We start from the raw sequence: 144,179 nt of genomic DNA, 5'->3' as shown, positions 1-144,179 counted from the left end.
GGCTGCCATGCTGGCCTCACCCCTTCGCCAAGTTCATACTGCCTCCACACAGATTGTCTTCCTGGCCTTGGGGACAGGTGGTGGCCTGAGGGTGGGCAGTGAGGCCTTCAGATGTCAGAGCAGGGGTGGCAGCTGGCCTGCTCTCAGATTCCATATTTCTGGTGACTGAGCTCCCCAGATGCCTGGGCTATCTGACTCACCTCCCTACCTTGGGCCTTGGTAGTGTTTTCTAGACCCTGGCACCTGGCAGGCAGTATGTCGTAAGATTGATGTCGTGCCCATAAAGCCAGACATGCCCTCTGAGCCCAAAGCCGAGCACAAACATATGGGCAGAGAACCGGCCGCTGAAGCCACTTGTTTGTCCCGTGTGCCCAGGAGCTTCCCCGGGACACCACTGCCACATGTCCCAGAGCTGCCCTGGTTCCCACACTGTGGAAAGGCATGGCCCTAGGGTGGGAATGGGGTGGAGGCGAGGGGTGCAGAACTGCTGCAAGTAGCATGCCAAGCAGAACTCAGAGCTGCCCTCCCCTCTTCAGAGGAGGTCACAGAGCTTTGGGAAGGAGAGTCACCCCTTGTCCAGAGTAGCCAGGGGGAGGAGAGGGGCTCTTTATGGGGATTATGATATTTAGTCCTTAAAGCCACCCTAAGAGGGTGCCGTAATTATCAATTTTACAGAAGGGGAAACTTGGCTCAAGGTCCCTCAGCTGGCAGGTGGCCCCATGTTAACTCCTCTGCCACACCACTTCCACCGCCCTTATCAGCTCGTGACGAGGGGGATGGGGTTGAGCAGAAGAGAAAGGGGGCCTAAAATCCAGGACTTAGACAGGGGAGAGGCAGGCTCAGGTGTGGGAAAAGCATTTGAGGGCAGAAATCACCCCCGCTACCACTCCCACATCTACAGTAAACTGTGGACTCCTCAAGCCGCGAGGTTGACCACGACTTGATCGATTCCAGTTGAGCACCTTCCACATGCAGGTCCTGTGTGTGCACCAGGGCCCAGCGATGGCACCGTCCCTGTCCTTGGGCAGGTTGCAGAATGAGAGGGGATGGATGCTTGACAAGGCAAGTACGCTGGAGACAGCATGAGTGCCAGATGACATGGAGGGACAGCCAGCCCAGCCTCAGACAGGGAGGGGTCAACAAGGCTTCCTGGAGGGGAGTCCTAAAGAAAAAGTAGAAATTAAAATTAGTGAGACAAAGTGATTACAAGTGGTAGGGGCAGAGCAGACCGTATGAGCCAGGCCCAGGGAAGCCTAAGTCCTTTGAGGGCTGGTGAGCAACTGGGGGTGAGGTAGACAGAGGCAAGAGGAGAGGGCGTGGGTGGACAGGCAGCAATCACAGGCCCTAGAGGCAGGGCTGTGGGTTTCCAAGCCTAAGGAACCTGGGACAGATACCCTCCCACAGTCCCCCTGCAGACATCGCTGCGAACCAGACCGAGAACATTCCAGCCTAATCGAAGCTCAGATCGGGGAGCTTCTGAGGCTCCCCACACGCTGGGGCCGACCTCCACCTGGGAGTTTGCCTGCTCCCTCGCTGGGCCAGGCTGGGATGGGGTCCTGGTCCTCAGGGATTCCTCCAGCCCCTCAGAAGGTTGGAGGCCCAGAGTGTCCCTCTCCAGATTCTGGGGGAGCTGGGTAGGGATGGAAAGGAGGGGGGTGGAAATGGAGCCAGATGCCCCACCTGTAGGAGGAGCCGACGGATCCTGCCTGAGGAACAGGACTTTGGAGTGATCCAGGTCCTCAAGGGGCCCCTGCTCAGCCGATATTTCTAGAAAGGGCTGAAGGACAGGATTTCAGCCCCAAGCTTTGCCCAAAGTTGCACACACCAGGTCCAGCCTCGCCTGCTCTCAGTAAAAGGGGAGGACCCAGGCTAGGATATGGGAGCAATAGCCTCCCAGCTCTGGAAGTGGGGTGCTGGATGGCCAACTGGACTGAAGTCTTTGTTGTGGGTTAATCATTTTTGTTTCCTTGTTAAAGCTTCCATGTTATTATGCAAACAGCATCATGCTTTTGAAGGTAGCCCTTTTCCTAAGAGGGTGAGGGAGGCAGGGGGATGGCGGGGGGTGTTGAAAGATGTCTTAAATACACTACCTAATGTCACGAATTTCAGCCTGAGATTAAAAAGACAGAAAGAGATGGCCCCTCTTCTCTTTATACATTGGCAAACCTTCTCCACTCCTCACCCCACCCCCAGTTCCTCCTCCTCCCCCTCTTTCCCTCGAGTAGGAAAGCAGGTCTCTGGCAGTAGCAAAAGTTAAAGACAGAGAACAAGTGAGAGGAAAAGAAGAGAAATCAGGCTGCCTCAGTCTAAGGGGTCCCCATCCCACCTCACAGGCTGGTCAGGACACCCACATTCTGGTAAGTGGAGGTGGGGTGCTGGAGTGCAGTGGAGGAGGTGACTCTCCCTTCCAGGACCTCTGAGCTTCCTATATCAGGCCCAAGGACCTGGTGTCATTATCAGTGGGATCAGGCAGGGAGGAAATCTCCCCCAGCTGACCTGGCTGACCTCCCACTGGAGGCTGGCCAAACTCTGTGCAACTTTGTGTGTGTCATTTTCTCCGAGCCATCATCAATAACAGTACCAGAAGCTGCAGCAGCAGAGGATATAATTTATTGAGGTCTTGCTAGCTGTGGGCACTGTGCTTGCACATTTTTCATTCATTATCTTTTTTCTTTCCTTCTTTTCTTTTTTGGTGAGGAAGATTGGTCCTCAGCTAACATCTGTTGCCAATCTTCCTCTTTTTGCCTGAGGGAGATTGTCCCTGAGTTAACATCTGTGCCAGTCTTCCTCTACTTTGTAGGTGGGATGCCGCCACAGCATGGTTTGATGAGCAGTGTGTAGGTCCGCGCCTGGGATCCAAACCTGCGAACCCTGGGCCACTGAAGCAGAGCGTGCAAACTTAACCTCTAGGCCAGGTGACACAAGTGAGGGCAGCAGATCTCAGGAGGAGCCTATGTACTTGGGGTGCATTTATTTTTAATCTTCTCCCATCTGACCACTTGCCTGGCCCAGGAAGGGCCTGAGGTTCCACTGAGTCATCTGAGCGTCCCCAGGAGGGAATGTTTTAGGGGAAGGGTTTTCTTGGATAGCTCCTCATCCCCATCCTTCAGCTCCTAGCCCACAAGTCACTTGCTGAGGGAATGGCTCAGGGTGGGCCCTTGTCCTGTCCCCTTCTCACAGTGAAAAGTATACACTTCTCTTTGTGTTGCTTTAATCACCATCTCCCCTCCCCTCCAGGACTGGGTGTTTCTTTAGGGCAGAGACAAGATGACTTTGCTCACCACTGTCCCCAGGGGCATAGCACCTAACACGTGCATATTAAACAAGCAAATGAACTGACGGGCTTGCCTGGGCACATGGTGTCCCAGGGAGGCTCAGAGGCAGCAGGAGGGGGTCCCCAACATTGATTGCAGCAGAGGCAGATGTGACCCTGACCAGAGGGTAAGACTTGCCACCTGGAGAGAGGGATGGGGCCCGGGGGTGGGGGGAAGGGGATGTGAGCGGGGCTTCAGCCTCAACTTCCTGGACTAGTTCTCGGAAGAAATCAAACCAGAACTGCCAAGGGACAGGAACCAATGGAATTGTCCTCTCAGCCCCAGACCCCTCACTTCAGCTGGCACCTGCCTTGAACGCTGGGGCTTCAGCCTCTGTAAAAGTTCCCTCCCTGACAACAACAGCAGCAGCAGCAGCAATAATAATATTGATTAATATTCACCAAGTGCTTACCGTGTCCCAGGCCCTGGGCCAAGCACCTTCCAAGATTCTCTCTCAGAAGCCTCAAAAGGGCCTCAGGATATAGGTACCATTTTAATCCCCATTTTACAGAGGAGGAAACTGAAACTCAGAAAGGTTAAGTGATTTGTGCAAAGTTGCCCAGCATCTATGGAGGTGAGATTGTGAAGGCTGGTGGCCAGAGCTCAGAACCAGAAGTCTTAACCCCAAAGCTCTTCTGCCTCCAGGGCGTGCCTCCTGGGGCCGGTGCAGCCTCTCAGTGGGCAGGGGCACTCTCTGTAGTCACACATGTTGAACCATCAGGAAGCTGAAGCCCTGTTCCTACTCTCATTACTCAGTAGAGCACTTACTCATTAACTATGTTGACAAATATTATTTATTGAACACCTACTATGTGCCAGATCCTGTATCAGGCACTAAGGATGCATTGGGGAACAAAAACAGACCCAGTCCCTGCACTCACAGAGCATATATTCTAGTGGAGAAGAATCAAATATGTGTCATTTACGAATTGTGATACATGCCAAGAAGGGAAAGTACCGCCGATTCTGAGGGAGAACAACAAGGACACAATTTAGACGTGGGGCAAGGGGGTGTCTTTCAGAGATGACATTTATACACTAACATAACCAATCAATCAGCCAATAGATTAATCCAGACCAGAGAGGCGATCAGGTTACACCTGCCGCGACTTGCGGAGTAAAGAGATTTCCCTCGATTTTCCTCTCCATCAGGGAAAACTGCTGTAGTCCACGGCCATTTTGCCGTGTGCTGAGGGAAGAGCCCCTGAGATTCCAGATCCTGGTGGCCTCAGAGTAAAGAGTGAAGGCAAATATAATCTGACTTGTTTTTTTGGATAAAACAGGAAGGGCAGGGTCCCCTGCGCCCTGATCAGTGATTGAGCGGCCGGCCCCTTGCCACCTTCCCAGCCCTCAGAAGTGTGGTGCTCTGTCGCCACCTGGTGGACATAACAGACCATTCACGGGGCGGCTCAGCCTCCCCCGTCTACGGTAGGATCCGGAATGCGACTTCCTTCAGGCGGAGGCTGAAAAGGAGGCAGTTGGTTTGGGTGACTTCCTGACAGGGGCGGGGATGGGCAGAAGGATCGAGGGGTGGATGGGGGAACCGCTGCCTGAAAGTCAACTGACTGGAGACCGACAATGGCCCCATTGTGTCCGGGGCCTTGACCTTGATTTCCTGCCACTCTCATCTCCCGGCATGGCATCACCCGGGTCTGATTGGCCCGGAGTCCGCTCCGTGACAGTGGGCGGGCCCTGGGGCTGGACACTGGGCAATGAGCTCCCCTAGGGCCGAGACGCGCGACTGGCCCAATCCTCCCAGGAAACTCGGGAAGGCGGGTGGGACGAGGGGCCGACGCGTCTCAGAAGTCGTTTCCTCCTTCCTCGGCACCGGCACCGTTGGGAGTAGGGGCAAGAACTAGGGGCTCTCTTTGAAACTCAGGGCAGCCTGGTGGTTAAGGACTGGGATCTGCAGTCTGAGAGACGTGGCTCCAAATTAGTTACGGGATCCTTGGTCACAGTCTTTAGCACCACCCTTTTTAAGTTAAAGTACACACACGGATGCACATTCCCATTGCAAAAAATGTTATGCAATACATTAAAAAGCTAAAGCTCCTCACCTTTGTCACACTCGCACCCCCCACACACCTCAGGTAACTACTGTTGTTAATTTCATGTGTCCTTCCTGATCTCATTCAATGTATTTATATAGTGAATCTGTACATATGAAAATATATGATTTGGTGTATGTCCTCTCTGGGCCTCAGTTTCCTAATCTGAAAATGGGAATGAAACTAGTAGTAGCTAAGTCTGAAGAGTTACTGAGAAAGTTACCTGAGATAATTCATGGGAGCACTGAGCTCAGCACCTGGCACACAGTGTCTGTGACTATTGCTGTCATCACTGCCATCTTTTTGTCATGATCATTGGGCCCCAGACCCAATTCTGAGGTCTGGATAGAAGCCCTTTCTTCCTCCACAGCCTGCCCTTCCCCCTCCCCCCTTCTCCCTCCTAACAGACTGTGATAAAAATCTGTGTTCCCTAATGCCTGTGTTTTTTAAAGCTAGAAAGAGCATCTGGTGTTTTCTGCATGTTCTCCCCTACCCTTTCCTTCCTCCACCCCCACCCTTCCCCATCCCTTTCATGTTTGACCCAGACGCGACCACTCGGTCCACTGCAGAGAGAACATCCCATTCTGTGCCAGAGGAAGAGACTCCGTGGCCCGCATGGTGCTGCTGGGCCCGCAGTGACTACATAAAGGCTGTCCCTCGGGTAGAAGTACTGCTAGTAGCTGAAGGAGGCGGGGGATTGGCGGGGCTCTGTGGAGGCCACGTGGTAGAGCAGGTAAATGCAGAAGCGGCTGTCAGAGCACCTCAGGACCCCAGGATGTGGCCGAGGGCAAGTCACTTCACCTCTCTGAGCCTCAGCTTCCTGTCCTGTACAATGGGGCTACTAACCAGAGCCACCACGGTCAAGTGCTGTGAGGATAACACAGCACCTGGAAAGGGACCTGGCACTGAGGAAGCCAAATTGTAGTTATTATTATGCTGGAAAACAAAGCAACATTTTTTTTTTAGCATTTTGCATTGGCAAAGGGAATTTCTAACTCCTTCCTTCTTTTTAAAATGAGCTAGACTTTGCAGCATGGAGAAGGAAGTTTGGTTTTGATTGACAAGTCTCAGGAGAACATAAATGCCTTTACCTGGGCCTCTGTTGGAGCAGCCAGGTGCCACTTCCTGGAGCTGTTGCCGGTCCCTAAGATGGCCCACAGAGCTCCCTCCAGCCAGAGAGCACCAGGATACAGGACACTGAAGGACCTCACTGTTCCAGAGGATGCAGCAGGAAAAACAGCAAACCCATGAGTCTAAGACAAGGCCAAATCACCCATTCCTCAAACAGCCATCGAGCAGCTGCCCTGGGCCCAGCCTGCACTGCATGGCCCTGCACAGCCAGGGTCCCTGCGACGCAGGGGTTTTATTGGGGAAAAAGCTGACTGCACATACTACCTAATATTTATTCAGTGCTTATAAGATGCCAAATGTGTTGGCATCTAATTGTTGGCTAATAATTGGCTTTTGAGATTCATCCATATTGCTTCCACCTGGATCCAATAATTGTTCGCGTTTTGCCATATTTTAAAATGACATATATATACATAGGCATGCATGTGCTGAACCGTTTGAAAGTAAGTTGGAGACACTAAGACTTCACTTCTGACACTTCACATATATCCCCTAAGAATGAGAACATAGGATGACCAGACATTATCACTCCTAAGAAAGTTGACAATAATTCCCAAACGTCTTCTACTACCCATCCATTTGCAAATTTCCCCAGTTTCAGAAAAAGTCTTTTATAGCTTTTTACCCACCTGCTAGAGTCTTATTTCTAAACTTTTAGCTTTGAAATAATTATAGACTCACAAGAAGCTGCAAAAATAACAGAATCTCTTGTACCCTTTAACCAGCTTTCCACAACGGTGATGTCTTATAGAAAGCTGTAGTAAAATATCAAAATCATTGGTACGTTACTGTTAACTAGACTATAGACCTTATTCAGTTTTCACCACTTTTTAACATTTGTGTGTGTGGGTGTGTATATAGTTCCATGCACTTAAATCCCCTGTATAGATTTGTGTAACTACCACCACAATCAAGATGGATAACTGTTAGGCTGCCGTGGAAGAACTCTCTAGTGTACTTCTTTGTATTCTAGTGCACTGCTCCCGCTTCATGCCTCTCTGTCCCTCCTCCTGTGCCCTGGCAACCACTAGTCTGTTCTCCGTCTCTATCGTTTTGTCACTGGGAGAACGTTATATAAACAAAACCATACAGTATATAACCTTTTGAGATTGATTTTTTTTCACTAAGCATAATGCCCTTGAGGTCCCTCCAGATTGTTGCATGTATTATCAATAGTTCATTCCTTTTTATTGCTAAGTGGTATTCTCATGTGGCTGTAGCACAGTTTAGCCATTCACCAGCTCAAGGAGATTTGAATGGTTTCCAGTTTTTGGTGATTATAAATGAAGTTACTGTAAACATTTGTGTAGAGGTTTGTGTGTGAACATAAGCCTCATTTCATTTGGGTAAACACCTAGGAGTGAGATTGTTGGGTTGCATGGTAAGTATACGTTTATCTTTATGTGAAGTGGCCAAACTCTTTTGCAAACTGGCTGTACCGTTTTGCGTTCCCACCAGCAGTGTAAGAGAGTTGCAGTTGCTCTGCATCCCTGCCAGCACTGGGTCTTTTCAAATTTAAAAAAAATTTTTTAGCCATTCTAATACATGTGTAATGGCACCCCACATAACTTTTAAACCAAGTTCTAGTTCCTCTTAAAACCCACCGGTAGCTTCTCATCGCACTCAGAATAAAATTCAAATTCATTTCCGAGGCTTTCCCGACCCCATCTGCTGGCCTCTTACAACTCTGCCCCTCACTCTGCTCCAGTCACAGTAACCTCTAACACCCTAGATTTGTTCCTGTTCAAGGCTTTCACCTGTGGTTCCTTCTGCCTGGAATGTTGTTGCCTAGGTATCCACATGGCTCAGTTTCTCACTGCATTCACTCTCTGTCTGATGTCAGTTTCTCAGAGGCTTCCCTGGGGGTCAAAAGGAGCCCCATCCCTCCTCTCATTCTCAGAATTCTCTTACCCGGTTTTATTTTTCTTCATAGCACTTATCTCTGCTTGATGTAATATTATGTCAATTACTGAGTTGTTTACTGTCTGGCTCCCCCGTAAGGATAGGAATTGGCTTTTGATGACTATCTCCAGTGCTTAACACAGTGCGAGGCACACAGGAGACACACAAACATTTGTCGAGTGAATGAGTATCAAAAACCTCTTGTGACCCTCCTCTCATCCTTCTGGCCCACTTTTTACTTAGCCACCACCATGGCAACCGGCTTGGGGCAAGTGGAAGCCTCTTGGCTTAGCTGCTCCCTGCAGCTCTTGCCTTCTGCCCAGGGCTTCTGTCTGGACGCCAGCACTGCAGCCTGAAGTCTGAGGAAGTTAACACCCCTTGGGCAACCCCTGACCAATGGGGCTGGAGTTGGTACATGTATCTCCCATCTCTGACACTTGGTGAATGGTTCTGAGGTGCACTCTACGCTGCTCCCCAGGAGGTCCCAGCCTGATGGCGCCGTAGGTGCCCACAGTGGTGACCAGCTCCATAACACATCGCTGTCCTGGCTTTTCTTCCTTCCCATTTCACTCTCCCCACTCCCTACTCCTGTTCCCTGGGATCATGTCTAGAATTAACTTGCAAGTGAGCCCTCTCTCTACCTGCAAGGAGGCAGCATGGATGGAGAGAGCCCAAATTAAATTAGAACCAAGATTGGAGCTTACAGTTTAGTGGGAGAGAAAAATAACAACTAAATAAAAGGAAACAAACTTTAAATAATTACAGCTGAAGGGATAGACTTTTCAACAAGTGGTGCTGGAATAAATGAATATCCATATGGAGAACAGTGAATCTCAATGCCTGCTTCACAACATACTTGAAATGGATCAAAGAATGAAATTTAAAAAAAGGAAACTATAAAGCATCTATAAGAAAGCATAGGAGAAAATCTTCATGACCTTGGGGTGGACAGAGATTTTTTAGATCACAGAAAGAACTAATCATTAAAGGGGAAAAAAGAGACAGCATTAAGAACATGAAAAGGTAAGTCACAGACTAGAAGAAAGTTTTGCAATACATATTTTTGACAAAGAATTTATATCTACAACATATAAAGAAATATTATAACACTAATAATAAGGCAACCAAATTAAAATATGCACAAAAGATTTTAACAAATACTTCAAAAAGAAGATATATAAATATCCATAAGCACATGAAAAGTTGCTCGACATCATCAGCCATTAGGGAAATATGAATTAAAACCATGCTGAGATAATACCATATACCTTTTAGAATGGCTAAAATTTAAAAGACTGGTTAATAAATGTTGGCAAGGATGTGGAACAACTGGAACTCTCATACATTACCGGCAGTAGTGTGAAATGGAAAATCACTTTGGAAAAAAGTTTGGCAGTATCTTATCATGTTAAACCTACACTAACCATGTGCCCCAAAATCTCCATGATAGGTATTTACCTGAAAGAAATGAAAATATGCGTCCATACAAAGACTTGTACATGAATTGTCAAAGCAGCTTTATTCATAATAGCCCAAAGCTGGAACTAGCCCAGGTGTCCATCAATAGGCAAATGGATAAATTGTGGTATATTCATATAATAGCTTACTACTCAGTAAAAAAAGGAACAAATGCTGATAAATGCTACATGAATGAACCTTGAAAACATTATGCTGAGAGAAAGAAGCTAGACAGAAGAGTATTTACTGTAGGATTACATTTAAACTTTTTTCTTCTTCTTCTTCTCCCCAAAAGGATATCCTAGTTGTGGGTCCTTTGAGTTCTGCTATGTGGGATGCTGCCTCAGCGTGGCTTGATGAGTGATATGGTACTAGGTCAGCACCAAGGATCTGAACCAGCGAAAACCAGGCACCAAAGCAGGGCCTGTGAACCTAACCACTCAGCCACGGGGCCGGCCCTTTTATTTGGATTATGTTTAAATGAACTTCTAGAACAAGCGAAATGAAGCTATGGGACCAGCAAGTAGAGCAGTGATGGACAGGCTGGCCATGGGGAGGGAGGATATTGACTGGAAAGAGGGATCAGGAAAGTTTTACAGGTTATTGCAATATTCTGTATCTTGAGTGGAGTGGTGGATACAGGAGTATTTGTGAAAACTCATCTAACTGTCCACCTTAAACATATGCATTTTATTGTACATAAATTATACCTCAATAAGGCTGATTTTAAAAGTGAATTAACTATAGCTTGTGATAAGCACTACAAAGGGAAGGAAATGTATTAAAAGAGAGGATAATGGGGAAGGAAGACTGCTTTTGATTGGTTAGTCAGGGAAGGATTCTTTTTTCTTTTTTAAAAGGGTATGCTTGGAGGCCGGCCTGGTGGCACAGTGGTTAAGTGTGCATGTTCGGCTTTGGCAGCCCAGGGTTCACTGGTTCGGATCTCAGGTGCGGACATGGTACTGCTTGGCAAGCCATGCTGTGGTAGGCATCCCAGGTATAAAGTAGACGAAGATGAGCACCGACCGATGTTAGCTCAGGGTCAGTCTTCCTCAGCAAAAAGAGGAGGATTGGTGGCAGATGTTAGCTCAGGGCTAATCTTCCTCAAAAAAAAAAAATTAAATTAAAAGGTATGCACTTTTTTTTTTTTTGGTGAGGAAGATTGGCCCTGAGGTAACGTCTGTTGCCAAGCCTCCTCGTTTTTTTTTCTCACCAGTACAAAGTTGTATATCCTAGTTGTAAGTCCTTCTAGTTCCTCCTTGTGGCATGCTGCCACAGCATGGCTTACTGAGTGGTGTGTAGGTCAGCCCTCAGGCTCATGCAAATTTAACCATTCAGCCACAGGCCGGCCCTTCAGGGGAGGACTCTTGAAGAGCTGACATTTGAGCGGAGATCTGATTGCCCAGAGGGAGCCAGTCATGGAAAGATCTAGGGGAGGGCATTCCAGGAAAAGGACACTGGAGGAACAAATACCCAGAATCTGGAAGGAATTTGGTAATCTCGGAAATAGTCCGAAGGCCAGTGTGACTGGGTGAGGTGGGTGGGACAGAGTAGTAGGAGACAGGGTGGAGAGGTGGGTGGGAACCAGACCATGCAGGACCTCATCAGCCCTGATAAAGGATTGGAATTTGAAATAAATAAAATGCAAATCCCTCCTGTTCTAGTGGGGGCAGAAACAAAAGCAAATAAAGGCAAATCAGGGTCATGGGTGATATATTTGGGAAGTATACAAGGAGAGAGGAGGGAGTAGTTAGCCCTACCTGGGAACATCTGGGAAGGCTTCCCAGAGGAGGTGACATTTCAGCCAGGATTTGAAGGAAGAGTAACAGAGGAGAAAGGGTATTTCAGTGGAGGGTACTGTACCTATAGAAGCCCACAGGCATGCAGCCCATGAAACATTCAAAGACCTGAACATAGTGTAAGTCTAGTTGGAGTTTTCCCTGTAGGAGGGCGAATGGCAGGAGATCTGAGGCTGGAGAAAGAGGCTTTGAATGCCTCCTCAGACTTGATCCTGCAGGGGATGGGAAACCCCTAAAAAGTTTTAAGTCAGGAAGTATCAGGGCCAAGTTCACACTTAGATCAAGACCTCCAGATTGGGCAGGTGGAGGCAAGACCACTGGTTCTGGTGTGAGATAATGGTGAAGGCTTGAACAGGAGCAGGGAGAAGGGCCAAACACTGCTAAGAAGTGACTGAGACTATACCAAACCCTGGCGGATTTCTGGGTTTCTGGTTTGGAAGCCTGGCTCCCCTGGGGCGTGATGGTCCAGTTAAGCAGGACACGTGAAGAGAAACAAATTGAGGAAAGGATCTGCAGTTTGAGGACAAGAGGGCCATAACTTTATTTATTTATTTATTTTTTTTTTTATTTATTTTGAGGAAGATTAGCCCTGAGCTAACATCTGTTGCCAATCCTCCTCTTTTTGCTGAGGAAGACTGGCCCTGAGCTAACATCCATGCCCATCTTCCTCTACTTTATATGTGGGACGCCTCCCACAGCATGGCTTGTCAAACGGTGCCGTGTCCACACCTGGGATCCGAACCAGTGAACCCCAGGCCACCGAAGTGGAATGTGTGAAATTAACCGCTGCGCCACGGGGCCAGCCACACATTTTTTTTTTAAATTGAGGTATAATTGACATTATATTAGTTTCAAGTGGTCAACACAATGATTTGATATTTATATATATTGCAAAATGATCCCCATAATATGTCTAGTTAACATCCACCCCATACATTGTTACAAAAAATATTTTTTTCTTGTGATGAGGACTTTTAGATCTACTCTCTTTGCAACTTTCAAATATGCAGTACAGTATTATTAACTATAGTCACCGTGCTGTACATTACATCCCCATAACTTATTTGTGACTGGAAATTTGTACCTTTTGACCCCCTTCACTCACTTTACCACCCCCCCCCCACCACCTCCCACCTCTGGCAACCACTAATCTGTTCTCTATCTATGAGTTTAGTTTTTTTTTTTTAATTCCACGTATAAGTGAGATCATATGGTATTTGTCTTTTTCTGTCTTACTTATTTCACTTAGCATAATGCTTTCAAGGTACATCCATGTTGTCACAAATGACAAGATTTCATTCTTTTTATGGCTGAATAATATTCTATTGTGTATCTATCTATCTATCTATCTATATATATCTCACATTTTCTTTACTCATTCATCCATTGATGGACACTTAGGTTGCTGCCATATCTTGGCTATTGTAAATAATGCTGCAGTGAACACGGGGGTGCAGATATATTTTCAAATTCATGTTTTTGTTTTCTTTGGATAAATACCCAGAAGTGGAATTGCTGGATCATATGGTAGTTCTTTTATTAATTTTTTGAGGAACCTCCATACTGTTTTCTATAGTGGCTGCGCCAATTTACCTTCCCACCGACAGGGCACCAGGGTCCCTTTTCTCCACATCCTTGCCACCACTTGTTCATTCTTGTCTTTTTGATAACAGCCATTCTAACAGGTGTGAGGTGATATCTCATTGTGGTTTTGATTTGCATTTCCTTGATGATTAGCTATGTTGAGCACCTTTTCAGGTACCTGTTGGCCATCTGTATGTCCTCTCTGGAAAAATGTCTATTCAGATCCTCTGCCCATTTTTAAATGAGGTTGTTTGTTTGCCCATTGAGTTGTATGAGTTCTTTATATATTTTGGATATTAACCCCTTATCAGATATATGATTTGCAAATATCTTCTCCCATTCAGTAGGTTGCCTTTTCATTTTGTTGATGGCTTCCTATACTGTGCAGAAGCTTTTTAGTTTGATGTAGTCCCACTCGTTGGTTTTTGCTTTTGTTGCCTTGGTCCAGTTAAGCAGGATACATGAGGAGAAACAGGTTGTGGAAAAAACCTGCAGAGTTTGAGGCACCAGAAGGCCATAAATGCTAACCTTTCTATGCATGTGCTCCCTCAGACGGCTTGTTACCCCTGCAGATTCCTGAGCCCTGGCCCCACTGATTCAGAAGCAGCAAGTCTAGGATGGAGCCCAGGAATCTGCATTTGTACAAGTGCCACACCCACTCTGACGCAGGTGGACTCCATACTTACCCGGATGGAATTTGGCCTCTCCAGGGGCCTGGAGCTGAGCGGGGCAGGAGGGACACATTCTCATCCAGACTGCAGCCTAAGCAGCCCAGAAATTTAGGCAAAGATGACATCTAAAATAAGGCTCTGGATGTCGTGGGAGCAAAGGTAGCTTGAGTCTCCACTGCTGCAGCTGAAAATTGTGATAGAGTGGCCCTGATCGTCAAGTGTGACTCCTGATCACCTGTCCAAGGAGCCACAGAAATAAGCAGGGGGGCCAAGACTGGAGCACACACCTGCCTTTTAACTTGTACCCTCTCCTAGGTGTGGATGCGGGGGTATGACGGGGATGCATGGCGGCTGTGGTGAGCTGGAGAACAAGCTCTGTGCAAAGAGAGCAGCTTCTGCTGCACGCACCGCGTCTCACTATTATCTTCCTCAACAGCTCTATGTGCTCGGTCCTATTATCATTTCCATTTTACAGATGAGGAAACTGAGGCCCAAAAAGGTTCAATAAATTGTGCTGGGTCCCAAGGCGAGGACGTGGGGGAACCAGAGCTGGGACACAGGTCTCTAGGCGCTCCCAATCATGGCATTGCCCTGCCTCCCAGAGTGGGAGGAGTCACTTCGTCTCTTAATCTTAAATGATCTTCCAAGCAAGGGAGCAGGGGAGAGTACAAGTTTTCTTTCCTATCCCTTTCAGAAGGCATCTAAGTGCTTACCATGTATCATTTCCAAAGTGAAGGCTCCCAGGGCCCAGAGGAGCCGGGATTTAGAGCTTCGGGATGCAAACCGAGTTGTAGGGTCCCAGCCAGGAGCACTTGCCTGATCTTCTAAGAATCTCACAGCAGCACCACATGCCTCAGCTTTATCTAAGCAACAGAAGGAGGTGGTGGAGGAGGTGGCGGCGGCAGCGGCAGCAGCAGCAGCAGCAGCAGCAGCAGATCTGTCCTCAGTGCACTACAGTACTGTTTTGCTATGATAAAATACACATGGCATATGCTGCAAAGTTACTATCTTCAGAGCGGAGAGAAATGGGATTTTTCATGTGCCAGACTTCACTTCCCTTTCTGAAACAATTCTTGTAGTAAACAGAGGTTTTCTGATCTTGCTAAGATCTGGAAGATGGGAATTCCTTTAAACTTTTTAAGTAAAACTATTGTCTTGCAGAGTTTCAATCTATTGATGGTGCAAATGTTTTTTAAATGTGGAAGCTCTTCTGGGCTCCCTCCCTCCCTCCAAAGGCCAGGACAGGAAGAGGCGCTGCCACCACCAGGCGACTGACTTTATTCCAGTCACAGACCACCCCAGTGATAAGACCTCCACATGTCCTGTGACTGTCATCCCTTGGCAAAGGAGGTGGGGAAGAGGAAAGGCTTGCTGAGCGTGGGAGGCCACCGGGGTGGAGGAGGCAAGGAAGCACCAGGAAGCAACTGAAATGTGACTTTTAGGAGGAGAATTATGTTGAACCACGTCTTGTGCACCGACAGCATAATGATCATTATTAGGACCTCAGATGTAACATGAAGCCCGCCCTGAAGTTAAATTTTCCCTTTCAGATAAGCATGGTCTGTCAGCCCAGCATAGGATGGTTCTATGCCAACCTCCTCCATGGTAGGGGGGGTGTTAGAATGCTCCAGCTGCTCCCTCCCTGGTATCTTTCATTAAGGATTTTGCTTTTTCAGTAAACAAGGGCATCGTTTTCTGCCTTAGCCTTATAAAATCAACCAAAGAAACACTTTGTGCAAAGACCACAGCTGTTTTTGAAGTTTTCTACTCACATTTAGTTTCAGGGTTGCTATCTGGAATCCTACCTTCCCAGGGACCTTCCTGGACACAGTGTGATCTCTAACAGAGAGTGGCCTGAATTATATCACGGCAGATTATTTTTGGCTTTCATGGGGTTTTAAAAATTGGTTTTCACATAAAAATCCTGTTTGCTGGCTTGTCTTGAAAAATCAAAAAACCTGGCCACACTAGACCACATTCTCCTGTGACAAGTGGCTGGAGCTGAATCATAGTGGCTCCCTTTGCTCTCCAGTTTGCCATAGTCCCCACTATTCCCCATCATCCTCCATCCATATCCTAAGAGAAGGTACCAGTTGAGAGGCAGAGGAATTATGAGTTTCAGTCTTGACCCCACTGTTTACTTCCTGTGGCTCCTTGAACAGGTGGCTGCATGTCTCTGAAGCCTGTTTTTAATCCCCAGGAAGAAGAGAATAATGAGATAATGTATGCAGAGCACTGGCAGAAAGCCTAGCCTAGAGGCAGCACTCACTGAGAATTTGCCCTGTATATCTATCAGTGTATATGACTATTTCCTGTCAATGACACAGAGGAGACTGGAAGATGTATACAAATGCGTACACCTACTAGAATGTAAGCTTCACATAAGCTAGGATTTTTTAAATCTGTTTTGCTTATTCCTACATCCCCAGAGCTTAGTACAACCCTGGCACATAGTAGGCTCTTAGTAAATGTATTGAATGAATATGTGGATTCCATGTTCCCCTGAGTTCTTATTCTTCATATGTCATATGCTAAATTGTTATTGGTCCATTTTATAAATATAAATGCAAACAGACTTATAGGCTGAGTATTTCTAATTTCTATGTGTTGATTTTTTTCTTATTCCTTCAAAATGTCACAAAGCAGGGACATTCTTCAGAATGGGTGGGAACTTCATTGCCATACTCAGTTGAGGCACAGCCTAGGAGAAAAATGTGATTTCCTCCAGGGCTAGGTTTCTAAGATCATTATCCAAAAGCCAGGCCAGTTCAGGAATCAGTGCTTCAAAAAGTCACAATTAAAAATGCACCAATTTACATGATGCCTCTTGAGAACTCCATACAAACACATTCAAGGCATTAAGTGCTCCCTGAAGCGCTTTCCTCCGAAGTAATACTTCCAGAGAGGAGAGTGCACTCAGGTAAAACCAATGGCCAGTTCTGTGCTGTGATCTCAAGGCTCAACCTCTGAGTGCTGGAGGCAACTTTCCTGGAAATACAGGAGAAGATGAGTTGACTCCCAGGTGGATTCAAGGTTAGCCTATTGGAATGTTCTATAACATGTGCCTACAGGAGCCTTCCATAGCCTTGTGGTTTTGGTATTGGTGGCTCTTAGGGGTCAGCTGTGTTTTTTGTTTGCTTGGCATCCATTCCTCCTAGTGCTGGTTCAGTTTTCCTGGAGAAGCCCTGTTCCTTCTACAGTTTCAACTGTGTGATTTGGGGGAGGCTAAACTCACCCCTGGGGGCCGGCCTGGTGGCACAGAAGTTAAGTGCGCACATTCTGCTTCGGCTGCCTGAGGTTCGCTGGTTCGGATCCGGGTTTGGTCATGGCACCACTTGGCAAGCCATGCTGTGGTAGGCATCCCCCATATAAAACGTAGAGGAAGATAGGCACGGATGTTAGCTTAGGGCCAGTCTTCCTCACCAAAAAGAGGAGGATTGGCAGCAGATGTTAGCTCAGGGCTAATCTTCCTAAATAAATAAATAAATAAATAAAAACTCACCCCTGGTTCCAGAGGAGAGCATGGAACTAGCCAAGGTGTCACATCCCTTGGCCATAGCCAACATTCAGAGGAAAGCAAGTGGAAAGCCAAGGCAAACACTGAGACTCCAGTCTGGAGCTTTTCTTAGAACTATTGGGAAAGAGAAAGGCTTTTCTTTGCTGGGACTTTTTGCTGTGAGAATGTAATTCTGACACTCTCAGAGGGACTGCCTGAGAATGCTGAGAGAAGACTAGTGAGAGATAGGACAAGAGAGGAGATTCCTCATGACAGTATTTGAGTGCTGGATCTAGCTACACCTGAAGCTCAGATTCACCTCTGGATTTTTGGATGCATGAGCCAATAAATTCTCTCTCTCATTCTTAAACTGATTTGAATAGCATTTTAGTCACTTGCAATGGAGACACTCCTTACTAGCAAATGGGAATATGAAAATATAGATCAGAAAAAGACACACAAAACTGTAAGACCCATTGCTCAGGTAAAAAGCAAAACCTTGACCACGGCCAGAAGTAAACTGATGGCTTTGCCTCTTTTTCCTTGACATGAACTCAGATTCCATTAGAGTCAGGCAGAGCAGTGAGCTTGGAAAAAGTAGAAGAAGCATACTTTTCTTTCTCATTTCTTTACTACCTCCACACGAAAAAAATCTGGTCATTCTTTTCTGGTTTTTGTTCATGTGCTGGCCACATTCACTAGCTTTCCTTTCACATGTGTTTATTTGTTTGTTTCCATCAGGAGAAGACATTGAAATAAGCCAGAAGCCAGATCTTAGTGGATTTCTCCAGTGCCTTCTAACTCTGTACTGGACTGAGGGTAATTCCGCAAGTGTTTCCCATTGAGCCTGTGGGCTCCACAAAGGGGTTGTTCAGCTTGTGCAGCATCTAGAGATGTTCCTTTAACAGGGTTTCTGGGTGCCTCCACGTGTCAGGCTCCAACTTCCACACATGATGAGCAAGTGGGTCAGGCTTTCTCTTTTTTAGGAGGGGTTATTTCTAGTTCTTGGTCAGCCTTTCTTTACCCTTTGGGGCTGCACCTTTGCTGTGGTCCTGCTTTCCCTTCCAACCAGCCTGAATCCTGCTGCCAAATGATTCTTTACAAAATACTGCTTCCCATTCCCATTTCCCACTGCAAGGAGCTTCAGTGGTTCCCTATAGTTTTCATTTTGAATCTATACTCTTCTTCTCAGCCCTTACTAAAACTAATACTACTACTAAATGCTAACCGTTTGGAGTACGTAGTATGTGCCAGGCACCATGCTTGGGTTTCATATGCATCATCTCGGTTAATCCTCAAAATGACTCTATAAGTAGATCAATGTTATCCCTATTTTTTTTTCCAGAAAAGGAAACTAATGCACAGAGAGGTTAAGTAACTTGCTCAGGGTCCCATGGCCAATAAGAGATAGAGTCTGAACGCAACCCTGTCACTCCAGGTCCAGACCCCATGTTCCTACCAGAAGATTCTGCTGTCTTAAAAGCTTTTCCACAGTCTGCTCTATCTCTACCTTATTTCTCACAAATCTCCAATTTCCACAATCCACTTAGGCTGGTATTATGGCTATGCCCACCATTCTCTAATTTTATTGTCTTTGCTTATTTGTTTAAATCATTCATTCATTCATTCAGCAAATATTTACTGAGCCCCTGCCCCAGGTGTGCGTATCATCTGGATGACATGACCAAGAATGCTCTCTTCCCTCACCACTTCTCCAAATCCTGCCTTTCAGGGCACTGCTTCAGACCCTTCCTTTCACGCATCCTGCCTGAGCCAGTGCAGCTGGCATGGCCCCCCTTTCCATAAATGCTTAGCGTGTAGAAGGGCATGACATAGTCTAGCATTCAGTTTCACAGGGGCCTTGCAAGGTCTTATGCTGTCTCACTTTCCTGTCGGGAGTCAGATGCCTGGAGGACCAGGACAGGGAACAGCTCCATTCGTATTTCTCACAGTGTAGAGTGCACATTAGGCATCCAAAAACCATCCTTTCATCCAATTGCTGAGTGAACAAATGGGGTCCAATGAAAATACCATGGTTTTTAAAAATGGCCCTTTGAAAAATTATGATTCTGGATTCTTCCTTTGACCTAGAATTCACCTAAAGTTTATGAGAGTCTTGTGAGGTAGGTATTATCCCCATTTTACAGATAAGACTGAGGCTCAAAGAAGGTGGATAACTTGCCCAAGTTCACAGAATGGATAAATCTCAGAGCACAGGCACCCCACCACTGCATCCTGCTGCCTCTACAATCCCGGGATGGTTCTCCTGAATTCACAAATGTCAAAAATCCACTGCAGCTTCTGTGGTTAATGGTCTTTCACAGAGAATATGCTTTGTCGGGGCCTTCTACACAGACATTTTTCTTTATTTCTGGGAATGGAAACTTACTACTGCTGTGAAGAAACTCAGTGAGACTCCAGCAACTTCTGCATCTGCTGCTTAGTCCTGGGACTTGTGGTCAAATCCTAGAAAAGAGGCATGTGGGAGGCACTCCCTGGCCACGTCTCTGGTTCCTGGATGCTGCCAGCAACATCCCCTGAGTCTGTACTCACGTACTAGCACTCCTGCCACAGAGTGGAGGTGGGGTTGGGGTTGGGAGAATGTTCTATTTTTGCTTTGAGGGTTCCACCTTCTCACACCAAACCAATTCAGTAAAAGAGGAGTGGCCAGGGACCTTACTGAAAACACGTCCTATTATCTCTTCTCCCCCAGCACGGCTCCCATATATCCCAGCTGCCATATCCAGCTGCCATGAGAAGCTTCCCTCCCTCCCAAGGGAGTTATCCCTGCCTTGCACCCCTATCCTCACCTTGCTCTGCCCGGATTAGAGCCTCAGAGGCCTGCCCTTACTCCTAAGGGCCTGCAAAACCTTCCAGTCAAAAAGCCTTCCTGTTGGAGTGTAGTTATGGATGTACTGTCTCTGCTCTTCCCTCTGCATGAAAGGGTGGCTTCCTTCTGCAAAGGGTGGCTCTTGTCCCCTGATGCTTCAAAGATGGTTTTGGGGTGTGCATGAATGATCTCCACTCATCAGAGGCTAACAGGCAATGCTGCGCTCCCCTGCCAACCTCTGAAGGACACCGCCTACAGCCTGGTCCCGATGAGATGGAGATATCAGCCTGCCCCAGATTCTCCCCATCTGCTCCTTTTTGTCCACAGTCCTGACTTTTGCAACCCTTCCCCTAATACTGTTAGCACACCTTCCTGGATCTCTGTTTATGTCACCTTCCTTTTCAGCAACCCCTCCCAAACCACTGCTGCTTCTCCTTCTTCTCTGAAGCGTTCTCCCTTCTCTCTGCTCCCAGCACTTCTCCCCTCCACTGCATCCCACAAACCTCATTCTGGTCCAACTCTTCCCTGGCCTCTCCCTGACCTCCAGTTGAAATTCCCCTCCTCAGAGCTGTCAAACACAGCTGCCCCTGGCTGTGTTTCCCTGCTCTGGCTGCCCCTTCCCTGCTCCCATCATCTTCCTGCCCACTAATCTCTGCCCCTTGGGACATGAGCTCATGTTTTTATTTTTTAATTTTTAATTTTTTTTTGCGAGGAAGATTGTCACTGAGCTAACATCTGTGCCCATCTTCCTCCATTTTGTATGTGGGATGCTGCCACAGCATGACTTGATGAGTAGTGTGTAGGGCAGTGCCTGGGATCTGAATCCCTGGGATCCGAACCTGCCAACCCCAGGCTGCAGAAGCAGAGTGTGCGAACCTAACCACCATGCACCCGGGCTGGCCCCTGAGCTCATGTTTTTAATCTTTTCTCTGTAGTACAACTCTTTCTATCTGGAGCTATGATTCTTCTCTACTCTTCACATATATCTTTTTTCTCATTTATATGCTAGCTTCTTTAAAAAATAAACGTATATGGGGCCGGCCTGGTGGCGCAGTGGTTAAGTACACACGTTCCACTTTGGCGGCCCGGGGTTCACCAGTTTGGATCCTGGGTGCAGACATGGCACCCCTTGGCAAGCTATGCCAAAAGTAGAGGAAGTAGAGGAAGATGGGGACGGATGTTAGCTCAGGGCCAGTCTTCCTCAGCAAAAAGAGGAGGATTGGCAGCAGATGTTAGCTCAGGGCTAATCTTCCTCAAAAACAAACAAACAAATAAATGTATAAAAGTAAAAAAAGTCACTTAAATAAGACTATTAAGTTAATAATAAACAGTTCAGGTGGCACTTGGATATGAGACACACTGCCCATAAAGTCCTGATTTTCAAGGATCATTGCCAGGCACCAAAAGGTGCTCACTAGAAGTTGATTATAGAATAACTGTTTGGTCTAAAATCCCATAGTCTGAGAGGAACGGACAACATAGATGCAACTTCCATAGCAGTGCAGGGAGTAGGAGAGTAAAACTTAAATGAAACTCAGCCAACAAGCAATGAAGGGATGAGAGAAGTGGCTGTTAAAGTGGGACCTCCATGGGGTGTTAAATTTTCATTTTGAAGCTGACAGTCTATGTCTAGAGACTGGAAAGTCACAGAGGTGTAGGCATAAGAGTAGAGCAAGCAAGAGGAGGAATTTGAAGAGAAAATCAATTTCCAAAATGAAAAACAAAAAAACTTTGCAAGTAGGACTTGCAGGTGTGAATGAAATTTGGCCCCCCCTCTGCCCCTGGTCTAACAGGTGAATCTAGCAAGCAAGCTGCATAGGTTTAATGTCAGTACATTAAAAATCCATGGTAGACGGTGAAGCAGCCATGCAGGCCATCCTAGGCCTGTGTTAGAACGACCTTGCAACCCCTTGTCTCACGAATAAAGACGCCAGCAGGAAGAATCAGCAACAGGAAGTGATAATGGGGAACTCGCTCTCACATTTCCCAACTACATTTCTTAGAGATTGAGGAGAAAAGTGGCCATCCTGGTCCTTGCCTCCCTCCACACACAGATAACACCAACGTTACAAGCTTTGTTTGATGTGTAACCAAAAAATTCTTATCTTTGAAGCCTCTGACTGTTAGATGTGTAAGTCCTTGCCTGCACGTACCGTGCTTTATTAAAACTGTAGAAACTGCATTAGAGCTGTAGACCTTGGAGCAGTTCCTCAGAATACTCTGTTGGATTGTTTCCAGGGATTTAAATGCCTCACTTTGATTATCGAATAAACTCCTTTGTTAGAATAACCAATAACCGTTCTATCGATGAGAGAGGTAAGGTGAGCTCTATTTGAGCCAGAGTGAGGATTTAACCCGGGAAGGCCTTTTCAAGAAAGGAAGAAACGGGTCTGGAGAAGCATTGTTTTCAGTAGTCTTATATCTTTTTAGAACAAAGTACATACATTAAACAGACCCAGGATACAAAGTCATCAAAGTTTCAAAGAGGTATTCAGTTGCAAATTAGGTCAACAAGACCCTGACGTCCGGAAGGGCCTAATATGGCAGTACCAGGGAGGAGGGAAAGTCTGCAATCTTATCTTAAGAGAGTGTGTTCTTTACTTTAATGGTTAAAGTAGGTGTACAATGTATGTTTGATAGGCCGTAAGTCAGGCTTCTTTAGTTCAAGCCAGATCAGTTTTTGAACCTCAACAGTCACGCCATGTACCTCAATATGTGAAAATCTCTTGTTATCTTTAACCTTTACCCAGACTATTTCGGTGGACACAGGCTTGTCCTAGGCTTTGCTCTGAGAGTATTGCAGCGATGTCTTCCTGTAGTGATAGGAAAAGGAGGAGGCCTTCAGAACAGGTCCGGGCCTAGGTTTCAGTCCCTCCCCTCCCCTCTCCAGAATGAATGAAGTCTTATTACATGCTTCAGCAAAAGCTGCACTACTTGCTGTGAGGTTTATGAGGAAGAGTTGCCAAGGAGCAATTCAGTTATCAGCCTCAGGCCCAGTCCTCTCAAGTACAGCTCGGGGACCCCTCGACCTAGCTGGGTCTTGACGGAGAAGACCCGAGGTGCAGCCGCGCATAGCGAACCCCGCGCGCCGCGCTCTGAACAGGGTACCGCGGGGACACAGGCCCTGCCTCCCAGGCACTTGCAGTAGCGGCGAAGCGGTAGCTTTTGGAGTCTCGGAGAACTGATCCAACCTAAGCGGAGCGCCTGTTAGAGTCTCAGGTATGCACTCCGGACTCAGAGGCCCCTGCACGGCGGCCCGCACCCGACCTCCCCGCCCGCGGCGCCGACCGCGCGGGAGCGCTCCAGGCGGCTCCCAGAGGCCGCGGCTGGGGGCGGGGCTCGTGCTGTGACGCCGCCCCTCGCCGGGCCCCGCCCTGTGCGCGTTGCCAGGGTGATCAGGTGACTCCGAGCTCGCGGCGCTCCCCGCAGCGGTGACATTAGGCGCACCGCGGCTCCTCACTTGCTCCGAGTTTGGTGCGGCGGCGTGTCTTGTGCGGTCTCGTCTGGTCCCGTCAGGTCCGACCGAAGCAGTGCCCGACCCGTTCGTGGAGAGGTGAGGCGCGGCGGACCCGGCCCGGCCAAGCTGGCACCAGGGACGGGGTGAGGCGCGGGCAGGGCCTTCCCGGCGTTGTGCGCGCCCCCGAGCTCCCCAGAGAGCGCCCTGGAGAGCCGCGGGCACCAGGGCTGGATGGGCCGGCTCGGGCGGGGGCGCGCGCAGCCCCGGGGGAGGGGCCGGGAGCCGGGGGAGCGGCTGCCGCCCGCCCGATGTCCACCCTGGCGCGCCGGGGCTGTTCCTCCGGCTCCCCGTCGCCGCGCCGCCCGCCCGGCTTCTGGGCTGTGGACTAAGGGGCTCCGCGTGTGAGCGGCTCTCGCCGTGCGAGGAGTCGGCGGGCTCAGAGCGGGGCTTGCCACACCCCGTCTCGGGGGACATGTGCGGGAGGCTTCTGCGTCTCTTCGCCTTGGGCTGCGATTTCTGGGGTGCTGCCAGGGATCTGCTCCGTGCTCTGAGCCGGGCCTGCTGAGGGCAGGAGGCCACTCGGGAGACCCGCGGCTGGGAGCAGGGGCCCTGGGTGTTCAGAGAAGGTGTTGCGGGGGGAAGGACTCCTGACTGTTGAGAGCGGTGGAGCAGGATCTGAGTAGATCTGTTGGGGGAGGTGAAATCTGAGCGGAGTCCTGAGGGGTGGGGACTAATCTCCGACGATTCGATGACTGACTGGACCGAGTGCTAGGGCCGTTTTAGGTAAAAAAAAGTTTGGAGAATTAGGTTAGGGCCGATTAGGAAAAAACTCTTCAGTGCCCAGCTGAGGGTTTGGGTGCTGTGGGGGAACCACTGCGGCTGGATTGGGGTAGGGGGAACACTGGGATGGGGAGACACTGAGAAGGCTGTTGTGACAGCCTGAGAAAGAGGTGACAACGCCTAGAACTCTGGTCTGATGGGATTCTGCGAACCCTACTTGTGAAATATTTCTGACAGACAGGTGGGGGATGCGGGCAGCCGGATACTACACCCCAGCCGTTGTTAGCAAATTAAAAGAAAAAAATTCCTTCTTATGAGAGACAGGAAGCATCTAACTGCAGCCCATTTTCCAGTTTCATTTGGCCGGATTTAATGACTATCGGAGAGCTTTGCCCCTCTGGGTATACACGGAGCTTGTATTGTCCACAGCACTTGCATTTCAGAAGTTTCAGAGTGTCTTACAAACTCCTCTTATCCCTAGGCTGAAACCCAAACCCGGAGTGACTGGTAGGAGACTTAATGGGGGGAAGTTATTAAAGGATAATGAGTGCCCAAAACATGAATATGGGGCGTTGGGGAAACCAAAAAGTGTCGCATGCCGTTTGTTAATGATGGAGCAGAGTTCGCCTGTCCTCCCTGCTGCTCTCAGCTGTGGGCTTCTCAGCTTAATGCAGCTTAGGTGTTAACTGGCCATTTTGTCTTAATTTCCTGAGAAATATAGGAAGAAGATATTTTGATTTTTGAAGAGGAATGATTTGGTGATGTAGAGTTTTTCCCAGCTCTGAAAATTTAATGATTCTGTGTTCCTCTTCCCCAAAAAACAGCTGTTCATTTTATTTTGAATCTTCACTTCTGTTTTCTGGGGGGAAATGAAATGGCTGAACCTTCCCACCAATTTGTTTTGCACTTGTTTGGCTCCAGAAAACAGAACTGGACCTCCAGGGATCCTGTATCGTAAAAGGCAGTTTAGGGATTTGCTGAGAACTCGGGAAGGTGGCTGCAGCTGGTCTGTGCATAAACGAAGAAACCAGCACAGCACTCAAGGGAGGGCAAATCCGGAGTGGTGGCAGCTGGAGAGAGCCGACTTCCAGTCAGATCGGTGATGTCATTCTCTGTAAAAGAAGTATTAAGATGGGTCACTTGAGCGTTGTGTGTTTACCACACATTATACCTATCCAAGAGTTTTTCCCCTTGTACCAATTCAGTGGTAGGGCTTGTTATGATAGTGATTTTTAAGGGGCTTTGCAGGAACCCCATAATAATACGAATCGCTGGAAATTAGATTTCTTGGCCATGTTTTAAAAAAAATTGTTAACCATTTTCTAAATCTCTTTGGAAATATTTGAATCAGCCAAACTAATCATGCTTCCTTTGGAAAGAAACAGTCTCCCGACCCCCACCCCCAAAATTGCAGCTCTGTGCTGTCAGGGGGGTTAAGTAGGCCGAGAGTTTTGGGAAAGTTTCTGCATTCATTCACCCCTGTCGCCCCCACATGTTTTCCCATTGGTCAAGAATTTTAAGACTTCATTATGGGGGAGTGGGAATGTTAGTGTGTTCCCCTAAACACAAGCTGTGATAAACAGCAGGGTTGGCTGTTCAGAATGCCCTCAAGGGGAACTGTGCCCAGGTGAGAGGCAGGGCTGGGGTATGGGTGAGAGATCAGCCACGGAGCATTCTAGGCCTGCGCCATTGTCACCCGAGGCCGTGGGTGCCGCCTTCCTTTCTTGGAAGGGAAACATTCCTCAACCTTGAAATGGGATAATGGTCAGTACCCCCTTCACAGAGAATTAATGAGAGAGAATTCATTGTCACAAGAATAATTAATGAGAGGCTTATATGAAATTTGAGCTCTTCCAAAGCAGAATATTTTAATTCTTGGATGAACAGTATATTTTGAGATGTAGTGAGATAAAAGAGAGATAGACATTCTAAATTTTTGTAAAAGCGTCATTCAAACTCTAAGGTTTTTGTTGCTGTTTTTTTTAATGGAGTATTTGGGCTTGGTTACCAATAAGGCTTTAATGAAGATCTAGAGGCCCGAGGGTAAGTGCGCGTTTGTGTTTCATATGTAAATCAGTGCAGATTGTTCCTCACTCTTTTTCTGGCTTTTTCCGTGCAAGTGCCTGGAGTAAACCAGTAACCTGGCAGGCTGTGGGGCTCTGACCCAACATCCTTTCAACCCTAAAGGAGTTAGTTATTAAGCTTATCAGAGACAGCAGTGGGTAATAATGCTCACTGAGTAGAACGAGGAGTGAAAAAGTCGTCTTTTAAAATTCCCCTCTTCTATGTCAGTCTGCCAGTCCTGCTGCTCAGTCAAATAGAGATTCAAGAGGGACTCTACAGAACTACATCCATCTCTTAGACTTCTGACATTTGTTGGCTAGGCTTAGTTTCACATGAAGGAAATCCTGCAGGAGAGGCTTCCTGTTTTTTTCAGGCTGAGCTGAGTGCTGTGTTCCAGGCCTCCAGGCTCCTGAGGCTTGGCCAAGGCTACTAATTGGCTTGGCTATAAAACGGGAGTCAGCAATTAAAAAACAGCAGTATAGAAAACTAGGGGACTGGACATGAGTTGACCCTCCAGCCCAAAGGTTCACAACACTTTGGACACTGTACACAAAGGGCTCTTTAAAAGCAAGTGAGCTTGGAGTGACTTCTTTCGTAGTTCTTAGGAGACGTATGTGGAATATTGATACTGAGCCTCCTAATCTCAAATTCCTGTGCCCAATGCGCAGTAAGCCTAACACTGAGACCTCGCTGCTTGGAGATGGAGAAAGATTTATTCAAATTGGCCAAAACGAGTTGGTGGGAGCCTGGGTTCGCTCAAATCCACCTCCCCAAGAACAGAAAGCAGGGGGGTTATGGAGCTAAGGGGTTTGGCAGGAAGAGTTTTTGGGAAACAAAGGGGTCACTCCCCGTAAGCCCTGGGCAATCTGACTTCAAGGCTTCAACAGCTGCTGAGGGCCAGCTATCCGGTGAGTGCAACCTCCCCAAGGCATTTTCTTTCTTTTGCAAAACAAGCTCACAACTCCTCAAGACCCCTGAGTCACCCCTCAAGTTAAACAGGAAACAGCAAATTGGCTTGACATCTGCAGTATACCTGAGGTACCCGGCTTCAGTGTTAGTGCTGATGTAGGCTTCAAAACCAGAGCTGGGAAATTGGATGGGCCCTCACTCCTAAAGCAGGGGAGACAAATGGTTTGAATCCAATCTGTGTGGGCAGCAAGCCTGTGGTATGACTTTGCCAAAAACAAGGGATGATTTACATTTTTTTGAACCCTTTCAATTAAATGTTTTAAGGGGGTGTTGGTAGTCACGGTGGGAGGAGGATTTGGTTTACCTGAATTTCCTCACTGGGGAGTAAGGCCTTACTCACAGGTGCCTATCATTAGTTGTGTGGTGATTTATGCTAACGAATCATTAATCCCAAGAGATTTGGCTCAGAAACTACATTATCACTGAAAACCATCTGACCTTGTGGTCAGTGTTCAGAGAAAGGTAGGGATGGGGAACCATTGAACTGCAAAGATATTTGGGGAGAGGAAGACCTGGAAAGTGGTGCTAGACTTCTGCCACATTAAATTTCTAATGCAGCCCTCAGTACTTTACCAGTCAGCTTTCTGTATCAGGACCATGGGCAGGATCATTTGGGGAGAATATGTGTGAAGAGGAGGACTTTTGTAGGAATGTGCCTACCTCATGAGTCCTTATTATTAAGCCTAATACTGCTTTCCTGCTGCCACTAGCTTCCCGGAGACCCCAGACTCCGCCCTCTCCCCTCTTTCCCCTCCCTCCGCCTCTCCTCCCCGGCAACAACCTCTCTAAGGCCAATATGATTCTTCTATCTCTGGTCCAGTTTCTACATCCTCCTGGCTCTGCTGACTGCTGAACTAAATCTTGATGACCTTAGATGTCTGTGGTGGCATAGAAACTCCAGCGAAGGGCAATTGGATTCCAAAGCAAGGGGCCTAGAAGTGGATGCTTTACCTGTGTTTCTCACACTTCGTTTGTGTTCCATCTGCATGACTTTTGTGTTAGCTCTATGCCATCTGTACTATTATTTAATATTTTTCTTTAAATTGACCCTTTTTTTAATTCTAAAACTTTTTTAAAAGGGAAACCATATCATTGCCTTAAATTGAAAACTACTATCATCTTCCATAAATAGTAGGTAAATATAAAAAGGCATAACTATTAAAATTAAGTTGTTTGTCTGTGTTCTCCAAATCATGCCACTTAGGAAAATATTGCCTTCAACCAAAGATATGACTTACTAATAGTGAGTTTTTTCAGGTGATAGGGATGGTTTGGGGTAGGCAGGCCTATGGAGAGGGCCTCTTAGATCCCGTCTTCTGAAATTCCATCTGGCTCTGTGATACCCGGAAGACAGCAGAGTGAAGAATCTAGGGACTAAAATAAGTGCAGTCAGCGTGAAACCACTGGTGTTTTGATATGAAGTTTTCCAAAAGGAGGCGGGAGTGGTGGTGAGCCTGTATACTATATTAAATTCTAGGCTCGTTGCCAGGGGTGTGGCTTCATTGATGCTGTGTTATATTGTTCTTTCTGTGCAAGTGTGCTCTTGGAAAACTCCAGTTTTTGTTCAGAGTGGATACAGTTTTTTTAAAAAACTCTCGATACGCCATACACTTGGAGCCTGTTGTCTTCCACATATGTATGTAGTAGCACTTTGTGGATGTTACTAATGGCGAAAAGCTGAAGTTATCGTCTAGCATTTGTTTTTTCTGACCTTTGTTGTCCATAATGCCTATTTCTTTAAAAATCCTATGAAGATGAAGAGAAGAAAGGAGGGGAGAGCGAGCTGCCCTGGGGTCATGTGGTCTCTTAGGGTGCCGTACGTGGTAGGCGTGAGTGGTACTTGCTGGTGTGAAGTGAAATGCACTCTTGTCCATTAAGAGGCGCCCCACCGTGCTGACTGAGCTGCTGCTCCCTCAGAGGGTCAGGAGAGCGCGCTTTAATGGTGGTGCGAAGCCGCGGCCAGTTTGGTATCTGTCAGGAACCAGGAGTGCTTAGTTAGATTGCCAGCGCATTAAGCTGTTAGGGGCCTCTTTCTAAGCCATCAAGATTTCGACTTTCCCACAAAGCCTAATCTAATACTCTGGGAGGGGCAGGGAGAGCCAGTCTTTCAGGGGCTGTGCTGGTGGGGGACCTGGCCTGGGAAGTGGCCTTGTCAGGCTTGTTGGGAGGGATGGATCTGTCCCTTTCTAGTGTGTCCTCTCAACTTGGCAGGGGGCAGAGTTCGTCCCTTTTCTCTCTCTCCATGTCTAACCTATCCTTTCATTTCCCCAACTCACTTTCTGTGTTAACAGCTTTCTTCCCTTTTCCTTTCTCTCCTGTGCACTGCTGCTTTCTCTTTCTACCCTCGCTCTTGCTGAGCCTCATTTTCTCTCCATTGTTACTTTAAGAACTGCCTCTTTGAAGTTCAGAGTTACAATGCTGTCCTGTATGTCCAGTGACTAGATATAATTCAGAGGTCCCCAGCCTTTTTTCTGAGGAGGAGCCAACCTTCACTTCCCCACTGGCTTTCAGAGAGCAGCACTGGGGGGTACTGACCACTCTGGTTCCTGAGCTAAGTGGTTGGATGAGGCTGGAAGTGCCCTGCCAACTGGGTGTCCCAGCAGTGTGGGGAGGGGGCTGTGGTCAGGATTTGCTAGCCTTGTCAGGAGCTGTCTCTACCCTTGGGGAGTCCTTCCAGAAGCTGAAGGCGGGCGGGAGGCCTACATCCAGACTGTCCTCTGGTTTCTGCGGGAGACTGAACATGACTAATAATGGCTGTAGAAGAGGACCTTGGTGAGGTTGGCCTGCAACCCGTCAGACTGTTTGCAACTGTGGATCCTGCGCTTGAGCTGGGTTGCTGGGTTTTTCCAGGTGGCAGCTGGAACAAAAGGCGTTCTCAGTGGTAGTTGGATGGCTGTTGAAAGCATCTAGAAGCCTGACTTTCTTGCTCTATGAGTTAGAAAATGGATTTTTTTTCCCCAGCCTTAGCAAGCCATTTGTCTTCTATACTGAGTTCTCTTCTTTTTTTGTTTTTAAAAAATCTTTGCAGAGTAAATAAAATTAAAAAAATTTATTTATTTATTTATTTTTTTAATATCGGCACCTGGGTTAACATCTGTTGCCAAACTTCCCTTTTTTTTTTTCTTCTTCCCAAAGCACCCCCACTACGCAGTTGTATATTCTAGCTGCAGGTCCTTCCAGCTCTGCTATGTGGGACTCCACTTCAGCATGGCCTGATGAGCAGTGCTCGGTCCGTGCCCAGGATCTGAACTGGCAAAACCCGGGGCTGCCAAAACAGAGCGCACGAACGTAACCACTCAGCCACGAGGCTGGCCTCAGAAATGGATTATTTAATCCTAAAAGCCACGTGGCAGACTTTACCCAAAGATGATCAGCAGAAGTTTTAACTTTCATTGTTAAATATGTGTAGAAAAGTGTATGTAACAATCAAGTATAGTTAAATGAGTAATTATATTCATTAATATAACTATTGAGGTCTAGAAATGGACCTCATTTTTTAAACCCCAGTGGGATAGTAGAATGCACCGTGTTGCAATTTGCTTTTTTCACTGTGTTGGTGCTTTTCCATATCAGCACATGTAATCCATTCTTCTTAAGGGTTTTCCATATCAGCACATCTACCCCATTCTTCTTAAGGGTTGAATAGCGGTTCTGGAAATTCTGTGGTTTATTTCACCATTCCCATACTGATGGGCCTTTGGGATGTTATATATCTCATATATGTGTGTGTGTGTATATATTTTATATATATATATATAATATATATATGTTATATAGCTATTATAAACAAGTACTACAGTAAGTATCCGTGTGTGTGGTATAAAATTGTTTCTTGGCATATTGGCACTAGTATACATCTGTAGGATAAATTCCTAAAGATAGAATTGCTGGTTCAAAGAATAGAGTGTTTTTGTTTATTTGAGGTTTCACTTAAAAATGTCTTTATTGAAGATTTTTTAAGAAAAAAGGACGGACCCTCTGTAAAAACAAAGGATGTTTCCTCAAAACATTCGGGAAGAATGGGATACTAATGCCTGGGCAGCTAAGGGTAGGCTATTTTAGTTGATGATAGATATTTTCAGGTAGTAATGATGTTTTAAGGGCTGTTTAATAAATATTATAGATCTTATATCTTATAGTGCAACAGGTAGATCCAGTCAGAGGTTCTTTATAGAAAGCTTTCTGCAAAAAGATTTTAGTAGATGGTGTGTTATTCTCTGTTGAAGAGAACTCCGAATTCCCTCAAAGTCTCCAAGGCTGGAAGAATGTGAAAACGGACATACCAAGTTTAATGTTAGAAGAAGGCGAGATTGATTGGTCAAAGCCATATTTTCAAATAATGTTGGACTACTGTGGATAATTAATGTGGGTATGACTTTTCAGACTTTACTACTCCTGATCTAACGTATCAGGACAAGTTGAGAATGCTTACATCTTTCGGTTATCTGAATGTTGGGGATAGTGGCTTAAAGCAATTACGTGAGTGGCATTAGCAGACCATGTTACTGAATAGTTTGTAGATTGTTTAGTTTTGTGTATATCTCAGTTATGTGTAGTTTTTACATCAAATATTCTTTGTGAGAAAGAAAAATAAACTAAGACAGTCTCTGAGCCTCTAGGATAGGGCCTCCAGAGACAGATGATCCGCCATTATTTGTTTGCCTTCCGTGTGCGTTTTGATGCCCTTGTTCAGTGATGGGTCCACTGCTGAGCTGTGTGTCATTGTGTGTTCCACAGAGAAGCTATTCTAAAGCCACAAGCAAAAATGTTGATAGAAAAGACATGTTCTAATATATATTCACTCATTGATTATATGAGGACAGCTCAGGGCCTGGTAGAACTCTCTGGCAAACAAAAGATGGTGAATGAGGTAGGGGATGGCTAATCACATTTGAGAGGTTGGCAGCAGAATCAGTATTTGGATAATAATGAAGTAACACTACAGGTTGTCTCCTTCCAGCCTGTCCCCCAAAGAAAAGCAACCTGGGAAATGTTAGAAATGATGAGCAAGTCATAAAAACAAAGCGCTTGTTCAAGTTACAATAACCATCAACTATCAGAGGTCTCCTGTGTTACTCTGTTGTTGGGAGCACCACTACCATCTTTAAAAAGTAAATCCCTGTTGTTGCTATTGCCTGGGGCTCCCCCATGAAGTTCTCCCCGTCAGGAGAGAGTAGGTTCTTCCTAGTGAAGGCCTGCTGTTCTGGAATGCCTGTTCTTGTGGCTTTGGGGTTTGGATTTGAGGCTGTTGCTTCTTATCTCTGCTCACCACACATTCACGTGTGTGGGGGGCACAAATCCCATTGGTGGGGTCATTCAGGCTTTTGTACCTCAGTTTCAGTAAACTTGCATAACTCTTTGAGGTGGCTGCCCAAAGTGAATTTTGTCTACTCTGTATAACCAAACTATCTTCACTGTACCCTTGAAATTTGGAGAACTTCCAGCATTTTCCATCTGACGCAGTAACAGGCAAGTGGAAAAGATAATTTTATTTTTATTATTAGCAGTACTGAAGGGGAAGAGCAAGCCAGCTAGAGTTCTTTCTGTCATATCCCCAGTACTGGGCCTGTCCTGTAGTAGGTACTTAATATTGTTGAGTAAACAAATGATTAGGTTTGACAATGGTATCCAACAAGCAAACATAAATAAAATTACATGAATCCTTTTAAAAGAGAAAAAATAACTATAGAAAAGGAAGCTGCAATGATCCTCAAAGGCTACTCTTAGCAAGACCTCTTGTGACCCGACCTTTTGGCCTCATCCAATCTTGTCTGCTTCAGCTGTAATAAACCCACTCAGTTCCTCAGAAGCACTGTGTTCTGCCTCTGACCGAGAGTAAAGGTGGCGTAATTGCATTTCTGTTTGTGTAAACTTTCAGTGTGATCATCGCTTCCTCTGAGAAGCTTGCTCTGACTTTCCGGACATGCTCACCATACTAAGCACTTCCTTTTTCTTAGCTCGGTTTTGTAATTGCTGATTTTAGTGTCTGTCTCTCTCACTAGCCTGAAACTGTCTCTTGCCTACCGTTATCTCAGTAGTGCCTGGAACTCCTAGAACCGGGTCCTAGTGGATGCTTCTGGAAGTATTTATGGGATGATCAGATGACTATGTGAATGGAATAAACTAACATGTCAATGCTAAAATTTAGTGAAAACTATAAGCCTGAGATGATAGAGCAGCACAAAACCAGTAATTCTAAAGCATTTTTTAGCTCAACAAATCATACCCAAAATTATGGGTATGAGAATAAAGAAAAATTGAGGGACCTAGAGTATGAAATAATCTATTGGGGCTGGCCCGGTGGTGCAGCGGTTAAGTGCACATGATCCTCTTGGGCGGCCTGGGGTTCACCGGTTCGGATCCCAGGTGTGGACATGGCACCACTTGGCAAGCCATGCTGTGGTAGGCATACCACGTATAAAGTGGAGGAAGATGGGCACGGATGTTAGCTCAGGGCCAGCCTTCCTCAGCAAAAGGAGGAGGATTGGCAGCAGTTAGCTCAGGGCTAATCTTCCTCAAAAAAAAAAAAAATCTATTTGCAAAGATCCTATTAAAAGGCCAGCTAATCAGGGAGTTAAAAAGAGACACAGAGGAGCTCTTTAGAGTTAGACCTGTTGTCATGTGTTTAAAGTTTAAAGACAATTTTACAAATTCCCACGAAGGATATGTAAGGAAGGAAGGATAAGCATGGCTTCTGGCTTTGATGATAAGAACAGTCCAAGGTGGGAGAAGTCTGCGTGTAACCGAGAGAATTTTTTTTACCCCATGTTTGGTGCTTAGCCAAGTGACTTCTCAGTTTGAAGCAGAAAGAACTTAGGGAGCTGAAATGTCTTGTGAAAAAAGAAGCACAATTACAAAAATCACTGTAAAGAGCAGTGAAGAGCAGATATGCAACAGGTTATCAACAAGGGGAAATTAGTAAGAGGAAGGGAAATTGGAGTACTGGGAGTGGATAGGGCTACAGAGGCATTCTAGCCATTAAAAAAAGGTGAGCAGCATGGAAATATCAGACAGAACTAAGAAAACTTAATTTTTTTTCTGACTGAATAGGTTCCCTTATTGAAATTTTCAGAAATACAGAAGAATATAAATAAATAACACTTGCCCATAATTCCAGCACCTAGGGAAAACCACTATAAATATTCTTTTTTCCTTCTAACCGAATTTTGTCTGTCTGCTGTTCCTGTACAACTTAAAGTGTGAAAATCGTTTTTTTTTTAAAGATTTTATTTTTTTCCATTTTCTCCCCAAAGCCCCCCAGTGCATAGTTGTATATTCTTCGTTGTGGGTCCTTCTAGTTGTGGCATGTGGGACGCTGCCTCAGTGTGGTTTGATGAGCAGTGCCATGTCCACGCCCAGGATTTGAACTAATGAAACACTGGGCCGCCTCATTTCACCTCAGTATACATCTAAGAGTAGAGTTGCTGGGTCATGAGGTAAATACTTCCAAAGTCGTGAATATGTTATATGCTTTCTTCTAAAAGTTTGATTGTTTTAGCTTTTATATATAGGTCCATAATATGGTGTGAATTGTTTTTTGTTTATAAGGATGGGAATCAGGTTCTTTTTTTTCTCCCCTCATAAGAGTATCCAGCTCTGTTTATTGGAAAGACTTATTTTGACTTTGTAAATTGCCGTGCTGTCTTCCTGTTCAGTCAGGTGACTACTGCATGGGTCCATTGTAGGACTCTTCATTCTGTTACATTAACCTATTTATCAATATTTATTTTATTTTAAATAAAATTGAGATCATGCTGAATATATAGCTTTTAAATTTTTCTTACACTTTATTACGTCATGCTTCAAAAACAAATTAAAGGTGACTGTAAAAGAACTGTTATATAGATGTACCATAATTTATTTAACTCTTCTGTTTTTGGACTTTTAGGTTGTTTTTTCTTTTTTCCTTTTTTGTTTTGCCCTGTCTTTTATGTTGCTTGCTTTCCTCAGATGTCTGATAATCTTTGTCCATTCATTTATGTATGAGGCAATAAAAAGTCGATTAGAAGTTCTGTGTGCCTGGGCTTTGTTGTGGGGTGACTGGGTGAGTCATTTCCTTGGAGTCTCTTCAAGAATTAATATCAATAGTTTTTTTCCATTGGGGCTGTTCAGTTTTTCCAGAGGAAAATTCTCCACTGTACTGCCCACGGGGTCAATGCCAGGCTATCAGGTATCTTGTAATTTAAAAAATAGTAACAACTTTGAAAAATGTTGTTCTTTCCTGAATCTCTACTTTGATGTTATCTCAGATAAGACAGTGATCTCATCTCAACAGACCTCTTTCCGAAAGCATAGTTTCTGCTCTTGTCATTATGGTTGAATGACTGCTAATCCTGTGACTTTGAGCATGTCTTGAATGGGATCGGCAGAGAGCAGTGTTTGATACAGTCTATTAACGAATGTTTGCTGTTGCTTGATTTCAGCAGTCTCTTTTGGAGCTCTGATTTGTCTTTATTGGTACAATTTCCACAGTTCACATTTGATCCTCAGTGTAAAACACTCCACTATAGTAGGGCTTACATCTCACCTGACCAAATTTATAAGGGAAAAGGTTCACGTTACAAAGCTGAGGATCATACCTTAAATTTAAAGCTCGTTGTGTTTTGGTTAAGTGGCTTGTCCTAGACTGTGTCAGTGTTAGGTAATCTTTTTTTGCTTCGATTTGCTTCTGTACAAGCTTGGGAACAGTTGATTGCCCCTCGGTGAAGGAAGTCCTGCTTTTCAAATGCCAGCTCTAGGATCTTTGTTCTCAGCACAAATGCTGTTTCTGTGACTTTTGCTGTTCTCTTACTGGGATTTTTTCCTGTTTAGAGGAAACTGAAAATAGATACAGATTTTTATCCCTCTAAGATGACTGTGTATCTTGGGAACACAGGGACAGAATGTGTCTGTGGGGCGAGGGTCGTGGCGGCTGGGGCACCTGCGGGGGCACCTGTATGGTTTCTGCTCTTTATAAGCGCCTCTGTGAGTAGCACCTGGGATTTTTCCCACGTGGACATTAAGTGATTCCTCAGGCAGAGGGGGGATGGTAGGCACCAAAAATGAGGGGGAAACGTGATTGAGGGAGAAGAGGGGAGGACACCTACCTGTGGGAGAGTTTTGAGGATCCCAGGGAGAGAGCTGCACAGGATAATGAGGAATAGATGCAAAAAGGTCGATCAAGAAAAGTCAGTATTATAATCCAATGTTACTGCAATTAAAAAAAAAAAAAGGAAACATTAGGGTCTGAAGTTGTAATAGTTCTATACACTTCTTTTCCTTCTCACTGCTCGTTGTCCTTAGAAGAACAATGTCTTCAGAGAAATATAGGTCCAAGCTTTGCCAGAGTGAGAACGATCATCACTAAAAGGTCTTATTGGACTAATCAAGTTAAACTACAGCTTTGATGGAATTAGGTCAGTCCAGAGGACATCCCCCTGCCCCTTACACACACTGAATTTCAGGAAAGAGTAGTTATGATGGCTGTGTTCCACTTCTGTGACTTAAAAAACAAATAATGGAATGGCCATAAGGGGGTTAATGATTTCTGTGTTAACCAGGGCTCAATAGGTTTTTCACATCCTCAGTAGGAAAGAGGAAATGGAAGAGTGGTCAGCAATTACCATTGCCCAAATTTTCGTAATGCTTGCAGTGTTAGTCACCACAAACCTTTTGCATTAGGGGAAGGGGAAGGGCCATTCCCAGGTCAGAAGTATGAAGTCATGCTGGCTAGACTAGAGAGCAGAGAAGGGGAAGGACGCTAGTTCTTTTCAGGTCAGCCCCCTGGAAAAGTAAGAGTCTCTAAAATGGGGACAGAATGCAGATGTGGTCAAAATAGAGACCCTCATGCCATTCTGATTCCATATTATAAAGTTTCAATTTATAGTCACCTCCTTCAAGGGACACTCTGCCTACTCCCACCTCCTCCTGTTGGGTTTAAGCCCCTACTCCTACCCAGCAGTCTGCCACCTTCTCTAAAAATCACTGTCTATATGTTTGTGTTTTAACCAGTGGCCCAAGGGGAGGGTTAGAGCCATATTCATCTCTGTACCCTACTACTTAGCACGGGGCCAGGCACAGTCAGCCCTGTGTAAATGGATGCTTGGGTGAATGTCTTTCAGAGGAGTTCGTTAGCTTATCTTACTATTGGTTCTTAGGACTGGAAATTCTATTTAGGTAGTTTAGGTTAGGCTGGATTTCTGTCTGATTTATGAACTGTTGTAAAGTCGTCTGGAATCCCATTTCTTTTGTTCTTTCTGCTCTGACTTTCTGAAGTGCCTACTTCATCTTAAGGCTGGCTCCCTCAGGGCTGCAGATAGGCTGTCAGCAATTTCGTAGGCCATGTCCTTGCTAGACTCTATGTGTGCCTGTGTTAAGGGAAAGAAAGGGTTGGGAATGTGGTAGGAGAGCACCAAGCTTTTAACTGATCAAGGCACTTCAGAACCAATCCCAGTGGCCAAGGGATGCCATTTGTGATTGGTTCTGGATTCTTTGAAGCAATCTTGATAAAGAGGAGGGGGTGGCGTGGATTGGCTTAGAGTAGCCTGGGCTCACCCTGGAGCTGGAATGGGATGAACTTCCCCTGAAGAACATGAACTACAGGAAGAATGGATGGATACCTAACGGGAAATCTGACTGCTATTACAAAGCGGTATATGGCTGTTGTGTGGGCAACCAGTAAAGTCCACTATTATTTTAATCCAGATTTTCTAGGGAACCTTACTTTATGGCTGTTCTTTTCTTCATATAGAGTCACTTATGAATTTATTGATTGCATGTTATGAAAAAGAATTAATAGTGAAATTATTAAATTTTGAGTATGAGACTCCTCCCTCTATTGACTTACTATTTATTTCTGGATAGAAGACACTCAGGTAAAAAGTTAAATATCAATATAGGAGATGGGCAAGTGTACAAGGCAGCAAGGTGTCACATATCACATTGTTCATCCAGAGTCTGTATGTACTTTGCATTTCCCAGTCATGCTTTTAATCTGGAAGTTATTGTGTCAGGCACTGTGGGGGTTACAGAGGTGATGGAAAGGAGATGCTGGCCCTCCAGACTTCAAGCCCAAGAGAATGGTTAACAGGCTTTGGGGGCTGGGAAGCAATGGCCTCCCTCACAGAAGCAAACCACTGAGAACAGGAGCCTGTAAACACAAGTAGGGCTTCTTGGTGAGCCTCCAGAGTCCTAGGAGCCTGGATTGTCAGAGGAGATGCTCAGCATCCTCTAGAGACAGTTCTGCCATCTGTCCAGCGATGACTGAGCACACTGCTCAACTGCTCAGAGCTGGGGGTCTAGGGAGAGCAACCAGATCACCCCAGTGCCCAAGATGGTGGCGGCGGTTATACTGTTTGGTCAGTCACTGCCAGCAGTGCTGCTTGTCAGAAGACCCCAGTATGACCCAACCCTGTTTATTGGAGGATTTCTAGTACTGGGTCAGCCTCCACTGATCTGACTCAGGATTAGTGCTGGTAGAGTCTTTGCCTTCTTCTTAGAGCTATCCAATCACATTTATGGACATTTCAGAGAATTAAAGAACAAAATATCCTTGTTTTTATTCAACTTATTTATTGTAGGGCCTGCTTTGTGCCAGGCACTATGCTGAGCTCTAGGGTCATACTGATGATCCCAAACTGGCTTGATCCCTGCTGTCACAGCCTGCAATCTAGTGGGGAATGCAGACAAAAGGCAAATAAACAGATGCATAAGATATTTGCCAATTGTGATGGTGAGAAGGAAACCAAATGGGCAGAGCTGGATTTGCAAGAGGCTTGAGACGTTAAGGCATTTTGTAAATGATCTCATGGATTGAAATTTTTTTCCTAACGATTTCCACAGATTAAATGCAAATAATTTTCATTGTTTGTCTCTTAGGTACACTCTGCAGGTCCCTGATGAACCAAGGGAACCCTCCACCATACCCGGGCCCCGGTCCGACGGCCCCATACCCACCATATCCACAACAACCAATGGGGCCTGAGGTCTACCCTCCAGGACCTCCTGGGGGACCTTACCCACCTCCTCACGGGTACCCCTACCAAGGATACCCACAGTACGGCTGGCAGGGCGGACCTCAGGAGCCTCCTAAAACCACAGGTACTGTGAACGGGCTGTCTGTATGTGTATATGTGGGTGTGCATGTGCTCAGTCCTACGTCACCAAAGGACATGTTGGCATGTTTTCTTTAGCAGAGGAGAAACTCTGGCCCCCGTGTGCTGTGGTTGACGTTCCCAAAGCCTGTTGACTGCTTAGGCTGTCTTCCAACTCCTGAGAAGGACTTCTTTCTCAAGAGGCTGGAGTCAGTGCTGCCTACTTCCTTCATGTCTCTTGTCCCCTCTGGGGCTGATGACTTCTGGCCGACATGTTTTCTGAGGACAGCTCCTAGAGCACTGCGGGGGAAAGTTACCAGCTGGGTTCTTGCTCTGGCAGCTAGTTGTATTTTTCAGGTTTAGCCTGTTGGGGTCATTTTATCTCTCAGCTTGTTGGCCCTCAAGTCATCCTCTTGCCCCTGCTACTGGGGTTGGTTTTCTTTACTAGTATGTTTCCATAATTCTGTTTAACCTGCACTCTGAGTTTTCAGCAGGCTCACGAGTCCTTCTTGTGTGCTAAAACAGTGCTACTCAAAGTTTACCCTGCAGACGAGTGCCAGTCCATGAACAGCTATTGGGCTATGGTGAGATATGAGATATGTACAGAAAGTGAGAGTAAACATTTAAAAACTTTTAGAGCAATTTGACATTCCCATGACATTCAAGCATGTAACCTTGCATTTTACAAAAAGTATCGGTGTAAAGAATTAGAAAGGAAACCTATTGAGAAGCACTGTGCTGGGTGTCTGGGTGACTGTTGTGACTGCTTCAGAACCTTTTGGTTTGCAGAATAGTTACTCTCTTAACAGCACTTTCAGGTTTTTAAAGCAGCCAATTCTTACCAGGTGCTCATTGTGTGCCAAGTAGTCTCCTAAGAGCTTTATATACATTAACATTTAATCCTCGCAACAATCCTATGAGCTTATTCCCATTTTATAGTAAAGTAATTGAGGCACAGAGTGGAGTAATGACTTGCCCAAGGTGACCCAACTAGAAGTGGTAGATCCCAGATTCGAATCCAGATAGTTTGGCTTACCAATCTGTACATACAACTTATTGCTGTATGTTGCCTCTCTCCCATCTCTTCTGAGCTGACCCACAGTCATCCAAATTTAGGGCCTTAGGCTGCCTCAGAGATTTTCCTGTAGTTAACCCCTTACTGATCAAAAGTAGTAACAGATGATGGTTCATTTTAATCCTGGATTTGAGGATTCTTTAGATTGGGTGGATGCCATGGAAGAAAAGTATGTTTGAGAGGAATTTTGCGCTCAGTGTAGGGAAGATTATAATTGTATAGTGTCAAATCAGAGGCTATGTTAAGATTGAATAGATTTGAATACCTCTAAGAGATTTATAAGTTTATCTTTTACAGTCCCAGATTCTGTTTTGTTGTAAGTTTTGATAACACGTGCCCGGAAAAGTGCAGGAAGTATAACCAGTGTCATTAAAGTAGTTGGCATCCAGGTCTGTGACGTCAGAGGGGGATTTCCTGAAAATAAATCTCAGTTTCTGAGTTTTCTGCTTCAAAACAAGGTAACCTTGTGATGAATGAAAGAAGGCAGGCCGAAAAGAACACATAACGTATAATTGCATGTATGTGAAGTTCCAGAACAAGCCAAAGTGATCTATGGTGATGGAGAGCAGAATAGTGGTTACTCCTGCCTGTGGAGTAGGGGGCCTGGGTGGGGTTGGTTATTGATTGGGAAGGACACAAAGGAACTTTCTAGGGTATTAGGAATATTCTTAATCTAGGTATAACCATTCTTCAAGCTGTACACTTACTGTTTGCTCATTTTACTATGTTATATATTAGTGAAAACATCAGCCCAGCATTTGGGTTATCCAATAGACTCAGCCCAGTGCCTGCCTGGTGTTAAGTCTTTCACCCGTAGCCCTCATGGTCTAGGGCGTAGACCATTTCCAGGCCTGTATTATTTATACTGACTGTGAGTAACTAGCGTTCGATGGATTTGGCACTTTATAGAGAGCTTGTCTAGAATAAGTGCTTCCTGGACTTGGTGGATTTTGTCCCCTCACGTGGAAAATACCCACAGATTTGGTTCTCTTTCTTACCTTTGGTATAATTTAAGTATTGCACCAGCCTTTTTGAGGGACAAATACCTTAATTCTCCTTAGGATTAAAAGGCTCTTTTAGTTCAGTGTTACCAATTTATCATGATTTATAAATGCAGCTGAAAGCTGTTTAACATCCTTTTCTATGGGGTTTCTTCCTCTGTCATCAGCCTGTGAATTGTTAACTGCCTGGACCCATTCTGTACCCAGACACGGCAGGTGATGCCTGATGGTCAAGATCTTCTCTCACCTGGGGTCCAGGTTCTCTGATTGGGACCCTTTTATCCCCTGACTAAGGGATGCATGCTTTAGGGACCTATTTAATTCCTTGTTCTCTGTGTTGCTTCTGGGATCCCCAATTGGAATCATTCTTGGGGCCTATATTCTGTGCATGTGTCACTGAGCTCTCTATAGAAATTTAAGGGTTTTTTCTCTAGCTGGATGATTTTAGATTTATTTACTGCTGCAGATACCATCTCTCAGCTGAAGTTCAAGTATGTAGTCCATTCTGTTAACAGCTAGCTAGGCGTTAGAAAAAAAACTGTTTCTTTTCCAAAGGAGGGAGGGTCTTAGCTGTTCCTAATGGGTGTCTAGTAGTTAGGAAGGACTTAATGAAGGTGTGTTGAGGGGATGGGCGGGTTGGTAGGTGGCTGATCTAAGCAGAACCTTCTTTGGTAGTCTATGGTCAGAGATCAGTGTTCAGAAATTGTAGTAATAAAAGTCTTTATTTTTCTCAGGAAACCAGCTTTTTGGAAACCATGTGATTGGAGGCAGCAGGTGCTTGTGGGAATGAGGCTTCCCGGAGAGCACCCCTGCAGGATGTCAAGGGTCTCCTGGGGTTATTTTTAATGATAATAATAATAACTATAGCAACGAGTATTGAGCATAGTGCCTGGTATTGGCCTCATGTAATCTTCTCAACAACCATGCAGCATTAGTCCCATGTTACAGAGGGGGAATCTGAGGCTCAGAGAGCTTGTGTTTCAGTTATCTATTGTATAACATACCACCCAAAACTCTGTGGCTTAAAACAACGATTTCTCACAATTCTGTGAGTTGGCTTCATGTGATTTCTCCTGGGGTCACTTGGGTGACTTAATTCAGCTGTCAGATTGCCTGGGGCTGGAATATCCAAGATGGCCTCACTCATGTGACTAGGGTCTTGGTTTGTCTCCATGGGGCTTCTCTCTACACATAGTCTCTCACTAGCCTGAGCTGCTTTACGTGGCAGCTAGCTTCCAAGAGGGTGGAAGTAGTAGAAGCTGCCAGGGTTTTAAAGGCTGGGCCCAGAACAGGTGCAGCATCCCTTAGCCCACGTTCTATTGTTCAAAGCAAGTCACAAGGCTGGCCAGATCCCACAGGAGGGTAAATAGATGTCACCTTCCCCCACCCTTTTCAGTAACAGTTTTATTGAGATATAATTCACATATCATACAATTCACCCATTTAAAGTGTACAAACCAGTGGGGTTTTTTTGTATATTCAGAGTTGTGCTACCATCGCCACTGTCTAATTTTAGAACATTTTCGTCATCCCAAAAAGAAACCCCAAACCCCTTAGCAATCACTTCCTATTTCCTTAACCTTCCCCCTCCATTATTCTACTTTCTGTCTCTCTAGATTTGCCTGTTCTGGACATTTATAAATGGTATCATATAATATGTGGTCTTTTGTGAGTGGCTTCTTTCACTTAGTATAATGTTTTCAAGGTTCATCCATGTTGCAGCATGAATCAGTACTCCATTCCTTTGTATTGCCAAATAATATTTCATTGTATATGAATATCCATCATGCATCACTTAATGACAGGGATACATTCTGGGAAATGCATCATTAGGGAATTCTGTTGCATGAACATCATAGAGTGTACTTACTCAAACCTACATGGTATATAGCCTACTACACACTAGGCCATATGATACTAATTTTATGGGACCACCATTGTATAAGCGGTGCATCGTTGACCAAAACGTCATTATGTGGCACGTGACTGTATCACATTTCATTTATCCATTTTTGGACGTTTGGGTTTCTACTTTTTGGCTATTATGAATAATGAATAATGGCTATTATAAACATTTGTGTAAAGTAAACTCCATCTAGCTATGAGAAACGGCATGTGAATACAGGGTGAGAGGAATTGTTGGTGACCATCTTGGCAGACAGTCTGCCACATTCCACTCTTTGCTCTCAAACAGTTCACGTCCCCCCATGTGCAAAATATGTCCACACCCTTCCAAGACCATTAGATGTCTTATCCAATAACTATATCGGCTTGAAATCCAGGATGTCATCTTTTAAGTAGTTTGTATGTAGATAAGGCCTCTAACCTGCCATGCTGCTCCCTTCACTCCTCACCCCTCATTCCCACTCTGCCCCAACCAACGCATTTCTGGAGATTAAACAGAATATCAGCTTCCCCATGAAGTTTTTCCTTAGGTATCCTACACCTCCAATAGAATTTACCACTCCCACGTGCTTCAGCTGTACCCTATACAGACTTCTTTCAGAGGATCTCTTCTCTCCAAATTCAGTTAGGTTTCATGTTCTGTTTAGTTTACCTCCTTAATGTCTAACTTCAGTCAACCTTGCTCTTACTGTCTTAGTTTAGGTGTTCTTCACTTGTGTTAGTCAAAACTCTTAAGGCTGCACGTGACAGAATCTCAGCCTTAAATATTAACCAACCACAGAGGATTGCCAGAGATCTGAGTAAAGCCTCCAAAATGACAGATGGTGACCAAAACAGACAGAGGAAAAAGGGACTCCGAGGGAACAGGGACAATGCAAGGACCAAAAACCCTGCTACAAAAAAGGAAAGAACCCTCTAATATTCTTAGATATTAAGATAAATCTTATTGCAATAAGAGTAGGGATGCTGTATAAAAAGGAACTCAGGAAACAAAAGCACTTAGCCAAGAAGAATGTGGAACTGAGCTTAGCCCAAGGATTAGGTCCAAAAGACCCATTATAGCCAGATCTTACCAAACCAGAATTTAAGGCTTTTAAAAAAGCCACAGGTGGAAGTTTGACGTATGTTTTGGTTATCTATTGCTATGTGACAAACCACCCCAAATCTTAGAGATTCTGTAATTTGGGCAGAGCTTGACAGGAAAGATTCATCTCTGCTCCCCATGGCATCTACTGGGCTGGAACGTAGATGATAACCAGTGTAGTCAGTTGAATATGTGTACTTTCCAACCTCGAATGAGATTTATGATCTTTCCTCTTGGCCTTAGAATATGTCCAAAGGGGTACTATTGGGTTGGCTCACACTTGCAAAACAGAAGAAGAAGCCATTTGGCTTGGCAGATGCTTCAAGAAGGGAGAGAGGGATGGGAGCATGATGGCTGTCTGACTGCTGGGAGGGGTCAGACGGTACCCATGCTGAGAATGCTGTTATCTTTATGTGTGTTCCAAATCAGTCTTGAGCTTGTCCACTTTTATTGGCTCTTTTTTTTTTTATTATTAATGTTATGATAGATTACAACCTTGTGAGATTTCAGTTGTACATTATTGTTAGTCATGTTGTGGGTACACCTCTTCCCCCTTTGTGCCCTCCCCCCACCCCCCCTTTTCCCTGGTAACCACCGATCAGATCTCCTTGTCAATATGTTAACTTCCACCTATGAGTGGAGTCATATAGAGTTCGTCTTTCTCTGACTGGCTTATTTCGCTTAACATAATACCCTCGAGGTCCATCCACGTTGTTGCGAATGGGCCAATTTTGTCTTTTTTTATGGCTGAGTAGTATTCCATTGTGTATATATACCATATCTTCTTTATCCAGTCATCAGTTTCTGGGCATGTAGGTTGGTTCCACGTCTTGGCTATTGTAAATAATGCTGCGATGAACATAGGGGTGCAAGGGACTCTTGGGATTTCTGATTTCAGGTTCTTAAGATAGATGCCCAGTAATGAGATGGCTGGGTCATAGGGTATTTCTATTTTTAGCTTTTTGAGAAATCTCCATACTGTTTCCCATAGTGGCTTATTGGCTCTTTTTGACCCTCTTATTTCCCTTGAAGGTCTAATTTAAGTTCAGCCATATTCTGTTGACTCTTTCAGCTTCAGGTGAAATCTTGTACTTCTGGTTCACTATAACAAGAAATTGTTCTTTCAAAAAAAAATCACCTGTGTGTCATCTCTCTTTCCCCCTTCCCCTCCCTCCATGTGGCCTCTCAATGTGGCTCTCTCTGGCATCCTCACAGTGTGACACCCTCAGGTGGGTGGGCTCCTTCCATGCCAGAAGTGCAAAAGTAAAGCTGCCAGGCCTTCCTTAAAAACAAAACAAAATGAAAAAAGAAACAGAGACTTTTTATTTAACTTCTAATTTTGAAGCAATTTCAGACTTAGAAAAGCATTGTGGAAATAGTACAAACGATTCTGTATACCTTTCACCAAGATTAACCCAACCCTTACGTAACCACAGTGTAAGGACCTGCCAGGCTGTTTTACTGCCCAAGCTCAGAAGTCTCAGAACATGACTTCCGTCACGCTCTGTCGGTCAAAGCAGCCACAGACCAGTCCAGCATAGATTCCAGGGGAGAAATAGCCTTCACTCCTTGATGGGAGAGTGGCAAAGCCGCATTGCAAAATAGCATTTGGGTTGGGAGATGTTTGGAAACACTACCACAAGTCCCAGTGGTGATAGGTGAACTCCTGTTCAGTGAAACAGTCTAAATAATAAAACTGTTTCCAGGTTCTTGTGAATATGCCATAATAGCAGAATTGTTTATAGTGAAAAATTAAAATATCTCCAGTCTTATATCAGAAAATGGGTGATCTGTCTTTTCAAAGAAAGTTCTGTGAATTGGTTAGAAAGTCATGAAAGAAGAGGTTTTTAGTTCTGTCACCAAAATTTAAGTGACTACCACTCAGATACCTAAAATTGTCAGAAATGGAAGAGTCCTCAGGTGATCATCCAAGTTAATTACTCTTCCAAGCTCATGGCAGACATCACGAATCAATTATGACTCTTTCTGCTCAGCCTGAATGTGGTTCCAAAATCCTCCTTACCATAGTGTGCTAGGCAGCCACTATGAATAGGCTTGAATTGTTAGGTAACATCAAGCCATTTACCGTTCCTTGCTGGGCTAACCTCTGCTTTTTTTTTCTGCTTTTTCTCCCCAAATCCCCCCAGTACACAGTTGTATATTTTTAGTTGTGGGTCCCCGTAGTTGTGGCATGCCTACCTCAGCATGGCCTGATGAGCGGTGCCATGTCCGCACCCAGGATCCAAACCAGCGAAACCCTGGGCCACCAAAGCGGAGTGCACAAACTTAACCACTTGGCCACAGGGCTGGCCCCTAACCTCCTCTTTTTAGGGATATGCAGACTGAAGCCCAGAGAGGCTTAGTGGCTTGCCCAGGGTCGTTGAGATTTGACTAGGATGTAAGTCCTGATTCCAAGGTAAATGCGTTTCCTCATCATGCCCTGCTGCTGTGATCCAGCACAGATTCCACAGAATTCACAAACACCCACCAAAGGAAAATACCTTCTTTTCAGCCCATTCCCTCCCCTGCCTCCCCGATGTACCCTCCCCACCACGGAAAAAACAAACACAAAAGCCTGGTAGTTATAGCAGGGCACCAGTTTCCTAGCAGACAGAGGTGACGTGGAGTGTGATAAAGCTGGATTAAATCCCCGTATTAACACCAGGACCAGGCAGGTTACTTAACCTCCCTGATCTCTGAGTGTGCCTGCCTCCCCTTACAAGCTTCACGAAGGCAGTTTTTTCTTTCCTCCATCTCTGCTTCCACGGCACCTAGAGCGGTGCTAACACATGATATGTGCTCAGTAAATATGTGTTGGATGAATAGAAAGATCAACATTTCAAAAGGTGGTTGTGAATTCATGGTAGTGTCTGGCCCCTTTCCCCTTGGGACTCCTCCCTTGCTATTTAACTCTTGTGAGTCCAGATATTGGGGTTTGAAGATTAACCCTGAGCTAACATCTGTTGCCAATCCTCCTTTTTTTCACTTGAGGAAGATTAGCCCCAAGCTTCCTCCATTTTATATGTGGGTCGCCACCACAGCATGGCCTGCTGTGGTGTAGGTCTGCACCCAGGATCTGAATCTGCAAACCCCGGTGCCAAAGCAGAGTGGCTGAAATTAACCACTATGCCACAAGGCTGGCCCCCAGATATTGGGGTTTTATACATGTTCTTCTGGGTTAGGACTGTGCTATCTGGCAACATATTGATTTAAAACAAACTTTTACTTCAGAGTCCTTGGGATGCCCCTAAAGGAGTTCAAAAGCCCAATTGGCCTCTGAATCAGGTTTCTAAGCCTGTAACTTGGGAGCTGTAAGTGACCCTGTTATGGTTTTTTGTAATTCGAAGAATCAAAAGGGGAGTGCCTGTTCCAGGAATGTCCTGCTGGGTCATTGGCCAGCCAGCAAGAAATTAGGAGTGGCCTCTCCTTCAGTCCACAGTCAGATTGTGTGTGGGGTGATGGGATGGCATGTTTCTCCCTCTGCACACTCTCCTGGGTGTCTGACACTGCTCTCATCAGTCAGCGTGAGGATAGAAGAGGAAGGAATTTAACGGTCTGGCATCTCTGGCTAATTGGCTTGAAGAATGGAATTACAGCTCGGCTTCTTGAGCCTTTTATGTCTTTTTTCATCAAAAACTCCAAAGAGGCATTTTCATTGCCCTGGGAGGCCTTCCCAGCATAGGTAAAGTCCAGCTCCAGTACCTTCTTTCTTTGCCAGGTATCAGATGACAGAATGTCCCAGCAAGGACGCTGCGTGGTGCCACCAAAAGCCACATTGGCTTAGGAATCTAAGTGGAGTTTCTCCAGTTCCCTGGCTTCTGTTCCCTTATCTGTGAAGATTGGGGTTATGAGACTGTGGTGAAGAATAAACAAAGTAATATACTTTGTACGGTTTATGGCACCTTGATGGGCAATGAAAAAACCCTCCCTCAGCCCACACAAATTTTCTGAACTTTTGCTTGTGGATGGGAGGGGGTTGGTGAAGACAGGAAGCTCTTGGGGGAATGTTGGGAAGCCAGTTGCTGAGGATCATTCCTGATCTACCCTCAGAATCCCCACTGGCCTGAGGCATCTGTGGGACAGGTCCAGAGTCATCTAATCTGCAGTGATAGCTGCATAACCAGTCTCCCTCCTCTTGCTTTTGCCCCCTGCTGTCTGTTTTCTCCCCAGACCCTCTAATAGCTTCCCAGTCACTCAGAGTAGAATCCAGGGTCCTTACAGTGGCCAGCAAGGCCCTCAATGAGCAGGCTGCTCCACCTTCCTAGAAACCTTGTGCACTCGCCAGGCCCCCTCCCACTCTGGGGCCTTTGTATTTGCCATTCCCTTGCCCTCTGCCTTCCCTTCTCCTCAGAAATCCATAGGGCTTATGTCTTCTCTTTTGGTTCTGGCTCAGCTGTCACCTAGTCAGAGCAGCCTTCCAAGCACTTCCCCTCTCCCTCCGCCCCATTTAATGTAGCACCCCAACTTGGTACTTTCTATCCCTGTTCTCCTGTTTTCTCTGCCTAACGTATTGTTTCCATGTTTCCTGGCTGCCTTTCTCCTCTCGTGGGAATGTAAGCTCCTTGAAGGCAGGGACTTTTGTATGTTGTGTTCACCACTCAATTCCAAGTGTTCATTGAATGATTGAGTGTCCCCCTCCCCCAGTATGCTCTGCCTGCATAGTATCTGGTGAGGCATTCTCCTTCAGGCCTTACCTTGGGTTCCTTTTTCTCCACTCTGTATAGAATCCTGAGGGTGGCTCTAAGGAGCTTCTACTAACTGAGTTTTTGCTATGTGTCAGGCATGGTGTTGAACACTGTATATCCTTCATCATTAACTGGCATCCCATTAAAGAAGAGAGTTTGCTGAATGTCAGAGCTAGTAAGCGCCAGAGCAAGCATTCTGTTGCCGTGTCTGACTTGAGAGCCTATCCTCTGTGATGATACTGCCTCAGTGGTTCCGCCTCCAGGATAGGTGGCCAGTGCCAGTGGGTTCTGCTCCACTGCTGCCTTCAAATCTGGCTGAGGTCCACGCTTGGAGTACTTTTGCTTCTCGGGTGAGTCTTCCTTCTTGGCCTCCTAGTTTATCCTGGTCTCTGCCCTTCTTCCTGGCAAGAGTTGATTGTCTTGCAAAACACTCCCTTATATCTTATCCTCAGTTTATCTTTGCTCAATCCATCCTTCATCCTTCCTCTCGCATCTCTTAGCATATATCCTGGGACATTCATTTGAATCTTCTAATGCCCAAATGGCATTTCCATGGAATTCCTTGGAAAAGTGCCCTTATGTCTCACATGGGCCTGGGCCAGCATCTTTAAGACCTAGGCCAGGCCTGTCAGAATTGAGAAACATGTGGTTTCTGACCCAGCAAGTGGGTCTGGTCACATATATTTTTTGCTATGAGGAGGTAGAGATTTGGTGGCCACAAGGAGGGAGGTGTCTAGAGAAGGAGCAAGAAGAAGAAGATAAACAAGATGGAAACAGTATGGTTCCCAGACTTAGCATAGTAGCTAGTAGTTAGTAGGGCTTCCAGAAAGATCTGCTGAAAGAATGAATCCTCAGGGCCTGTGCAGATGAATGCACAGAACCTGGGGACAAATGGGAGAGTTGGTTGTGGTTTGATCCACCCTGAATTTGGCCCCTCATCTAGGAGAAGACGGGCTGCTTCTGGGGGAGTCCTGGGGCTTGTGGCTCTTAACAAGGGCTCTGACATCAGCTATTTCTCTCAACCATCTCGAGGGCTCCCCCTTCCCTACGCCGAGGAGGGCATAGACTTTCATGGTCCATTGGGGTTAGAACTTGCTGCTCCTTGCTTTGGAGGGGAAACTGCTCTTTTTTCCTTTTAACGGTGTTCTGTTAGCTTCTGTTTAGTTTGGAGGCTTTGCAACTGGCCTGGGTTCTGTGTGATAGGCCAGAGGTTTTGATTTACCTGAGGATGAAGAAGTTTCAGTGGGAGCAGTTTCCTCACCTAACTCTTGGGCATGCCAGAGTAGGAACTATACCAGTTAAGAGTTTAAACATTTCTTCTGCCCTCTGTAATGGTTTTCTCTTATTCTCGGAATAACGACCAACATTCCAAAGGCCCTTCATGGTCTGGCTCCAGATTCTGTTTCACTTCGTCAGCCTCACCAGGCCTCTCCTCCCACATGGTGTTTGTAAATGGTATTTCCTCCATATATCTTGGAAATTCTTCACGCCTCTCTTGGCTCAGTACAAGCAACCCTTGTTAATCCTTCCCACCTCATTCGTATGTCACTTTAGTGACACTGAGTGGTACCCCCTAGTCTGGGTAAGGTTTCTGTACTTCATAAGTTTGTAATTTTACAGTCTTGGCTCTAGTTAGAGAATTAAGGTCTTCCCTAACATCTGAAAGCTCCATGATAGCAGAAACCTTGTCTAATTTGACCACTTGATTCCCTGGTAACACTTGTTCAGTGATTAAAGATGGAGAAGAGTTTAGAGATATGCAGGAGAGAGGACCGTGTGAGCTTCTGAAATAAGCTTTTTCAAGTTATTGGTCTTGAATTTGCAGAAAAGACTATTTGCACTACTTTTCCCTCCCTCGGGTTGTTCACCTTTTTTTGTCTGGGATCTGAGCAGAATATTCACTGTGTAATGGGGTTGGAGCACGGTTCTAATACTGGGAGTCAAGATATGTGAATTATCAGAACTGAGAGATGTAGCTTTGGGTCATTCTTGCCTCCACTGGGTGCTGGCCCTCACTCTTTTTCTGGTCCTTAAACATGGTAACAGCTCATAGGAATTTTTTTAAAATTCCGCTCATAATCCAGATACCCCATCATCTCAAATGATTTTTGTGTTCTTATTTCCTAGGCAGTTCTTGCTTACATGCACATGTCATTTGTACCTGGCTGCCATTATAGTGTAGACACCATTGTGTATTCTGTTCTTTTTCCCCCACTTACTTTGTCGGAAGCAGCTTTCCTGTAGGACAGGTATCTCAGCCTTAGCACTATTGACATTTGGGCTGGATAGTTTTTTTTGTTGTGGGTGTGGGTGTTGTCCTCTGCATTGAAGGATGTATAGCAGCATCCTTAGCCTCTACCCTAAATGCCAGTAGTATCTACTCAGTTAACAATCAAAAATGTCTCTAGACATTACCAGATGTCCCCTAGGGGCCCAAATCACCTTGAGAACCACTGCTGTAGTATTCATAATGAAAAATTTAAGTTGGCCTTTGCTTTTGAGCCCAGTGAAGGAAAAGGCCTTCCAAATCAGCTTCATCAGCAGCTGAAAAATACATGACTTTTTCTGGTGGCCTGCCCAGGAAGAAAGTTCCGGCAACTTGGAACTGTAAAAAACTCCCTCCTGACCTCTGACTGGAAAGACTTTGTTTCTGAGCCTCTCTGCAGTCTGGGACTGGAGAATCTGGGGGTTTGAAACCAATTCCCAGATTAAAACCAGCAGAACAAGAAGAGTTTGAGACCAGTGGCCCAAGTTTTTTAACCTTTAATATTAACTGCTAATCATTAAATAATAAATACTAACTAAATAATTGGGCTAATAGTTATCAAGTGGTTTACTGTGGGTCCGACACTTTTATAAATTTACTCATTTAGTCCTGAGCAACCCTCTGAGGTAGGTCTTTTGTTATCCCCATCGTATAGATGAAGAAACTGAAGCATAGAGAGGCTGGCTTGTTCAAGGGCACACAGCTAGGAAGTGGTGGGGCTGAGATTCAGACCCACAGTCCAGCCCCAAAGCCCATGCTCCTCAGCGACTGCCACTTGCTGAGCACTTACTGACAAGGTGCCTGACGCGGGGCTGAGGGCTTTATGGATACGGCTTCAATTCTTGCAGTAGTCCTGCGGGGTGAGTGTGTTATCCCAGATTTTACAGGTGTGAACCAGAGACTTAGAGAAGCTATAATTCCTTCCCCTTGGTCACCCAGGTGTCTGCCCCAGAGCCTGACAAGCTTCCATGCGTCGTGTGGCCTCCCATGAATGAGTAAACATTTTTTATAACTTAGTCTTCCTTTTTCCCTTGGAGTCCCTACTCACTTGTTCAACAGTTGTTAAATGCCAGTTAAATGCCTTCTGTAATTTAGCACCAGGCACTAAATAAATGTTGCTGTTTCTATTTAGATCTTATTCAGGTGGTTTGTATACATTATCTTATTTAATCCATACAGTGGTCCTGGTGGCTTCCCATTTTAGAGATGAGGAGACAGAGAATCAGAGAGATGAATTAACTTGCCTAAAGTCAAATAGGAACTCACTGAGCGAGCCATGAATTGCGCCCCTTGCACCCCGGGTGTCTCATTTCACATTGTATTCTTAATTTTTATGCTCTTTTGCATTCCGTTAAGGAGTATCCTTAAAATACTTCAAAATTAGCAATAACACGCATTGTTAGCAGCGGCAAAGAAGGCGGGCTCTATGAGTAAGATGTGTTCTCTCTGGGGCCACTCAGTTGCAGTTCTCTTCCTTCCTTCTCATCAGAGCAGGTGAGATTGGCCTCTGGTGAGTGCTGGGCTCTTAGCACTAAGCTTGACTCTCATTCCACATACTGGTGACTTCAGGCTTTAACTCGACAGATCTGCTCAGCGAGGCCCAGTGCTTCCATGAAGTTCCCCTGGTGACTGCACTAGGTCACTTGGGCATCATGTGAAGACAGTCTGGTCATGAGGACACTGGGGGACTGTAGGCTCCTAAAGATAGCCTTGGGTTTTTCCATCGTCTGGGATGTAGAGACACAATCTGTTTTAGTCAAATACTTTATGCAAAACATACTCTTTTGCCTTTCAAAAGCCTTGGCCTGTCCAGCACTCAGGGTAATGGAGTATGAAAAGGCAACACCCTTTGCAGATCCAGTTTACTCAGCTGGCTGGCGGGATGTGCCCAGTGCCTGCGACTCCCAGGCAGCTTAGCCCCAGCTGGCTGGCCTCAGGAGGCGGGGGCGGGGGGAGGGGGGGTTTTGAAGGCTTACCCTGCGCCCAGACCAGTTTGCTTCCTTATTGTTCTTAGTCCCCTTCCACCCAGTGCAGCCTGGGTTTTCTTCCCTAATACTACATTCTACCCAGTCTTGAAATGTAACATAAACATTCCCTTCACCTCTCGCATACGCTTGTTTAAGTTAGGTTGATATAAATAGTGAGAAAATTGGTTTGATGGGCAAGGAAAAGAAGACGGCGTGGGTGAAAGGCATCGAGGGAAATTGGAAGGGGGGTGGGATGGAGCAGGTCAGCCTCTAGGATTGGAGCCAAGACCGTGGTGTGGGGTCACCTAGGGTGGCAGGGATCTTTCCCTAGGACACTCCCTTCCAAGTAGTAATGAGGCATGAGCTGTGTGCGGGGGGCTGGCTCCAGGGCCTGTGCCCAGGCCATGTGGCTCTACCCGCACCCCCTGCCGGTGTGGCTTGGGGCCCACAGGCACCTGGCACCTGCTTCCCAGTGGTCAGTGTGGTTAGCCACAGGGGAAAAGTCTATATTCTGCTTATATTGTGGCTCCCCAGAGCTGAGATGCTCTAAAAAGTGGGACACGACACAGGATGGTTGTAACTAAAATGCTGACAACGAAGATGGCAGGGATTGGTGTCCATATCACCGGGTGAGGGCTTAGCCCAGCAGACACTGACACGAGTGTGGTAACCAAGTTTGGCGTGATCGGGGGCCGCAAGAGTGGCCTTCTCCAAACCCCACTTAGTGCAGCTCTGCTCCACCCCAGGCTGCTGCTCCTGGGTCACACCCAGGTTCTCACACAGAAAAACATGGCCTCGTTTTTAAAATAACTTTTTAAATTACAGAACTCTCTTTTCCCTACAGAAAGTAAATAATACCCATGATTTTGCTTTCCAGAGATAGTAGGTGACATGTGGGTATAAATCTTTTGTTCTCTGTATAGTGTTCTATGATGCAGCCCTTTTTGAAATTCATCTAGTATGTTAATCTCTGTCCAGGGGATATATTTGCAGCTAATGCTACATAAAATAGTTGTTAGGTGTTGTTTTGTTTTATTTTTCTTCATTTTAAATTCATCATGAAGTCTGTGTATCCTCAGCTGCATCTTGGCCCCATAGAATATGTAAGTCTTAAGGAGTGGTGGTCACTTTCATTGAGGTCTCCATTTCACATGTCACTCTCTCACTGCTGGCTTCATGCTGGGGTTTTCTCCCTGCTCTAAATTATTCTTTTTATTAAAAAATCTCATTACAGTATAAAGCTCTACAGCACAGATTGCCTTTCCTTTGAGCCCTTTGTTTATTTAGCCTGTAGAGTTACAGCAACAATAGTAGCTGGTAATTTATTGTCTGTCGACTTTGTGCCTAGCACCTGTGCTCACTGCTGTTCGAGGAGTTAATCGTATAATCTTTCTAACAACCTCAAGAGGGTGGTGCTGCTATTTTCTCCATTTTTTAGGTGAGGAAACCGAGCCACAGAGAGGTTAAGGGAATTGGGTTTTACTTAAATGGATAGCCCCTGAATCCAGTGAACCTGTGTGGGCAGGAGCTGGACCTTGGGGGATAGAGAGATGAGGAGGACCCGACTCCTGCCCTGTGAGCTGTCCCAACAGTCTAGTGGGGGCCGAGAGATCCACGGAGACAGAGCAGCGAGTGTGTCATGGCCGCACCGGTAGCCTGCCCTAGTCCTCTGCTGTTCCAGATTTGCCTTGGCCCCCTCCTCTGAGAAATAGTGACTTTCCTGTTGACTCTTATGGAAAGCCTTATCAGCTTTCAACCAGGAAGCCTGCTGCTGTGTGCTGTCAGGGCTGCAACCCTTTCGGTTTTGAGAGGGCAGTACTGCTCCCCTCCTTTTCCCACTGCTGGGCTCAGGGGCTTTTTCCTCGTTTAATCAAAGGTGTCTTGCACGTCCAGGCTGGGATCCTGATTGGAAAAGGTGGCACACTCCATAGGGATCCCCTTACCCATCCTCAGCCCTTTAGACTTTGGAGGCATTGTGAAGCTGGAGAAGAGAGTAGAGCACCTCGCCATTAGACTTTTTTTTTAAAAGTAAGTTTCTTGATTCCCTCTGAACTTTTCCATCTACCCTTGAAATGAGTCCATTTCATAGCCTGGGATACCCTGTCAGCCTGAAGGATTTTAGAATGTGAGGCTGTATTTGAGTAGTTCTTAATGGGTAAAAATGGACTTTTGCTTTTGGGGGTATGTGTCTCATGGGTAGTTTATGAAGGATCGATGTCCCCCCCGCCATGGCCAAAAAATGTCCTAAGTACCCCTGGACAGCCATGGGTAGCCATGAACATCTCAAGTCTATGGGCAGGATGCCTGACGCCTGCAGATCTGAAGGAAAGGCTTCCAAGAGGCCCCTCTGGTGAAGGGATCTTCTGTGGCTGTAGAGCCCAAGCTTCCTGGTATAGCTGGGCTCGGGACCCTGAGCTCCCTTCGCTTGCTTGACTCTCTCCCAAGATCTCCTCCTAGTCAGGTTGATCCCTTCTGGGATGAAGTCATGGCCTCAAAACCTGGGTCTGCTCCTCAGTCATTTCAGGAAAGTCAAGATGAGCCAAGGTCTCTTAAAGGGTTTGAACTGACAGAAGTGGGAAATCTTTCCTTAAGGACTTAAGACTAACAAGGTCTTCATATTTTTTCTTAGTAATGCTTTTGCCATTGCTTCAGAGAATAGCCAGCTAAGCCCATGTCTGTGGTTTGCTTACAAGGCAGGCTGGAAATGCCTTTTCCAACTGAGATGAAAGGTGCAAGACAAATGGGTCATTCATTCACTCACTCACTCACTCTCACTCATTCAATGTCTCCTATATGTCAGGCCTACTGAGTGCCCTGTGCTAGGCCAGGGGGCATGGAGTGGTAAGTGATATTGGAGTCTTCAGCATTTTTTATCCAGGTAGAATCAAGAGTTAAGGGTCACCAGGGTTCATCTTGTAGGTCAAAAGGAATTCCTGAACAGGACCATTCCCCTGTCAGGCATGGGAGAAGGGGAGTGAGGGTGAGGGGTTGGTAGAAGGATTCTTGGTGGTCACCCGTCCAGCCTGCTGATAGGGTGGGTGTAGTTAATTAGGACAGCTGTGTGATTGTAAACTCTGTTAGGAGGCATTGCCCCTCGCCTGGGTTATCGCCCAGCAGCCCAGCATCCACAAGGAGTTGGGCTCAGCTCCTAAGGAGATAGATACCTCTTGACCCCATTTCCGTGTTTCTTCTTCGTTCTTCAAAAAGACCTTAATTCATTATGTAAAATGAAGAACTGTCTATAGAATCTCTTACAGCTTTATATAATGCCCATGTTGCTTCCAGGTGTGTCAGCAATTAGGGAGCCCTGCCTTCTGTCCTTCAGATCTCTGTCTTGTGAGTAATAATAGCAACTAATATATACTGAGTGCCTGCTGTATACTGGGCACGGGCCTATGTGGATTAACTCATTAAGTCTCTGAAGAACCCAATGAGGGAATAGATTCTATCATTATCCCCATTTTATACAGAGGAAGAAACTGAGGCTGGGAGAGGTTGTCACACCCTCAAGGTGGCACTGAGAGTGGACCCCAGGGTATCCAACTCTCGAGCCACCTCTCCTCATCTCTACAGTGTTCCTTGGCGAGCTGCTAGGCCCAAGAGACTGGGGCCTGCTTGTGCTGTGGTCTGGGGCGGGGTGCTCCTGCTGCTGACGACAGAAGGGCCGCAGAGTGTGCCCCATGCTGAGTGTGCTGGGCTTTCAGACTTTGCTGAGTGGGTTTCTGTTCTCCAAACTGGTGGTGCTGTAAATAAACCCACCACTTTGGGCAGTTGAACCCTGCTCAGTGGATGGGGAGAGATCAGTTGCCTTCTGTCATTCCTGCCATTTTGGAGGCTCCCTGCATCCTCACTCCACCTCCCAGGCCAACCCCACTTAGTTTCCCACTTTAGGGTTTTCATAGCAGGGCTTAGCCTGTCTCTTCCTGTTTCGGTGAAATGGTGGTTGGTCATAATGTTGGAGACTTTTTCTGATTGGGCTTCAGTGACAAGCCGGCTAGAACTGGTAGAGTTGACCATGGAAGGAAGTTGTTTTCCTACACTCCAGCCTGTCTCCCAGGCTAGGAGAGTTCTGGTCACAGTCCTGTGGGTGAGGCCACCCCCCACCGTCTCCCTTTCTCCTCTGGGGAAGTGTCTGGCCTCACATTTGCCAAATGGCACGTCTCATTGGGTGAGGTGGCGGGTTTTGGGAGCCTTTGTCGTTGACTTTTAGGTGGTTGTTGGCTCGTAGCAGTGTTAGAAAATAGCAGGAATTCTTGTGGATAACTTGGCAGAGCCCAGGCACCCCACACAGTTCTTTCCATATCTGCAAGGGTGACCTTTGTTGCTCTGAAGTGGTGGGCCGTATGCCGCAGGGAGTAGAGGGTGGGGGTAGGGGACAGTGCTTACAAGTGAGGTCTGCCTTGACTCACCTTCCCACCGTTGTTCATTGAGAGTGGTCATCCCGTCCCATCCCTGACCTCAGAACTCACCATGTACCGGGGCTCTAAACCAAGGTGCATTCAGGGGAAAACAACTATTTTTACTGTCACAAAATTAAGCCTGACAGTGGAGGAAGGAAACAACCCTGTGTTTTGCATAAATATATCTGCTAGGGCTGTTAATCAGTAACGCAGGAATCTGGTACGTGTAGAAGCCAGTTGTGGCCTGTATACCTAAGATAAAACACGCATTGTGTTCAGTAAAAACGATATGGCAGTGTTTGTTTTGTTAGAAAATGCAGAAAGTACTATTTGAACGAGGCTCCTGAGGCCGGCACTCAGTGTGAGTCAGACTAACATTGCTGATAACAGCGCAGCCTGTGCCTGTCTGTGCCTGGACGCTAATTGCTAGAACCCGAGAACTGCCTCCTTGGTGATCTCTACCCGTTCGGGCAAGTTCCAAAAAGCCAGCTCCCCTCAAAGTATCCTCTCCATTTTTTTCTGTAACCCAGTGCCTGAAAACCAGGAAAATAATAATTTTCCTGATTTCTATTTAGCTTCCAAAATCACGGCAGTCGTCTTATATTCAGGGGCCACTGATATTGGGGTTTGTGATTTCTGAGTCTGTTTCTCTTCTACCCCTCCCTTTTCTCTTCTTGCTTTGTTTCCCTGATTCTGTGGTTCCAAGCATCTTGCCTGCTGCTCGGCAAGTTGTGAAATAACAGATCCTGCATTAATCGCTGTCACCACCACCCCCTCCTTGGGGCAAGGGGAGCAAGGCCCTGATGATTCTGTCAGTCAGGAGAAGCCAAGGCTGTAGGGGCTGGCTGTCATGCCAGGGCCAATCTAAAATGATGTCCACTTCTGGGTGAGCCACTCACTAGCCATCAGTTCTTTGAATTTTCTTCTGTTAGCATAAGGGAAGAGAAACAAGGATTCCTCTCTCCTCAGCTCATTGAAAGGATCTGTCCTGTTTATCGGTCCTACCCAGTGTGGCATGTCTCCGTGCCCTTCCAAACAAGTCTTTGGCCCTTCTTTCCAAGTGGTCTGTGAGCTGCCTGAGTCAGGGATGGTGTCTTCTATTCCTGGACTCCCCTGCAGGGTTGGCTGTGTCAGGAAAATGAGAAGTGCGCGCAGAAGCTGGGAGGGAGACTGAGCAGTGTCAGCAGCAGCAGGTGCTTCCTCCTTCAGCACATCCTCTTTTGGGGGAGAGATGGTTGGAGCAGTCTGCAAGAGTCTTCAGGCAGGAGGGCAGGTGGGCACACAGGCAGGCAGAGCAGATCGACTTTTTTGGATGACCACAACGCACCTCTAGCTGGCTGGAGCCAGGCTGGCCCTAGGGGACTGCAGGATTGATTCACGGCACCAACCTGGAGAGAGCGGAAACCACCACTGGGACAGGATGTCGTGGAGCCGCGGGCATACAGAGCTTTGCCTGCTGCGAAGCTCAGCTCTGGTGTCTCTCCTCCCCTTGGTGTTGAGGTGCCTGGAAGCCTCTTGAATAAGCAGAGAATTAAAGAATGGTGGGTTTTTATGTGTGTAGTAAAATATTCATAACATAAAATTTGTCATTTTAACCATTTTTAAGTGTATAGTTCACTGGCATTAAGTACGTTCACATTGTTGGGCAACCATCACTACCATCCATCTCCAAAACTTTTTTCATCTTCCCAAACTAAAACTCTGTGCCCATTAAACAATACCACACCCCTCCCCCCAACCCTTGGCAAGCACCATTCTACTTTCTCTCTCTGAATGTGACTGCTCTAGGGACCTCATATAAGTGGAATCATACTGTTTTTGTCCTTCTGTGACTGGCTTCTTTCACTTGTCTTTAACGTTCACCATGTTGTAGTGCGTGTCAGAACTTTCCTTTTTAAGGTTGAAAGGTTGCATTGTATGTATAGACCACGTTTTGTTTATCCATTCGTCTGTTGATGGACGCTTGGGTTGCTTCCACCTTTCAGCTATTGTGAATATGCTGCTGTGAACATAGGGGTACAAATAGCTGTTTGAGTCCTTGCTTTCAATTCTTTGGGTAAGAGTTTTAAAGCACAAGGAGCAGGATGTCTTTGAAGGCCAATTTCTGATGAGTCACTCTTCTCTGAGGGCTGGACTTCAGACCAAAAGTCAGCTTCACTCACCATCTAATTTTAGATACAACAGAACCACCTGTGGTCACTCACAACTTCAGACTTCATTTTGATACTTGATAGGCTTTCCCAGCATGTTCCAGTTCCAGTTTTACATATTACCTCTCATTGACTACACTTAGCTGGCCACTTCCTTGTGATTGTGTGGGCATCTTTGTCGCTTGGTTGTGCGCATTGGCACTAGGCAGTACTGGCTTGTTCTAGGGGTGCAGGCTCTTGCTGACTTTGCCCCTCCCAACCCAAGGTGACTGGTCTTTTGGCCTTGTGTCCAGATCTGGCTCTGTCTTGGGACCTAAAACCTTGCACCCACTGCAACTGAGGCTGCTGAGGCCACTTGTCTTCCACTCACGGCACCTTTGTGCAGGCATGGTCTTATTCCCCAGGTCTGCTGGCTTATGATCTGTTTTCATCTCATCCTGTTCTTACACAACATTTAGCATTATTAGAATTACATGTAAATTTTTTTCTAGGAAAGTAAAATATTTTTCTGACATATCTTGGCATTTAGAGTGGCCACAGGGTCTGGTTTTCCCTGCACAAGCTTAGAACCAGTCCTGAGGTCTTTGGTAATTGGTGAAGTGTATACATCTGGGGGATAATGCGCTTTCGATGGATTCAGCTGTCCTGTCAGGGGTCCTCTACCTCTAGATCAGACTTCCTTAGGCTAATGCTCCTCTGTATTTGCCAGACCAGTTAGAAAGTGGAGAAGGCTGGTTGTGAAATTCTTGTCTTGATGGGCATATGGTTATTCTCTGTGTTAATTTCTTATTAGCAATTCTCCAAACCCACAAATGAGCCAACTCAAAACTCTTCTGCATAGCCAAGGACACTGAGAACAATCACCAGTGTCCTAATAGACTTAGAGCCCATGACATGGTGAGGACCTGGACTGTGGGCTGTGTGGCCCTTGTGAGTGGGGCAGGGACCCTCTCACTGCACATTGTAGCCACCTGTCCCTGGCTGGAAGGCTGTCCGTGCTGCGTGTTGACTAACACTGCATGCTCCTAGTTCCCATCCACCTGTGCCACCTTCCCTATGTCTCGGGCCCTGTGGGGGCAGCACACAAGAAGACTTGCACCCTGCGCTTGAGGAACTCATAGTCTAATTAGGGCATTTAGAAACCCTGACGATAAACCAGCCATTTCTGAGACAGTCCTATTTTCTTGTTCTGTCCCAATGACACGATAAAAGTGAAAACACTGCTGGCATGCAAAGGGAAAGGCCCCCATTCTTACCCCCTAAGCTCTGTTCTGGGTACTCTACAGCGTGTACTGTTCTGTAGCCTTCCCTTTTCATCTAAAGACTTCCCTCCGGCCCGTCTCTGTCTTCATGGTGCAGTCTTCTTAGGGACTGCTTGATGTTTCTAAGGCTGTTTTTGAATGATTCTAATGATAGTGTGGTGGCAGCAATTCAGAGTCAGAAAGATCCTTGATGGGCTGGGCTAGGTCAGGAAGGCCTCTCAGAGGAGGCGCCCAGAGCGGCCGGGTGGTAGGTGGGATCCAGCATGGCCGTGCAGAGGAGGAGCCCATCCTCTGCTGCTTCTCTCTTCTGCTCTTCTCAGGGCTGATTGTTGCCTTCTTCTCGGCTCTGGCACGTGGCTGCAGGGGCTGGGAGGGGAGGATCCAGGGATATCTTGTTGCCACCGCATTTGCGTCTCTTTGGGGCCTCACTACAGACACCACTGTCAACCCTGCCTTTTACAGGTGATGACACTGAGCTTCAGAGAGGTGAGGTGGGGAGCCCAAGTCAGGAGCAAGCTGAACAAGAGCCTAAACTCGAAGGAAGGAAGGAAGGAGTGCAGACGAATCTGAGCTGGGAATGAGTTGAGAGAAGGCGCCAGTACACATTTAGTGCTATGGCTGCCGTCTTTATCCCCTGATGGTTGCTGTTTGGGTTTGTTGTAGATGCTGGAGGGTGAAGGGGGGAGTTTGCCAGACAGCAGATCAGATGCTTCTCAGAGGATCAGAAAGATCTGTGTGGGGTGTGGAAGAAGAGCCTTTCATACAGTAACCCAACCTCAAGCCAGGTCTCTGGCCTAAACCCTGGGAGGGGCTCACTAATGAATCAGGCAGCTATTCCTGGAGCTGAGTGGAGGAGAGGGCGCACTTTCCTGCCCTGGGGCAGGTGGAGCCATTCCTCTGGCACAGAGAGAAGGAAGAAGTTGTTCAAGGGGGGTGCACAGCCAGATCCTCGAGGCAGGCTGGTGTCCCTGCTCATAGGTGTCACTGTCTGTACGGGGAGGGTGAGGACTGGCAAATGGACTAAGCAGATGCCTGTGAAGCCCCCTGTGAGGTTTCCTGTTGGGGTGGGTGACCACAGAGCCCGGGGTGCCCAGGCCTTCATTGGGCGTGGTAGGTTGTCACTAGGCATGGGCCTGGCAGTCAGGATACAGGCCTGTCTATGGCCCTTGGGTTACAGCCCCTGTGCTGCTGTCCTGTTTGTTGCCATGCTAGCCAGGTCCCTCTTCCGTCCCAGACTTAGTATACCAGCTCCTCGTCCCCTGCCCCTGGAAGCTGCTCTCCCTGAGCTTCCCAGAGTCATACCTCCCAAAGATGTGACCATGTCTCCATGACCCTGAACCTGGGCTTTGATGCCATGTGGTTGGTTGAGGCCAAAGGAAAAGTGATGGGGACTATGGATTTGTGTACATGACTTGAGGTGAGGGCAGGGCCTTGAGTTCCTGGCGGTTCCCCCTCCAGCATTCTGATGTTCTCCCACTGCGGGTCTACTGGACATGGGGGCCTGGCTCTGTCACCTCCTCCATACAGTGACGGGCTAGCTGATCCCTCAGGCCCTTTGCTCCTAGAACAGCCTCTGACTCTGCTTCCTGGCCTCTCATTTATTTCTGAGGCTTCTCCCCAGATTCCGAGTAAGCCCACCCCTCCCCCTGCCCTGTCTGGGTCTGTCTAGAAGAGGCCCACTCTTTCCTCAGTCAGGGGAGAGGTCTGCCTGAGGTGTCAGCCATTGGAATAACAGCAATAACATCAAGGAACATTTATTGAATGCTTTCCAGTGTGCTAGGCACTGTGCTGAGCATTTTAGATGCCTGATCTCTTAATTTTCCCAGCAACTCTGTGGGGTATAGATTACTAATGTTACCCCTACTTTACAGCAGAGGAAACTGAGGCTAAGAGACGTTCTCACCTGCCCGAGGTTACTTGGCCAATGAGTAGATGAGCCTATATTTAAATCCAATTTGTTATGTCTTATTAAAATCTGTTCTGAAATCCTAATTGTGGTGCCTCCCTCAAAATTGGAACAGAGTATCTTGGGCATTATGACCTGGATTGGGGTGACAGTGTCAGGTAGGGAGAGTTCCTTCCCTGCGTCTCTCAACTCCCATCTCCAGAGTCTGATGAGAACCCACTACCTGCCCTTCTACACCCCCCACCCCAGCCCCCTGTGAACCTCAGGTTCCTGGAAGAGATGTTGGAAGAGCTGGGGCCCGCTTTGGTAAGGAGGAGGGCTGGGGACATGGGGACAGAGCTTTTCTGAGGCACAGCTAGTGCCCCCCGCGAGTTGTCTTTGTGTATGGCAGGGTGGAGCGTGGAGTTCATTGTCTCAGACGACTTTGACCTCCTACAGGAGCATGGGCTGCTCTATGCTAGGCAGTCTCTGTCCACCAGAGGGATGTGCTGGTGCACACCGAGCCCGCTGTAGCTGTCAGCATTGCTGGGGGTTCAGAGCAGCTTTGTCTTTCTGCTCTGTGAGTACAGCTCTTAGTGGGCCCCTGCCTCCTCACAGAAACACCCAGCTTTCCACAGAGACTGGAGTTGTGCAACCACCAAATACAGGCCTTGGTGCTCGAAGCCTGGAGGAATTGCACCACATAGAATTAACACTTTTCTTTGGATTGTCAGCCAAATATTAGCCTTCGCACTGTGCACATGCCTAGAATTGGGTTCCCTGACTCATGAAGAGGCGGCATTGGCCTCACCTCTCATAGAGCACGTGCCAGTCCCCTGAAAGGAGCTGTGCAGTGGGAGGCCGACTGAGTCAGGGCTGTGCTGTACTGTGCTGTGCTGAGAATTAGCCTTCCTTGTGGAGGCAGGCAGGTCTGATCTGGGTCTTGTAGAAACAAGGAAATTTGGCTGAGGTCCCTGAGGCCTTTATGGCAGGGCTAGGTTGCTGGGGTTGCTGACCATGGCCGGATACAGATTCATGGGATCCATGCAGTCTGTGAGCAGGCTAGGTGGCCAAGGAGAAAGTGCTGTAGGAAGGAGAAGTCTGGATGTTTATGAGCAAAGGGGTGACATGATGGGCAGTTAAGGGTAAAACAGTAGGAGTGTGCCACATGAGGAGTCAGGAAACTGACATGTGAATGCTACCTTTTAGTTGATTCTGGACAGACCATGTAGCCTTGTCTCACGCAGGTGCCTCCTCTGTAGAATGGGACCACAGTGGATTCTTTGCCTGTGAATGTGCAGGGCTCTACAGATTTCAGTCCGATGATGAAGAAAAGAATGGTGAAGGCTGAGTCTGGGAGCAGCAGGCAGGTGCCTTGGCTGAGGAGGCATCAGTCCCATGTCACAGCAATCCAGAGTGATGGTGGAGGGCCCCAGAGGCAGAGCAGAAATGCGGAGGGGATATTTCCAGGACGAAGGAAAGGAAGAGCCCAGTGTTGCTGGTGTCAAGAGGGGGCAAGGGGTGGGGTGCGTACTACTTTCAGGGTCAGATGAGTAGGCACTGACGTTCCTGACCAGGGGACTGCTGAGGTAAGAGCTGGCGGGGTGGACAGCAGCAGCATGGGGCATCGTGAATGGAGGGGCTCTGCTGAAGAAGCAAGAGGAGAAAGAAGAGCATGATGTTCACCCTCACGGAGGTGAGCAGAGGGAGGGGAGCCAGGGGGCTGGTGAGGGACCTCAAGGTGGCCCCTGGAAGACCTTGGAATCCTCGGGGGTGTGTAGAGGCAGAGACTGGCTATACTTGCTCCCTCGGTGCCCTCTTTCTCCAGGACTGGCTCAGGTAGGCTTCTGACCACCTGCCCAAACCTAAACCCAAACCCAAAGGGGAGGACCAGAGGAGCTGAGGGTTGGTTTGGTAAATTCCGAAGTGCCACCAGCTGGTGTTGCTGGTGAGGGAGGAAGTGCAGAAGGAAGCTTGGCAGGGGGCTGTTTGGGACCTGACATGGGGGGGGTAGGTGTTTCTGACTTGTGGGGCTCAGCCTCAGGAAATGCACCAGTGCAGGGCGCTCCCTGGTCTCCTTGGAGGGAGGAGTGGTGATTTGACACATGTGTGCTGGCCAGATTTGCCCAGTAGGAACCCCAGCGTTTGCCCAGGGCTGAAAGGTCAGCAAGGTCTGAGGGGAGTCAGAATTGCACTGAAGGCATGTCTGAGGGGTGGGACTCTGGGTCACAGGGGCCAGGTGAGGCTCTGAGAGGACCAAGGATAACTGGGAGGAGAGGTTACGTGGAGTTGGGGCCAAGGCGGGGCTAGGTAATAGTGACATGGGGAAGGCAGTCCAGGACTGGGGCCAGTGCCACCAGGGAGCCCACGTCAGTCAGTGCCAGCTGCTCGTAAAGCCCCTGGAGCTAGCACTTGTGGCAGAGGCTAGAAGAGGTCCAAGATGTGTTAAAACTGGACAGGCCCTGCCTCCTGCACAAAGGACACTGGCAGTGACAGTAGAGGAGCAGCTTGGAGCATGGCTTTGGAATCAGACCAGCCTGGATTTGAGAAAAATGTAAAGTGAAAACTTCCACCCCACCCCACATCCTGACCATTAAGTTTCTTGTATTCTTTAAAAAGTGTGTGGGGGGGGGCTGGCCCCGTGGCCGAGTGGTTAAGTTCGCGCGCTCCGCTGCAGGCGGCCCAGTGTTTCGTTGGTTTGAATCCTGGGCGCGGACATGGCACTGCTCATCAAACCACGCTGAGGCAGCATCCCACATGCCACAACTAGAAGGACCCACAACGAAATATACAACTATGTACCGGGGGGCTTTGGGGAGAAAAAGGAAAAATTGAAAAAAAAAATCTTAAAAAAAAAAAGGGGTGTGTGGGTGTGTGTATCCTTTTCATCGTATAAATAAAACGAAGCACTGCTGTATACCTTGCTTTTATCCCTTGCTGAATTTATGGGCATCATGGAGGACCCAGTTACTTCTTTTCAATGGCTGTTTAGCATTCTATTCTGTGGTATGCGTTCATTTAGCTAATCGGTCTCCAGATGACAGACAGTGAGGTTGTTAGTTTGGGGTTATTTTGATACGGCAGCAATCACATTGTACACGTATCTTTGACACTGGGACAATTATTTCTGTAGAAAAATTCTAGATATGGATTTTCTGGGTCAAAGTTATGTGCACGCCCCGCCTATTCTCTTTCAAAGCGGTTCTACCACACTCTTGCTACCGGTGTTTGACAGTTATAAATGATAATAGTAACAGAGCTGTTGTGAGGATTAAATGAGATGTGTAAAGCTTTCAGCCACTGCCTGTGACACCAGGCTGCAGGGCGGGGCTCAGTGCAAACTGGATCACTTTGGAGGAGCATCAAGTAAGGTGCTGGGTTGGGCTTCACAGTCAGCTTGGGGAAGGGGTGGTGGCAGGAGATAGTGGTCTGACAGCTGCTGAGCAGATGTCACCTTCATTCACACATTCCGGAAACATTTAGTGAGTACCTGACCAGTGCCAGATGCTGGAGTGGGGGTGGAGTGGTGAACCAGTAGGCGTGGCTCCCGCCCTCCCAGAGCTGCCTGTGTGGAGAGGGAGGGAGACAGCGAACAAGCGTCCTCAGATTGTGCTAAGTGCTACCATCAGAGGATGCTGCTGCTCATAGTCCCCTCTGACTGGGTCTCTCTCTCCCCTGCCCCCCTCCCCCCTGCCCCCCAGTGTACGTGTTGGAACGTGAAAGGAAGATGGACAACACCGGGTGTCAGGCAGCCCTGGCCGCTTGCTGGGCTGCTCTCTGCTGCTGCTGCCTCCTGGACAACTTGGACTGAGCAGCCAAGACCCAAGTGCTCCCTCCAGGCCCGCTACCTCCTGTTTCTGGAATAAACGACCAGTGCTTCACAATTTCCATTTTTGCTTTCTTTGCAAAATACCTGATCTACAGACTTTTAAATTTTAGCACCTATGATAGATGTGAAATGGTATCTCACTATTTTAATTTACCTTCCCTGATTACTAGTGACCTTGAACATAAAACTAGAACTTTTTGCAATTTGCTTTTACAAATCCTGTGAATTGCTTGTACATATTCTTAGCCCATTTTTTCTATTGGTTTGTCTTTACTTATTGATTTGGAGGGAATCTTTAAATATTCTGGACACTAATATTTATCACTTTATAGGCTTGCAAGTATCTTCTGTCTCAACATTTTTTATAGTGTATTTTCTAGTATGAAAGTTCTTAAATGTCATATTTATCAATCTTTCCCTTATATTTCGTCTTTTAGTCTTTGAAATATCATTTTCTATTCCAAGATCATAAACCTATAGTTTCTTCTGAAATTTTTTCAGGTAGTCTTTAGTCCACCTAAATTTATTTTTGGTCATGGTATGGGATAGGGCTCTGGTTTTCTTCGTCCATGTTGAGAGTTCCAACACCGTTTATTGATTAAGTCACCCTTTCCCCATTGATTTGAAATGAGATTTGTCATATACCAAGCTCCCACATATGAATGAGCTAGAATCCGGAGTCTGGTATGGTAACCATCTTCCCTGCCCCCAGCACATGCATTCACACATACCCTTTGTCTTCAGGATTATTTTGGCTATTATTCGCCTCTTACTCATTAATCTGGATTTTAGGATGAGTCAGTTTCTGTGGCAAACCACCATGTTTGGCTTTAAGTGAGATGGCATGTAATTTAGAGAATTGGGGGAAGAGTTGACATATTTACAGTATTGTCTTCCTGTCATGAATATGGTATCTATTTATTTTTGTCTTCTTTTATATCCTTAGATAAGTTGTATAATTTTCTTCATATCCTTTCACATATCCTTTGTTGGTTTATTTGTTGTTCTTTTTTAGATTGGCACTTGAGCTAACAACTGTTGGCAATCTTTTTTTTTCCCCCAAGCCCCCCCAGTACATAGTTGTATATTTCAGTTGTGGGTCCTTCTAGTTGTGGCATGGGGGACGCTGCCTCAGCATGGCCTGATGAGCTGTGCCATGTCTGCACCCAGGATCCAAACCGGTGAAACCCTGGGTCGCCGAAGCAGAGCGTGCAAACATAACCACTCAGCCATGGGGCCGGCCCCCCTTTGTTGGTTTTTAAAATTGCATTTCTTCTGAGGTACATTATCCTAGTAATGCTATTGTGAATGGATTCTTTTAAAAATATTACATTTTTGGTGAAAATAATTTCTTCACTCCAGTGGGGTCACAGTAGAAGATTTTAACCCAGTTTTATCACAGCATTGCCTTTGGACACTTTAAACTGTGGGAGGAGCTGGTCTTTGATCTGCCCCATGCACACTCCCAGAGAACCACCCTCAGTTGTAGACCAGCATTCATTCACTCAGTAAATGCTGAACAGCTCCAGTGTTAGGTGATGAACCACACAGAACAGACCTGATCTCTGCCCTCATGGGGCTTGCACTCTAGAGAGGGAACCAGACATTAAATAATCACACAGGTAATAACTGACATTCTACTTTCCTATGAAGAGAAGCTGTGTATTGCTATGAAAACATATAAAAGAGGGGCAATCTTGCACAGTGTCAGAGGGATCTGAAAGATTAACAGGTTTTGACAGGCAAAACAGTTGTAGGAAGAGCAGGTGCAAAGGCCCAGTGGCAGGAGAGAACATGGCTCACTTGAGAAATTAGAAGAGGAAACTAGTGTGGCAGAGAACAACGGGATGTTGGGAACAGATGAGAAACAGGCAGAAATGAGATGGGGGGCGGGGCGGGGAAGCGCATAGCCCCAGTTAGGGATTTGGGTTTTTGTCTTGTGAGCAGTGGGAAGCCATTGAAGGATTTTAAACAAAGGGATGATATGATCAATGAATCCCTTTGGCTTCCATGTAGAGAAGGGTTTGGAGGGGAGCACAAGTTCACATGGTGATGATGGAGAGACATGAATGCATTTGAGATATTTAGAAGTAAAATCAACAGCACTTGGTGATGGATTGCATATGGGGATTGAAGAAGCGAAGGAGAGTCGGGGATGACTCCTGGGCGTATGACTGGAACTAGATGTCCAGTGGTGGTGTTTGGATGTTGGGAACAATGGAAAGGAACCATGTTTGGTTGGGAGGAAAAAAATCATGTTGGGCTCTGAACGTGTTGGGTTAGACTGTGAGATGTCAAGGTGTCTGAGACATTCAAGTGGAGATGTCAGGTAAGCAGTTGTATACATACCTGGAGCTTGGAGGAGAGGTGGGGCTGGAGATATAAATATGGAAAGCATTGGCATATTGGTGGTAACTGGAACTGTGACAGTGAATGAGATCAGGTTGGGTAGAAATATGGAGAGAAAAGAAAAGGTGGCAGTGTAGGGCTGAGCTTTAAGGAAAACTGACTTGGACCTGTAGATGATGAATCTGCAAAAGAGTCAGAGATGGAGAACCAGGAGAATGGGGTGTGTGTCCTAAAAGTGGAGAGAAGAATTTGTATTAAGAAGGGAGGGGCCAGCCCCATGGCCGAGTGGTTAAGTTTGTGCACCCCGCTTCAGTGGCCTAGGCGCTGGTTTGGATCCTGGGCATGGACATGGCATTGCTCATCAGGCCACTCTGAGGCGGTGTCCCACATACCACAACTAGAAGGTCCTACAGCTAGAATATACAACTGTGTACTGGGGGGCTTTGGGTAGAAGAAGAAATAACAGATTGGCAATCGTTGTTAGCTCAGGTGCCAGTCTTTAAAAATAAAACAAGGGAATGATCAGTACCATCAAATATTGCTGCAAGTCAGGTAAGGTAGGAACTCAGAAATATCCACTGGACTTAGCCTCACTATTGTCCCTATAGAGTGGACTGCTCTCCAGTTCCTGTTCTGTGAAGGACCCAACAGAGGGAAAGACAAGACTGCTAGGACCAGAAGACAGGGCTCCTCAGGCCTGGAGGAAGGCAGACATTTATGTAGGCGTGAAAGAGACAGGCTCAGAGGTACAAAGAACCAGCTGAAGCATGAGGGCTCGAAACCCTGCTCAACTGGAGAGAAGTAAGCAACACCACATCAAGTTCCAGAAAGGCCAGACACCAAGTAAGGGAGTCAGGCCTTTGTCACTCAGCTTTGATAAAGGAGACCTTGCTTCTCAAAGCAGACTGTGTCCCCTGGGGTGGCTGTTGGAGGGTCCAGCACACAGACAGCGAAGCATATGACCATCCATGCTCCAGGGAGGCCCTTCTGAACCCCAGCAACAGTACAGATCCTTCATGACCACCGTTTGATACTTTGATAGTTTTCAGATCTTTCTAATATAAATCTTTTCAAAAAAAACTTTACATGCAACTGTAGAATGGAAAATAGATACTATGGAATTGCTGTTGAGGCAAGGAGGGACCACCCCCTACCTGTTTATGGAACCCTGGGGACCTGGGGAATACATTTGAAAGTCTTTGGTCTTTCAGGATTTTCTAGGACATTTGGCCAAGGGAGTTTCAGGGTAGATGCGTTCTGCCCTGGAATGTCCTTCTAGCATACTGCCTTTCAAGCAAAATCATCAGTGTGTAACTGCTGGGGTATTCTGTGAAAATCTGGTGGCTTCTTTATTGCTGAGTAGTATTCCATTATGTGGAGGTGCCACTTTATTCATTCACCTGTTGAAGGACATTTGGGTTGTTTCCACTTTTTAGCGATTACAAATTTTGTAGAGTTTTTTGTGTACACATAAATTTTCATTTCTCTAAGGTGAATACCCAGGAGTGCAATTTCTGGATCATATGATTAAGTGTATGTTTAAGAAACTGCTACTGTTTTTCAGAGTGGCTGTACCATTTTGCATTCCTATCAGCAATGAATGAGAGTTCCTGTTGCTCTGTGTCCTTGTACTTAGATATTGTCAGTATTTTTTGTTTTAGCCATTCTGATAGGTGTGTAGTGGCATCTCATTGTGGTTTTAATTTGCATTTTTTAAGTGTCTAATGATGTTGTCACGTACTTACTTGCCTTCCCTATATCCTCTTTGGTGAAGTGTCTGTTCAAGTCTTTTGCCCACTTTTTTTTTTTTTGAGGAAGATTAGCCCTGAGCTAACTGCTGCCAATCCTCCAGGAAGACTGGCCCTGGGCTAATATCTGTGCCCATATTCCTCTACTTTATATGCGGGACGCCTGCCACAGCATGGCTTCACAAGCGGTGCCATGCCCGCACCCGGGATCGGAACCGGCGAATCCCAGGCCGCTGAAGCAGGACGTGCGCACTTAACCCCTGTGCTACCGGCCGGCCCCTTGCCCACTTTTAAATTGAGTTGTTTTCTTAGTGTGGAGTTTTGAGAGTATATATTTTAGAGACAAGTCCTCTGCAGGATGTTATTTGCAAATATTTTCTCTCAGTCCATAGCTTGTCTTTTCATCCCCTTATATTAAGTGTCTTCCACAGAGCAGAAGTTTTTAATTTTTATTAGGACCAATTTATCGTTTTTTTCTTTTTTGGGCATGCTTTTGGTATCAGGTCTGAGAACTCTTTGCCTAACCCCAGGTCCTGAAGTTTTTCTCCGATCTTTTCTAAAAGTTTTATAGTTTTGTTTTACATTTAGATTTATGATCCATTTTGGGTTTCTGTATAAAATATGAGGTTTAAAATGGTTGAGGTTTTTAGTTTTTTTGCATGCCAATTTTTTCAACGTTTGTAAAGACTATCCTTTCTCCATTGAATTGCTTTTGCCTATTTGTCAGACATCAGTCGGCCCTGTTTATGTGGGTCCTGCTGTCCTCTCTGTTCTGTGCCTTGGATCTGTGTCAGGCCCTTTGCCAATACCATAACTGTGTTGGCTACTTTGGCTTTATATTAAATCTTAAAATAAGGTCGTGTGATTCCTCCAATTTTATTTTTTCAAAATTATTTTAGTTCTCTTACTTTTCCATAAATTTTAGAAACGGTTTATCTCCGAAAAATACGGCTGGGGTTTTGATTAGAATTGTATTGAACCTGCAGATCGTTAGGGAGCCTGACGGGTATTTAAGTAGGATTGCCTGCTCACTCTCATGTGCCTTTAGTGACACAAGGCAGCCTGCTCCTTCGCCTGCTGTGCTGTGAGGATTCCAGAGTTGAGCCCCAGCTTTTGATTGGTCACATTGGTTTCTTTTGAAGTTTGGCAATAAATGAGGTGTGGTTTACATCAAATTGGGTAGGAACAGCCATGAAGAGATGACAACTATGTTGAGGGGCTTGTGGGCCAGGTCATGCTCTGGGGTAGGTCAGCCATCATCATTCACAGTCTTGGTCCCTGTGTGGCTCACTTCTGAGTGGGTCGTGAGCAAGACTGTGTGCAGCGGCCAGCCATTAAAGGATTCTCCCTGCCCTCAAGGTCTTTACACCCTGCCACAGGCTCACAGAGCTGTTGTGTACTGGGCATGATCAGATGTTTCTCTAGATTTTCCTTAATTTCTTCTGCTTGGCACAGCAGCCCCCCTCATATTTATTTCTCCAAAAACTGAATTTGAAATATATTCTTGATATAATGAATTGCTTCCTTCCTTCTGCTGTAGTAATGTCACCCATGACATCCGCGCATCTCATGCTTGTTGGCCCCTCTCTCCCCTTTGATCTTTACAGTGGCATCCTCCCTAGCTCACCTGTGGTTCCTCTGGCCTGTCTGAGGCTGTGGTACAGACAGACTTCTAGCAGAACGGTGGGGTGCTGAGGACACAATCGCCTGTTGCCTGTGTTCTCATCTTGTGTGGTCCTCATTATTGCCCTTCAGTCCCTTCCCTCATCTCTTGGCCGACTTTAGGATAAAAGAAAAACTGCTTTCTACTCTCCAAACTAAGCGAGAAGCACAGGCTATCCTAAGGTGTCTCTTCCCCTCAGGGTATGTGAGATTACTCACTAAAGTCTTGTGCAACAGAAATGGGCCTGTCACCCTAGTAAACCATTTGAGATTCCTTTTGGTGGCTTTCTTTTCTCGCCAGCATGAGAAGCTCTTGGTTATCTCCTCAGATTTACAAAAAACTAAAATTATCTGTCTTCCATTTTCTAAGTTCATCTGGATAGAGCCCCCTACCCCCAAGCTGTTCAGCCCTCCTGTCAGCTTGTGGCATTTCTCTGGATATGCAGGTCTCCACACTCTTCTGGGCTTGGGGTGATTGCTGCAGCTGTGTTTTGCAAGACCAAGCTTTGTCCGTGCTGCTGGGCCAGCAAACACAAATGTGGACGCTGCACTGGAACGGCTGGCACCTCGGTTCTTTAGCTCTGTGAACATAAATGATAGATTGGCTATCAAATTATGAAAGATAATGTTTGAAATGTACTATATGATCTATTTAAGAAACCCATGATGAAACTTTCCTATTTGTAAACCGAGTCCTTTCCTTTTTTCGACTTGTCTTAATGGTACTCACCTTTGTCCTCACCACATTTTCCATGTCATCTAAGGCAGTAGCTTCCACCACTGTCTTTCCTTCCTACAGAGGCGGAAGCAGAGGCTCCAGGAGGTCAAGTGACTTACCTCAATTCACCCGTCTACAGAAGAACAGAGCCAGGGTCTCAGCTGGGTCTACTTGACTCCTAAGTTGGTAGCAGGGATGTGGGCCCTGGTTTGACCTCTTATTTTGTTGGTTATAGTGGGGGGGCAGGGGAAGCCCTTATTTTCTTTTAATTAAGTGGGGTGAGTTCCACTCTCCCGCTTGTAGAACAGCATGGTCTTCACTGGAAACTACCAAACACTTCTCGATCTCCAGCCTCTTGCACATGCAGCTTCCACTGTCAGCTTCCAGCACTGTATTGAGTTCCACACGAGGAAAGTGACGTGCACTTGTCCCTTATCTCACACACGCCCTGGTCGGGCTCCTCAGCAACCTCCTTGCCTTCTGCAGCATCTCCATTTGGGAAGTGGGAGGGTGGGAGGAGAAGGACGCTCCTTTCACTTTTAATAATCTGTAACTGTGGACAGAAAATGCTGTCAGCTCCCTTATCCCATATCTGCACCTCTCCTAGACTGAAAAACAGACTGGAGGGAGCTGCCTCTCTAAAGACATTCTCTTGTCCTCAGAGAATTCAGTCCCTTTTCTGAGATTCAATGAACAGGGCCTCTAGTTCTGCTGGAATTTCTGAGATTCAGTTGTGGACTGATCACATTTGATTGGCTTTTTTCTTTAAGGAGAAACTCTTTACTCTTCAGTTCTCAGGCTTTTAAACATGTACGTCCCTTCTAACTTGACCTCTTTCGTGTTATGCTTCATATCATGTTCTTCTGCAGCCTTAGTGACAGCCATAGACTCAGCACGTCTAGGCGCACACACAGACGCACACACACACGCACACAAATGTATGAGGGTTTCCTTATTCCCTTTATCTAAGGAAATGGCTTGTTTCTAAATATTTCACCCTCTTCAGTGTGAGGGGTCTCAACAGCTAAAGTTGTCAGTATTCTGCCTCACTCATCCCCAACACACACACAGCCCCCTGCCTCTCCCCTGGGTTGCTTCTTTCCCTCTCTCTGGGAGCAGCTGTGCCTCACACGGACTGCCAGTTCCTCTGCTTTTGTCGTCCTGGGATGATCTGGGGCCACACGTACAAATACCAATCCCAACATGGATTGGTTGGAGGAGCCCCTCCCCACACACGGACGCAGAATAACGAAACAGATGTGTGGTGATTCTTCTGTAGAACGCCACACGTCGCGGTTCCTAGTTATTAAGTCCTCTCACCTTCACTTTGTGCCAGGCCCTGGGCCAAGCGCTTTACATTATCGTGGGGTTTTTTGGTCACAAAACATAGGCTCTTAGGCACTACTATTTCCCCCATTTTGCAAGTGAGAAGACTGGAGCACAGGGAAGCTGTGACTTCTTCAGGGTCACACAGCCCGTCAGTGGCAGCGTAAGGATTGGAACTTGGGCAGTGCCCCTCCAGAGCCCATGTACAAATACTGTCCTTCGAGAACAAAGCAACCCAAGGGGTGGGGTAGCCAAGGAAAGTCTGAAGTAGATTCCTTGAGAGGGAGGGTCCAGCCACCCCTCCTCCCTCCACCCCTAGGAGGTGCCTTGTTCTGGGCCAACACACCCACTCACCTGCCTGGAGACTGGCGAGTGGCTGCCGGGAGGGATCCTGTAATTCACTGTCACCCAGTTGACTACTGGACCAGGCCAGTCTGAGGTAATGGGCCCTGACTCTCTTGGGACACACTCGGGAGCAGGGTGAGGACTAGATCTTGCCCTCCCACCAGACTTTGGATATCCAGAGAGAACACGGCAGAGAGAAGAGAGACCTTTCACCTCTCCATACACAGCCACATTTCAAGGCACTTGCAGCCAGGCTGCTATCTAATTTGAAGTGAGCCTCATCTTGATGTGCAGAGAGTACTGGGCCAGGAGGCAGGAAGGCTGGGTGACAGGCCAGGACCTGCCTGTAATTCACAATGTGACCTCAATCAAATTACTTCCCTTCTGTGAGCTCAGCATCCTCTCCTTACCAAAAATGACTGGCCAATGTGATCCCCAAGGCAGTTTCATCTGCAGTTCTAGCATCTAAGATGTTCTCAATTGTCCCCATGTCTGCAGCAAACCCTGTCAAGGATAGGGCCACAGGAGGCAGTGGCCAGTGCAGCCCTACCTGTCAGACTGGCACGTGTCCAAATGTACGTTTATGAAAAAATTTTGCTGTCAGGTCTGCTCCTTATCGGACTGATTGGGGTGGACAGGGTGGAAGTGCAAGCTGGCCTTGTGACTGAGCCTGGGGGTGGGGGCTCATCCCCACTCTGGACACTCTGGGTGAGATGGCCCTGGGGTTCCCTAGACCCTCGTGAGCCTCTCAGAAGGCTTGGTCTTGGCTGAGATAGTTCCTTGGGTTTGTCTAGCAGCTGCCTCCCTGACAGGATGGTGGCAGCTGCACTTCTGGAGATCTCAGAACAGGACCCACACACAGGTCAGCAAGCTCTCACCCTTTCCAGACCAATCCACACAAACACCTGGCACTCAAGGTTTGGAGAGTGATGGCAGGCTGAACGATCCGTTGGGTGGGCCAGTCAGATGCATGGGTGGGCAGGTGAATTGCTGGCCACCTCCCAGACTGTTCTGCCCTGGTGGGTATCTTGGGACACTGAAGCAGAGAGGGACAGAGACTTGGGAGACAGGGCCTCACCTGACTCACAGCTTCCACATAAGAGACAGTGAGGCCAGAGCTGAAGCTGCAGAAGGAGGCATGAGGAGCAGGGCGGGCAGGCAAAGAGGCCCAGGAGGCCTGGGGAAGGTCCCACGCTGAGCGGGCAAAGGCAGCTGCTGTTGCAGAGCCTGGGCTAAGGCTGTGCCAGTGCTGCCAGCCCCGTAGCCTGCCTCCCTGTGGAGGAGGAGGAAAGTGGAAGATAGACCTAAATTTGCCTGCTCTTAACCTTCAGACTCCAGTGAAAACCACACACCCTTGATCACCTCTACTATTCCTAACCACCCTTCACCCCATCACTCTCTCCCCTCAGCACTTACCTGGTGCTCATGGGCTTGAGAGCAGGTGGCACAGTGGCACTGCCATTAGGACATCTTTTCTCACCAGTGCAGCCCCCTTGTGCTGAATAATAAATGATCCCACTGCCCATGCACCTCCAAGGAAAGCTGAAGTGGATCCTGAGCAAGTTGTGTGCTCTCCTCTCTGCCCCTGCATGGGAGGGACAGGATCCAACCTACGGCTATCTTGAGATTTTACTTAGTCCTAAAATGCTTAAAGGTTTTTCCCTCCCTTCCTGCCTCTTGGTCTGAGCAGTAGGAGGGCTGCTCCAGCATCCTCTGATACCTCCTGGAAGGCTGGCCTTCTTCTGTTGGTCTAGGTGTTGAAGGTGGGGTGAGGGCAGCTGAGCACAGACCACAGGCCTCCTGCTTCTGGCAAAGCCGTCATCTCCATTGGGGACACTTCTTGGGAGGTGCTGTGGCTGTGGTGGTCTTCACAATTGAGGAGCAGCCCTGGGGGCCCATCACTGGTCTAGGCCGCAAGAGGCCAAGGTGCAGCTTCCTAGTTCCTGGAGCAAGAAGGTTCAAGATGCCAGAACTCAGGGAGGCCTCAGTCTTTGTGTGTTTGCTTCTCCTTATTAGCTCTGCTGGGTAGGGACTGTGTACAGATGCATACACAACTAGGAAAGGCCTGCTAAGGCTCTATTACCACTTCAGAACACTTGATTAATCATTTAAAATGTCTGAGCTGAGCAAGCAAAGGTTTCATATTCCAGGATGGGGCTGACCGAGAAACTGGAGCCTTCAGCTGAGAAGGCCTCTGCTCACATTTCTTGCAGGCCATCTCTGCCCTTGGCCCCTGTGTGGCCTGGAGCCCCACTTGCCTGTTGCCTGCCTACCAGGTTTCTGAGTAGCCCATGTGAATGGCACCCTTGGGGTTGTGAAATATGGTAGTCCTAGAACTTGAGACTTCTGGGTAGTGTCTGGTGGTCCTGGAGGGCAGGCTGGTGACCCAGGAGCAGACCTCAGGGCTTGGTGGGCAGGCATGTGGGCACAGGGGGCTGCATGCCTCCAAGCATCTTTCATCTATCTTCTCTGCTTCCAGCACAGAGGCAGGAAGATGTGTGGGGGCCTCTACCAAGGGGGTTGGAGGTCTCCTCCCAAGACCCAAGCTTACCCGGGCCTTAGTCTGGGCCTCTGGGTCACACCTGTATGCTCATACACCTCTCCCTGCATATTCCCCCAACCCCCTTCACCAGCACACACATACTCCGTTCTCTCTCTTGCACTTGCATTCATGTGGCAAAGCTCTGCTCCTCTGCAGGCCCCACCCCGGGCTGGGGCTGAGAACCTTGAGGGTTGGTGGCAAAAGGGCTGTCTGGGGGCAAGAGAGACAAGCTAGTGAAGGGACGCGTGGATCTGATTTCCAGCTCAACGGTAGTTTTCTGAGACTACAGTCCCTTCTTGCCTGGGGCCAGAGCACAGGCTCCTGGTGCTGAACAGGGTGGTCTTGGCTACTGAGACACTAGGCAGTGAATAGCAGGGTTAGCCTTTTGGCTGATGTATATGGAAGCCAATCTGTAAGGCCCTGCCTGCATCCCTCAGGAGGAGCTAGAGCCCAGCCCCTGTCCCCAGGCTGGCCACACGGGGGCACTTGATCTCCAAGAAGGAACTCGAGCAGAGCAGCCCCTGCAGGCACCAGCACCTCTCCCCTGACCTGGGCACTGCCTGCCTGGAAAGGCACTGCCTGCTCCCACCCTACCCAGTGTTCTTTTGATCCCTCCCCTTTTTTAAAACTTTGTATTTTGAAATAATTTTAGACTTACAGAAGAGTTGCAGAGATAGTGCTGTTTCTGTATACTGTTCACCCAGCTTCCCCTAATGTTTAACATCTCATATAACCATGGTTCTGCCCCCTTTATGCCCTGCTTGCCAGTAGAGGCCAGTTGCTGGAAGGCCCTGGGTGTGGAACACCTGTGTTGGAATCATCTCTGCCCCAGCTCCTGCTGGGTAACCAGTACTGCTAGCGATGCTTTAAGTACCCAGGGAGGGTGTCATGCCCAGGACTCAGGCTACATACTAGCTGGCCAGCCAGGGCAGTGTAGGAGCTCTTAGGCAGATTCACCCTTTGGATGGCAGGGATGGGGACGCATGGCAGAGTAGCAGTGAGGTGTCGTGAGGCCCCGAGGGAGAAGGGGTACCCTGGGGTAGACAAGGCCATGCAGCTCAGTGCAGCAGGCACCCTCTGGGGGGGCGGGCAGTAGCTCAGACCCTATAGGTAGGGATGGCATCTAGGAAGATACAGCTGTAAAATATGCCATTTCTGGGCCCCAGAGCAGGTGCTATGAGGAACTGTAAGGCCTTCCTCAGAGCTTTCTCTGGGGCCAGTCACCCCTGATTTGGGTGACTGAAAAGCAAGGAAAACCACAAGTCACTCCTACCTCTAGACCTACCCTCCCCGACATGCACTCTTCCACCCCCTATCTTCTCAACAGTTTGAGGGCAGGGGTTCTGTCCTCAGCTAACAGGAAGGAAAAAGTCATAAGGCCTTTGGAAGAGTTGGCGCTCGAGGAAATAACTGACTCGGGTTTCTAAGGTATGTACAGCACTACCCACCCCATCAAGCTTGATGCAGCCCTCTGGTTGAAGTCCTCTGTCCTGTAGGCAGACTGATTATTTCTAACCTCTGTAAGCATTGTCTGGGAGTAATAAGCTCGAAGTCCCTATTGTCCCAGGTTTCGGAATAGGTCATGTGAAATGAGCCCTGGCTAAATGAACTTGACCAAACGAAAGGAGAAAGGTGATGGGGAAGCAACCCTGGGACATTTGTGTTTCCCTGACTAAGCTGCCGAAGGTTTGGAGGTTCTGTCAGGAGGGAAGGGCTGGGAGAAGGGGAAGCAGGGAGGAGACGGGTACCAACAGGTGTACCACAGGGTTGTGAGGCCTGCCTGGTACTGTGATGGAAGGCCCGCAGCACAGGTCCCACCCAGCACGTGTGAACAGCTCGATAAACGGTAGCTTAAGAGAGACTGCAGGACCTCTCACGCTGCAGCCCAGCCTCAGCCTGGGTCTCAGGCCTTGATCAAGCAGACTGTTTCTAGAGTTGGCAGGGGAGAGGGCCCTTCTGTCCCAGGGGCAGCAGAGCCAGTCCTGTGACGGGAAGAATTCAAGAAGGGATTGTTCAAGGGGGTCCGCAGGCAATTGTTCTTGGTTTCCCTGTCCAAAGCTGCCCATGCAGCCTCCCGGGGAGGCTGGGACCCTGGGCAAGTCATCCGGACAGATGGCAGGTGACACCCTGCCTGGGGCTCTCCTGCAGCAGTGACCCCAGGGTCTGGAGTGCCCAGGCCTTCAGTGAGTGGGGTGGGCTCTGGCTGGTGTGAGAGAGGACTGTTCTGGAGTCCATTCACTCTGTGCTCCTCCTGGTCCCTTTTCTACCCAAGTAGGGCCTGGGCAAGACCAGCTTGCTACAGGCCTAGGTTCAGATCCTTGCTCTGCCTCTGGCTGGTCATGTGTGCTTGAACAAGGGACTTACATCTCTCTAGGCCTCGAGTTCCTTACCTGTGAAAGGGGGATGATGGTAACATCTATCTCAAAGTTATTGTTAGGACTAACACAGGTAATACCTCATCAGGCCTCAGAATAAACGGGCTGTCTTCTTTTTGACTAGGCATCCCTTGGGGTGGGTCTTATCTCCCGGACCCAGAACAGCTTTGCCTGTGTTGCTGAGTGGGGCCAAATGAAGGCGAGCATTAAACCTGTGCCATGAGAGGGCAAGGGATGTCTCCGTGGAGGGTGGCTGATACAATGGGGGAACTTGGAAAGCTCACTACTAACCCGGCGTATTCTAGCTACTATACCAGGAGAGAGGAGTTGCCAAGAGAGGAGGTATCAAAATAGATACACAAAAATAGAACTGAAAGAAGCCTGCCAAAGGACTGGTTTCATGTATAAAATTCATGTATTCATGAATTTTGAAAAAGTTTAAACCTTACTGCTTACAACTGAGGTTGAGGATGGTTGTTTGGAGATTTTCTTAAAAATGGCCACAGATCCAACGTTGACCATCAGCCATTTTAAGTATGTCCTTACAGGAAGAGGGGCTGATGTCAGCCACAGGTCAGCTGCTGAGTAAAGGGTGGTTGGGGGTCTTCCTGATGTGTGGGTTTGTTTAGCACTCACATCTCTTAATAGAGCACTTAGCCCTGACAGGCCTCAGATTTCCAACTCCATTCTGAGAAAAACCAAGAGTGCCAAGCTCCAGCCATCCTTCCCCCTTGACCAGGTTTTCATCCCTGCCTTCTACTGCTTTGTGTGAAAGTTTAGAGGTTGGGGCACATTCTGATACTGTGTTTGCCCAGGTATGAAAAACCAAGATTCTTGGTTATTCTCCTTTTGAGGAGATTTGAGTTACTCTCTTGCTCTTGGGAGATGGCTTAGCTGTATCTGAAGAAACACCCCCCAGTTCCCTTGTAGGGTATGGGACAGGGGCATGGTGTTGCCTGGTTTATAAACCAAGTAGGGTTAACCAACTCTGGCCAGACAGCAACGGACATTTCTTACTTCTCTGAACTCTGGCTGCTTTGGTGTGAGGCTGCTGTATGGATTCCCTAGCGCTTGTCCCTGCAGAGGTGAGTGTCCTAAGGAGCTGAGCCACCCTTCCATTCATCATCCGCCACGGCAGAAGTAGAAAGGCTGCACCCAGTCTGCTCGTGGCTTTCAGCTGCTGTGGGCCTCCCTTGGTGTGGGAGGTGCTGGCTCTGTAGGGCCCGGGGTTTACGCCAGTTCATTCTTCTCACCCTCTCTTCCCTTCCCCCTCCAGTTTATGTGGTAGAAGACCAAAGAAGGGATGACCTGGGCACATCCACCTGCCTCACAGCCTGCTGGACTGCTCTCTGTTGCTGCTGTCTCTGGGACATGCTCACCTGACCAGCCTGGCCCTCCTGTCCTGCCAGCTCTGCTGCCACCTCCGACAGGTGTGCCTGCCCCCATCTCTTCTGATTGCTGAACTAAATGATTAGCTCTGCACAGACACTTCTTCTACCTTCAACCAGTGGGATTCTAGATTAGCAGGGGTTGCTGCTGTTTAATTCAGTGACTTGATCTTTTTAATGTTCAAGATCCATTTCTTATTGGCCTTTCACAAATGTGCTAAATGACTTTCCTTTTATTTTTCTGGCCAAAGGCTTAGTTATGAAATATATATTTATAATTTAAAAATTATACATTCAAGGTAGTGGCATGATGTAACATACCACTGAATGATTTCTCCACTAACACTCTTATGTTTCAATAAATTTGTCTAAACCTCAACTGTCTGAATTATTCCAGATAGATGCTAAGCCCTGGGTATGGCAGCTAGTGGCCACTGTCCAGTATATAATGAGAGACCTATTACCTTTTAATTCTGGCTGCTATACAGTGTGAGTGCTATTACGAAGGCAGGTTCCAAGGCAGGATGTCTTTCAGCCAGGTCATGGGGCCCTCATTGAGCTAGCATTCTCTCCCTCGTGCCACTCAGATATGGGCTCATCAAAGAGCTGTACCCACTTTTACCCAGAACCTAGGAAAGGGTCTCTTGGTAGCTGTGGGCTGCCCTAGGGCTTGCTCTAGAAGGAGAGCAGGAGTCCACAGAAACCCCAGGCCTTCTTTTCCTGCTGTCCCATCCCAACACACACCCACTCGACACCCACACACAAGACAGAAGAGCTGTCATAATACAAACTAGTCAGCCAGGCCACCCATCTCAGTTTTGGCCACAGGGTGGCGCTGAGCTGCCACAGCAGCAAGTCAGATTTTCCTTGAGCTGGCCTGCTCTGCCAGCCCCGAGAGGCTGCAGTTGACACCTCCCTGCTTCCCTCTGCCTGCCCACCTTACCTCCAAAGCAGGAGATACTGATAAATATTTAACTACCAGCTTTCTCTAAAAATAAACAAAAAAGCCATGATTTTTTAGCATCACCTGATTTCTGTGGAGTAAATGGTCCCACCATAGCTGATTTCACACTACCAATGTGATGTCCTGAATGCAGAGCTGGGAAGGGAAGTGCAAGAGCGCACCACTATATAGTGTTTCTACCATCCAGATACGATAGACTGTTAACTTCAAAAAAACAGGTAGATAATGGCCAGATTTAGTAAAGTATTTAGGAAGGTATAAGTTTTGAATATTTTTTATCCTCACTTTTAATATAATTTAATTATAAATTTACACAATTTAATTTTTAATAATTGCTGTGTAACAACTGACTTGCAACAAAATTTCTGAAAACTGAATACTTTGCTCTCCTGAGCCAGTACAAGGCAGCTCCAGCACACCACTGCCTCATAGCCTCTGCGAGGCCTCAGGACTGTAGTGTCCACCTTATGACATTGGCCAAAGGGACACAGTCTTAGAGGTGCTGCTGGTTTATTACTGAATTTTCTTTTGGAATGTTTGGGAGGAAGTGGGAAAGAAATGTTTAGGCAGACTGCCACCGAGGAACCACTGTTCTGCTCACTTAAATTCAGCTATGCCCTGGTATTCTTTCTTCTTATCTGCATACTACATAGAGGCTCAAAAGTTGAGGGATTTACTCAGAGGAACAGAAAAGGGAAAAAGGGGGAAGGCTTCAGTGCAGAAGGAGCAGGGTCACAGCCCTGGGGAGGCACAGGGAGGAGCTCTGTGGCACACGGATACAGCCTCTGCCTCTTCTGTTCTCATCCATCAGCTCAAGAAAAGCAGACTTCACAGAGTGGGACAGGTGCCTTTTATTGGTCTGACCAGTATGTGACCAGTAGTAGGCTTGGGTAGAGCCCCCCTATCTGTCCTGGCTCCCATCTTCCCTCTCCTGGGAGTTCATGACTCACCCTCAGGGGAGAGGAGTGTCCTGGGTGGCAGGCAGAGCCAGGATAAAAAAATACAGGGTTGGGATCTGAAAGGAGCTCAGAGTGATGTACAAAACATAGGATTACCAGACCGTCCAAATAAAATATCCATCAGGGCAGAGCAGAGGCCATCTCCCCACACAGGCCCCTCCGCCCTCACCAGGAATGGGAGGGGTCAAGAGGAAGAGCTTCCCCTAAGGCTTCCTACTGGGCCCTTCGTGCCATCAGCATCTCCCGGATGTTGTCCTCAGCTTCCTTCACGCTCCGCTCCAGGTAGGATTTTTTCTGCTACAGTGTGAGAAAGAAACAAGGGTTAGGGTGAACGGGCCGGGCTGGCAGATGCAGCTTTTATGTCCAATGGTTATGGGTCCTTTGTGACCAGTGACTTCTGGGAACGTACTGTCCATTGGGAGCCAGGTACACATACCTGCCCAGAGTGCTCCCCCATCCCCGACCTACAGGCACGGGGAAGGAGGTTGCTTGGTACAGGAAGCAGAAGTGCGCTGTGGAAGGCAGTAGCACTCTTCCCCCAGAAGGAAGTAGACTCTAAAAACAGGCGTCTCAGTACATGAAGTTACGGCAGACAGACAAAGGCCAGGAAATTCCAGGACAAAGCTCCGGCCTCATAACAAACTGTCTCTCAAGGTTTTCCATGGCCCCAGCCAGGCGCCTGTAGCCGCCACTGCTGCAGGATGGACAGTGTACCCTCTGCTCTGTCCAGCGAGACGACAGGCTGCGTGAGTCCTGAGAAGCTGTATCACAAGTCTCACCGAGGCAGATGAGTCAGGATGAAATCTGCTTTTCTAATGAAACTGCTGCCTGCCAGGAATCCAGGACAGTGACACACTGAATAAAACAGACCTTTTGGAAATTTACCTCCTGCTCCATCTGGGGCCTAAATTAAAAATCTCAACTTAGACAAAGAACTTTAACTACTCTCAGGAGCCACATCTGGACCAGGATTACAAAAGATTAGTCAAAGGAAATGATGTCTGTACATTATTTGCCCTGTGGTCATCCCAGAAGTATGGCGGCTTCACCACTGGTCCCTGCCCTGAGGACATAGTTGTGGCTGCATTCCCACTTACCAGACATAAAATGAAGGCTCCCTTTTTGAGGAATACTCAAAATAATTCCCTCTAAGCATGCACATGACTGAGCCACATACTGGAGCCAGTAACGCAGAGCCCTGGCCCAGGCAGCCCAGATGCAGCCAGTGCCCTTCTCTCACCCCTACCCTCTTTAACCAAAGCCGCTGTGCATTCATTTTGACCACTAAGATGCCCAGATGACGTGGGGAAGCCAGGGAAAGACTGCGGCAGAGGACTGGTGAGCAGCCTGGCCTGATAGGCCTTGCATGGGAACTGATCCCCAACGAATGAGACAGGAAAATTGAAATGAATGCCTCTATTGCTTGAGGCCTTCACCATTAAACTTTTCTGGTACCCCTACATATCCCTGCCTCTAACTTCTCCTACTCTCTGTCAAGATATTTTTTTATTAAATGATACATTCAGAGACTTTTTCCCACAGGTGCCAAATGCTGTGGCATCCACAAGTCTTGATCAGTTCTTGTGTGAAGCCGATTCCTATTTGTCTTCTCCTAACTTCAGATTTCCTGAATGCTAGAAAGACCCATCTCTTTAACTCATCTCCCATCTGTCCAACTTGAATACAATTCCTTATAAAACAACAGGAGCTCCATAAACACTCATAGTGAGCATGATAATTCAATGGCCACAAATGTATACTGTTGCTAAGGAGTTTTGTTTAATTACATCGCTAAACCTGATATAGTCCTATCATTGCGATATCAGAGTGGGAACTTAGACTTCCTTTGATAAACAACCCTTAGACTTGACTTGTGGTGAGGTAAAAAGAGGGAAATACTAATAACTCCTGACACACCACTGAAGAATGCAGATATAGTGGGTGTTGCACAGAAGGGGAGCAGCAGCTAGACAGCGAGTGCCATGTACCATCTGGGCACCTTCCCAGCCCCATGGGAATCTAAGGGAAAGGCCAGAGGGGCAAGCGGGGCTCTGCTCCACCAGTGCTCAGGGAGCCAGGTCTGCTGCATTCCCTCTCTACCAACTTGCTGCCCCAACTGGCAAAACCATAAGTTTAGAACACAGCAAGAGCTTTTCTACCTACTACCCAGGCTTCTGGACAATCAAATTCAGGCTGCAATTCTTATCTTTGAAATTCTTCATTCTATAATGTCTCTTCCTTCTATCTTCCACTTCCAGTTTCATGATTTTTACCACTGAATATCCACTGAAAGTCTTCAAGTTTCAAAAAATAATGTAAAATGAACTTGTGTATCTTTAAATTAATTTAAATAAACTTAACAAAAAAAATTTTTTTCATCTCAATAGATAGGGCATCCCTAGCATAGAGGGACCTGTTTTCAAACTGTATTTCAATAGTTCCTGTTTCATCCTCAAACACATCTGAGCCCAGAACACCTTCATAATCAAACCTGGAGCAAAGTATCTGTTGGGGGTTGAATTGTGTCTCACAAAAACATATGTTGAAGTCCTACCCCCCAGTACCTGTGAATGTGACCTTTATTTGGAAATAGGGCCATTGCGGATGTAACCAAGTTAAGATGAGGTCATACTGGATTAGGGTAGGCCTTAAATCCAATGATTAGTGTCCTTATAAGAAGTCCACAAGGAGACAAAGGGACACACAGACACACAGGGAGAACGCCATGCGCAGATGAAGGTGGAGAGTGGAAGGGTGCCTCCATAAGCCACGGAATGCCAAGGATGGTTAGCAACCCCCAAAAGTTAGGAAGAGAAAGGGAAGATTCTTCCCTGGACCCTTTACAGGGAGCAGGGCCCTGCAACACCTTGATTTTGGACTTCTGGCCTCCAGAACTGTGAGAGAGTAAATTTGTTGTTTTAAACCACCCGGTTAGTGGTAATTTGTTACACAGTCCTAGGAAACCAAGATAGCACCTGATATCCCAAAGTCCTTCTGGACCCATGGCTTCTGACCACACGGAATCGTAGAGGCCTGGGTAAGGATCCCTTAAGTTAGTACACTAAGATCATACTTCTCCCCCTAAAACCTGTCGTAGAACTGACCCAAAGGAGACTGTAACAGAGGATGGAGAAAATTAAGGAACCAATGATTAAGTCACGTTTTCTTCCTTGGATCTCCACAGCTTCTTCCTAAAGCTCCTTGTCAAACCAGAAATTCTGTGGATCCCAGTCTTCCCCATTCCTGTAAATGACAACTCCATTCTTGAGATTGCTCAAGACAAAATCTTTGGTGTCATCCTTGAATCTTCTTTCTTTCTTTCACATCTAACATCCAATCAACCAACAAATCCTGTTAGCACTGTCTCAAAATGTATCCAGAATCTGACCTTAATGAATAGCCTCCCAAGTGGTCTCCTTTCTTCTGCCCTTGACCTCCTTCAGTATCTTCTCCACACAGTGGCCAGAGTCATCTTTTAAAACTTAAAACCCTCCAATGTCTTCCCATCTCACATAAAGTAAAAGGCAAAGCCTTTTCAAAAATCCATGTATAGTCTTGCTTTAGCTGACGCTCTGACCTCCCCTCCCACAACTCCCTCTCACTCATTCACCTCCAGCCACAGTGGCCTCTGAGCTGTTCCTCCAATCCACCAGCTATGCTCCTGCCTAGCCTTTGCTCTTTGGCGCTCTCTCCTAAGAACTCTCTTCCCCAGATATCCACATTACTTTCTCCCTCACTTCCTCTGGGCTTTTCTCAAATGTCACCTTGTGGGAAAGGCCTTCTTGATTACATGCAGCTCCACACTCCCTATTCTCTTCACCCTGATTTTCCTCCATAGCACCTATCACAACTGGAACCAATATTTTCTGTCTTCTCTTACAACAGGAAAAGGTCCATGAGGGCAGGACTTGGTTCTGTTTGCTGATATAGTCCTAGTGTCTAGAAGAATGGCTGGTATATAATTGTAACTCAACACCTATTGAATAAAAGTGCATTTATCATGGAAAATGATGTGTTACTGATTTACTTGTACATGCATTGCTCCTTTCTGGTTCTCCCTCCCACCCTGAATGAATGAGGAACACCTACCAAAGGAAGCAAAGGCAGAAACTGACATTTTCTTTCAAGGTGGTTTTCAATTTGGGGTATTGCCCTCTAACTTCTTGCCCCTGGATAGACATAGGTTTAAAACTCAAACCTCACTGATCTGGATGGGGACATCAAAGCCTTGCTCCCACAAACAAAACAGGCCCTAAGGGTCAAGCCCTTACACTTTATCAGGTCAACCTGTAAAACTATAAAACAAATCATCCCAATTTCCCACATCCTGGAGTAGGAAATCCTTGAGAAACTGCTCCATCCAAAGTCAGCCTCACAGCTGCTGTGAGCTACAAGGGGACGATGGTTGCTGTGTAAACTCCAGGAGGCATTTTAAACCCACACCTTCCACCAGGAGTCCCAGGAAGGCATTTGCTGGCCTCACTGCAGCAATCTCCCTGAGAACCCTTTCTCTAGGAAATTCTCGAGTGGCATCAAACCACAGAGCTCTGGGTGCAGTGTCATTCTTGTGGGGCCTTCTCCTAACGTGAAATTCTGAGATTTCCTGTAGGGCTCAGCATGGCCAGGGAAATGACATTGTTGGATGACAATGCTCATCAGCCTGAGGTTCTTCTTTCTGGGAGTCAGACTGAGGGGCTGGTGTTTCACTGTCATATTCTCATGAAGGAAAGAGGCTCAAGTCCCTAGAACTTTTCGGACATGACACAATCTCTCAAATAGACTCCTGAGGTAACTCATCTTGTGACGCTCTATTGACTTTTTTCTTTTCTTAGGAACTTTGTCTGCCTCTCCTTCTCTAAATTAATATTTTTCCTGTTTGTCATTTCTTGGGGTAGAGTTTTCCCCTCTCATTCTCTAGTTCCCAATTTGTAAATGAAGATTTAGACAATACCAGTGCCCCTACTCTCCCATTTTTCTTTAGTCACAGAACTTTTTCTTCAAATGAACTCTTGTCTTAAAACAAAACAGGTGAAATGGAGCTTGGGAGAGGGAGGAGAAATGGTAGGCAAAAGCAGACCTTCTGGCTTGTCCCGCCTCCAATCCAGGCTACAGGGGCAGTAAACGCAGCAGTCTTGATTCACTTCTGCCCCTGAGGTTCTGTCAGATCTGTGTCCTCAGAGACCCTCTGCTCTGAGTCCCATATTTCTGACCCTGAGTCTGACCTACCCCGGCCATACTCTTCTTCCTTGTGCTGAATTCCACAGCTTCCAGCTTTTGCAAACTATTGCCAACTTCAAGCTCTACTATTAATCAGAAACTTGAGGCAAAGGCCACCTGCTCACTATCTCTCCCATGACTTCCAAATTAAAAATCCAAAAGCCTCACAGATTCTCACCTTCTCTCAGTCTGCAGAACTGTAAAATGGTCAGAAGGAGCCAGCTGCCCACATAGGGGAAGTTTAGCAAGAGGTCAAGAATCCACTGATGGCTGAGGAGGCATGTCTTGGCAGACAGGGGTAAAATGTGAAGAAGGCAGGGAAACAAGAGGAGGAAGAGAAAAAAAAGGGCAACCAACAGGCATAATAAGAGAAGTCACAAAGGGAAATGAGACAGATGGGCAGAGCTGTAGGAGCAGGAGCAGGGCAGAGCTCTGAACATGCAAGTGATGGCCTGAACGGGGGAGGGGCACTCACCAGAGGCAGGAAAGGCAGGCCCAAACTGACCAGGAATTTAAGACAGCTGATCCAAGGACACATGTCCACTTATGAACTCATCCAGGTACATCCACTTCACCATGAAGGACACAACTAGGCTATAAGGTAACTCCTGAACTACATACAGCTAGAAGACCACCTCGAAGCATGAGAAAGCAATTTTAGGCAAGGAGCAGGAGAATAAAGAGAAATCCAAGAAGGGGTTATTGTCTCTGCATCTTTTAGAAACTGTTTTAGAAACATCTTTCAGAGGTTCCTCTGCTGAAAGACAGGGACAAAAGACTTGGTTCAGCTGAGCACTGACTGTTTTTCTCCCAGGTGTTCTTTCAAATGCTGAGACTCTGACACTGATACCGTGTGGGTCACACTCCCAAATCCCACCTGTGATCACACGCTCAATCTGCACAAGACAAACCTCTACTCTATTCAAACACCTTATAGCAGAGATACACTGGAGAGAAAATTCTTGCTTCCTCCAAACAAGTGTTTAGTTCCTTAGTCCCCCTAGGGTTTAAGTAATAGCTCTACCTACGGTTGCCCTCCCTAACACATCAGCTTCATTAAGGCCCAGAGAAAGCCCGGTCCATCCGACAACCCAGGAAAGCAGAAAGAAAGCTCATAGGTAAGCGCAGAGCCAGGAGGGGCAACTGTTTTGATGTATAAGGCGCTGATTAAGCTTCCTCCAAAGAATCATTACATTTGTGGGCACCAGGCTTAAAAGGGATGACAAACCAGTAAGTAATGTCAAGTGATAAGCAGCTGAAGTAGGTAGGGACATTGGCTCAGAGAAGATTAAGGAGAGAAGGAACCTGATCACTACCTTAAATATCTACAGCAATGGCTCTTAAAGTGTGGTCCCTGGACCAGCAGCATCAGCAACACCCGGGAACTTGTTAGAAATGCACATTCTCAGGCCCCAACCCAGACCCAATGAATCAGAAGCTCCAGGGGTAGAGCCTGGCAATCTGTGTCTCCATAAGCCCTGTAGGTGACTCTAAGGCACACTAAAGTTTGACAACCACATTCCAAAGTGGGAGTCAACAAACTTTCTCTAAAGGGCCAGATAGTAAATATCTTAGGCTTTGTGAGATTGTCTCTGTCACAACTACTCAACTTGCCACTGTAGCAGAAAAGCAGCCACAGACAATGTGTAAACAAATAGACATGGTGTAAAGACTGGGGATAGCTGCGTTCTAAAAACACAAAAACAGGCAGCAAGCCGGATCTAGCCAGCAAGCTGTAGTTTGCCAACCTCTGTTCTTAAAAAAGAGGGAGCCTTGGGGCCGGTCTGGTGGCACAGCAGTTAAGTGCACACGTTCTGCTTCAGCCGCCCAGGGTTCGCCAGTTCAGATCCAAGGTGCGGACATGGCACTGCTTGGCAAGCCATGCTGTGGCAAGCATCCTACATCTAAAATAGAGGAAGATGGGCACAGATGTTAGCTCAGGGCCAGTCTTCCTCAGCAAAAAGAGGAGGATTGGAAGTAGATGTTAGCTCAGAGCTAATCTTCCTCAAAAAAAAAAAAAAAAAAAAAAGAGGGAATCTTAAAAGGTAGAACAGAGTCCAGCAGGCAGAGATTTTTAACTTTCAATGAAAGCTGCGTAAATAAAAACATAAATTTCCATCCATCCTTCCATTCATTTATTCAGCCTACTGCCAAACCATTTCTCCTTTTTTTCCTCCAAAAACCCAGGTTCTTGAAATTTATGGCATCATGCTTTACCATCTTCTTCCCCCATCGTGGCTGCTACAATCTATCAATACCCCGGGTACCGTCCCTCATTCATCCACGGCTTACTGTCTTCCTCTCCACCACTGCTGCACCACTCAAGATGACTTCAACAAAAATGTGGACGACTCATCTAATACCATGACCTCCTTTCCCTTCACAATCTTTACTTTACCATCTCAGCCACTTGGCCCACGGTCATACCCGAGAGATCTTATCAACACCAGTTAACTGCACCACCTCTGAAATTTCAATTTCACCGCCACTACTTCAGTTTTCCAGGTCACTTTTATTTGATAACTCTTGCTCCATCACTTCTTCGACCTCATCACTCAATGACAAGTTTTTCATTATCCATTATGCTTCCATGGCCTTTTTCCTTTCCTACCCAGCTTAGCTTCCACAGGCCATCATTTATATTTATTCCCCTTATAAATGCCCTTTTCTCCTTTAATCCTCTCTCCCTCTGTTGCACCTGCCTGGCAAAATGCCAATCTCAGTTGAACCAAACCATCTACCTATTCCATACTTGTACCTGAACACTGAATGTTGCTGGAGAAAAACACTTAACTGTGCTAATGGTTTCACTGTAAATTCTGGACCATGAATCTCAAATGGGCACTCAACACTGTCCAGAAATTCTATTAAACTTCCTTAACATGTTCACTTGTCTGCTCTTCAAAATAACTATTTCATACTTTATCTCGTCTCCTCAAATTTCCTGTGCTATCTCCTCTCCTCTTATTCCCAGCTCACTGAGAAAATACAAGCAATCTGATAATTCCTCTTCTTCCCATTACCAAATCTACTACCTGACCTATACCTATACATGTACTCTCTTCTCTTCCTATTGCTAAAATGGTTAGGGGGTTCCTGCTTCTATCAAAACTCAACCCTTCCACTTGGGTATTGATTCCATCCCCATTCGCCTTCTCAAAAATTTCACTTCCTCAGTTATTCTTTTTCTTTCTTCTTCTTCTTCCTTTTGGTGAAGAAGATTGGCCCTGAGCTAACACCTGTGCCAAGCTTCCTCTACTTTTTATGTGGGACGCCATCACAGCATGGCTTGACGTGCAGCATGTAGGTCCACACCCAGAATTCAAACCTGTCAATCCCAGGCCACTGAAGCAGAGCGGGCAAACTTAACCAGTATTCCACCAGACCAGCCTCCCTTTTTCTATCTTCTTAATCTTCAATTTTTCTTTCTCTGCAAGATCCTTCTTTGTGAGGCAAATCGTTAAAAAAGAAAGAAAGAAAAACTTCTTGACCTCACATTCCCCTGTGGACACTGCCCCCTTTCTTTCCTTCCCTTCTGAGCAACACTTCTTGAACCAATTATTTTTAGTACCTGCCTCCACTTCCTTTCCTCCCGTTTGCTTCTCAGATCTCTTCCATCTACTCTACTGAACCAATGTGGTGGAGGTCACCAATGATCTCTGTGTTGCCCCAAAGCAGTGGTTACTTCTCTATTCTCTTCTTACTCAACCCAGTCTTACTCATCAACATGTAACACAATTCTTGAAATATTTTATTCTCTTAGCTTTCACGATACCACACTATTTTCCTCCTACATCACTGGCTACTCCTTCTAAGTTCTCTTTTGCTGACTACTCCCCCTCTGCTCAACTTCAAAATGATGGCATTTTCTGGGAAGCTGTCTTGGAATTTTCTCTTCTCCCCAACTATATTCTCCCTTAGAAACTCTCATCTAGTCTCATAGCTTTAAACATTATTATGACTCCCAAATTTATACCTCTAAGCTTGACCTCCCCTTAATTCCAGATTTACACATCCAATTGCTTACAAAACATATCCTCTCGGATATCAAACCCAAACTTAACATGTCTAAAACAAACACAACTGATTTATAGTCATCCCACCGTCTCCTGGTCTTCTCCATCTCAGTGAATAGCAGTCATCCAATTGCTTAATCTAAAAACCACAGAAACTGAGGGCTGGCCCCGTGGCCGAGTGGTTAAGTTCGCGCGCTCTGCTTTGGCAACCCAGGGTTTCACTGGTTCGGATCCTGGGTGCAGACATGGCACTGCTCATCAAGCCATGCTGAGGCGGCATCCCACATGCCACAACTAGAAGGATCCACAACTAAAAATACACAACTATGTACCGGGGGGCTTTGGGGAGAAAAAGGAAAAAATAAAATCTTTAAAAAAAAAACCCACAGAAACAAAAACATACAGAAGCCATCCCTGATTCTTTTCTTTTCTTCTCCTCAAACCCCATATACCCCGTCCAATCCATCAGGAAGTCTTAACTTACTTCCAAATATATCCCTAAACCATAGACTTCTTTCTATCCAGCTCCACCGCTACCATCCTAGTCCAAGCCTTCATCATCCTCGCCTGGACATTTGTCATAGACATTTTAATATGTAAATCAGGTTACTTTCTGCTCAAAATCCTCTACTGTCTTCCTGTGACACTTGGAATGAATCCAAACTCCTCAACCTGGGCAATAAGGCCCTGCATGATCTCGTGCCTGCCAACTACCTCAACCTTATCACCACTCGTTACCCCTCTCACTTGCGTAAATAACACCACCAAACTTATTCCAACCTTAAAACATTTGTACCATCTGTGCCCTCCACCTGGTGTGTTCTTCCTCTAGATACTTTTAAGTGGCTGGCTGCTTCTTTTCATTCGGATCTTAGCTGAAATTTCACCTTTTCAGAGAGGCCGCCTCTGATTACTCACCTAATGGAGGTCCCCAGAAGCTCTCTAAAATATCACCTTTCCTACATGATATTTTGTTGCTTATTTCTTTATTCTCTGTACCTGAAAGTAAGCTTATTAAGAATAGGGCTCTTGTCTGACCTGATTAATGCTTCATCCTCAGCATCAAGAACTGACACATAATTCATTCAACCAACATTTACTGAGCACCCAATATATGTTAGGCCCAAAAAGCACTGGGATTAGAGCAGTGAACAAGTCACAAACTTATTCATAGAGACTACACTGTCGTAGGGCACATGGACATTTAACTACCATCATAATAAGGGCTCTGCGAGAAAAGCACAGTCTAATGGAGGAAATACCTAGTATAATCAAGGAAATCACAGAACTAGCTCTGAAGGATGAGTAGGAATTAACTAAGTAGAGAGGTTAGAGCAAGCGAGAGAGCAATTTCAGGCAAATGTGCAAAGGTCGAATGGAATATAGGATGTTTGGGAACCGAATGACAGCCAGTGAGGCTAAGTACAGAGAGAGAGAGAGAGAAAGAATGAGGCTGGTGAGGTTGAGTCAGATCATGCAGGTCTGATAAGCTTATATTGCAGATAAGCCATATTAAAGATTCGATATTTATCTTGAAGACAACAGAAAGCCACTGGGTTTTAAACAGGAGTAACAAAAATCAAATTTCCATTGAAAACAAAATATCACTTTGGCTGCAACACAGAGAATGAATTAGAGCAGAGCCTCCCACAGAATGCCCAGTGTGTCCCTTTAGTCCCAGAGTGGCTGGGTGGGTTCAGGGCAGCCAAAGCCCCCCTGAGCAGTTGCCTCCAACCTTGAGCACCCATTGTCCATTTACCTCAGTGAATCATGCCAATACTAATTTCTGGGTGCTGTGGTGTAAAAAAGGTTGGGAAGCAACTGGATTAAAGAATACAAGTGTGAATGCTGGGAAACCTATTAGGAGGCCATTGCAATAGTCTTGGAAAGAGCTGACAGTATCTTAGCGATGGCAATGGAAATGGAGAAAAACAGACATTTAAGAAATATTCAGAAGAAAAGTCAACAAGAGGACATCACAAAGTCCTTCAACATAAACTTCATTAGCTATCAGAAGTTGGGAAGAGTCAGGTCAAGAATAACTCCTGAAAGGACGGGGTATGGAAGGGAAGATTCTGAGTTTAGTTTTAGACATGCTCAGTTTAAGGTACCAATGAGACATTCCAAGTGAGATGTGAGAAGAAAACTAAATTGGGTCTGAAATTCATAGAAGCCTGGGCTACAGATTTAACCTTGCACACAGGTAGTACTTGAAGTATGAGAATGGTTGAAATTCCTAGAGAAAGAACACAGAATAAGAGGACTTAGCCTTATAGAAAGTCAACATTTAATAAGATTAGAAGGAAGAGGAGGAACCAACAAATAAGACTAAAAAGGAGGGAAACTGTGTCATAGAAACCAAGAGAAGATCAGCAGAGGGGAGTGCTACATCAAGTGGCCTCTAGACTATTCTAATTTTAAAAAGTCTATTGCTCTTTGAGACCTGATCCCAAAACTCTGTGAAGGAAAATTACCTGATATTTTAACTGTCACAGATGAGCCCCGACAGCACACATACTACCGTGTGGGGACAAATAATTTTCCTATCTTCAACAGAGACACTGGGCTTTGTGCTGGTCCAACACAAGAGTTGTAGAAGCATCAGTATAATTATTCCCAAGGAAATGATGAGAAGGGCTGAAATGCTGTCTTCAGGAAATAAAGGAGCAAAGAGAATTTCCTTCAGTGACCACACAGTGCCACAGCTGAGAATTATGTGCAGTGTAAATGTACTAACAGTATACTAAACACGGTAAGTATTTGTCTGTTTCAGGAACTGACTAAAAGAGATCAGGAAAAGGATGCACAGAGACCACTACCAATATCACAACCTGGGGTCTTTGATTCTCTTCTAAAACAAATCAAAAAACTGAAAATTACAGCCCACATAGAACATTTTTCTACGTTCCATCATATGTGAAAAATAAATGTACAAAGCATATAACAAAGAAATCTCATGAAAACAAATTTTACAAAAGCAAGAAGTTTCCCAATATACATTATTTTCCTTCTGCCTCTCCAGGATCAGAAAGCCAAGTACTCATCAGTAAAGACTACTGAAACTCTACAAGTCTTCTAAATAAAATAAAACAACAAGTGTAACCATTTCAGTTTGTCTTTAGTTTGCCCTAGTCTTACAAGAAGAGAAAGAGGATCAAATCAACAGTGTTTACTGTGGAGTTTGGCCTGTAGGCATGGTAAAGGAGTAGGTGAATAAGGGTGTGCCTTCTGAGAGGAAGTAAGGGCAACACCTTGCATTCTTGGAAGTGGAGGTGTAATTGACTCAACTGTGGGGGCCAGACTAACATGCAGGTATGTGTGGCAAAAGCCTGAAGTCAGTCCTACTCTGCTCCAAGCAAGTCAAGAATTTCTATTTTCTTAGAACTCAACAACAAAAAGATAAACAACCCAATTTAAAAAAATGAGCAAAGGACTTGAATAGACATTTTTCCAGAGAAAATATATTAATGGCCAATAAGCACATGAAAAGATGTTCAACCTCATTAGTCATTGGGGAAATGCAAATAAAAAACAATGAGATACTACTTTACACCCATTAGGATGGTGATAATCAAAAATGGTGATGATGACATTTATAAATGTTGGCAAAGATGTGGAGAAATTAGAACCCTCATAAATTGCCGATAGGAATGTAAAATGATGCAGCTGCTATGGAAAACAGTTTGGCAGTTACTCAAGAAGTTAAAAGATAAAATTACCATATGACCCAGCGATTCCACTCCTAGGTATATACCCAAGAGAAATGAAAACAGGTGTTCAAAAACTTGTGAATGTTCATAGCATCATTATTCATAATAGCCAAAAAGTAGAAACAACCCAAATGTCCATCAACTGATGAGTGGATAAACAAAATGTGGTAAATTCATACAATGGAATATTATTCGGCCATAAAAAGGAATGAAGTACCAATACATGCTACAACATGGATGAACCTTGAAAATATTAAGCTAAGTGAAAGAAGCCAGACACAAAAAGCCACATACTGTATGATCCATTTATATGAACCAGAATAGGCAACTCTATAGAGACAGAAAACAGATTAAAGGTTGCCAGGTCCTGGGGAGAAGGGGAAATGGGCAGTGATTGCTTAATGGGTAAGGGATTTCTTTTAGGGGTGATAAAAATGTTCTAGAATCAGACAATGGTGATGGTTGCACAACACTGTGAATTTTACGTTATGTGAAGTTTACCTCAATTAAAAATAAAAAAGAATTCCTAGTCTTCTCAAAATGCTGCACCATAAGGAGAAAAGATAGGAAACGAAAGCCCTGTGTTTAAAAACAGGCATGGCAAGGCAAGTTCCTAATGAATTATCCTCACAGCAAATCAGTCTCTGCCCCACCCAAAGCCTTAGAGTAACACACACAAACTGGCCAGGGTAAAATAAACTGACGTATTAATTTCTGAAAATTAACTTTAATGTTATCAGCAGATGCACTCAACATTTAGATTGAGTTAATAAGGTACCCTGGGAGAGCCAACGGACAAACAAGGGTAAGGAAACTTCTATGTGATCACATTATTACTTTCCAATTGAGCAACATATTTATACAACTAAAAAAATAGAGATATGGCAACCGGAAACCCATAAAAGGACCTGGAGACAGTGAAAACAAGCAAGAGCTCAAAGCCACTGAGAGCACAGATGCATGACTCATTGGCACCTCCTCTGCTGATCTGTACAGGTCAGTAGAGGGCAGAACTGGAGAACTACAAATACACTCCAATATCAAAGGGCTATTTATAACCTTTCAAAAAACCTCAGCTTTCTTTTCATTAAGAAAGAGAAAAGAAAAACAGTTATACCTGTCAGTATCAACAAGAAATCGCTGTTCTCTAGCTCTAAGCTAAACCAGTAGGTCAGATAAGCAACCCAGGGTCTTTGCTCACATTGCTCTATCACTCTGAGTGTTCTGAGGGGCACTGAGAGGTCAGGTCACATCACCAGTGACAATTCTCCATCCAGGGTGATGCAGGGGCTCATACCATGATGAAATCACTCTATAGACCAGACGTCACAGCTGCCACTTGTCCCAACTCCACACCCATCCAAGTTACCATGGAACTGGTACAAACAGAATGGAGTTTAATATGCTATTAGCTCTGATCTAAGTAGCTGACATAACACCAATTAAATTTATAATGACACTGGAGTAATAAAGAGCACTTGGCACACTTCTCTTTGCAAACATGATTCAAGGGGTGGTTTACATTTTGCCCTTTCTTCAATTTCCAGATGCTAGGCCACTTAGAAGCCACTTATAATCTCTACTCAAAGAGTTGCTGTTTACAGGATTTATCATTTTACAAGAGTGATACTCCAGCTACTGGGAGTATCCAACCATGGCATAGGAATCCCATTTCCTTCAGAGTAAAAGTGAATGATACAGTGGTTGGAATCTAGAATCTGGAATCTTAAGTTCCCACTCTGATCTCCCTCTCTTTCCCTGATTGATTCTGGTTCTGGCTCTGTGAAGAACACGTGATCTCCATTTCTAAAATACAGGCAGAGGCCACCAAGTTTATGAGATGGCTTCACCACAGAATCCTTGGCTTTTGGGAAATAAGAGCAGAAGATATCACTAACTTGCTGGCACTTGCATCCTTGAGCCCATCAACTAGCCCTACCAATGGCTATATTTATGTACACCTGGAAGGAGTCATCAGGCCCTTTAGTCATACTTACACGGTGTATAGTGAAGTTATCAACAATGGGTATTTTAAATAAAATACAGAACGTGATATGTTGTTATGGAATACACTACAGCAGTTAAAATGAGTGAACTACATATATTAATTAGTGCGGGTAGAGCTCAAAAAATCCACAAGTTATTGAAAAATATTAACAATATGATGTCATTTGTTGACTATAAAATGCTATGAAACATGCAGGGGCCAGCCCTGTGGCTGAGTGGTTAAATTCACATGCTCCACTTTGGTGGCCCAGGGTTTCGCTGGTTCGGATTCCGGGCACAGACCCGGCACTGCTCGTCAAGCCATGCTGAGGTGGCATCACGCACAGCAGAGCCAGAAGGACCTACAACTAGAATATACAACTATATACTGGAGAGCTTTGGGGAGAAGAAGAAGAAAAAAAAGAAGACTGGCAACAGATGTTAGCTCAGGTGCCAATCTTCAAAAAAAAAAAATGCTATGAAACACAGAATGGAAAGATACATACCAAATATCTGATAGCGGTTGCTTCTGGTGAATGGGAATAAGACTGAAGACTGAGGTGGGGTTGGGAGGGAAGTTACAAAGGAGACTTCAATTTCATTAATATTTTATTTTTGTAAAAAACAAAGTAAACATTACAAATGGTAACATTTGTTAATTCTGGGTAGTGAGTACACAGGTGTTTGTTAAATTATCTTTGTACATTTGTTTACCTTTAATTTTTTTCCAAGTTAAAAAAAAAACTTATCTTACAAGCATTTAGTAGCAATACGCTCAATTGGTAAATAGCTACTGAGCATCCACCACATGCAAATAACAAAATCCTGCACTGTGCGTGCTAGGCATCAAGTGACTTACACAAATTATTTTACAAGGGAGATTATTTTGTAATTATTTGTAAGGGAGAAATGCTTATCCTCCTCACCTCCAGTTTTCATGAGCTTTAGTCCTGGCCTCCTCCTCAATCTACTCTCAAGAAGGCCAGTGGCTTCTCTGATTGGCGTGTTTGGGAAAAGGAACTGTGCTTCCACTCTGCCAGGATCTGCCTGCTTGCAGAAGGCACACATTCCTCGTAAGTTTGACATACAGGCTCTAGCTGCCTCTGCAGAGAGACCTGTGGTTGTCCCACACATCCAGAGATTTGCTGGGTAAGTTCATCTAATTTGTATGCCTAATTCTGAATCAGTATTAGAAACCATTATTATTGCTGCACACCTATGCCACATCCTTCAACCTAATATTTATCAGTAATAAAGGTAAAATACACAAAAATTTTTATATCAATTTGTCTGACTTTCAGTTGGTTCCATACTTACGCAGGAGATAAAGGGGTTATTTACCATTGTTGTCGTTTTACAGAAGAGTATATTTAGGCTTAGAGAAGCTAAGTAATTTATCCAAGGTGGTAGTTGAGTGTCAGAGTCAGAATTCAAATTCATATTCATCTCATTTCAGAGTTCATACTCAATTATTATGCCAAGGCATTACGCTATGCATATCAGAGCAAAGAAAAGAAGTACATATTACTTGCTAAGAATCTTCACGATGAATTCAAAAAATATTCTAAAGGTTGAAGCTTTTCTTAGTATATACTCAAAGTGGGTAGGAAAGTGTGCATATGTGTGAGTGTGTATATGGAATAGTGAAGGTACCGGTTGTTATAAAATCCCTTTAGGGAACTTTCAACCTTCAAAACTAGTAGGCATATTTGCCTTTGCCCATGAAAGTACCTACCTCCCTCAAATTTTACTCAAGATATCACAGATACAGGGCAGGGTTTATCTCCTGTGCTCTAAATGAACTGTGTTCAACCAATCCCTGCAGTATGGTCCCACAGACAGAGGGATCAGCTTTGAGCCTAACTTGATGTCAGCCTTTAAAGAATTTCATTCCTGGGGCCGGCCCCGTGACCGAGTGCTTAAGTTCGTGCTCTCCGCATCGGTGGCCCGGGGTTCACTGGTTCGGATCCTGGGTGCAGAACCCTCAGGCCATGCTGAGGCAGGGTCCCACATAGAGGAATAGAAGAACCATAACTAAGATATATAACTATGTACTGGGGGAGCTTTCAGGAGACAGGAAAAAAAAAAGAGGAAGATTGGCAACAGATGTTAGCTTAGGGCCTATCTTTCTCACATACACAAAAATAAATCAATAAAATAAAATATTAAAAAATAATAATAAAAGAAATAATTTCATTCCTCTCTAATAAGAAACATGTTAAAGGGCAAAATTATTTTTAAAGCACTACTACAAGTCCTTCTACAATCCCTCCCTGAGGGACAAACCTGCTTCCCTCAGGAGAACCAGGCCTGGCAGCTCCAGGGTCACAGCTACTCAGGGAAGGCCACAGAGTACTTGCAACTCAGCTCTAAGTGAGCCGACAGCCTCTGCTGCCACCATAAAACCAAGGGCCTGGACAGCCCCCTAATGTTGAAGGGAGTTGTCCCATCCCTTCAGCTTGGCCCCCTCTCAGCAGAGGCTTGTCCATGTGGGTATTCACTCAGTTCTCTGGACTCACACAGCAGTCTCCACACCTCTGTAAAGAGCTTTACATCCTGCTGCAGGGCCCTTGGGTGCATACCATGAACCTCATTCGTCCCTTCTCTAGCTTCTCCTTAGTAGACCTAATCCAATTCTACAACTTGAAATGCCAACTATAAATTGACAATTTATAGACAATTCTCAATTTTATTTCACTAGCCTGGAGTTCCGGATTTATATATCCAACTGTCTGTTCAACATCTCTACTTGGATCTAATAGTATCTCAAAGGTTAACATGGCCCAAACCAAACTTTAAATTTGCTTTTAAAATTACTTTTGAAACTTGAAAATTGACTAGGAAACACTGATCAATGAATTATCAATAGCATATCTGTTCCCATAAACATGTGGAATCTTTGCGGAGCCCAGTATACATGGAATGCTGGGTGGAAACCATACTGAATAAATAGCATTGGCACTGGGAATAACTATTTGCCCAGAACAAGCAGTACTTACAGAAAGTGAGTAGAAAGAATGCTGATTTCATTCATTTTAGCCTTTCCCCTAGATCTTTCCAGCCTCATTTCTCACTCCAACCCTCCATTTCACCAGTCCACTTCCAGATTCACTATTCCTTTGATTTGAAATGTTCTCTCCTCTGCTCCAGCCCCATCTAGCAAAATTCTAACAGACCTTCAGGCCCAGGTGAAATGTCCCCTCTCCCATGAACCCATTCCAGATCTCTCCAACAGAAGAATGAGTGATACACGTGGGAAGAAGTAGGTGTGATTCCTTAGTCACAAGTCCAAAACTTTTTGTCCGCTCTTTCATCCCTAAATCCAATCGTCATGGTTCTACCTTAAAATAGATCCAGAGTCTGACCACCTCCACTGATACTACCCTCGTCTAAGCCACCAACAATCTTTTACCTGGATAATGCAACAGCCTCCTAACAGGCCTCCTTGCTTCCACCCTTGCCCCCTATCATCTATTCTCAACACAGCAGCCAGACTGGTCCTTTTAAAATGTAAATCAAAGCATGTCATTCCTCTGTTCAAAATCCTCCCCAAACTCCCAATTTCAGAGCATTATCCAAAATACTTAATATGGCCTATAAGGCCCTATACAATCTATTCCCTGACAACTTTCTGGTTTCATCTTCTACTATTCTCTATGTTGCTCACCCAGCTCCAGCTGAGCTGGCTTCTTTGCTGTTTTCCCAATTTGTCAATTATGCTCTCACCTCCGGGTTTTTATACTTGCTGTCCTCTCTGCTTGGAACCCTCTTCTCCCAGATTTACACACAGCTTGCTCCCTCACTCCCTTCAGGCCTCTACTCAAATATCACCTTATCAAAGAAACCTTCCCTGTCAACACCATATAAAACAGCTTATACACTCCCATCATTCTCTGTCTCCTTACACTGTTTTTCTTTTTAGTATACATCAATTATATTTGCTTATTATCTGTTTCCCCCTTCCACTCTCCACGCAATCAGGCCCTTTGCTAATTTTGTCTTCATTGCCTAACAGTGCATGGCACATAGTACTTAAGTACAATAGACTGCAGGTTCCTTAAAGTATAAGATTGAAAGCAAGAACAAAAATCTTCCAGAGTAGACATAACTCCAAAGTACGATGTATAATCAAGACACCCAGCAAACATTTAATAATGCTTTTTTCATATGTATCCACTTCTTCTGGCCTATCTAACAATTATCATTGGCCAAAGCCTTATGTCATGAACCTTGGAATTGTGTAATCCTCCCAAAGGAAGGAAAAATCAGTTGTATGTGAAAATGTTCAGCCTCTGAAATTGAAATCATCAAAGCCTAAAAATTTAGGCAATCGATATTTTACAATTATGTTCAAAACTTGATCCACTTAAGGCACCAGAATCTCCTTCTTCCTCTCGTGTTTTCTATCACCATCTAACTTTTGTTTCCCTTTCATGCCTTTTCTCAAGAGAGAAGGGGCTGGCCCAGTGGCACAGCGGTTAAGTTCACACACTCCGCTTCAGTGGCCCAGGGTTCACTAGTTTGGGTCCTGGGTGCGGACCTATGCACCGCTTGTCAAGCCATGCTGTGGCAGACGTCCCACATATAAAGTAGAGGAAGATGGGCACAGATGTTAGCTCAGGGCCAATCTTCCTCAGCAAAAAAGAGGAGGATTGGTGGTGGATGTTAGCTCAGGGCTAATCTTCCTCAAAAATAAATTAATTAATAATTATAAAAAAAAATTTGTTTAAAAAAAGAGAGAGAAGGGGGCCAGCCCCGTGGCCAAGTGGTTAAGTTCGCATGCTCTGCTTCGGCGGCCGAGGGTTTCATTGGTTTGGATCTTGGGCTCAGACACGGCACCACTCACCAGGCCATGCTGAGGCGGCGTCCCACATGCCACAACTAGAAGGACCCACAATTAAAATATACAACTATGTACTGGGGGGATTTGGGGAGAAAAAGCAGGGGAAAAAAAAAGAGAGAGAGGAAGATAGACACGGAGTCTGCATTAATGAAGGCTTTGAATTTGAACTCCAAAGAAAGTCCAGGCTCTGAGCAGAAAATTATGCTTTTCTTTACAAATGTCTAGATCTGATTAAACTTGACCACAAATGACATCTGTCTTGTGCTACTTGTATAGATTTAAAGTGCTGCCATATATGTCATTCCACATAAATCACAAGACTTTACCTATACAGCACAGATAGTCTTGAAGACTGTATTCTAAATTAGACATTTGTGACCCCTTAGTTCAGTTAAAATATTATTTCACTAAATTAGGAAGTAAGGCAGATTGGTGACTTAAGAAATGTCTAAAAGTAAGCATTCCCAAAGCCTGCAGTGTCCAAGTGCTCAGATCCCAAAGCTTTAGGTAAATACCATGATCTTCACTAATAAAGGCTTTCCCAAGACATTCCCCCATAAGAATCTCTAATAAAAGCAATTTTGTCTTTGGTGCTAAAAGTGGTCAGGTTCCAACTGAAAAAAACCACAAACAAACTGCACAAAGGAAAGGATTTTGGATAGGACTTCAGATATAAAAATCAATAAGCCCTCAGGTAAGTCAACACAGAATGTAGAACACTAGAAATATAACTGAAAATTTGCTCCTAATTTTCACACACTCCACTGCTGGTAAATACACGACAGGGGATAGGAAAGGCACTGAAGTCATTCCTTCAGTGATCTTCAACAGCTTTACAAACAAGTACCAGATTGCTATCTCTGCTTTATAGAAAGTTGTTTCTATTATTGGAAGAAGTTAGGGCACAGAGAGGTCAAGAGCCAGATCCAAGTAGAGCTTTAAGCTGGCAATGTGGGTTAAAACTACATGCAGGTGTAGGAGTCACAAGTGTGGTTAATTTTACCAAACAATCTGACTCTGAACACTGAGTTAAGGGAGAATATTAAATAGAAATTCTTTATTCTCACACTAACTCCCCCATTTCTAACCACCATCCTCTCCCTCTCACTCTCTCTCACGTCTAACTGCACATTTCCACTGTCAAAAGCCACATGAAAAGATGAGCAAAGATTAATGGCCTGGTTAATCTCTAGCACAAGCACTGATCAGAGCATGCTCTTTGAGCCCCCCGGCTCTGGCTCCATACTGTAAGTAGATGTGGGTACATGAGCCCTATGGGGTTTGCGAATAGGGAGAGCTCAAACAATGTTCTTGTCAGCACTTTAAACAAAAACTCCATTCACTGAGAATGGCAGCATGTTCCTTTTGCCCTTTCTCCCTAGGAACTAAATTAAACAGATTACAGACAGTGGCAAGAGCTGGCCTTAGCACAGCCTCCCCCTTATTTGTTATTTTTAGCAATTTAGTCCGACAACGCCTGACAACTAAACATGCCTAGAATAGCTAAAGGGAGGGGGGATTATCAGATACTACCAGCAAAAAAACAGTAGTCATCACTTCCTCCAATCCAAGAAAGAACCATTTTCCATGTCTTTATAGCATCACACAGTTTGAGCTTTTAGTGTCTCATATAAAAACAGAGTGCGTATAAAACGTCAGTGGAAACCGATAATGCTTCCTGACCTGGAGTATTGTTCCACCCTCACATGTGTTTTCTTAAAAACAAAAGCAGAATAAAATGAACTAAACTGTTTTACACAAAAGTTAGGAGTACAATGCATCTGCGCCCATTTTGGAAAAATTCCCTCACAAGATAATTATGTGCCCAAAAGAAAAGCATCGTGAATAGTGCTGGAATTCAAATATTTTTATTATGCTGGTGGTAGGTGAGAGACTTGTCTGAAAGCAAGACAAAGTGAGGCGGGAGAAATTCCTCTAATTAATCATAATTAGCAAGACAGAATCACCCCTATACATTCCATTCATAAACGAAGTAATGTAGTGAAAATTCTTTGAAAAATGGTAAAATAAAAATGGTAAAGTCCCAAGCAGTATAATGCCTACATCAGCAGATAAATTAAAATTCACAAAACTACATTTTATAAAATTTAGTAAGGGGCCAGCCCCGTGGCCGAGTGGTTAAGTTCTCGGGCTCTGCTTTAGCGGCCCAGGGTTTTGCTGGTTCAGATGCTGGGCACCGACATGGTGCCACTTGTCAGGCCACGCTGAGGCGGCGTCCCACATGCCACAACTAGAAGGACCCACAATTAAAAATATACAACTGGGTCGGCCAGGTGACACAGTGGTTAAGTGCGCACATTCCACTTCGGCAGCCCAGGGTTCGCCGGTTTGCATCCCAGGTGCAGACATGGCATCACTTGGCAAAAGCCATGCTGTGGTAGGCGTCCCACGTATAAAGGAGAGGAAGACGGGCATGGATGTTAGCTCAGGGCCCAGTCTTCCTCAGCAAAAAGAGAAGGATTGGCAAATATAATAATAATACAACTTTGCACTGGGGGGGCGGGGCTTAGGGAGAAAAAGCAGAAGAAAGAAAAGAGATTGGCAACAGTTGTTAGCTCAGGTGCCAATCTTTAAAAAAAAAAATTTAATAAGATGCCACTTATAAAAATGTCCATGTACACTCAAGGACTTTAATAATTTATCAACATTTTCTGAACATGTTTTGCCACTAAGTATCATGTATTTTATAAGACAGTATAGGATAAAGGACTACAAATAAATAAAATGAGGTCTTCCTGGATATGTCATTTAATTCATGCATGTGGAGTTAATAAGCTATTACACAGCTCTATCCAAAAGTACAAGTCACACGTTGCTTAACGACAGGGATACATTGTGAGACATGCATCATTAGGCCATCATCATAGACTGCACTTACACAAAGCTAGATGGTATAGCCTATTACACTAAGCTATACGGTACTAATCTTATGGGACTACCATTGTATATGCGATCTGTTGTTGACAGAAATGTCGTTAGGCGGTGCATGACTGTATCTCTAAAACAGGTAATGCCTACTATAAACTACCTTTAAGCCATCACACATCCCTGCAATTTCAGTAATTTAACCAACTACTACAAAGATATCAAAGGAGATGCTGTTACCTTGTATTACCTTTTAGCTGGCAAAGTGGTACGCAGACAACTAGTTTTAGCTTCAAAATAGGATTCCAATTAACTTTTTAAATTAAGGTAATGATCTGGCCATGACAGGAAAATGGTGTTTTGTTTTGTCTTTCCTCTATCTTTTCATTTTTAGAGGGGCGTTTTTGCGCCTAAAGTGGCAAGTCAGAAAAAGACCAAGGTTTTAACAATAAACTTAAAAGAAGTGACCCTAGATATCTACTAATCCAACCCTTTCATTTTACAGATGAGGACACTGAGGCTTAGAGTATAGCATGGTTAGAATCCAGAACTCCTAACTCAACAGAAAGTATTTAAATTAGGAATTTAGGGTAGTAAATGCTCCGCAGTCAATCTGATAGACTTGGAGATCTCTATTTACGGTTTAAATAACAGTTTGGATCTTGTTCTTCTGAGCTGACATGCACAGCATGGTCATAGACTGTGGTGTGGCTTTGCCCACATTGAGCACTGAACAACTCACTTCTTCTGGCCAGTATCTATTACTTCAGGTCACAGGAGCCCTGTGATGTAAGGACTGATCAGAGCAAAAATCTGGGGAAAGAAAAGTGTACTGATTAACTTTGCCTCACCATCTAGTTACAAGAGCAAAGAAGCATGCAATAACATGAAAGAAAATTCAAAGTCTAACTCATCAAAAGAAATCATTCTCCAGGCAGCCCAAAAACGACTGGAGGGACTCTCAGGCATGGGAGGGAGGAGGCTAAGGACAAATTTTTATGGTTAGACACAGAGAAAAAGTACAGACCATATAAAGCATACAGCAGCGAAGGCTGAGGTCAACAACCCTCTGAAGCATTTGAAGGGATAATCTGGTGTGGGTATAGACAAGTATTCCAAGGAGGGGAATCAAGGCACCCTGGGAATGTAACCTAGAAGAAAAGAATAACTAAATTAAGATGCCAAAAGCTGAACTCTGGCTAAATGGAATGCAAATGCTTCTTTTACCTTAATCATAAAATGAAGAAGCACACCACTGAACAGATCAAACAAAAGGGGCATGTGTGTAAAATATCTGTAATATATATTTTACAGATAGTATAAGAAAGGCCGTCTAGTTAAAAGAGCACATCTATTTGAACTTTTTAAGTTCTCACCAGATCTGAAATATTTCTACTGAGGAACTATTTGGGCAAATATTAGCACTTGGATCATAATACTGACCAACATATTGATAATACTAATAATAACCAATAAAGAATATTCAACCAGAAATAAAGCAGATATGGGCTTTTTCAGACTCACGCCTATTCTCCTCTGAAATCTACAGAGGAGAATCACATACATTAAGCCCTAAAGCGCCAGGACATAGAGAATATATACAGTTCACTATAAACTCTAGGGTTTCAAACTGTCAGGCTTTTTTAGACTTAAACCTTAAATAACTAAAAACTACTTTAAAACAAACATCTATTTTTATAAATGGTGAGAATGCAAATGAACTCTATAAAGAGATAAGTATTCATGTCTGAAATCTCAATGTATGGGACAATAAGAGAAACCTCATCCAAGACTCCCCAAGTCAAAACAACATGGAAAAGAGTTAATTTACTACCTTGCAATTATTATTATTATTTTTTTTAAAGATTTTATTTTTTTCATTTTTCTCCCCAAAGCCCCCCAGTACATAGTTGTATATTCTTCATCGTGGGTCCTTCTAGTTGTAGCATATGGGACGCTGCCTCAGCGTGGTTTGATGAGCAGTGCCATGTCCGCGCCCAGGATTCGAACCAACGAAACACTGGGCCGCCTGCAGCGGAGCGCGCGAACTTAACCTCTCGGCCACGGGGCCAGCCCCTGCAATTATTTTTTTTAATTAAAAAAAAAAACTCAGAGATGCTTAGCTATCTAGCTACTCCTGAAGGTGAGAAATCATCAAACTAATTTTTAGAGTAAAGACATTTTACACTTCTCTCCAGAACTCAAAACTCTCCTGGGTTGGAGTGGGAGGATATCTCTGAAAAATAGCTCCCCTCAGCAAGAGGCTAAGAGAGAAACTGTGCAAACACTCTATGAGAACATCTTGACTTGTTAAGAGTAAAACTGGACACTCTGGAAAGATAAATTGTAGAAGATCTATACAATGAAATACCATATAGCAATGAAAATGAACAAATCACAATCTCCAGTAACAACAGAGATGTACTACCCAAACACAAGCTTCAGCAAAAGAAGCAAGGCAAAAAAAATAGTGCTGTTCATATAAAGTCCAAAAACAGGCAAGATTAAATTATACTTTTGAGGATACATACATAGGTAGTAAAAACTGTATCTTAAAAAAAAATTTATTATTACAAAACTTAGAATAGCAGTTATCTTGGGGAGGAGAGTGGTCAGGGATGGCACTGTGATCAGGAAGGGATAAACAGAGCAGGGGAGGGGCCTTTGGTGTCCTGCCAACTCTTGATTTCTTGGCCTGGATGATTGTTACAGGTGTTTGCTTTATAATTACTGATTAAGTTACATGTATTTTAATATATATTTATGTAAATCCTATATTTCACTACAAAATAAATAAATGACTAATTTTTTTAATAGAGTCTAAACTTTGAGCTACGCAAGCAGACGAACCATTGGGTGTAATTCTTGTTTAACGTATAAAAAACATTCTATCACTGGCTCTGCTCTCACCTGCCCTTCTCTCTTCATTAAAAATACAGATAAGAGGGGCTGACCCCGTGGCTGAGTGGTTAAGTTCATGCGCTCTGCTTCAGCAGCCCAGGGTTTCCCCAGTTTGGATCCTGGGTGCGGACATAGCACCGCTTATCAGGCCACGCTGAGGCGGCGTCCCACATGCCGCAACTAGAAGGACCGACAACTAAAATACATAACTATGTTCTGAGGGGATTTGGGGAGAAAAAGCAGAAAAAAAAAAAAGAAGATTGGCAACAGTTGTTAGCTCAGGTGCCAATCTTTTAAAAAAAATATATAGCTAAGAATCAGTGCCTATCATATAGCAGAGTCCACTTAACAACACCTCCAAAGAGGAGCTTCCATCATATGCACAAAAATGAAGTACTTAAAGCAAAAGCTGGACATCCATCCAAGTGCCTACCAGTCACCACCCATGCTATGGAAAAAATGATCCTCAATAGGCAGAGTAAAATCTCCTCAATCACGGGAACTTCTCCAAAACATTTTCTCATTAGAGTCTCAGAACTCAGCCAACTGCAGTGTCCCAAGCACCTCCTTTCCAGTTCTCTTGCCATTATTCTTCCTACTTGTTTCAGGAACCACTATCTGACCAAAACTGTCATTTCTGTGGAAGAGTCGGGACTTTTACACAGTTTCTTAGATTTCACTTACAGCATGGGCTACTATTTCACAACCCTGGGATTATAACATTCTGCGTCAGAAGTGGCATTATGCAGGCCAGGATGTCCTGGGTTTCCTCTTTCTTATTTTTATTCTGTCATTGCTGAGCTAACCAGGGTGGTGGAAGGGGTGGTAACCATGTCAGAGACAGAGGGGAAGGAAAGTGGTCAGCCAGTATATGCATGTGCCTAAAATATAACGGGGACTTTGGAATGAGGGCAGAAGAGCTTGAAGCAGTAATTGTTTGGCCCTCACCTGGAATAAAGGAGAGAATATAAGAGAATGGTGGTCAAAATGTGTTCAAATACATCACTGAAAGCTTACAGTTATCTCAAGGATTTCAAATAGTTGAGATTCATAAGGCAAGGGGTGAGAAATTGAGCTCTAGCTCATCTGAATACTGGATCTAAGTTTTCCCAACTGCAAAAGAAGTGCACAAATAATTATTTCCTTCTTCTCTCCAAAAAAGTGAGCAAAAATATAGACTGTATTTTTCACTCTTTAGAAAATATATATCTCTTCAACCTATCAATAAGGTTTAACTCAACTTTAACTAAAACTGGATTTTCTCCAAAAAATTTTCTACTTTTTCTTTGTAGCAATGCTGTACATTTCAAAAAGAAAATTATTTTTACAAAGACAGATGAGACTCATAAAGTTATAATTCCAAATCCCAATTATATTCATGTCATTTAAAACAATTATACTTTTGTACTTTTCTAATAACATATACTTTATTGTATATTATACACGCAGTCATCTTCTTTAAAAAGTTATTTGTGGGGCCGGCCTGGTGGCACAGCGGTTAAGCACGCACATTCTGCTCTGGTGGCCCAGGGTTTGCCGGTTCGAACCCCGGGTATGGACATGGCACCTCTTGGCAAGCCATGCTGTGGCAGGCGTCCTACATAGAAAGTAGAGGAAGATGGGCACTGCTGTTAGCTCAGGGCCAGTCTTCCTCAGCGAAAAGAGGAGGATTCGCAACAGTTGTTAGCTCAGGGCTAATCTTCCTCAAAAAAATTTTTTGTTTAATTTAAAAAGTTATTTGGTATCAATATTTTAAAAAAATAGAGAATTCTCTCCAGGACATAAATAACATGGTTAGTCTATCATACTAAAGCCATCATTTTATATTTTCTCTTGAATAGGATCAGCATCACTGGTTTACTAATTATCATTAGGATGAAATGGTGATATTCCCTCCCAGAACCTGATCTACCACCTTTATAAAGGAAAAATAAAAATTTACATAAAACTATCATATTGTGCGTTATGAAAATATTTCCTAATCAATCCCAGTAAAGTGATTATAGTCTGAAGAATAACCCAACATAGGGGTATTAAAATGTAAATATGGAGTTTTAAGAAGAAAATGACAGTAAGACTATCTTCCCAAGGTTAAGATAGTACTTGTCTTTACCCTTCTAGTAAGTAAATAACTCCCTATCAAGGGGACATGAGGGCAAGGTTATAGTTCCCCGACCTCTGCTCCATAAGAAGAAAGGGCCAGCAGGTGAGGCTACCAGGTTGGTTGACAATGTAGGCACAGCATAACAAAGTTACCAAAAGCTACACAAATTCTAGGTAAGCTTTGCACTTGTAAACACCTACTGGGGAAAAAATCTGGAGAGAGCAAACATGAAGAAACAGAAAGGACAGAGATGAATAAAAGGGAGTCTAGAAAATACTAATATAGATTGGCTCTCAGATCCCAGAACCTGATTCAGATCAGCATCTATGTCATGAAAAAGGTTGATCCATAGTGTCAATTATATAGACTGTTGGCAGCAGATGGGGAGGCATACACAATGGGCCAAGTTAACAGCTTTGAACAGAAACTGGACCTATAGACCCAGACCAAAAACAACCTCACTCCTTTTTTTTTTTTAAGATTTTATTTTTCCTTTTTCTCCCCAAAGCCCTCTGGTACATAGTTGTATATTTTTAGTTGTGGGTCCTTCTAGTTGTGGCATGTGGGATGCTGCCCCAGCATGGCTTGATAAGTGGTGCCATGTCTGCACCCAGGATCCAAGCCAGCAAAACCCTAGGCCGCCAAAGCAGAGAGTGTGAACTTAACCACTCAGCCACAGGGCCAGCCCCAACCTCACTCTTTCAGTGATGAAAACACGCTAACTGGAAAAAGCCTGGCCTTTGTCTGCAGAGTTATGTATAAATTGTGCCTCTCTGACTTAACTGTAAGGTATCTGAGGGTAGAAATTAATGATGATGATGATAATTAAACAGGATTAAGATGAAACGGGTTGGACTGGCAAGAAGTACTAGGGCCTAGAAGAAGAGATTGTAGATTTGAAAGGAAGAGCAACAACTGGGAGGCCTTGGGATAAACTATTTAGAGCTCTGAATCTGTATTAAGCTTCCCAAGAAATAGGAAGCCATATTTGTAATTACTTCAACTGGTGACAGTTTATATGCCCAAATTCCCACATTGTGCTATGAAACTAATAGAATAATTAAGGAGAACAAGGACAAAGCACCAAATTTGAGATTAAGGAATCAGAAAATGCTTCTTAGGAGAAGTAGCCCTAAACTAAGATCTTAAGGATTAATAGATGGAGCTGGTAAGGGCAGGAGGAGGAAGTTCCCAGGCAGAGGGAACTACTTTTGCAAAGACCTAGTAGAAATAAAGACAGCACAGCAAGTTCTAAAAATAAAATACTTCTGCACGGCTGGAGCACACAGTGTAAGAGAAGGCAGAGGAAATGAGGAAGATGAGAGAAATAAACAGGAGTCATTTCATAAAGAGCCTTGAAGGTATGTTAACGAGTTTAAACTTTACTTAAGAACAACGATGGGTTTTACACATAGGAGTTATGTGACCAGGTTTAATATCTTAGAAAAGTCATTACAGCTAAAATATGTTAAAAGTATTGGACGGGGGAAAGCTGGAGATGGAAAAAACAGTTAAGATGCCACTGTAGATGGTAGGGGCCATGGTTTAAAAGTGAGCTTAAAGCTGTTTAAAGGTGGAGAAAAAACTCCAGAAAGAAATACCATTTAATAGAGAAAATAGGGCAGAAGTAACATTCAGAGATAAGAATTTTCCAGAATTGATGAAAGACACTAATCCTCAGATCCAGGAAATCCAACTTAATCCAATTAAAATTAAGAAAAAAAACAAAAAGACTAAATCCACACCTAAATATATCCCAGAGAAACTACAAAGCATGAGAATATTAAAAGTAGCGAGAGAGAAAAGACAAAGGAACAATTAGACTGACAGATGACTTCTCAACAGTAACAGTGGAAGCCAGAAGTCAGTGGAACACTATCTTTGAAAGAGCTGAGAAATTCCTATATAAAAGCAAAATGAAACATAGCCTCTAAACTATGTGTACAGTAATAATGAGCACCTATGGTACTCAAATAGTAGTCTCTAAATACCACTGCCCACTAAACTAAAAGATGAAGAAGAAATCAATAAATATCCTCATAGAGATTTGACACATCTCTCTCAATAACTAAGCAGAAAAGGCAATCAGTAAGAAACAACGACAATCTGAACAGTAAAATTAACAATGCATGTGTGTGTGAATGCACGTGTGGGTATGTGCATATGCATACATTTCAGGCTGAAGTGACAAAACTATAAAGGTATGCCAGTGGAAAAGTATAGGATTGCTTCAGGGAAGAGGGGAGAGTGTGTAGTAGGTGATAATATTAAAAATACAGATTAAAGCAGTATTGGAGAGCATACTAAATAATGCAGAGGTAGGGATCATGCAATAATTGAATGTTGAGGCAATCAGGAGTCTACACTGGTAGGAGAAATGGAAAACATGAAATTGAATATGAAGTAGATTTATATTTCTAAAGTAGACAGATAAATTGTCAAATGATGAAAAAACACTATATACAGCATAATTCCTCTTTATTAAAAAAAAAAGTGGGGGCCAGCCCCATGGCCAAGTGGTTAAGTTCGCGTGCTCTGCTTCAGCAGCCTGGGGTTTCACCAGTTCAGATCCTGGGTGCAGACATGGCACTGCTTATCAAGCCATGCTGGGGTGGCATCCCACACAGCACAACCAGAAGGACCTACAACTGAAATATACAACTATGTACTGGGGGATTTGGGGGAGAGAAAGAAAAAGAAAAAAAAAGAAAAAGAGTGGCAACAGCTGTTAGCTCAGGTGCCAATCTTTAAAAAAAAACACAAGTGTGTATATGAATGTGTTTATAAAATAAAGTTTGGAATGATACACACCAAACTGTAGAGGTGACATGCGAGGGTGTGCAGAGAAGATGGGAAAGTCATATTTTAATCATTTGTTTTATTTTTTGCTCAACTGTTTTTCTTTTTTTATAGGGCACTTATACTGCTTTTATAATACAAATAACATGTAAAATGAAAGGTTAAAAAAAGACAAAATAACTTCCTAGGGTAGAGGCTCAGTTTAACTGCTAGTTTTTTGTAGCTATAATTAGCATTCCAAGTGGGTACCAACAAGCCAGCTAATCTACATCTATTATCTGACAGATATCCAGATACTCTGCCAGTATTTGAGAGACTTCATGAAAGGAAACTTTTGAAAAATAAATTTCCTAATACTCATCAGAACTGAATAGTATGCTAAAATCATCATCTGTGGCAATTTTACCTTGATTTTTTTTTAATTGTAAAAGTTAAATACTAGTTATAATTTACCTAACACAGAGATTACAAGAAAAAAATAATTTCATCCCCATGTCCCATCTCACTTCTTTAGGGTAACCAGTGTTAATTTAATACATATGCTTTCATATCATTTTCAATGTTCATATACAGATCTTGTTTTTTGTTTGTTTTCATAAAAAGAGAATTATATACACATTACTTGGCACCTTCCTACCTATTCATCAAGACAATTTTTAGATATATTCACCTACAGTTGCAAAATACATTTTCTGTTATCTACATGAACACTAGAGGATACAAAATTCAATCTAGAACAACTGGGCTGACAAAAATGATAATACAGGACATAATAACAATCTGGTTACTACAGGGTAACAATTTTTTCTTTTCTTTGTTTGATTATTTGTTTTGTTTTTACAATACATCTTTCTAAGCTACAAATCTACTATCAAGTTTGTTTAAATTATCATCAGTACTCAAACAAAAATAAGCCTACGTAACCTAAGACACTACATGTTCACCCAGGCCATGCCGAGCTGGCGCCCCTGAGAAATCCCCAGGAGGCTACAGGGGGTGTCTCACCAATTCAGAAGAGGGCTGAGTCAGATTCTGAACCACTGCCTCAAATAGTACTCACAGAAATTAGATAAAGTGACCTATGAAGTCATTGTATCCACCCCCATCTCAGGAAATCTTGGTCCCAAAGAAATAATAACCAGTTTTTTGTCCAGTCTAACATTTACTACATACAGGATAGACATTTCACCAAAGCCCAAGAAGAATATCTCATCAAAGTTTTTACTGTATAAAGAAACTGTAAGAATAAACACCAATTTTCAAAAGACATACTAAGTTATTCTTACCCATCATCTTTTTCCCTAGGCAAAAAAAAATCTGTTTTCCTCACTGGAGCACCATCCTTCAGATAGTTAAAGCTTACTACTTATATTCAGTCCTTGTCTATAACCTAATCTATGTTAAAGGAATTACAATGTGTAAAAGACATATCAAGATTCCTTAACCACTATCCCACTCTCAGGCCCATCCACCACAATATGTGGTGTTTAAATATATGTTGTGTTTTCATTTTTGTTTTTTTAAGAACAGACATATTCATTCAAATGCAATGGAGAAAACACATTCAGGTTAACAGCATCCTATCTTCTTCAAACTTCCCTAAAGTTCCAAGAGACTTGGAGTGTGTGTGTGTGTGTGTCTTATACATTGCCATTATTATGACTGCTTCAAAGCTCTGACACAATTAGAAAAAATGAAAACAATGTGACATGACCTTGGCAGGCATACAATTTCATTTTATATGATACAGTGAGATAATTACTTTTTTCCTAAAAGTTGACTACTAGCATCAATATTAACTCAAAACTTACTTCCAATTCTTTAATTTTTTCTTCTGCTATTTTCTGTTTCTCTAATAGCTGATTGTGAATTACCTCCTTGGATTGAAGAATAAACCTACAAAACACAAAAAAGTTGAAGATTAAGCCAGATGACCACTATATTCATCAAAATCAACAGCTATATCCCACAAATATTAAACTAAGAAAACTAAAAGGATGTTCTCCCAATTCAGGACAAATAAAATGCATTAATATATTAATGTGACAAACTCAGGAAACCACCACAGGTTTAAGCTTTCATGGCTGAGAAGAAATAAAAGCTTAAAAGTAAATTCTGCCTTCTTGTCTAAGAAGGGAATCAGGCTTCAAGTAGATTTACGATAAAAGAAAAAAAAAAGCATAAAGGGACAAAAATCTATTACAGGCTAAGAGATAAGTTAACAAACAATAAAATCCTCCATAATTTTTATTTTTTCAGTTATCTATATTAACTTTTATCTAGATTTTTTAAAACAATATTTGTAAATTAAAGCTCCCCCTCCAATCTTTTTTTTTTATTTTTATTTTTTGTAACAGCAGTAACTCATGACCTTTTAAAGTCACAATCAAGTACTGTGTTAGGATCAATGCATTAGTGTTTATACGAGTTCCTCACACAAAAAGCACTGTATAAGACCTAGTATCCTTTATTATTATTTCCAGAGTGTATAATACCTCTGAAAAGCTCAAAATGCACAAGTGGAAAATTTCAACTTTTTCCATTTTACAGTCAGGCACATCATTTACAGCTGATGAGGATGGAAATACGGGAAAGCTTTAAAAATTAACACTGAATCTCTTCTGTGACTTTATGTTCATAATTCTTGCTGTGGGGAAAGGAAGAAGAAACCATTTTATAAACTCAAGTAAATGAACTGAAATATTTCCCTTCCACTGGAAGTAAAGGAAAACTTTAATTACTCCAATCTCTTTCAGGATTGTCCAACTAGGGTATAACAGATTTCAGTTAAAGATTACAGTTAACTAAGCAGACTGTTTCTTCTCTTTGTACACAACTTGGAGTTTAAAAGAACTAAACATCTCTTAACGAAAAGCCAAACAAGAAAACACATCAAGATAGCAATATGCAGTTTCCTCCACCAACCTCATAAAAACACTGCATCTAGGTGAGTTCTTACTAAGAGGGTCTGTTTGTTTTTTTTTTTTTTTAAAGATTTTATTTTTTCATTTTTCTCCCCAAAGCCCCCCGGTACATGGTTGTGTATTCTTCGTTGTGAGTTCTTCTAGTTGTGGCATGTGGGATGCTGCCTCAGCGTGGTCTGATGAGCAGTGCCATGTCGGCGCCCAGGATTTGAACTAACGAAACACTGGGCCGCCTGCAGCGGAGCGCGCGAACGTAACCACTTGGCCACGGGGCCAGCCCCTACGAGGGTCTGTTTTTATAGATCTAAGACAAGTAAAAACAGACCAAAAACAGCAACTCTAGCTTTGCCCAGACTCCAGGGAGGAAACTGCTTTTTCCTGCCTCTTCTTCGTGAATATACCTTGGCACACATATTAATATACTTTGGTGAACTTCTCTTTCACTCCACTAATTATTAAGCTTATCTCCTGAGATGGACAGTCCAGATAATTTAACTGATGATCCTAGTCTTCAGTGATAACGTGATCCTTTGTAAAAGTCTTACTCATATATTTACTGCAAAGGTAGCCCATATTCATGCAAAACAAGGATTACTGTATAACCTGCATCCAAAATATTCTTATTGTTAGTCCAAGAGACAGGTGCTATTTTTGATAAGACTATGGTTTATATAACATTTTTCTCAGAACTAATTATTTAGCAGAGTATTTGAGGAGAAGGGCTGTTCTGAACTGTACTGTCTCAGTGACACCATGTAAAAAGTGTTATAAATCTAGGCCCAAGAGTCATCAAATTGCATCATTACACGCACAATTTTACTAAGAAAGTCTTTTAGCCCGGGAAATAATTTTCAGAGTAAAATACACATTTTTAAATAGCACTGATTGTGGCCAGTGAGTAGTATTCTCAAATAATAGGTCATCAGACATTATCTTTATTAGTGTCTAGGAAATTTTCAAAGCTAAGATTAGAGGTCAAGTCATTACTTATGTGGCCTTTAAAAATAAAGTATCTGAACAGATACTAAATCCCTTGAGCAGAAAATAAAATTACTAGAAAGCAAGAACACTCAACAACAAAAACATGTTTTTCCATGGCCACACACTCCTGAGGTAGCTATATTAGACTGTGCCAACTTCAAAGGCCAGAGAAATGTCACCAAAGCTAGCCAACTTACTATAAGCCAAAGGACATCTCAGCCACAAAAGTTTTAAACAAGGATGAATACTGAGTAAACTCAAAGGTCTACCTCAAAGAGCAGTTATATAGTCGAAACTCAAAAATACTTATGGAAAATTTGGTTTAGTCCTCAATACTAAAAATGCCAAAGATACATTGCATGAAGATTGGAAAGAGCCCCAAGAAGTATTTGGCTCCCTGGGAAAAGTCTTTAGAAAACAACTTACCTATTGTTTAAAAAGCACTAATTATTAGATGCTATTTTGAAGATAAAGGACCTATCGTAAGAATGTAATCATGAGTCGTATGTCATAAATATACACTAAGCACACAGTTTCTCAAAGCAGAGAATCTCACAGAGATCCTGCCTGAGAGTTTATGAAAGCCAAATGGTAGATAAAGGATTCTGGAGTTCAGAATGTGCTACAAAGGAAAAATAAACCATGAAGAGGGAAATTATTTTCATATGACAAATGATATGCAGAGAATGTGCTTACAATACTCAGGATTATATAATCTAGACTGGAGTCACTGTTTTGTAAGAGGCCTCTACATTGGAAATCAATGCCATGTGGCCCTGCACTGTCAAATCTCAAGGACTTACAGCCTGCTGTTCCATTTCCTCATTTATTTGTAATTATGCCATCTGAAAAACATAATGTTATGATGGCTTTTGCTTTTATTTGAGAAACATCAGAAGCTATGTTCTAAATTGTCCTGCAGGTTGGTACATGACTTTCACTTTCTTACGACTTAGCATGAATCAAAAGTATTGTTCACCTGCCCAAAACACAATCCAGGATCAGTGGCAATGTTGTCTTTTGGGTACACTTGCAAAGTGTGGTCACCTGGGCATATACTATTCAGAAACAACATACTTACGATAATGCATTTTGTTTGGGTGGGAAATCTTTAGAGGATGTCTGAAAACATATTCTAATGGCATTTAGGGCACCCACAAAATAAGTGGCACAGAAAAGGCTGAATAAAAATGAGCCTATCTTTCTTCTTTGCTTCATTCCACTGGTGATGAAAACTACTTGCATGTGTGCACAAAGATCCATGTGCAACAAAGTTTTTCTTTTTAAAAAAAAATTTTTTTGAAGACTTTATTTTTCCTTTTTCTCCCCAAAGCTGCCCGGTACATAGTTGTATATTTTTCGTTGTGGGTCCTTCTGGTTGTGCTATGTGGGTCGCTGCCTCACCATGGCCTGATGAGTGGTGCCATGTCCGCACCCAGGATCCAAACCAGGGAAACCCCGGGCTGCCTAAGTGGAGCACGCAAACTTAGCCACTCGGCCATGGGGCCGGCCCCACAAAAAAGTTTTTACTTTCTAATTTTTTTACCAAAAAAAGAAATAACCTAAATCCCTCAGTAAAGAAGCAATTCAAAAATTATGTATATCTATATTGTAGAATGCTGAGTGAGTAGACAATTCTGTTATTGGTATAATGCTGAGTAGATATCCTGAACACTCTTCTTGATTAAGAACAAAGCAAAATAAAAATTGTTTTCAGGGGCCGGCCCTATGGCCAAGTGGTTAAGTTCATGTGCTCTGCTTCAGCAGCCCAGGGTTTTGCCGGTTTGGATCCTAGGCGTGGACATGGCACCGCTCATCAGGCCATGCTGAGGTGGTGTTCCACATAGCACAACCAGAAGTACCTACAACTAGAATATACAACTATGTACTGGGGGGGCTTTGGGGAGAAGAATAAAAAAAAGAAGAAGAAGAAGAAGATTGGCAACAGTTGTTAGCTCAGGTGCCAATCTTTAAAAAAAAAAATTTTTTTAAACATTCTCCTGAGCAAACACAAACAAAAGATTCCACCGAGGCCCAACATGAAGTGAAATCAGGAATTCTGGACGGTAAGAAAGCAATAAACTGGCTTTCACCTTGTTTCTGCTGAATCCTACACACCTCAAACATCCACACTGGCACAGAAACAGGAGATAAAACCTAGGGGCCATCCAAGGTGAGGACACTATTAGGAGAATCCTCAATTAAACTCAGATTCCCAAAGGGCTCCACCTTCAGTCTAAGAGTGAAAAAGAAATAAGTTTGCCTCTCAGTAGGGTAAAACAGAAGAAACTCTGTCTATCTATACCTTGGTATTGAGTAAAATGAAAAACCAAAAACGTCCTCTAAGAATGTGTAACCATAAGCTGGCCTTCTCATGGGTTGTGGCCAAATTCAACCTATTGCATGGTCCAGAAAATCTCAAGTACAGAATTTAATTTACAGTTCCTAATTAGGTGGGTGACAAAATTCAAGTAAACTGAAGATGGGTTAATAAACATTAATTAAACTAAAACACAAAAAGAAAAAAAATTCTACAAAACAATAAAATAAACAAAACAAAAAAATAAGATGCAGCACACAAGACCTAAGAGACAATACTGAGCAGTCTAACATACGTGTAATTAGAGATCAAGGAGGAGAAAGAGAATGGAGAAGAAAACATCTGATGAAAATGGACAAGAATTTTCTAAAACAAATGAAAAGAACACCAAATCAGAGTTCTAAGACATTCAGAGAAACACAAGCAAAATAAATACAAACAAAACAAAACTAGGCATAGCATAATCAAACTGCTGAAAAACAAAGATAAAGAGAAAATCTTGAAGGCAGACAGAGACATGACACATTACCTTCAGAGAAATAAAGATAAGAGGTACAGCAAATTTCTTGTCACAAACTATGCAAAGGCAGAAAACAATGGAAGGACATTTTCAAAGCACTGAAAGAAAAAGGCTATTAACCCAGCATTACATACGCAGTAAAAATATCTTTCAAAAATGAAGGGGAAACTCAAACAAACAAAAGCTAAGAGAGTTTATTCTGACAAACGTACACCATAAGAAAGGTTAAAGGTAGTTCTTCCAGCAGAAGGAGTATGATAACATGTCAACTTACAAAGAAATGAAAAGCACTAGAAATAGAATAAATTAAGATGAACAGGGGCTGGTTCGGTGGTGCAGCGGTTAAGTGCGTACATCCTGCTTCGGTGGCCTGGGGTTCGCCGGTTTGAATCCCAGGTGTGGACATGGCACCGCTTGGCAAGCCATGCTGTGGTAGGCGTCTCACATATAAAGGAGAGGAAGATGGGCATGGATGTTAGCTCAGGGCCAGGCTTCCTCAGCAAAAAGAGGAGAATTGGCAAATGTTAGCTCAGGGCTAGTCTTCCTCAAAAAAAAAAAAAAAAATTTTTTTAATTAAGTCAACTTTGAAAAAAAAGATGAACAGCCAGCCCAGTGGCATAGTGGTTAAGATGAACATAACAGACATACTTTTCTTACATTTAATCATTTTAAAAGACAGTTGACTGTCTAAAGCAGGGGTTGGCAAACTATGGCTTACAGGACAATCCAGGCACACTAATTTGTTTACATAATGTCTATGGCTGCTTTCTCGCAACAATAGCAGAGTTAAGATAGAAAGTTGTGACAGACATCATACAGTCATCATATTACTATCTGGTCCCTTACAAGACAAGCTTGCCAACTCTTGATCTTAAGCAAAATACTAACAATATATTGTGGGCTTCAAAACACGTAAAATGTATTAAAAAAAAAAAAAAAGGAATGGCAAGAGGGATTTGACATAGAATATTATAGGATAAAGTGGTATAATATTATTCATAAGTAGATTGCAATAAATTAAAGACATATATTATAAAAAATAGGGCAGTCACTAAAATTTTTTTACTAAGCCTAATAAGCCAAAAGTGAAGGAAAAATAGAATCATTAAAAACACCCAATTAATCTAAAAGAAAACAGAAAAGATGGAAAAAGGAATAAAAAACAAATGAGACAAATAGAAAACAAGTAGCAAGGTGGTAGATTTAAATCCAGTCATGGCAATAATTATTCGAACTGTAAATGATCTAAGCACCCCAACTAAAAGGCAAAGATTGTCAGATTGGATTAAAAAGCATGACCCAGCTATATGCAATCACCAAGAAATCCATTTTAAGTAAAAAGACATAGATAGTTTCAAAGTAAAAGCATGATCACACCCATTAGGATGACAGTAATAAAAAAAGACAGCTAATAACAAGTGTTGGAGAGAATATGGAGAAATTGGAACCCTCATACATTGCTGGTGGATACGTAAAATGTTTCAGCTGCCATAGAAAACATTCTGGCAGTTCCTCAAAAGGTTAAACAAGAGTTACCATATGACCCAAGAATTCTGCTCCTAGGAATATAGCCAAGACAAACAAACACATATATATATCTGCACAAAAACTTGTACATAAATGTTCAAAGCAGAGTATTCCTGATAGCCAAAAAGTGGAAACAATTCAAATGTCCATCAAATGTCCCTCAACTGATGAATGGATAAATAAAATGTGGTATATCCATACAATAAAATATTATTTGGCAACAAAAAGGAATGAAGTACTGATACATGCTACAACATGGATTAATCTTTAAAACTTAATGCTGAGAAGGCAGACACAATCATGTACCATATGACTGTATGATTCCATCTACAAGAAATATCCAGAACAGGCAAATCTATACAGACAGAATGATTAGTGGTTGCCTGGGGCTGGGAAAAGGGGGGAATATGGAATAACTGCTAATGGGTTTAGGGATCTTTTTGCAGTCATAAATATGCTCTGGAATTAGATAGTGCTGATGAGTGCACAATTTCGTGAATATCCTAAAAACCACTGAACTGTTCACTTTAAAATGGTTAAAAGAGTGAATTTTATGTTATGTAGATTTTATCTTAAAAAAAATAGCCAACAGATTTAAACAGACTTCATCAAAGAAGAGATAAGGATGCCAAATAACTAATGCTCAACATCATCAGTTATTAGGAAAATGCTAATTAAACCCACAAGAAGACACCATTACACACCTATTAAAATGGCTAGAATTAACAACAACAAAAAAGGCAATACCAAGTGTTGGTGAAGATGCAAAGCAACTGGAACTCTCAGGCATAGCTGGTTAGCATGCAAAATGGCATATCCACTTTGGAAAAGCATTTGGCAATTTTTTATAAACTTAAGAACTTCAGCAACCCAGCAATCCCACTCCCAGATTTCTACCAAAGAGAAATGAAAACATATGTCTATGCAAAGAACTGTATACAAATACTTATGGCTGTTTTATTCATAATTGCCAAAAATTTGAAACAACTCAATGTCCATTCACTGATGGTGGTGCAGCAGTACAATGAAATGTTATTCAGCAACAAAAACAAACTACTTATACATCTAACAAGATGAAGAAATCTCAAAGCATTATGCTACGTCAAAGAAGACAGACAGAAAAGGTTACATACAGTACAATTCTAGTAACCTAACCCTCTAAAAAAGGCAAAACTACAAAGACCAAAAACAGATCAACAGTTGCTGGGGGTGACAGTAGAGAGAGGACTGATAACAAATGGACATGAAAGAATGTTTTGAGCAAATGTAAATATTCTATAACTTGATTGTGGTGGTAATTACATAACAGTATGTGTTTGTCAAAAAGTATACAACTGTACAACTAAAAAGGGTAAATTTTACTCTATGTAAATTATACCTGAAAAACAATCAGGAAACGACTTCACTTCCAACAAAATGGAAATAATAGATTAATCCTAAAATGACATAAACGTAAGCATATTTAAGTCTCACTGTGACTAAGGAAAAGAATAAATTCATTTTTTAAAGTTATGAAATAAAATTGGGCAAATATAGGGGCCGGCCCCGTGGCCGAGTCGTTAAGTTCACGCACTCCGCTTCGGCAGCCCAGGGTTTCACCAGTAAGGATCCTGGGTGCAGACATGGCACCACTTGTCTAGACGTGCTGAGGCAGCATCCCACATGCCACAACTAGAAGGACCCACAACTAAAAATACACAACTATGCACCAGGAAGCTTTGGGGAGAAAAAGGAAAAATAAAATCTTTAAAAAAAAAATTGGGCAAATATGAACCAAGAATGATTGATGATAAAAGAATCAAATTCTGGAAATTAAAAGTAATAAAATTAACTATAATTACAATAATTAGTTAAAGGATCCACAAGATAAAAAGACGTAAATGTGACATCAAAAACATAAGACATGGGTGGGGGAGAGCAATAATGTTGAGGTTTACAATGGTATCAAACTTATCAACTTAAAATAGAATATTATAGATATAAGTTGTTATATGTAAACCTCATGGTAACCAAAAAGAAAAAACCTACAGTAAATACACAAAATATAAACAGAAAGGAATATAAACATACTACTAAAGAAAGTCATCAAACCACAAAGGAAGAGAACAAGAGAAGAAACGAGGAACTACAAAAACGGCCAGAAAACAATTAACAAAATGGTAATAAGCACATACTTATCAATAATTACTTTAAATGTAAAATGGCTAAATTCTCCCATCAAAAGACATAGAGTGGCTGGATAAAAAAAAAAACACAACCCATGTATATGCTACCTACAAGAGACTTCCTTTAGATGTAAAGACACACACTGACAAAGTGAAAGGATGGAAAAAGATATTCTACGCAAATGGAAACAAAAAGAAAGCTGACATAGCTATACTTAAACACCAGAAAATAGACTTTCAGACAAAGATTGTAATAAGAGGCAAAACAGGGCATTACATAATGATAAAGAGATCAATCCAAAACGATGATGAAACATTTGCAAATATTTATGCACCCAACATAGGAGTGCCTAAATACATACAGCAAATATTAATAGACCTAAATGGAGACACAGACAGCAATATAATAATAGTAGGGGACTTTAATACCCAACTTACATCAGTGAATAGACCATCTAGACAGAAAATCAATATGGAAACACTAGCCTTAAATGACACATTAGACCAGATGAACTTAACAGATATTTACAGACTATTCCATCCAAAAGCAACAGAATACACATTGTTCTTAAGTGCACATGGAGCATTTTCCAAAATAGATCATATGTTAGGCCACAAAACAAGTATCAATATTTTAAGAGGATTGAAATCATATCAAGACTACTATGAACCATTATATGCCAACAAATTGGACAACCTAGAAGAAAAAGATAAATTCCTAGAAACATACAACCTACCAAGACTGAATCATGAAGAAATAGAAAATCTGAACAGACTATACTAGTAAGGAGATTGAATCAGTAATCAAAAACCTCCCAATGAACAAAAGTCCAGGACCAGATGGCTTCACTGGTGAATTCCACCAAACATTTAAAGAAGAATTAATACTAATCCTTATCAACTCTTCCAAAAGAAAACAAAAAAAAGTAGGGGACATTTCCAAATTCATTTTATAAGGCCAGCATTACCCTAATACCAAAACCAGACTAGGATGACACAAGAAAAGAAAATTACAGGCCAATATCCCTGATGAACATAGATGCAAAAATCCTCAACAAAATATTAGCAAACTGAACTCAACAATATAGCAAAAGGATCATACACCATGATCAAGTTTTTTATGATAAAAACTCTGAACAAAGTGGGTACAGAGGGAAGATACCTCAACATAATAACGGCAATGTATGAACAGCCCACAGCTAACATCATACTCAATGGTATGATGAAACCATAAAAGCTGAAACTTTTCCTATAAGATCAGGAACAAGACAAGGATGCCCACTCTTACCACTTTTATTTAACATAGCATTGGGAGTCCTAGTCAGAATAATTAGGCAAGAAAAAGAAATAAAAGGCATTCAAATAGGAAAGGAAGAAAAAACTGTCACTATTTGCAGAAGATATATTATGTACAGAAAACCCTAAAGACTCCACCAAAAAACTTAGAACTGATAAACAAATTCAGTAAAGTTGCAGGATACAAAATCAATATACAAAAATCTGCTGCATTTCTATACACTAATAACCAACTATCAGGAAGAGAAATTAAGCAAACAGCCTCAGTCACAATTGCATCAAAAAAGAGTAAAATACCTAGGAATAAACTTAACCAAAGAGGTGAAAGACCTGTACACTGAAAACTATAAGACAATGATGAAAGAAATTGGAGAAGACATAAATAAATTGGTAAAATATGCCGTGCTCATGGATTGGAAGAATATTGTTGAAATATCCATACTACTCAAAGCAATCTACAGATTCAATGCAATCCCTATCAAAATTCCAATGGCATTTTTCACAGAAATAGAACCAACAATCCTAAAATTTGTATGGAGTTATAAATGACCCCAAATAGCCAAAGTGATCCTGAGAAAGAACAAAAACCAGGGGTATCATGCTTCCTGATTTCTAAACATATTACAAAGCCATAATAATCAAAATAGTATGGTATTGACCTAAAAACAGACAGATGGATCAAAGGAACAGAATAGAGAGCCCAGAAATAGAGAGCCCAGCATGTATGATCAATTAATTTACAACAAAGGAACGAAGAATATACAATGGAGGAAGAACAGGATCTTCAATAAATGGTGCTAAGAAAACTGGACAGCCACATGCAAAAGAATGAGATTGGACCACTATCTTACACCATACACAAAGATCAACTCAAAATGGGTTAAAGACTTGAATGTAAGACCTGAACCATTAAATTAGAAAAAAACGTAAGGAAAACGCTTCTTGACATAGGTCTTAGTGATGATTCCTTGGATTTGACACCAAAAGCAAAAAAAGAAAGAGAGACTACATCAAATTAAAAAGCTTCTGCACAAGGAAAGAAACCATCAACAAAATGAAAAGACAACCTACTGAATGGGAGAAAATATTTGGAAATCATATGGGGTTAATATTTAAAATATACGAAGAACTCATACAACTTAATAGCAAAAAAACAAACAATCTCATTTAAAATGGGCAGAGGATTTGAACATTTTTCCAAAGAAGATATACAGATGGCCAACAGGTACATGAAAACATGCTCAACATCACTAATCATCAGGGAAATGTAAATCAAAACCATAATGAGATAAAACCTCACACCCATTAGAATGGCTATTATCAAAAAGACAAGAAATAGGTGTTGGCAAGGATGTGAAGAAAAGGGAACCCTTGTATACTGTTGGTAGGAATGTAAATTAGTGCAGCTACTGTGGAAACAGTATGGAAGTTCCTCAAAAAATTAAGAAGAGAACTACCATCTGATCTAGCAATTCCACTGCCGGTTATTTATTCCAAGAAAATGAAAACATTAACTTGAAAAGATATATGCACCCCCAGGTTCACTGCAGCATTATTTACAATAGCCAAGACATGGAAGCAACCTAATTGTCCATCAATGGATGAATAAGTAAAGAAAATGTGTGTGTGTGTGTGTGTGTGTGTGTGTGTACACACACATAAACACAATGGAATATTATTGTCATAAAAAAGAAGGAAACCTTGCCTTTTGTGACAACATGGATGGACCCTGAAGGCTTTACGCTAAATGAAATAAATCAGACAGAGAAAGACAAATACTGTATGATTGCACTTACATGTGGAATCTTAAAAAAAAAAAAAAATGAACTCATAGATACAGAGAACAGATTGGTGGTTGCTACAGGCGAGGGTGGGTGAATGTGATCAAAAGGTACAAACTTCCAGTTATAAAAAGAATAAGTCATGGGGATGTAATGTACATCATGGTGACTACAGTTAATAATACTGCATTGTGTATTTGAAAATTGCTAAGACAGTATATCTCAAAAGTTCTCATCACAAGAAAAACTATTTTAACTATGGTGGTGATGGATCTTAACTAGACTTACTGTGGTGATTATTTTACAACATATAGAAATATTAAATCATTATGCTGCAGCTGAAACTAATATAATGTTATATGTCAATTATATCTCAATTAAAAAATAAATAAGTACCAGCCTGGGCATTTACTAAATATATATATACATATATGTATCACCAGACACATAAACAAACAAGAAAATGTGACCCACAGCCAGAAGAAAGTTCAGTCAATAGAAACAGACTCAGAAAGGAGAAAAATAAAGCAATTAGCATATAAAAGCTTTAAAAACGTTATAATAACCATGATTAACAATTAAAGGAAGACATGAACTTAAACAGAGAAATTACAGATATAAAAAGATGCAAGTGGTACTTCTGGTGATCAAAAATACAGTAGTCAAAGTAAAAGAATTCACTGGATAGGCTTATGGCAAATTAGACACTGTAGAAGAAAATACCAGTAAACTCAAAGATATTGCAATAGAACTACCAAAATGAAGCAGTGTTGAGAAAAAAACAGAAAAGGAAAAAAGAGCTATCAAGCCATGAAAAGACATGGAGGAAACAAATGCATATTGCTAAGTGAAAGTATGAAAAGGCTATATATTGTATGATTCCAACTATTTGACATTCTGGAAAAGGTAGAACTAGAGAGACAGTAAAAAGATTGGGTTTGGAGAAAGAGGGAAGGACGGACAGATAGAGCACAGGAGCAGATACAAGACATATACATACCTGTAATATACACATTACAGATACCATAATGGCAAATACAAGACACAATACATTTGTCAAAACCCACAGAACTGTACAAAACAAAGAGTGAATCCCAATGTGAACTATGGACCTTAATCATAATGTATCAAAATTCCTTCATCAATTGTAACAAACATACCAGACAAATGCAAGATTTTAATAGAGAAAGCTGTGGGGGGAAGGAAGGAGAGGGGCTACGTGAAAGTTCTCTGTACTTTCTGCTCAATTTTTCTGTAAACCTAAAACTGCTCTAAAAAACAAAGTTTATTAACTTAAAAAAACAAACAAAAAAGGTTGGGGACATGTTAAAAGGACAGAGGGTTGAGGCCGGCCTGGTGGTGTAGTGGGTAAGTTTGTGTGCTCTGCTTCAAAGGTCCAGGTTCGCAGATTCAGATCCTGGATGCAGACCTACACACTGCTTGTCAAGCTATGCTGTAGCGGCATCCCACACACAAAGTAGAGGAAGACTGGGAGAGATGTCAGCTCAAGAACAATCTTACTCAAGCAAGAAGAGGAAGATTGGCAACAGATGGTAGCTCAGGGCCAATGTTCCTCACCAAAAAAAAAAGAAAAAAGACATAGGGGACAATCGGAAAGAGCCAGGGGCCAAAGTGGAACTATTCAAGAAACAAAATAATGTAGTATTAGATTATAACCCAGAAATACAGCACCTAGATCTGCCATACATCAAGCAAAAGAAATCTACAGAACACAGTATGCTCAAATCTAACTCTGAGAGATCTGCTGCATCTTAGTCCTATACTATCCATTTTCCCCTCATCAACTACTATATTCATGAACCCCTCCTTCCTTTTCTCTTCCAGTGCCCATATTGCAAGCATCATTCAAGGCTCTCGGCTAAGCTATCTCTACCCAAAAGTCCCTCCAAGAACTCATTTGTTTTCAAGGTTTCAACTTGGTAATAAACCTCAAAATAATATCAACCCCTAACACCTGCACTACGTCCGCATCAACTAATGGTCATGTCTACTTGTATATTTCACATCTCCTCAAATTCAACACGTCCCAAATTAAACTCATTTCATCTACCAATACCAAAATTCCCTACACACAGTTTCCCCATCCCAACTTCAGCTTCTATCAATTACCACTTGCCCACTCACCTAACTCCCAAACCTGCAGGTATCCTCTTTGTCCCCTAAAGTCCCAACGTATCACTAAGACTCATCACTTTCTTTCATATCGACCTCTTCCTCTCCTTTCCACTTCTGCCACTTTAATTTATGCCTTTATTACTACACTCCTGAATTACTTCAAGAGCCTCCTCCTTGTACTCCTGATTAAACTCTTCCCTAATTCATCCTAAATATATTACAGTTTTCATGTAGCTAGCCCTCAATTATTGGTCACTGTAATGATTGTTGTTGAAGATTTCAGTGGATACTATTGGTTGGTGACCCAATATCTGTTCCCCTTTGCTGATGGAGCCCCAATTTTGTCTGGGTACTCTCCACTTTCCAAAGTGACTCAGGGAAATGAATCCTAGGGTGAATCTTGATTGGTTGTACACAATCACGGCAATCCCATCCGCCAAGATTTAAGTCCAAGCATGTCATGAAATGTGAGAAGTGGCCCTTTTGAAGACTTCTGGGAAAGATTTCTTTGCTCCTACAAAGGTGACACAGAAAACATGGTACTTTCTTACTCTGAATGTTGTCACATCTAAATGAAATTCTTGAAACTCCTGCAGCCAACCTGAAGATGAAGCTGGCAAGCACAGGAAGGAGGGCAGAGGCAAGAGTACTGAAATAAGTGGAACGGAAACTCAACATCCAGTCCCTGAGGAAGCCCAATATACGTAAATGGATAAATCTCAGAAGCATTATGTTTCAGGAAAAAAACCACAAAAGGAGCACATATTGTAATGATTCTATTTACATGTTCCATATGAAGTTCTAAAAATAGGCAAAATTAATCTACAGTGATAGAAATCAGATTATCAGTTGTCTAAAGCAGGATCTGGGGGGAGGACTGACTTGGAAGAAGCAACAAAGAACTTTTTTAGGGTGATGAAAATGTTCTATATTGTGACTGGACTGGTGGTTACATTTGCGAAAATTCACCCAAGTGAACTCTTAAAATGAGTGCATTTTACTGTATATAAATATCTCAATAAAGTTGATTTAAGAAAGAGCGATAATTAGCACTATAGTATGCCAGATGGTTGTAAGTGCCATGGAGCAAAATAAAGCCAAAAATGGAGAGTGAGAATATAAGAGGCAAGTAGGTGGGGGTACAAGTATGTGTATAATTTTAACTATGGTGGTCATGAAAGGCCTCAATGCCTTTTCAGTAAAGAACTGAAGGAAGAGAAGGTGTAAGTCATGTAGGCATCTGGAAGAAGGCTTCAGGCACAGAGACCAGGAACTGCAAAAGCCCTTGTCTTTTTCACTGATGAAATGGAAAGCCATCTGAAGATTTTGACTAGAGTGATCTGACTTATGTTTTAAAAGCATCACTCTGGCTGTTCAGTTGAGAACAGCTATAAAATGGTAAGGATGGAAGCAGGGAGTCTGGTTAGGAAGCAACTGCAATAATCCAATAGTATTTTAAACCAGGGTGGTAGTAAGTAGAAATGTTCAGATTCCAGACAAAATTTAAAGAGAGAGCCTTTGCTAATGGATTGAATGTAAGATTGAAAGAGAGGAAGAAGTCAAGGATGACTCCAAAATTTGGAAGAATTGGAAGGAGAGAAAACTCATTTACTGAAGTGAGGAAGACTGAAGGAAGAACTGGCTTATTTGTAAACAGTGAGAATTTTATTTTGGTCAAGTTAATCTTGAGATGCCTGTTAGACCATCCAATGGAAATGTAAAGTAGGCAGATGGATATACAAGTTTGAAGTTCAGGAAGGGGTCTAAGCTAAAGATAAAAATCTGGGAGTTGTCAGTATATAAAAAGGCATGTAAAGAGATAAGCTTTAATGAGATCACTAACAGACTGAGAATAGAGAAGAGAAAAAAAGCCAAAGGCTGAGCCCAAGGTCAATCTAATATTTGGAAATGGGAAAGAAAAGGAAACAGTAAAGGAGACTGAGAAAGAATGGCCAGTGAAATAGGAGGAAAACCAAGAGACAGTATCCTAGAAGCCAAAGGAAGAAAGTGCTTCAAGGAAGAAAGATCAATCAACTGGACCAAACGCTACTGATAGGTTAAATAAGATGAGGACTGTGAATTCAAAGGAATTCTTAGAGAATCGCGGTCTCTTCAGGAACCCAATTCCATGTGAACATTCCTTGTTCTAGATAAGTCATTCACACACTACTAGGTTCAATTTGTACAAATTAAAAATCACTGCGTATTTTTAAATCAAACTATTACTCCTGAAATGGAAGCAGTAGTATGTTAATCTATTTTAAACATGATGCTTATTTTTGGTCACTATCTGGTATTCTAAGTATTCTAGTAAATAATCACCTCTGATGTTTACCACTTTTACTCTGGCCTCATCAAACTCCAAACATTTCCACATCTAAGAATCAAGCTATGCTACAACTTTTTCTAAGATGTGACCTTTATTTTACTAGTAGGTTAAAATATAACATCGGATAAAATATAACCATGGATAGTAAAAAATTACAATCCAATGAGTACTGAAGGACACAAACAGAACAGAAGACTCCTGGTACAGAAGCAGAAAGTTACAGAGAAATATAAATATATTTTGGCACAAATGCAAAAGACTCAGTCAGACACACACATACAGGATGCATATTGTGGTCCAAATCTTTTTAACTTGAGCCAAACAATGTAAAAGGCTCAGCTTAGGACAGTCATGCTCTTATCTATTTAAAGATACATTTTTAACACTGGGCTCCTGCTGCTGTACAAATTTTGATACAAGAACATTTCAAGTCCTCTTCAAACCCAAAGGAACAGTGTCTTCCAAGTAATCTGGTCCATTTCAAGGTAATTGATCTTCCTCAGAATATAATTTGGTGATGAGAGCTCCTGGCCAGGACAATGAGATAACATTCTCCCAGACATGTCCATTCAAACTTAAATTCTAAAAATAAATGGAGCATACATTCTTCACAAAACCACAGGCACTAATGGTGCATACAACACACCACAATCCTAATTATTCCATCTGGGCAAAGGATACTTGCAGTTCACAGCAATTCCTGATACAAGTAATAAGAAAGAAAAGAATACTAGTAAGTCATTATCAAGTGTCTGTTCATAGATACAGACTGACTCTCACCTTCTACGTCAATATTTTTTCTGAGTTCCTTTTTGGATTTTTCATTAAGTAGATTATGTTCCCTGACATGAATATTTCAGTCCTCTCTCAAACAGATTAGATGGCAAGTTGTTCCTAAATTTGCCACTATAAGTGGCAGATAAAATCAGAAAATTCTTGATACAGCTTAAAATTGATTGTTTTTCATTTCAGAGAAATTCAGCTAGAGTTAAGGCAGTGGCAGCACACAATCCCCCAATGACAAAGTAATTAACTTCAAAATTACTGCTCCCTTCACTTTTATTTATATAGGAACAACAGGTAATGGTACTTTTCACCCTTCCCTCAGTTAACTACATTGATTCCTGCTTATCACAAACTGGAATACACTGTAGTATCCTCTTGTGTTGTTGAATAGTTGCTACTTTCATGCAACAAAGGCAGATTTTGTTTAACCCTTTGTCAGTTAAAAAAAAAAAAGTCAGGCCTTTTGACGTCAGGAAATGCAGAAGCAAAGTCCTCCAAGTAATGAAATGAATCAATTACATTTACATTTTTTAAACAAGTTCGAGCCTAAAATAAGTAACCCTCCCACAAGGACACACGAAAATTTTATTTTAGCATGTCAGTACATCCAAAGATAAGTATAACAGACTTCTTTTTCCTTTTTTACAATAGACTTCTAATTAGCACAACATTTTCGAAATTAATTTCCTGTGTTTCTGTGAGATTGTTTGGGTTCTGGAGGACATGGGAGGGGAAGAAGGGAAAGAATTATTAAAAGTACTCTTCTGCAGAAGAAACATAGCTACGTAATTCCTACGCAAATGTTTGTTAACTTCCCCTGGCATAAAAATAGTGATGTCATTCTACACAGCAGTACAGCAGAGTTATAATGAACACCAAGTTTTTAAATCACTGACAACTTAAGGAAATTAAGAATATTACTCAAAAATCTCCTCTCCCTAAAGTGCCACATCTGTGGAAGAGGACAGTGTGCCCATCTGGGGTTATATACATACCCAACATCAACAAAACTGAAGTCATTTTTCCCTGCACAACAGGAAGAGCTGGTTTTTTTCCCTTAGAACTCTGAGCAATGAAAGCCACTTTAAATGGCTCTGTATAAAAACACAAGAAGGGTGTGTCAGATTCTATTAGTAAAAGCAGCTCAATATCAAGAATTCCTCTTCCTTTAAAATAAAATCTAAAAAATAACTAAAAAGTTCCTTTTTACCTTTAAAAATTATTTTCTCTTTACTTCATTTTCTCTACTCTAAAATACAGATTAACATCTTTAAAGAGAGTATAAAAGGAGTTTATAAATTTGAATTTGCAATGTGGCTCTCACAACAAAAGAAATCTGCACATTTTTTTTCTCCTATAGTAGGCTCTAAATAAAACATGGAAACTTGATTCCAGTGAGAACAACAATATAAACTATTTTTACTATAATATCAACAATATTTACTACACCAAGATTTGTGGTTTATTTCCTAATCTCTTAGGAATAAAATATAATACAACTATTTCTTCAGCTTTAAAATTACCTCAAATTGACTGCAATACCATGAAATTGTAAAATGGTTGCAAAACTTGAGGCAGCATGACTATATCCCTTTCTATTAATATTTAACATAACTAACCTTAGAGAAACTGCAAATATTTCATCCTGGCTTTACTAAATGTCACAATTCAAATTACAAGTCAACATCCAAACTAACAATTAAAATCACAACAAAACCAACATAACATTTTAAACAAAAGGCAGTTAAACCAAGCTGTCATGAAGAGTTCAGATTTCCACATCCTAATTAGTCAAAAAATTGCTCAACTATTTAGAATTTTTTTTAATATCTGATCTATCAGGAATATACCTACTGTTTTGACTTTCTACCTGTGCCACATTTATCTTAAGTTTTAAAATTCTGGACCTGTCAACCGTTAGAGATCAACCATCAAATTACTTCAACAAGTAGAAATAGAAACACCGCTCCCAAACAGCAATTCCTGCATTGCCAGACACTTATCTAGTCGGTAGATTTATACCATTGTTCATTCTTAGTTCCTTAAAAGTAAAAAATACCCACAGAAGGTGGCATACCTCTAAATTAGTTTAAATATGGTACAAAGTTATTTTTAGTTAGGTTCAAGTTTTAAAAAGGGACTAATCATTCTTTTCAAAGGCTAATCTACTTAAGTTCCTTCCACATTAAAAAAAAAAAAGCTTAATTTGTCTCTTTTGGAAATAAGAAATGCTATTTATGTAATGCTTAAGCAAAAGGATATTAGAGTAATAGAATAATAGACCTGACATCACATCAGGGTCAGGATCAAACCTATTGTTAATAAAAATAAGTTTGACATTTATTCTAATGATAGTCCCTTCAAATACTAGCATGGCTAAATGTCACTTATATGCACTTTCAAATATAATTCTTATTTTAAAAAAATACTCTTATCTTTTACTATGCAAAGTAAAAAGGAAGAAAATTCCTATAAACTGGTTCTTATTCATGAAAAAAAGATATAAGAAACATCCACATAATATTTATTTGAGAGTTGTGTCTAGTCCCTCCTTGCATGCTAGAAAGACGCAAAGACAAACACTTCCAACTATTCAGACAGATCATTCCACAGTTGTAACTTTCATCATAGTTCTCAAAGCAGCATGGTGAGGTCAGCTCACAAACAGCTTAAGTAGCAAAACTAGAAATTGGTGGTAGTAGTATCAGGCTACATAACAGCCTCTCCAAAGAATATGAAGTAAGAGAACTAAAATGTGCTGGCAACGCGCCAAGAGACTGGATGGAATATAGTTTTGAGCAATGAATACACAGAGCTTACGATATATAGCAATTCTTCATCTTTTACCCTGTAGCTTGATTTTCCTTGTTTTAAACCAAAAACAGCCATATAGAAGAGGTATTTAACACTACTATGTTCTTCCATACTTAATGACTTGAAAAGCATCTGGGCTTGCAACGATTTGGTAAACTAAATACACACTCTAAAAAGAAAAATCTGACTTCCATCCTATGTGAAGATGAGGAAGGTAAAATACATAAAATTATATTGATATTATTCTGCATAGAATAGCCTTTATTCTCGAAGGATTTTACTGCCCTCAGCATAATTCTAAAGACTTAGGTTTTTCTATATTCATTTCTCACTGAATATCTCTGCAACTGGTTGGCATTCAGAATTAGTCAACTTTCTCAATAGCTTTAATAAAGAATTAACCCTGTCAGATCAAAGGACATAATTATGGTCAGAAACAATCCCTTTTATCTTTATCGAAATATATTTTACTTTTATAATTTCATCTTTATTGAACTGTATATTAAAACAGAATAATAAAGTCTAATTCTTAAGTCTCTGACATGTTGTAAACAGATTTTCTAAAAAACCAAAAGAAAATGCAGTTATTTTAGGCAAGAGAAAGAATCATATTCAATTCAAATCAATACACATTTAACACCTATTATGTGCCACACATTATGCTGAGAACTAAGGAAACAAAGATAAATACATATACGGTCTTACAGAGCCAACAATCTAGCTAGGGAGACTGACCCACTTAAAAATTAATCTCTCTCTGCTCTAGCAGCTAGAGAAACAAAAGCCCTGGTATCACACACTAAAGTGTGAATAAGTCTGCCAGAGAGGATGGAAAAATCTTCAGAGAAGATGAGCTATGTCTTGAAGGATGAGAATTTCACAAGGGAAAGCAGCATACTGCAGACCAAGAAGGACAGAATAAGCAAAAGCAAGAAAGCACAAAAACATGGCATATGTGAGGAAGCCCATGTGGCAAGGGGAGGGATAACAATTTCTGGAACATGTGCTACTACTCTTCTACCCTCACCCCACGATAGACATCACTAATCAATTAACGAATGTTTAAAGCCCACATGAGACAAACTCCTTCTCAACAGATAACCCAAAACCAATGGAAAGAGGTAAGTCCATGAGGTGAAATTTACATGCTATCCTGAGCCTGGGAATACAAAGCGGTGGGACTTGAGGCTAGAAGGGTAAATTAAGGACAGATTATGAATGACCATGAATGTTGGGTTAACAAGTTTAGATTTTATCCTATGGGCAACAGAGGATGAACAAAGGATTTTATGAAAAATATTGACATGATCAATTCTGTCAGATGTTTGAAGAACGCATTTGGACAGACAGAATAAGGGCAGAAAGAACAGTTAAGATGCTACCACAATAGTCTAAGCAGGACACAACGAGGCCCGGATTTCAGTTATGGCAAAAATCTACTGCAGGCTCTAAAACAAAATCGGAGTGTTTAATGGGATTTTATAATTCACGATTTTAAAACAACAGTTTGAGAAAAATTAATATTCTAATTAGTTTTCCCAAAAAATACTCAAAAAGGAAAAGAAAAGACAAACTAAGGTAAAGACTAGAATTAAAGAAATGAATCACAATGATACTCAAGATTACTCAAGACTATAAATTCAGAAATAGATATTTCAGGTTTAGCATCAAGAAAGAAAACGTCCTCATGACCAGACTAATACTCAGCAAGTCCTTTCTTCCTGAGGGCACTAATACTCTAGCCAAACAACAAACTCTATTCACCTTACATGCCCCTACAATGTAGGGTCAAATTCACACTCCCAGTGAGATGCAGAAAGCACAAAAGTCAAATTTAAAACCAAAGTTTGAAACCATACAAGAGTTCTGCTTTATCCAAACATGTAAAAATTACGTTTCTTTTAAGAAACATAATTTATATGAACTAAATCTCCTGAAAATACTATTTTACCATTAACTAATTCATATCCCAGGCATTAAACTCTAAAATTCTTTTATTTATTTACTTATTTATTTATTTATTTTGGTGAGGAAGATTGGCCCTGAACTAACATCTGTGCCAATTTTCCTCTATTGTTTGTATGTAAGATGCCACCTCAGCATGGGTGGATGAGCGGTGTGTAGGCCCACGTCCAGGATCCAAACCCGTGAACCCAGGGCCGCCAAAGCAGAACTTAACCACTACACAACTGGGCGGGCCCCTCTAAAATTCCTTGTGTGGAACAGATCCTATCTGTAGCACTTCGGGCAGTATGCAAAAAAAGCAACTCTCCTATCACTCCTGCAGAATGTTTAATAAATGAAATTATTCTAATTAAAAATAAAAACTTCAGGGCCAGCCTGGGGGCGCAGCAGTTAAGTGCACACCTTCTGCTTCGGTGGCCCGGGGCTCACCAGTTCGGATCCCCGGTGCCGACATGGCACTGCTTGGCACACCATGCTGTGGTAGGCGTCCCACATATAAAGGAGAGGAAGATGGGCAGGGGGATATGAGCTCAGGGCTAGTCTTCCTCAGCAAGAAGGGGAGGATTGGCAGCAGTTAGCTCAGGGCTAATCTTCCTCAATAAATAAATAAATAAATAAATAATAAAATAAAAACTTCATTGTAGCTCAAAAGGTCAAAGATATTCAAAGAGTCTTTCTATTTTGGAAAAAGAGAGTCTTTAGCTATCGCAAGCAAAGGCTAATGTAGTGATGTTAAATCCAAATGCAACATGTTTACAAGCATGCTAGAAAAGCTAGTATTACCATTTTAAGACCTAAGGATACTCACATTAAGGATAAAATTACCCAGTAGTGAATGCCAACAATGCACTTGGTACTATATAGACACATACTCAAGGATTCTACTTCGTTCTTATCCCAATTCTTTTGTGTCTCGGTAACAAACTCTCAAATTGGGATTCTGTTTCTCTTAAAACAAGCTAAAATGAAAAATACGAACTCCAGAGACAAAATGTATTTGTGGTATATTGTTTCTGAGAAAGGAAATCAGATCATAATCTATCTCTTTTCCAGAAAGATATGGATTAGCTAGTCATGAGCAGGGTCTACTTCTCATGATGTCATCCCAAAGCCATTACTAAATGTTACACATGTTATGCTTCCTTCAAATCAATCACAAAACAAGTCATCCTAAGACTGAGGTCAAATTCCATTCTAACTAAAAGATCTCCAGACTTGAAGTAATGGTCCACTTACTAAGTAATATTCAAAGACCAAATTCCAGAAAAACCCTCCTCCTGTACCACCCCCCACTTAAAAAAAAAAAAAAAAATCAGTCTTCTTTTAGCTCAGTGTAATGGAATGTGACCTGTAGTTAAGAGCTTTGCCATTCCTTATTTACTGCTTAAAGAACATGAAGCAGATCTATTCTCTTGCATAAAGATAATCTATTTTTAAAAGAAAAAAAGTGAAGTGTAGGTGGTTAATCAGATAACAATTAGAACAAACAAAAGGTAAATTGGTTTACTCGGTTTCTCATGTGTTACAGTTGGAACAAGCATATTTACATAACTGAATTTTTATTTTTATTTTACTTGTTTTTTTCTCAGTGAGGAAGACTGTCCCTGAGCTAACATCTGTGCCCATCTTCCTCTATTTTCTATGTGGGATGCCAGCACAGCATGGCTTGATGAGCGGTGTGTAGGTCCATACCTGGGATCTGAACCTGCGAACTCCAGGCCAAGGAAGCAGAGTGTGTGGACTTAACCACTATGCCACGAGCTGGTCCCTATTTTTATTTTACAACATTAGTCAGACATCTAAAAGATTTATGAATTGTATGACTCCTAATAAATTAGATAGGGGAGGGAGGTTAGAACTACAACTACTTAAATCTTCACACACAAAATTACTATAAACATCTTTTCATGACAAATCATATTATCATTGAAGTTACATACTTAACTACTTAATCGTAGAGAGAACAGGGAAATATTTAAGAAATGTACTTCAAAGTCTAAAATTAAACACATCTACCTGAGGTTCAGTTTCTCATTTTTAAAAAAAGAAAGTATTTGACTAGATGATCTTTAAAGCTACTATGATACTTCACCCCAAGTTTAAAATGAACAAATTCTATGATTTAATTCAGACGAAACCTCTCCCAAGATAATCCCCTTAAGGATATATTTTACTTACATTCTTCCTACACCTTCATACATGTTAGTCTCATCTACCAAAGTCATAATCTCTGTATCTGTAAGATGTGCATGCTTTTTCGTTCTGTTTAGCTGTTCAATCTGTATGTCTGCAAGCTTCACCTTCTGCTGAGTGTCAATAACTTTGGCTTGAAGCTCTGTAAAAGCCTAATAAAAACAAGTCCTTGATTTAGTATGCGAAACATTTTACAGGAAACATTTAAGTCAAATGCAAATATATTAAAATAAAGCATGCTAATCAGAGACAAAGATGTGAAATTTACCAGAGCAAACACCAAGACAATACAATTATATCAAGTGATCAAGCCACTATGCTAAATACAGAATTTAGCCTGTCCTCTGAAGAAGCAATCTATTTGAAGCAGCAAAACAAATGCTCATTAAATAATAACTATACCAAGTAGCAGCTACCCAAGGAATAATCAAAGTAATAAAGGCAACAGCCAGAGGATGAAACCCAGAGACCCAAAACAAGAACCATAAATGTAGTAACTTGCTACATTTGTATTACACGACTAGGTTTCAAAGCACTTTCCCACATTTGTTCGAAATATTAAAATGGCAATATTAACATGAGAGCATTAATGGATATAATAAAAAATCTCATTTACTCCTCTCAACAATCTTACGAGTTAGGGATGGTAGTTTCATCATCGTAGTTTACAAATTAAGTAACTGACTGTGTTAAACAGATATGAGTGGCTTGCACAGGGTTAAGAACTATTAGGTAGAAAGGCAGGTACAGTACTTAAATCCATTTCTTCTCACTCCTAGTTGAGAAATCTTTCTATTCTGTCTACAGTAATATTCAGAACATGAGTATTTGTAAGAGAAAGACAAAAACGAGAAAAAAATTTCAAGGCATTGGTAAAATTTATTATGAACTTCATATGCACATACCAAGCCAAATTTGACCCTTGTGTACACTTAACTCAAAGACAAACACAGTTCTTCGATATTCTTGTTCAAGTGCCTGGAATGACTTTCACCTGCTGTCAAATTTATGCCTTTCTAATAACATTTGTGACTGCAATATATGGCAAAAGCTACTACTTAACTTTTATTGACTTTGTTCTAACCTAATAGTGCAGTTTCAAAACATTTATGAGTTTGAGGAGAGAGGAGGTACCTGAAACTTCCTATTAGTCTCCACTCCCTCCCAGGAAAAAAACAAACCTTATAAAGATATTAGAAGATAAAACCTTTAAACGACAAGTTTCTTTTATAGTTAATTTAACTGGTTGTCAATATATCCAACTTAAGTTTGTAATCATTTTTTTAGTTTGCATTGTTTGTCCACAGATTTCTTAGCAACAAATTCAAACAATACTGGGAGGTAAGCATATTCACAGCTGTACTCTATTGTCAGCTCTTTCACTAACCCCTGACTTAAATTTTTAAATTTTAACAGAAATAAAAGGTAAACTTCTAGAATGCTTCAAGCATTCTTAAAATGAATTTTGTTTTGCATGTAAAATTACAGGTATTGCCTGACTGTTCTGTTCACAGTTTGCTAAGGAAGCTACTATATTGTTAAAGCTGAGATATTACAGCATTAGAGATCATCACATAAGGGCTAAAGTTACAAGTTTCGAAACAAGAATGACAAAAAGCAAGGCACATACACGTAACTCCTCAGAGCAATAACAAACATCTTCATTTTTAGGAGCAACAGCTATTTCAGCTGTCCTATTTCTTATGCAAAGGTTGACCAGAAAACAGTCTTTAGTAAAATCTGCTTTTCTGAAAAAACTGAATGGTCAAAACGTGTGGAGTAAGGCAGAGAATGCTGGATTCTAGTCCTAACCTCAGAGTTTTTTCTGATATTCAGTTTCTTTTTCCAGAAAAGTATAGGTTTCAAGTAGATGAAGTCTAGTATCCTTTCAATCCCCGTGCCCCCGAACCCCCCAAACAAAGGTATGGCTTGGGGTCGTTAGTGGTGTTAAAATCCTGACAACTCTCAGGTGGCAAAAAATGTTTCTAAGTAACAACACGTTAATAAGCAATTGTTTGAAGAGAGAAACCCAATTCCTTCAAATATCGATTTTATTTGGAAAACATTACTGGACTTGTTTATTTCACAAGTTCTTCAAAAAAGGTGGGAAGGGGTCGGGAGCCGAAGCCCTGAGATGAACATTGCTATGAGAATATCTGATTCTCAAATGTATGTATATACTGAGACCTTTCAAGATGGGATCAAATAAGTGGCCTAAAACACACAAGGTTGGACTTGGGAGTTTTGCAGAGCAGATAAGGATGCAGAATTACAAATGGCTTGGCTAGGGCAAGTCGTCCGAAAGGGCTCCAAATTGAAACGCTCACTTCAGGCCTTACTATGGAACTGATGGCTCCGAGTGCAAGGAAACGGCTATAAAGCGCGGAACGAGGGTACAGGCCAGCCATCGGCCTGCCAGACTTACCCAGACCCAGCCCAACCGGCTCTTATCCAGCTAAAGCCGCCCGCCCCCTACTCCAGCCTAAGGAGGCCCGGTCCCGCCTTAGGACTCCTGGAAATCATTCCCCAATTCCCTGGGGCCTCTTTCCTTCCGCAGGACTCGAGCCTCACTCTACATTCTTGTCTAAAGTCCCCTTAGCTTCCAAAAAGAAGCCACTGCCTGCTCAAGACGCTCTTTTACCTTCTTCAACTCCAGATCCACGGGCGCCGCCATCTTGGTTCACACTCTGCGCCTGCGCGGTGGAGACGGCCGGAAAGAGGGGAGGGGGAAGGGCGCGCCTTGGCAGTTTGATTGTCCCGCCTCCTTCTGCGCCTGCGCACGAGTCGGGCTAGTAGCTATTCTTCCCCGCTCTGGGCCTAGCAACCGTTGATTCAGAGTCTCTATTCCCCATGTGAGCTATCAGGCCTGGCCTGCTTCTCTATATCCTTCCAGACAGAGCACGATGCGCAGATTTTGGGTATGGTTTTAAGCATTTTGACAAATAGTTTGTGCTGCTAAAAGGAGATGTATGTAGATCAGGCCAAAACCTCTTCATTCATTCAGTTTTTCAAGCTAGTCCCTGTGTTGTCAAGAAGAGAAAGAATCAGCCTGAGCCTCGGGCATGCCAACTTGAAGACCAGAAGGCTTAGCTGAAGTGTTCTCCCAAACAACTTATTTCTACTGAACGCTTCTGGAAGACTTTCTAGACACAATGGTTCTCAAGAGAGGCCAAATAAGTTTGCTGAAAAAAAATACAGGGCCGGCCGGTGGCACGGCAGTTAAGTGTGCACGTTCCACTTTGGTGGCCCAGGGTTCACTGGTTCAGATCCCCGGTGAGGACATGGCACAGCTTGGCAAGCCATGCTGTGGCAGGCATCCCACATATAAAGTAGAGGAAGGTGGGCATGGATGTTAGCTCAGGGCCAGTCTTCCTCAGCAAAAAGAGGAGGATTGGCAACAGTTAGCTGAAGGCTAAACTTCCTCAAAAAAAAAAAAAAATACAGATTGTCTGGTCCTCATCCCAAACTTATTTAGAATCTTAGATTGGGGCCTAGAAATTTGCACTTTTTCAAACTCCCCTTATGACCTCATGCAAGTCGTCTGCAGACCACATTTTTTTTTAAGATTTTATTTTTCCTTTTTCTCCCCAAATCCCCCCAGTACATAGTTGTGTATTTTTAGTTGCGGGTGCTTCTAGTTGTGGCATGTGGGACACCGCCTCAGCATGGCCTGTTGAGTGGTGCCATGTCTGCACCCAGGATTTGAACCGGTGAAACCCTGGGCCCCTGCAGCAGAGCGTGGGAACTTAACCACACAGCCACAGGGTCAGCCCCTACGTTGATAATTATTAACGACATTTTTTCATAGTCTTCTGTCATTTGTATACTGCTAAAAAGTCCTGTCAGCCTGCTTGACATAATTTTGTTAGAAATCTGTCTTTTCTCCAATGCCTTTTAAGACATTCCCTTTGTTTTGGGTTCTGTCTTTCCACCTTGATGTGTGTGTGTGTGTGTGTTTCTTTATTTTTCCTCCTTGAGATATAGTGTGCTTCTTTAATCTGAGGATTAATGTTAATTCTGAAAAATGTTCAACCAGCATCTCAAAAATGTTGACTCTCCACCACTTTCTCTCATTATTCCTACTAAAACTCCCATTAGAAATATGAAGCATCCATATCGCTTAGCCTCTATTTTACACTTACTGTTTATTTCCTGAATCCTGGGTGATTTATTCAATTCGCTCCACCAATTTACTAATTCTCTCTTCAACTATGTCTAGTTTACTCTTTAAACCGTCTCTTGGGTTTTTATTTCAATACCTATTGTCTTAAATTCCTAAAATTGTATTTGACCCTTTCGTGATAAAAACTCAACAAATTAGGAATAGAAGCAAACTACTTTAACATAATAAATCCATATACGAAAAACCCATAATGAACATCATACTCAATGGTGAAAGACTGAAAGTTTTTCCACTAAGATCAGGAAAAAGGCAAGGATACCTGCTTTTGTCACTTCTACTCAACATAGTACTAGAAGTTCTAGCCAGAACAATTAGGCAAGAAAAGAAATAAAAGTCAT

General features: G+C 43.5%; 2 protein-coding genes and 1 long non-coding RNA gene across 4 annotated transcripts in view; 1 reads left to right on the top strand and 2 right to left on the bottom strand.

Annotated features, from left to right (window-relative positions):
- Positions 1-39,496, top strand: part of PURA (purine rich element binding protein A) — an 81,873-nt gene extending 42,377 nt beyond the window's left edge. The window contains exon 2 of the transcript XR_011525536.1: positions 39,360-39,496. The gene's annotated coding sequence lies outside the window, so the exon portion shown is untranslated. The remainder of the gene's footprint in view (positions 1-39,359) is intronic.
- A 32,119-nt stretch (positions 39,497-71,615) lies between these two features.
- LOC139075297 (uncharacterized) lies at positions 71,616-81,192 on the bottom strand. Of its 2 annotated transcripts, XR_011525538.1 has the most exons (4): positions 76,648-80,078; positions 76,310-76,504; positions 73,680-74,113; positions 71,616-73,423 (listed from the first exon to the last, which is right to left on the bottom strand). It is a non-coding gene; the product is annotated as an uncharacterized lncRNA (long non-coding RNA). The 2 variants fall into 2 exon arrangements; XR_011525537.1 differs by lacking the exon at positions 76,310-76,504 and having other exon boundaries at positions 76,648-81,192.
- A 2,141-nt stretch (positions 81,193-83,333) lies between these two features.
- PFDN1 (prefoldin subunit 1) lies at positions 83,334-142,883 on the bottom strand. The gene is made up of 4 exons (XM_008515559.2): positions 142,300-142,883; positions 139,644-139,810; positions 115,733-115,817; positions 83,334-83,756 (listed from the first exon to the last, which is right to left on the bottom strand). Exons 1-4 carry the CDS (start codon positions 142,330-142,332, stop codon positions 83,673-83,675), a joined length of 369 nt encoding a protein of 122 aa, XP_008513781.1. The 5' UTR covers positions 142,333-142,883; the 3' UTR covers positions 83,334-83,672.
- Positions 142,884-144,179: the final 1,296 nt, after the last annotated feature.

The sequence above is a fragment of the Equus przewalskii genome, chromosome 13, assembly GCF_037783145.1.
Source record: "Equus przewalskii isolate Varuska chromosome 13, EquPr2, whole genome shotgun sequence".
Taxonomy (NCBI): Eukaryota; Metazoa; Chordata; class Mammalia; order Perissodactyla; family Equidae; genus Equus; species Equus przewalskii.
The sequence above is the reverse complement of the archived record's forward strand: the minus strand, read 5'-3'. Positions and strand labels throughout refer to the sequence as shown.

Excerpts from the sequence above, each read along its gene's own strand:
- PFDN1 (XM_008515559.2), bottom strand. The coding sequence starts at position 142,332 with ATGGCGGCGCCCGTGGATCTGGAGTTGAAGAAG. Across the intron at positions 139,811-142,299 it reads TGGATCTGGAGTTGAAGAAG|GCTTTTACAGAGCTTCAAGC; the intron begins GTAAAAGAGCGT and ends TGTTTTTATTAG. Across the intron at positions 83,757-115,732 it reads AAAAAATTAAAGAATTGGAA|CAGAAAAAATCCTACCTGGA; the intron begins GTAAGTTTTGAG and ends CTCACACTGTAG.